General features: G+C 42.6%; 6 protein-coding genes across 9 annotated transcripts in view; 3 read left to right on the top strand and 3 right to left on the bottom strand.

Moving 5' to 3' along the window:
* Positions 1–19,160, bottom strand: part of LOC120055758 (F-box-like/WD repeat-containing protein TBL1XR1) — a 38,060-nt gene extending 18,900 nt beyond the window's left edge. The window contains exons 1-5 of one of the 3 annotated variants that reach the window (XM_039003707.1): positions 18,974–19,160; positions 18,813–18,847; positions 17,661–17,722; positions 7,334–7,439; positions 2,135–2,280 (exon numbers count right to left, since the gene is read on the bottom strand). In XM_039003707.1, coding sequence (XP_038859635.1) covers positions 2,135–2,280; positions 7,334–7,391 — 204 coding nt within the window. In that variant the 5' untranslated portion in view covers positions 7,392–7,439; positions 17,661–17,722; positions 18,813–18,847; positions 18,974–19,160. Of the gene's footprint in view, positions 1–2,134; positions 2,281–7,333; positions 7,440–17,660; positions 17,723–18,812 lie in introns of all 3 variants that reach the window. The other 2 variants (XM_039003705.1, XM_039003704.1) reach the window with 2 other exon arrangements.
* Positions 19,161–26,833: 7,673 nt separating this feature from the next.
* Positions 26,834–32,243, top strand: LOC120056260 (calcium-activated potassium channel subunit beta-2-like). Its single transcript, XM_039004510.1, has 5 exons — positions 26,834–26,862; positions 30,473–30,601; positions 30,818–30,985; positions 31,397–31,592; positions 31,878–32,243. The coding sequence occupies exons 1-5, from the start codon at positions 26,834–26,836 to the stop codon at positions 32,160–32,162; spliced, it is 807 nt and encodes a 268-aa protein (XP_038860438.1). The 3' UTR covers positions 32,163–32,243.
* A 3,686-nt stretch (positions 32,244–35,929) lies between these two features.
* LOC120055757 (phosphatidylinositol 4,5-bisphosphate 3-kinase catalytic subunit alpha isoform-like) lies at positions 35,930–52,463 on the top strand. Of its 2 annotated transcripts, XM_039003702.1 has the most exons (21): positions 35,930–36,297; positions 37,276–37,686; positions 37,866–38,075; positions 38,327–38,577; positions 38,955–39,200; positions 39,513–39,598; positions 39,734–39,839; positions 40,353–40,505; positions 40,758–40,892; positions 43,030–43,154; positions 43,628–43,709; positions 45,833–45,997; positions 46,286–46,389; positions 46,639–46,810; positions 47,026–47,132; positions 47,309–47,430; positions 47,613–47,691; positions 48,263–48,433; positions 48,782–48,899; positions 49,147–49,298; positions 49,616–49,886. In XM_039003702.1, the coding sequence occupies exons 2-21, from the start codon at positions 37,335–37,337 to the stop codon at positions 49,884–49,886; spliced, it is 3,207 nt and encodes a 1,068-aa protein (XP_038859630.1). In that variant the 5' UTR covers positions 35,930–36,297; positions 37,276–37,334. The 2 variants fall into 2 exon arrangements, with proteins under 2 accessions (XP_038859630.1, XP_038859631.1); XM_039003703.1 differs by lacking the exon at positions 35,930–36,297 and having other exon boundaries at positions 37,335–37,686; positions 49,616–52,463.
* A 527-nt stretch (positions 52,464–52,990) lies between these two features.
* Positions 52,991–59,032, bottom strand: LOC120056259 (calcium-activated potassium channel subunit beta-3). The gene is made up of 4 exons (XM_039004509.1): positions 59,025–59,032; positions 58,185–58,388; positions 56,446–56,620; positions 52,991–53,386 (listed from the first exon to the last, which is right to left on the bottom strand). The coding sequence occupies exons 1-4, from the start codon at positions 59,030–59,032 to the stop codon at positions 52,991–52,993; spliced, it is 783 nt and encodes a 260-aa protein (XP_038860437.1).
* Positions 59,033–59,951: 919 nt separating this feature from the next.
* Positions 59,952–106,811, top strand: LOC120056258 (NACHT, LRR and PYD domains-containing protein 3-like). The gene is made up of 8 exons (XM_039004508.1): positions 59,952–60,158; positions 62,124–62,199; positions 96,508–98,374; positions 99,483–99,650; positions 99,979–100,152; positions 101,886–102,050; positions 102,285–102,328; positions 105,694–106,811. The coding sequence occupies exons 1-8, from the start codon at positions 59,952–59,954 to the stop codon at positions 106,248–106,250; spliced, it is 3,258 nt and encodes a 1,085-aa protein (XP_038860436.1). The 3' UTR covers positions 106,251–106,811.
* Positions 106,812–119,088: 12,277 nt separating this feature from the next.
* LOC120055480 (apoptosis-associated speck-like protein containing a CARD) lies at positions 119,089–121,248 on the bottom strand. The gene is made up of 3 exons (XM_039003342.1): positions 120,941–121,248; positions 120,504–120,574; positions 119,089–120,081 (listed from the first exon to the last, which is right to left on the bottom strand). The coding sequence occupies exons 1-3, from the start codon at positions 121,201–121,203 to the stop codon at positions 119,819–119,821; spliced, it is 597 nt and encodes a 198-aa protein (XP_038859270.1). The 5' UTR covers positions 121,204–121,248; the 3' UTR covers positions 119,089–119,818.
* Positions 121,249–144,179: the final 22,931 nt, after the last annotated feature.

The raw sequence follows: 144,179 nt of genomic DNA, 5'->3' as shown, positions 1-144,179 counted from the left end.
CAATTTCAATCCATCTAATCAAATAGAATCCAAAGACAGCGAGTTGAAGATAAATACTTTAACTAAGAGTATTAGTATATTATTAATTGACTGACCCGGTCTCTCCAGATCTACCAACAGCACTATTTATAGGGTCTATTTTAGATCAATGTTCTGCATTGTCAGCCATTCCTGAACCTGAGACCAGAAACAGGCTACCTACCTGAGGGCAATACCAAAATAAATGGTCTATTGATTCTGTATCCTCACAACAAAATCTGCAGAGCTTCGATGATTGAATGCCCCAAATATTCAACATTTTGTTGGTGGCAAGAATTCTATATAATAATTTTAGCTGAAAAGCACAAAGTCTTGAATCTTGGGTAGTTTTATAAACTCAGCAACAACAAAAAACCATCCCTTTTTCAGGACCCTGTCTTTCAAAGATCATTCGTAAAAATCCAAATAACTTCACAGATCTTCATTGTAAAGGGTTTAAACACGGTTTCCCATGCTTGTTCAATGAACCATAAACAATTCATGAACATGCACCTGTGGAACGGTCGATAAGATACTAACAGCTTACAGACGGTAGAAAATTAAGGTCAGTTATGAAAACTTAGGACACTAAAGAGGCCTTTCACTGACTCTGAAAAACACCAAAAGAAAGATGCCCAGGGTCCCTGCTCATCTGCGTGAATGTACCTTCGGCATGCTGCAAGGAGGCATGAGGACTGCAGATGTGGCCAGGGCAACAAATTGCAATGTCCATACTGTGAGACGCCTAAGAAAGCGCTACAGGGAGACAGGACGGACAGCTGATCGTTGTGGCAGTGGCAGACCACGTGTAACAACACCTGCACAAGATTGGTACATCCAAACATCGCACCTGCAGGACAGGGTTTTTGGATATAAAGAGACTTTATCGAACAAAAGGAACCTGTATTGAGTAAATGAATGTCTGCTGAGTGCAACCATATGAAGATCATCAAAGGTAAGGGATTAATTTGATCTCTATTTCTGACATATGTAACTGTTCTACTTGGCTGGCTACTGTTTGTAATGATTTGTCTAGTGGGCTATGTTCTCAAATAATCGTACGGTATGCTTTCGCTATAAAGCATTTTAAAAATCTGACACCGTGGTTGGATTCACAAGAAGTTCATCTTTAAACCTATGTAAAATATGTTCTGTTTTCTGAATTTTTATAATGAGTATTTCTGTATTTGAATTTGGCGCCCAGCAGTTTCACTGGCTGTTGAAGAGGTGGGACGCTACCGTCTCACGTGCCCAAGAGAGGTTAAAAACAAAATACCCTTTTCAAACATCTTTCCCATAAATACAGGTATTTTATCAACCAGCACATTTGAGTTCAGCCATAATATTTGTTGTGCATTGTTGTTTGACACGAAAATGAATTTATTATTGACAGGGTAGAAACCAAAGTGTTGGTCAATGTTTCCAGGGGACCGTAATGAGATGTTTTCTCAAACCATGTAGCTAGCTAACATATGTTTCACCTATTCTTCTCGGATTTAAGATATTGTTGCAGAAACACTGGTACCAGGCTGTATTAGCTTTATACATTTGTTCTGACTCTTAGTACATTTAGCAAGCTAGCTAGCCAGCTAACTAGCAATTAGCATTAGCAGCTAAAAATATTTATTTTAGTCACAAATGGCTAAGAAAATACAAAATAGCAGATAGTGTATCTTACTGTCTGCAAACTACTATTAGTTTGTGTAATTATAGAACACATGGAAAGCAGCATTTTTTTCACCAACATCTTGTTCCGTCTATCTGACCATGCAGACTGCCGAGTGAACGAAAAGAAAGTGTTCGTGACTCCGTGGTCGAACAACTGCTCTCTCCTTGTGTGACAGGGGCAGGGCTTTGTGTTTGGAAGTGGCATGCAGCAGGAGGGAGAAAGACGACTCAAGTAGCAAACGGAGTAAACTATAAAAACTGACATTATACCTGCCTGAGTTGCGTATCACATTTAACCAACCAAACATTGAAATACCGTTATAGATTGTAAAGTAAAACCCCAAACCGGTCAATGCATCAATACCGGTATATAGTCAAATGTGGTATACCACCCGGTTAGTTTGGGGTACAGTCAGTAAATAGGAAAGTTAGCATTGTGGGTACTGACCTCATTGATGCTGACTTCTGCCTCCACGTACTGCAGGCCCTTCTGGATGATGGAGATGAGGGCAGCAGGGGGAACCAGGGCTCCGTTGATATTGGACTGGCTGATGTGGCTTTCTATGCCAAAGGTGAACGCCGAGTGGGAGAAGCCTGACAGAAGGATGGAGCGAGAGGAAGGGGAAAATGAGTTGCACACCACTGCATCACTGTTTACATTCACCTTGCAGAGTTTACACTCAGCGGGCAAAACTGGTTGAAATTATATCATAATAATGTAATTTCAACCAACGTCTGGTTGTAATAAACAATTGAACTGGCTTTGCCCGCTGGGCCGCACTCAGTTAAGATTCATTTTGGGGATTATGGTAGCTGAAATGTTTGCGATATTAAGCATTTTCCCTGGATTTAAGCTAGATAAATTGCAGATCTGATAATGGAAAATGTATTGCTTTCCCAAATATTTCAAAAAACAATTTCCAAAAGGGTTAGACACTTATTTCCGGAACCGACTACAGCACAATGTAATCGGTAGCTGACTCTATAACCACTCCTATCTGTCATATCTTTTTTTTTTTATCTGAGACTATAGGAAAGTCTTTGTCCTAAGGCCTGGAGGGAAGCCAAAGTAATTCCGCTACCCAAGAGTGGTAAAGCGGCGTTTACTGGTTCTAACAGCAGACCTATAAGCTTGCTGCCAGCTCTTAGCAAACTGTTGAAAAAAATTGTGTTTGACCAAATACAATGCTATTTCTCTGTAAACGAATTAACCAAAGACTTTCAGCATGCTTATAGAGAAGGGCACTCAACATGTACTGCACTGACACAAATGACTGAAGATTGGTTGAAAGAAATTGATAAGATTGTGGGAGCTGTACTGTTAGATTTCAGTGCAGCCTTTGATAATAATATTGACCATAACCTGTTGTTGAAAAAACGTGTGTGTTATGGCTTTTCAACCTCAGTTCTGAATCCACGATTTGGCAATCTAATAGAACTCAAAGGGTTTTCTTTAATGGAAGCTTATCTAATGTCAAACATGTAAAGTGTGGTGTACCGCAGGGCAGCTCTCTAGGCCCTCTACTCTTTTCTATTTTTACCAATGACCTGCCACTGGCATTAAACAAAGCATATGTGTCCATGTATGCTGATGATTCAACCATATATGCATCAGCAACCACAGCTAATGAAATCACTGAAACCCTTAACCTGTTTGGGCTGCAAGCCCGAGGTCGGTACACCTATGACAACATCCAGCTCAAAGTGCAGGGCGCGAAATTCAAAAGATATTTTTTTTTAAATATTTAACTTTCACACATTAACAAGTCCAATACAGCATATGAAAGGTACACATCTTGTGAATCAAGCCAACATGTCCGATTTTTAAAATGTTTTACAGGGAAGACAAAATATGTAAATCTATTAGCTAACCACGTTAGCAAAAGACACCACTTTTCTAACTCCATCAGTTTCTTACTCCATCAGGTGCTATCACAAATTCGACCAAATAAAGATATTGATAGCCACTAACCAAGAAAAAACTTCATCAGATGACAGTCTGATAACATATTTATTGTATAGCATAGGTTTTGTTAGAAAAATGTGCATATTTCAGGTATAAATCATAGTTTGCCATTGCAGCCACCATCACAAATCTCACCAAAGCGACTAGAATTACTAGAGAGCAACGTGTATTACCAATTTACTCATCATAAAACATTTCTTAAAAATACACAGCGCATAGCAATGGAAAGACACAGATCTTGTGAATTCAGACAATATTTCAGATTTTCTAAGTGTTTTACAGCGAAAACACAATAAATCGTTATATTAGCATACCACATGTGCAAACGTTACCCGAGCATTGATTCAAGGCAAAGAGAGCGATAACGTTATCATCGCCAAAATATATAAATTTTTTCACTAACCTTCTCAGAATTCTTCCGATGACACTCCTGTAACATCATATTACAACATACATATAGAGTTTGTTCGAAAATTTGCATATTTAGCCACAAAAAAACGTGGTTATACAATGAGAATAGTAGCCAAACTGGCCCGAAAATGTCGGGCGCCATCTTGGACAGTGATCTAGTCTAATGAATAACTAATCATAAACTTGACTAAAAAATACTGGGTGGACAGCAATCGAAAGACAAATTAGTTCTTAATGCAATCGCTGAATTACATTTCTAAAATTATCCTTACTGTGCAATACAGGGTTCGACAAAGCGAAGCTACACAAAAAAAAATGGCGATATATGCGTTTAACATTTTTCAACAGAACAACGATTTATCATCATAAAAGTTCTTACTATGAGCTGATCTTCCATCAGAATCTTGGGCAATGTATCCTTTCTCCGGTCTAATCGTCTTTTGGTCGAAAGATGTCCTCTTGTCCTGTCGAAATGGCCACTAACGTTCGGCATGTACTGGAAACGTGCCCAGCTCTTGGAAGTGCGTCACAAAGAAATACCAGAAAATCGCACTAAACGGATATAAATTGCTATAAAACGGTTTAAATTAACTACCTTATGATGTTTTTAACACCTATAACGAGTAAAAACATGACCGGCGATATAGAAGTGGCTAAACCAAAGCTTGGAAGGAGGCCAGTCCGACGTCCATCGTGCGTCAGGCGCAGGGAAGAAAAGAAAGCTACTTCCGCCTTGTGGTCTTTTATACAGTCCCAGATTGCGCAATCGACTCCATTCAAATTGTCACCACTTACTGACATCTAGAGGAAGGCGTAGGCAGTGTTTGTATCCCCATAGCATTCACAGGGACCTTAAAACTGACCTGGGAACAGGGGCCAAGATTTCTGAAATCTCACTCCCTGTCAGGAAAAGTGCTGTAGAATGAGTTCTGTTTCACTCAGAGACATAATTCCAACGGTTATAGAAACTAGAGAGTGTTTTCTATCCAATAATAATAATAATATGCATATTGTACGAGCAAGAATTGAGTACGAGGCCGTTTGAAATGGGCACGATTTAACTGGCTACTCAATACTGCCCCTTGCAGCCATAAGAAGTTAAAGAGTGGCAGTCTGTTTTGGAATGGGTGGCCAGTAAAAAACTAGTCCTGAACATCTCCAAAACTAAGAGCATTGTATTTGGTACAAATCATTCCTTAAGTGCTATATCCCAGCTGAATCTGGTAATGAATGGTGTGGCTGTTGAATAAGTTGAGGAGACTAAATTACTTGGCGTTACCTTACATTGTAAACTGTCTTGGTCAAAACATATAGATTGAATGGTTGCAAAGACGGGGAGAGGTCTGGCAGTAATAAAGACATGCTCTGCTTTTTTGACACCACACTCCAAAAAGCAAGTTCTGCAGGCTCTAGTTTAGTCTAATCTTGATTATTGTCCAGTCGTGTGGTCCAGTGGTGCAAGGAAAGACCTAGTTATGCTGCAGCTGGCCCAGAACAAAGCGGCATATTTTGCTCTTAATTGTAATCAGAGGGCTGATATAAATACTATGCATGCCAGTCTCTCTTGGCTAAGAGTTGAGGAGAGACTGACTGTATCACTTCTTTTTATAAGAAGCATTAATGTGCTGAAAAACCCAATTTATTTGCATAGTCAATGTACACAGCTCTGACACACACACTTATCCCACCAGACATGCCACCAGGGGTCTTTTCATAGTCCCCAAATCCAGAACAAATTCAAGAAGACATACAGTATTATATAGAGCCCTTATTGCATGGAACTTTCTTCCATCTCATATTTCTCAAATAAACAGCAAACATGGTTTCAAAAAACAGATAAAGCAACACCACACCTCTCCCCTATTTGACCTAGACAGTTTGTGTGTATGCAATGATATGTAGGCTGTGTGCGCCTTTTTAAAAATGTATGTAGTTCTGTCCTTGAGCTGTTCGAGTCTAATTATGTTCTGTATTATGATTCATGTTTTGTGTGGACCCCAGGAAGAGTAGCTGCTGCTTTTGCAACAGTTAATGGTGATCCTAATATAATAACAAATGTTTATGTGTAGATATACAGTGCGTTCGGAAAGTATTCAGACCCCTTCAGGTGCATCCTGTTTCCATTGATCTTCCTTTATTGGAGTCCACCTGTGCTAAACTCAATTAATTGGACATGATTTGGAAAGGTAGTCACCTGTCAGAGCAAAAACCAAGCCATGAGGTCGAAGGAATTGTCCGTAGAGCTCAAAAACAGGATTGTGTCGAGGCACAGATCTGGGGAAGGGTACCAAAAAGATTCTGCAGCATTGAAGAACCCCAAGAACACGCTGGCCTCAATCATTCCTAAATGGAAGAAGTTTGGAACTGCTGGCCGCCCGGCCAAACTAAGCAATTGGGGGAGAATGGCTTTGGTCATCTTTCTGACCAAACTTCCCTGACCAAGAATCCGATGGTCACTGACAGAGCTCCAGAGTTCCTCTGTGGAGATGGGAGAACCTTCCAGAAGGACAACCATCTCTGCAGCCCTCCACCAATCAGGCCTTTATGGTAGAGTGGCCAGACGGAAGCCACTCAGTAAATGACAAACCTGGCACCATCCATACTGTGAAGCATCATACCGTGGGGATGATTTTCAGCAGCAGGGAGACTAGTCAGGATCGAGGGAAACGAACGGAGCAAAGTACAGAAAGATCCTTGATAAAAACCTGCGCCAGAGCGCTCAGGACCTCAGACTGGAGCGAAGGTTCACATTCAGAGATTGTCCTGAAGCCAATCCTGCGTTGGCTTGGCTGTGTGCTTAGGGTCGTTGTCCTGCTGAATGTCCTTGAGTGGTTCAGCCTGAGCCCGGACTTGAACCCGATCTAACATCTATGGAGAGACTTGAAAATAGCTGTGCAGCGATGCTCCAGATCCAAACTGACAGAGCTTAAGAGGATCTGCAGAGAAAAATGGGAGAAACTCCCCAAATACAGGTGTGCCAAGCTTGTAGCATCATACCCAAGAAGACTCGAGGCTGTAATCGCTGCCAAAGGTGCTTCAACAAAGTAATGAGTAAAGGGTCTGAATACTTATGTAAATGTGATATTTCATTTTTTATTTTTGCAAACATTTCCAAAAAACGGTTTTTGCTTTGTCATTATGGGGTAGTTTGTAGATTGATGAGGATTTTTTAAAATCCATTTTGGAATAAGGCTATATAACGTAACAAAATGTTAGAAAAAGGGGTCGGAATACTTTCCGAAGGCACTGTAGATCAGATGTGGGTCTTACCTGACTCTTGCAGGTATCTGTACACCAGGAAGTTGACCTCATCACTGCTAATGCTCATTTTTAATCGTGGTGGTCAAACCATGGGGTCAGCGAAGGGAATGGGAGCCTAGGAAGAGCGAGAGACACACACACACACACATAGTTACAACACAGCCTGACAAAATATGAATGCTGTACAGCTTGTGTTATACTCAGATACTTAAACAGATTAAAACAGACACTTCAAATGAACCCAGTGCCTTCATCATGGTTGAACATTTGAATGCTTGCCGATGGACTTCAGCTTATCACTACACTGATTAGTGACTAGGCATCTAGTTGGAACTGAGCTTGCTTTTGAACTTGGGAGTCTTGGCGAGTGGCAACATTTACAATCTAGACTACATGTTGAAAGTCAATGGATAGTAGATCCATGCAAATAGAGTGCAAATACCCTGAGTCAATTCCCAAGTCAATAAAACAAGGTGTAAAATGACACGAACTCACAACGCAGAGTTCCACACTAACATTTTCCCCTGGTGGCACTGGTGCCTCTAACGGTTTCAGTTAGTGGCACCAGCCCATGATTTGGTGGCACCCCCTAAACATATTTGCAGTGTCACACACGCCTGCTTGTTGAATATCTCATCCCAAAATCATGGACATCAATATGGAGTTGGTCTCCCCTTTGCTGCCATAACAGCCTCCACTCTTCTGGGAAGGCTTTCCACTAGATGTTGGAACATTGTTGCAGGGACTTGCTTCCATTCAGCCACAAGAGCATTAGTGAGGTTGGGCACCGATGTTGAGCGCTTAGACCTGGCTCGCAGTCGGCGTTCCAATTCATCCCAACGGTGTTCAAAGCGGTTGAGGTCAGGGCTCTGTGCAGGCCAGTCAAATTCTTCCACACCTATCTCGACAAACCATTTCTGGACCTCGCATTTCGCACGGGGGCAATGTCATGCTGAAACTGGAAAGGTCATTCCGCAAACTGTTGCCACAAAGTTGGAAACAAATTTTGACACTAGAATATTAGGACACACAGGCCATTTTGAAAACGAGAAATAGCTTTTTAGGGGCAGTCTCTCTCTTTAATAGCAACACTAGTTGCTTCCAAAGTTGTGTTTTTCCCCCCATTGTATTTTGAAATATTATACAATAGGGCTGGGAATTGCCATTGACCTGACGACACGATATTATCACGATACCTAGGTGCCATTACGATATGTATTGCGATTCTCACAATTCTATATGTATTGTGATTCGATACTGCGATCTGATGCTCCAAACATATTGCTCATTATGTCTGCTGCAGACAAGCGAGAGCATGAGAAAATGAGTTATAGGGTGTAAAATACCGGCGTTTTGGCACTAGTACAGCTGACTAGCGTTAGCTAATATCTAAAACCGATACTTTGACTCCTCCAAGTATCAATATAAGCGTTCAAAAATAATATTGTGATATGCAACTATCGTGTTTCCCCCCATCACTATTATACAATCATGAGGGGGGACAGAGTGTGTGAGGCTTGCACATTACAACAGCAAGCCCCAGCTAAACAGGCACAGCAGCAGCAGGGCAGACACGGGAATCATGAGGATAATGCACTTTACTGTTTAACAAATTAATGGTTTTATCTGCCCCAAAATTTGAACGTTTTGATTGAGGTAACCAAGTAGAATGTGCAGCTTGCACCAGTGCGACCAATTTAAAAATGTTTACTTGCACAGCTAAAGGGTCACAAAATGTGACTAAATGGTCTCAGTCTGTAGCCCTGCCAAAAATTGACATAACACCATATCAAATGGGCACGCCTTTTGATCCCTGACCTTGCCTGACCTACTTTGGGCCAAATTCATAACACTCTGTGGTTACAGCCAAAGTTATCATCAATTGGCAGTACAATCATGGAGTTAAATTCCATCCTGGCCCTTAGGCACGGCACCAGTTTCCATTCATTACCCCCACAAATGGAAATAATTACTGAGCCCTCCTTAAGAGGGCAGGCTGATTCATGTGGACAAAACCACTGGGGGAAAGGAAACAGGGGGGGGGGGGGGGGGGGGGTTGGGAATAACATCCCGAATAGTTTGTATCCCTGAGATGCCTATTTATTCAAGTGAGCCACACAGTTTAAACAGGACCGTGGAAATAAACAGGGACGGACGTGTAGGATGGCTGGATTGGAACTTCTAGCACTTCATCATGCTAGCCCACTGAAAAGTACACACAGACCAGATATGATATCTAATGGTGATCAAATCAAGAGAGCCTTGGACTCTGGAGATGCACTTCACGACGCACAGACAGAATCATGACAAATGTTGGGAATGGGATCGTGTTGCAATATGTGGTGTTAGTCACGGGTACAGCTGATGGGTTTGGTTGTACATTCGGGATAACACACAGGAGACACCCATAGTTGGTCCTATTCACATCGACTATGAGGGGTGAGGTCGCTGAGAAACAAGCGGTGTCTACATTTCCAGATATACAGTTGAAGTCGGAAGTTTACATACACCTTAGCCAAATACATTTAAACTCTGTTTCTCACAATTTCTGACATTTAATCCTAGTAAAAATTCCCTTTCTCTGGTCAGTTAGGATCACCACTTTATTTTAAGAATGTGAAATGTCAGAATAATAGTAGCGAGAATGATTTACTTCAGGTTTTATTTCTTTCATCACATTCCCAGTGGGTCAGAAGTTAACATACACTCAATTAGTATTTGGTAGCATTGCCTTTAAATTGTTTAACTTGGGTCAAACGTTTCAGGTAGCCTTCCACAAGCTTCCCACAATAAGTTGGGTGAATTTTGGCCCATTCCTCCTGACAGACCTGGTGTAACAGTCAGGTTTGTAGGCCTCCTTGCTCGCACACGCTTTTTCAGTCTGCCCAAAAAAATTCTATAGGATTGAGGTCAGGGCTTTGTGATGGCCACTCCAATACCTTGAATTTGTTGTCCTTAAACCATTTTGCAACAACTTTGGAAGTATGCTTGGGGTCATTGTCCATTTGGAAGAACCATTTGCGACCAAGCTTTAACTTCCTGAAAGATGTCTTGAGATGTTGCTTCAATATATCCACATAATTTTCCTTCCTCATGTTTCCATCTATTTTGTGAAGTGCACCAGTCCATCCTGCAGCAAAGCACCCCCACAACATGATGCTGCCACCCCCGTGCGTCACGGTTGGGATGGTGTTCTTCGGCTTGCAAGCCTCCCCCTTTTCTTCCGAACATAATGATGGTCATTACGGCAAAACGGTTCCATTTTTGTTTCATCAGACCAGAGGACATTTCTCCAAAAAGTACGACCTTTGTCCCCATGTGCAGTTGCAAACCGTAGTCTGGCTTTTTTATGGCGGTTTTGGAGCAGTGGCTTCTTCCTTGCTGAGTGGCCTTTCAGGTTATGTTGATATAGGACTCATTTTACTGTGGATATTGAAACTTTTGTACCCGTTTCCTCCAGCATCCTCACAAGGTCTTTTGATGTTGTTCTGGGATTGATTTGCACTTTTCGCACCAAAGTACATTCATCTCTGGGAGACAGAATGCGTCGCCTTCCTGATCGGTATGACGGCTGCGTGGTCCAATGGTGTTTATACTTGCGTACTATTGTTTGTACAGATGAACGTGGCACCTTCAGATGTTTGGAAATTTCTCCCAAAGATGAACCAGACCTGTGGAGGTCTACAATTTTTTTCTTGTCTTTTTTCTTTTGATTTTCCAATGATGTCAAGCAAAGAGGCACTGAGTTTGAAGGTAGGCTTTGAAATACATCCACAGATACACCGCCAACTGACTCAAATGAGGTCAATTAGCCTATCAGAAGCTTCTAAAGCCATGACATAATTTTCTGGAATTTTACAAGCTGTTTAAAGGCACAGTCAACTTCTGACCCACTAGAATTGTGATACAGTGAATTATAAATGAAATACTCTTGTCTGTAAACAGTTGTTGGAATACTTGTGTCATGCACAAAGTAGATGTCCTAACCAACTTGTCAAAACTACAGTTTGTTAACAAGAAATTTGTGGAGTAGTTGAAAAACGAGTTTTAAAGACTCCAACCTAAGTGTACGTAAACTTCCGAACTTCAACTGTAGATCCTGAGAAATAAATCTAAAAAGTTTATTTTATTTTTTTCACACGCACCAGGTGTATGTTATATGCCAAGTACACTGCTCTTCTCGTGTCCCATACCAATAACAGGCAGGATCACTTTCCTTGATTCCACACCTCTCTCCTCACCGCCTCCTCAAAATGCATTGGAGGAGAAGGTCCGAACCACCTCTTATTGGAAAGACGAATTGAGAAAGAGCCAGGATGTCGTTCTAACTTCTAGCTGCTGAAAAACACCATCCCTCTGGCCAGGATTAGTGAGGTTAAGCCAGACTATAGCCTGGATCCTCCTTGACCTTATTATTTTTTATATGTAACCTTTATTTAACTAGGCAAGTCAGTTAAATTCTTATTTACAATGACGGGGGCTGGGATTAAAAATAACGTGACAAATATATAAATATAGGACAACACACAGACATCACGACAAGAGACAACACTACATAAAGAGAGACCTAAGACAACAATATAGCAAGGCAGCAACACATGACAACACAGCATGGTAGCAACATAACATGACAACAACATGGTAGCAGCACATAACATGGTACAAACATTATTGGGCAAAGACAACAGCACAAAGGACAAGAAGGTAGAGACAACAATACATCACCCAAAGCAACCATAATTGTCAGTAAGAGTGTCCATGATTGAGTCTTTGAATGAAGAGATTGAGGTTACTGTCCAGTTTGAGTTTGTTGCAGCTCTTTCTAGTCGCTAGCTGCAGCGAAGTGAAAAGACGAGCAACCCAGGGATGTGTGCGCTTTGGGGACCTTTAACAAAATGTGACTGACAGAACGGGTGTTGTATGTGGAGGATGAGGGCTGCAGTAGATATCTCAGATAGGGGAGAGTGAGGCCTAAGAGGGTTTTTATAAATAAGCATCAACCAATGTGTCTTCGATGGGTATATAGAGATGACGAGTTTACAGAGGAGTATAGAGTGCAGTGATGTATCCTATAAAGAGAATTGGTGGCAAATCTGATGGCCAAAAGGTAAAGAACATCTAGCCGCTCGAGAGCACCTGCCGATCTATACATTATGTCTCCGTAATCTAGCATGGGTAGGATGGTCATCTGAATCAGGGTTAGTTTGGCAGCTGGGGTGAAAGAGGAGCGATTACGATAGAGGAAACCAAATCTAGATTTAACTTTAGCCTGCAGCTTTGATATGTGCTGAGAGAAGGACAGTGTACCGTCTAGCCATACTCCCAAGTACTTGTATGAGGTGACTACCTCAAGCTCTAAACCCTCAGAGGTAGTAGTCACACCTGTGGGTAGAGGGGCATTCTTCTTACCAAACCACATTACCTTTGATTTAAAGGTGTTCGGAACAAGGTTAAGGGCAAAGAAATCTTGTTGGACACCAAGAAAGCTTTGTTGTAGAGCATTTAACACAAAATCCGGGGAGGGGCCAGCTGAGTATAAGACTATCATCTGCATATAAATGGATGAGAGAGCTTCCTACTGCCTGAGCTATGTTGTTGATGTAAATTGAGAAGTGTGGGGCCTAGGATTGAGCCTTGGGATATTCCCTTAGTGACAGGCAGTGGCTGAGACAGAAGATTTTCTGACTTTATACACTGCACTCTTTTGAGAGAGGTAGTTCACAAACCAGGCCAAATACTCCTTCGCCGGCCCACAAGAACGGAATGGTCTACCGTATCAAAAGCTTTGGCCAAGTCAATAAAAATAGCAGCACAACATTGCTTTGAATCAAGGGCAATGGTGACATCATTGAGGACCTTTAAGGTTGCACTGACACATCTGTAACCTGAGCGGAAACCAGATTGCATACCAGAGAGAATACTATGGACATCAAGAAAGCCAGTCATTTGATTAAGTTTTTCCAACACTTTTGATTAACAGGGCAAAATAGAAATAGGCCTATAACAGTTAGGATCAGCTTGATCTCCCCCTTTAAATAAAGGATGAACCGTGGCTGCCTACCAGGCAATGGGAACCTAACCAGAAAGGAGAGACAGGTTAAAAAGGTCGGAGATAGGCTTGGCAATGATAGGGACAGCAACTTTAAAGAAGGGTCTAAACCATTGGACCCAGATGATTTTTTGGGGTCAAGTTTCAGGGGCTCCTTTAGCACCTCAGTGACTGCTTGCAGGGAGAAACTTTGTAGCGGGGCAGGGGAAACAGAGGGAGAAGCATTGGTGATAGTCACATTAGAAGAGGTGGGAGATGAGGAAATGTTGGACGGGCAAGGAAGCATGGCTGATAGATGTCAAATAGAAATCCTGACTTAATGAAGTGGTGATTAAAGTGCTCAGCCATGTGCTTCTTGTCAGTAACAACCACATCATCAACTTTAAGGGACATGGGCAGCTGTGAGGAGGGTTTATTCTCCAGGCCTTTAACCGTTTTCCAGATCTCCTTGGGGTTAGACACACAGAGAGTGGGTCTAAAAGAGAGTGGGCCTTAAACCTCTGATATGAAGAGAAGGTCCCTGGAAGCGCCGATCCTCAGCTCGACTTTATATCGAAGATGCTAACTATGGCGTTGTTGTTCAATACATCAACAAAATAACAACGAAATGCCAGCCATTCTAGCCTTGGACCATTTCTTTCCCTCCACACATTTCAGTGAAAAGGATTGTAGTCCGTTTGTATACAAGCCTCTGTGGGCTATACTGTAGCTTCTACTGTATCTCACCTTTTGCACTTTGCCCACGGACAGCACTCTCTCTCTGAACACGAGGCCCAAGGCTATAAGTGTGAATGCATTAAAACAGCACAGTTTGTATGAGAGTTAATGTGCAGGAAATCATGTCAGATACAGCTCGAGAAGCCAAGTCAAAATGGGTTGAGGCGTTTATTAATGGTCATGGCTGTGTATTCCTACTAACCCACGCAAATATTTACAGCGTTTGGGGGACGAAAAGTATTTTTTAACGTTTTTTTTCTTCTAGAGCTGGGCGATATGGCCTTTTCAAACTTATCGGTGATTCACAATATATATCTAAAAATGTTAAGGGTCAATACACTATTTCAAACAGTCAGGAATAATCTAATGAATTCCGACCTTGTAAAATTATACCGAGGCTAAATATAAGATCCACTACAAATGAAAATATTATAACCTGCTTTGTTGCAATAATCCCTGATCTGACTATCAAGTCTAGGAAAATTCCCTTTTTGTTACAAATTTAACCAGAACCATGCACATCCACTGATAATGGCCAACTTCTTACCAGGCATTATAGAACATTAACACAGGTCTCAAACAATCTCTCAAGCACAAGCCCACCTGCTAGTGAGTAGCCAGCTAATCTTTATATTTCAAGTTTAGCCAACTTGGATCTACAGTGCATTCGGAAAGTATTCAGACCCCTTGACTTTTTACACATTTTGTTACATTACAGCCCTATTCAAAAAATGTATTTTATATATCCTCATCATTCTACACACAATACCCCATAATTACAAAGTGAAAACAGTGGTTAAGAAAAATGTGCAAATGTATTATAAAAAAACAAACAGACATATCTTATTTACATAAGTATTCAGACCTTTTATGAGACTTGAAATTGACCTCAGGTGCATCCTGTTTCCATTGATCATCCTTGAGATGTTTCTACAACTTGGTAAATTCAATTGACTGGACATGATTGGGGCGGCAGGTAGCCTAGTGGTTAGAGAGTTTGGGCCAGTAACCGAAAGGGTGCAAGATCGAGTCCCCAAGCTGACATGGTAAAAATCTGTTGTTCTGCCTCTGAACAAGGCAGTTAACCCACTGTTCCTAGGCCGTCATTGTAAATAAGAATTTGTTCTTAACTGACTTGCCCAGTTAAAAAAAAAATGTAAAGAGTCATTTGGAAAGGCACACAACTGTCTATATAAAAAGGTTCCACAATTGACAGTGCATGTCAGAGCAAAAACCAAGCCATGAGGTCGAAGGACTTGTCCTTTGAGCTCTAAGACAGGATTGTGTCGAGGCACAGATCTGGAGAAGGGTAAATAGAACAAGTTTGGACCTATCAAGACTCTTCCTAGAGCTGGCCGCCTGGGCAAACTGAGAAATCAGGGAAGAAGACCCTTGGCTCTAGAACCCGATGGCTCTAGAGTTCTTCTGTGGAGATGGGAGAACCTTCCAGAAGGACAACCATCTCTGCAGCACTTCACCAAATCAGGCCTTTATGGTAGAGTGGCCAGACGGAAGCCACTCCTCAGTAAAAGGCACCTGACAGCCCGCTTGGAATTTTCCAAAAAGGCACCTAAAGGACTCTGACCATGAAACAAAAATCGAACGCTTTGGCCTGAATGCCAAGCGTCACATCTTAAGGAAACCAGTCACCATTCCTACAGTGAAGCATGGTGGTGGCAAGCATCATGCTGTGGGGATGTTTTTCAGCAGCAGAGACTGGGAGAAGTCAGGATTGAGGAAAAGATGAATGGGGAAAAGTACAGAGATCCTTGATGCAAACCTGCTCAGGACCTCAGACTAGGGTGAAGGTTCACCTTCCAACAGAACAACAACCCTAAGCACACAGCCAAGACAATGCAGGAGTTGCTTCGGGACAAGTCTCTGAATGTCCTTGAGTGGCCCAGCTAGAGCCCGGACTTGAACCCGATCAAACATTTCTGGAGACATGAAAATAGCTGTGCAGCGACGCTCCCCATCCAACCTGACAGAGCTTGAGAGGATCTGGAGAAAAAAATGGGAGCAACTCCCCAACTACAGATGTAAATGTGATATTTCAGTTAATACATGTGCAAAATGTTCTAAAAACCTGTTTTTGCTTTGTCATTATGGGGTATTGTGTGTGTAGAATGATGAGGATATATATTTATTTTTTTAACCAAAATCAATTTAAGAATAAGGCTGTAACGTAACAAAATGTGGAAAAAGTCAAGGGGTCTGAATACTTTCCAAATGCACTGTATTTGCTTGCTAATGGACACACCTTCCTGTCCGTCTCCAACTGTTTGAACAAAATAGCCTGATCACTGTGTTTAGATGTGGAAATCAAGTGGCCTACCTGGACAAGAAGATGCTTATTTCTCAGAATGAGTTGCCAATTCCTTAAATAAATGCATATTTTTATGCTCATTGCACATTTACAAAACACAGACTAGACAGCTAGCGCATAACAGTCTGGCTAAAATGCTGCTAACGGTACATGGTACTGCAATGCCGCCTGCGACAAACTGAGTTAATTTTCCACATTCATAGATGCTGCAGTCTTAGTATGTTCTGCTCAACATTTTGGGAGTGGAGACATAAAAAGGGTATCGTTATAAAGGTTAAGTTCTCCTCCATTACAGTACAAATAATGTCTCAATGTGTTTCGGTGTCCTTATGACCGATTATGTTAGACCAAACCTCAAATAGCGAGTTGAAACTGCTTGTTGTCAGAGAGGAAGTGGAAGGGGAAGGGGCTTGGTGTCTGTGTGCAAGTGGGGAAAGTACACAGTACAGAAGGAGCGAAGGAGACGAGACCAAAAAGACAAAACACTCATAGAAACGAAAACAATTAAATAATACTTGACTTTTGCAATACAGGTATTTGGAACATTGCGCTAAAACATTAATTTGAAATCATTCAATATACAGCCCGGCCCTAGTTTCCCTCGTGCCTCTTTGGGGTGATGACAACTCAGTTGGGTCAAGGAGGGCGAATATGGCTCACTGGTGTGAGATAGTTGTCTCTCTGTTTGACATGCACTGAAGTACAGGCCTCAACCCCAGAGTCCTGACACCTTACCGAGGGTGTGACTGCATCTGCAGACTCCTCTCCTGCTCCTTCACAAGAGTTGACGATCTGTTTGGGGATTTGAAAACCCAAAAGTCCACAGAGTGGATGAGAAAGGACTATGTTGATGGAAAGTGACACACATCATGGGAGATGTGCTCCTGTGGGATATCCAAAACAACTCCGCATTCTGGTAGTCCAGGTTTGAGCCAAAGTATGGAGAAAGTCATCCTTACAATGCAATCGTCAGGCATGTCAGTGTGATTCTGTGATAACCACTGTGCTTTCTAATATACTACATGTGACAAAAGCACAACTTGTGTGTTGTTTCTGAAACCCTTCTCAGCTCAACAAAAGCACAACTTGTGTGTTGTTTCTGAAACCCTTCTCAGCTCAACAAAAGCACAACTTGTGTGTTGTTTCTGAAACCCTTCTCAGCTCAACAAAAGCACAACTTGTGTGTTGCTTCGGAAACACTTCTCAGCTATCACATACGATTATGTCAGCCCCAGACTACTCACCATGTGATCAAGTGTCTTTCAGAAGCTCATTGCTCCACCGTCCAGAGGAGGAACTCCGCAATCTAGGAACGAAGACAGTGAACAGAATAATTACATATACACTTGAGTCATTTAGCAGACGCTCTTATCCAGAGTGACTTACAGTTAGTGCATTCATCTCAAGATAGCTAGACAACCACATCTCAGTCATAGTAAGTAAGTTTACTCAATAACGTCAGTGCTGGAAAAGTCAAGCGTGAGTGTTAGTTCACGAAATACATTTATTTTTAATTCCAGTTTATACACTGTTCATGTTGACCCTCTCTGCGTAAGTACATAAGAGTGAAACCTTGAGTATACTGTTTAGAAGTATATAGCTAGCATGGCAAGAGGATGATGCTTTCATAGCAACGTCAGAGCTAATAATTATGCACGACAACTGGGACTTAACAATCCCAGTACATTAATATTACCTGCCAATATTGTATGGAAATTGCAAGGGAAATGTTGCAGTGCCTACGCAGGCAGATTGAGGAAAGAGTTAAAAACTGACTGGCCAAGAGGGGTGTGTCGCTATACTATCAGACTGGGTCAGTGTTGAATCCATACAGCCAATGGACCTTTGTGCTACAAGTGCCCTGGTAGGATTACGCAAGAAGCAGACTGGGAAGAATAATTACCTATCTACTACTGTAAAGTTACATGTACAGTGCCTTCGTGTACAGCAGTGGTAGAAAACGCTATCATAGTCAACGTTACAACATTAGCACACTACACCAGTCGGCACAATTTACTATCCGTAACTTAACGTTAACTACCTAACTGCGCAATTTAGGTTATCTAATTTATAACGTTAGCTAGCGACAGTAATATTTAAAAAACGATTTCGTCTAACGTTAGCTAGCTACAGTAGCTACCGTTAGTTGGCGTTATGTCACCGGCTAGCCTAAGCTAACGTAGCTTGCATTGCTAACTAGCTAGCGCGAAGAGCACAAAGCCCATCCCCCACACGGTTGTACGCAAGAGGCTAAGCTAACGTAGTGATTAGCTAGCTAGCCTGGGCACAGCGACGTGGTTTTTCGCTCGCCACTCTCCCGCGACCATGAGGCATTGCTAAACAAGGACTTAGCGGTAGCTAACTAGTTAGTCACAAAAACATATTACAGGGCATACCTTTAAAAAGTGGTCGCAATATTTTGCATTTATTCCTGTGTTCCAACAACAAAACAAAAAAAACAAGATTCGTTCTTATATGAACGGTGCTGGTTAGCTAGCAAGGCTAGTTAGCTGCTCTTTCAAAATGTGTCCCCATAATCCAGTAGCTAGCTACCTACTTTGTCTGAAATCTTTTGATAGATGGCTTCCGCTGTAATCCACGTGTTAAAGCTAAACCATGTTATCTCTTTCCAAAGATTGCAAAATTGATATATCAAGGAAATTAATTAACATTTTAACGCTAATAGATAAGATACAACGCCAGGCGGTTCGAAGCCAACGGCTTCAGACACTCAACACAGTGACGCGACTTTCCCTACAAAAATGGGCAGTCCAGGCAGCTTGCTACAGTATTTCCAAACATCACTCATTGAAGCGAGGCACAGAAAGAAAGCATAGTCACAGAAAGAAGAAGCAGTGACGGCAGTGTACAGGAAAAAAAAAAAAATCTTCCCGAAACGCAAAACGATTAAAACGTATGGTAAACCAATATTGTATTAATTTAGATAATTAGATGCCATACAGTTCTGTGAATGTATATTTTATACAACCAGTCTCTTTGAATGTATTAATATTGTCCATAAAGAAATGGGAGAGTTCAACTACTCAGAATAGAATTATGAAGAAATAGGCAACTCACTTTCACAATCATATACAGTACTTAGAGCAGCACACAAAGGCTCCATCACAGAATAACCATCCCTCCCCTCCTCCCAAATTGGGTTTAAGAACCTTCACTTGGTTCCACCAATCAGATGAGAAGGAAAAAGTATAGAGGCCTCAAGCTTTACAGCCAGCCACCAGTCAAAACAGTGTTTCACCCATCCCCCACCATTGCACATTTTTGCCTGGCTGGGCACCACTAGCCATAGATAAATTACTCCCCACCCTCTATCCTTTGCTGGTCATTCATATTGAGAAAGTCAGTAACACGCGGACATTATTGATGTGTACATATATAACTGTTTTCTATTTGCATACATGTTCCTAAGTGCATTGCACTGTTTTAGCTGGAGATGCTGATCAAAAGATACACGGGAGTAAGATCTTCTGAGAAGCACTGACAAGGCTGTGAAAGCGTCATGGAAGTTGTATATCACCCTGGGATGAGACGTTGAGATGGGATCATTCCATGATTCCTCAGTACATTTTAGATCTACTATAGCTGTATCAAAGATAGGATGACGATAGCACAAGCTTTTCCTGACATAATTAAAAAACTAGACTGAATAGTTAGTACTGATTCAGTGCTAACATATGACTGTTTGCCCCAAGTGAAGATTCTGCTTCATCGCTCCAGACTTCCCTGTGCGAGATGATGACACATCATGAAATGGTGAATGTGGCCAGCAGAAACACACAATAAGCACAACAAGAGGAATAAGTAGTGAGTAGCCAATATACAGCACATCCTTCATTCCATGTTTTTCTTCTTTTTCCCGCCACTATGGAGTACAGGCTCAGCAGGGAGTCTCAGAGGGTCTCTCTCTGCTCTCTCACTCTCTCTCCTACACGTGCACACACATGATGCAAATTCAAATAGATGGAAATGTGATTCATGTTGTGTCTCATGGAATGGACAGCATGTTACACTGCGTCCATGAAGAATTATTTTATTCACTATTCCCCACCACCTAGTCGCAGGGCCTTCTCAGTTCCCGGTGATAATGGTTGCTAGCTGCTTACAGTAATGGATGAAGTGGAAAAAAAGAAACATGAAAAAACCCTGGTAACTAACAGCACAGACAGGGCAAGAGTAAAGCAATAACCAACGCTTCCTATCTCAGTGTCAAAAAAACATGTGCACTTTTTTTCCCTATACCATTATACCTGAATAGCATTTGTTGTTGTTGTCAACAAATTAGGTTGTTGTTGTTTAGTTGGTAATGTTATTGTTGGTTTTAATGTGATTTGAATGTGGTCAGATGATGATCAACTGAAAGTGTAATACTGTACACATGTTCCCATTGGGTGCATCTGGCACATCGGAGGACTGATACTGTGGCTGTTACAGTGCTGGTGCTACAGTACCCGCTGTACTACAGTTCCTTGTATCCCACTGATGTTGTTCCCCTAGCTACTGCCTTTGCTGCTCTGAGCTCTCTCCCTTTGATCCTCCCACCAAATGATCTCAGTAGTCATCTGGCTCAGTGTTAACATCCCAGCAGTGTCCATTAGACTTCCAAGTCTAATATCTTTTAATGTGCCACACACAGATGCCACAGTCTGCACGCACACAACACAGATAAACACACTAAGTGAAGATGTGTGTTTAGAGCACAGTTTTTAGGGTATGGTCACTAGGGTGTGTCTGGGGGGGGGGGGGGGGGGGGGTTGTGTGTTCGTGTGCGTTCTAGTAGGAATTCTGGATTCATGTGCCTGTTTGGGCCAAAACAATTTGTTTCTGTGTAGAAAATATATTGAACATGCAATCGCTAACTGAGCAGCAGCAAGCCAGAAGAATTTACGCATTTGTGTTGTCAGAGAAAGTGTACTGTATTGTACTATTGTGAAATCAAATGTGCATGCATTGTTCACTACTATGTAGCTCAAGGTCAACGCTCCAACAGAGGGCTTAGTACAGAACTGTACATCTCTACATAATTGGTATTTTTCTCACATGCTCCCTCCCTCTCTCCCTCCTCCCCTTTGTGGAAAGCAGAAATATATGCTCCCTCACTCCCACTGTGTGTGGGTGCATTGGCAGCCTCTCTAATCAAATGCAGAGTGCATTCCCCTTTCCCAATGCCAGGGTTTACTCAATGCATTATTCAGCATTGAGTATTCAGCATTCAGAGTCTAACTGTACATGGCTTCAACACCAATTCTCTCCCCCACTAACATAAATCCACTGATCCATATACAGGACATGCATACACGAGTGCTAAAACAAAACCACTAATGTTGAAACCGTAAAGCATTATTTGGGTTAGCACAGTAGCTCCATCTGTTATGGTTATTATGCCATAGCTATGTACTTACAGGGCTGTACTGTAATCTGAGAGTACAATATGTTATATATTAGAAAGATATTGTCTACATTCTACACTGAAAGGTGCTGATTGTGCGGGAGGAATCGGAGCATGTATGTGGGACACGAAGTGATGTATGTTAGGGATTTGAATAGGAATCAAAACACTGCCTGATTATCTGTTGTGTGTGTACCTGCTTGGGTGTGTGTGCGTGTACATGCGTGGGTCTGTGTCTGTGAGGAGGTTGCTGTAGCAGGACTATTAAATGAAGGGCTTGGAATGGATATGAGCACAGCGGTAACTTGTTTAAATATGCAGAGGACCTGTTGGCATTGTGTAATTGCTTGGATACAGCTACGCCAATGAAAGCTTCCGCCGGCTCCCTTGGCGACAGTAGTATTGCGTACATTCTCTTTTTTTTCTCTTTGAGTGTGTGTATGGGTTGGAGGCGGGAGCTGGGGAGGGGGGGGGGGCTAATGAGGGAAAACAGGACAAATCCTTCAAGGCAGAATATCTCCAACACTGCTATAGGCTACTGTGATTGTTCTGTTCCAGATACAGAAGAGTCAATTAGCCGTCGTCGCTCACTATTATGACGTCGACAGCATGACCAGAGCGAGTGGTGCACTTTGGCAATTCATCATAAATCAATGTCAGTGATGCAGCCCAGTGTAGGTCTACTGACAATATGGTATCTAAAAATGAAGGGTTCATTCAAAACCTAAGTATATGTAACGGATGTGAAATGGCTAGCTAGTTAGCGGGTACGCGCTAATAGCATTTCAATCGGTTACGTCACTTGCTCTGAGACCTGAAGTAGGGTTTCCCCTTGCTCTGCAAGGGCCGCGGCTTTTGTGGAGCGATGGGTAACGACGCTTCGTGGGTGTCAGTTGTTGATGTGTGCAGAGGGTCCCTGGTTTGCGCCCGAGGTCGGGGCGAGGGGACGTACTAAAGTTATACTGTTACATATACAGATAAAAAAACATCATCCCCTCAATAATATGTAACTTTCTTTGTGCACATTCAGAACACAGCACTTCCTCATGCACAACGTCAACATGGTGCAATGAATGCATGCTGATTTATCCCCATGAATGAAAGCCTGTGTTATCATCATGCTCATCCTGTCCCCAGCAGCCAGCTGGAGACAGACTACTGCATGGGCTCCAGTGCCTGCTCAGCACTAGTTATTTTTAGCCCAACCAGGGAAAACAAAGGGGAAGAATCGGCTTTCATCTCCCATTACTCTTGTTGCTTCACCTCCAAATCTGGCCCACACAGAAAGTCTCAGATTCTCCTGCGAATCTTCCTCCACCGCAGCTATGTTTAGGCTTAGCCACACATATACAACAAATGCCATTCCTTTTGTACTTGTGTCATGTCATTCCTCCTTTTTGGCGATATTGGGCACGAGTTCTCCCTGTTTCCTCACTATGTGGTTTGGATGGGCATGGTTATTTTTGGGGGCCTAAGAGTGGAGGTCATGGTAAAAAACACATTGTTTTCCAATAGGGAGGCAGCTTCATGCGACTTTTTAAGGCTCCTGAGGGAGGTTGTAAGCTCCTAACACAGAGTTGACGTTACACTGCTGACAGAGGTAGCTTAGTAGCTCATTAGGCAGGGGCTGAATGTCCCTTGGGAGGAGATGATGGAAATACCAGCAGAGGCTGGTAGTGAATGATCGTTATGGATGGAAGACCAGTAATGAGCCAATTAGGATCCAATATTGCTGCATGGCTACAAGGGGTTTCCAAGGGAATCCCCTGAGCAGACCTATAGTATGGAGAACCATGGAGAAGCCACTGAGGATATCTTATAATGCCTTCCTCTAATGTAGCTCTGGATAAATAGAAAAGGAATCAATCATTGCTTTAAGTCAATAATAATAATATAAATAAACAGTATGATAACCCAAATATAGAATACACTGAGTGTACAAAACATTACGAACAACTTCCTTATATTGAGTTGCACCCCCCTTTTCCCTCAGAACAGTTTCAATTCATAAGAGCATGGACTCTACAATCTGTCAAAAGTGTTCCACATGGATGCTGGCACATATAAAATAAAATGTTGACTCCAATGCTTCCACAGTTGTGTCAAGTTGGCTAGATGTCCTTTGTTTGTGGACCATTTTTGATAAACACGGGAAACTGTTGAGCGTGGAAAAACCCAGCGGCGTTGCAGTTCTTGACACACTCAAACCGGTGCGCCTGGCACCTACTACCATACCCCGTTCAAAGTCACTTAAATATTTTGTCATCAGGTGACACCAATAAGGGATCATAGCTTTCACCTGGTCAGTCTATGTCATGGAAAGAGCAGGTGTTCTTAATGTTTTGTACACAATATATACAGAATTTTATATCTAGTGAATTTTATATTCCAAAATTCACATAAATGAATGAAACAATAAATTAGCATATGCCATTTACTTCAATTGAAATGTTCTCAAAATTGTAAAATAAAGATATTTTAGTTGATAATCACAAAGATAATAACAGGAAATCTGGGAAGCTGCTTTGCATTTTTCTGTTTCTATGGCAGCAGAGACACCTTGTGGCAAAACAGGAAAAATATCTCCTGTTCTATAGCTGCAGTGTATACCCTACTAATGAATTGTACTCCAGCACTACAGAGTACTGTACATCAAACTTTCTTCCTTCACACACACACACCGTCACACCTGAGCAAATGCTATAACTGTGTCAGACAGCCATTGGGACAGAAAAAATAGCTGAACATTGAGGCACTCAAATTCAATGTGTCTTGACTTCTTGACCAACTCATTTTAAGCATGGGGTATGGTACTTGTCACTCAAGTTGCCCACGCAGGTATGACAAGCATGCGGTTGACTGGGGTTGGAGTTTAAATAAGAGGTAGCAGGCTTGTCACTGAGAGTCCATGCCGAGTTGGAGAGAGCCACCACTGACAGTTGAATCCCTTCCCCTGGTCCTGGAAGATGAAAACAGTGTACCAGCAAGAGGTAAGACCTACCGGATTTCACACATGTATATTGTTAGCTGACATGTGCAAATGCACAAGGTACCAAGACACACACCAATAGGTGTTGTAACTTGTGGGATGTGTTACAATTAATGAAGTGAACAAGATCATGTACTGCCAGAGGTGCCAATGTTACATGTTTTATGACACTGATTGATACAGACACAATAACTGATAAACGTGAGAACATTAAGATAATTAAATGATTTTGTCACCCCTTACATTTTTTATATCTCATTTGGCACTACATAAAGACTAACCAGTTTTGAGTGGGGGGGAAACAGAGGGCAACACAACACCAACATATGTCGTTTGTATGGTTATATATAAACTGTGACTGATTGTACAACATTTGACGTGTCAAACATCATGTCAACACGATAACTCCATACTTTCCGATTCTCATTCTTCATTCTGTACACCTTTGGTTGTGAAACTACTCCAGTTTCTGCTTCATGCTGGGAGCATTGCAAAGGAGCACGTGTCTTTTTAAAGACTAACCACTGGGACACCTGGCCACAGAACAATAACCACTCAAAGGACAAGGCAGAAAATACGTCCTGAGACATTCTCTAAAAGCAAATGTTGGTGTCCAAGAAGTTAGAGGAAGATTATTAGCATGGGCCAACTTTGAAATGCATTGTGGTTGTAGTGAGTGTAAAAATGCCAGGCCTCGTGGTGAGATTTAGCACCCACTAAACTGTGGAAGATCAAAGCAGAGTCCACAGAGGGATTGTAACTAAAGAAACAAACACCTCACTTTTATTTATCTTATTTTAATGGGTTCATGGTCCTCTGTAGCTCAGTTGGTAGAGCATGGCGCTTATAACGACAAGATAATGCGTTCGATTCCCGGGACCACCTGTAAGTAAAATGCATGCATGACTAAGTCGCTTTTAGTAAAAGTGTCTGCTAAATGGCATATTTTGTTTATTAATATGTAATGTCATCTCCGACTAATTTAGTCTGATCAAAGAGAAACACGCACACATACAAAAGTTCTATAGAGGCCTTAGGTTGCTCTGCCAAAGATTGCCACTTATGTAAGTGTATTTCAAACATCCTTTGAACATCTCGTTTAGCAAGAGAAAAGTATACGTTGGAAAACCGAGATTTCCAACACTTTCTATTGATTTGACCTGACCTGAACAAAAACATCGATACGTCAACAAAGAACGACACTGACACATCCAACAAATTCAGAGGCGGTGTGATTCCGCTGTAATACAAGACTCAATGTTGGGAAAGAATTTGAGAGTAGTAAAGCGTTTGTTCTCGCACGGTCCGCAACGGTAGGAGGACATGGTTCATTAAAGAGATAATGGGAATGTAGAGAGGTACAGTACGTTCTTGCTGTAGCCAGCGTTTTCACAAACCATGGGCATTGAAGCATCATCGCCATCCTTTAGCCACGGACAGAGATCATTTTCTCTCCTGTTACTTCATGTGATGAATAGCGCACACTCAGCAACCGTTACATAATTAGATAACATGGAGGGCATATGGGTTATCCTTAATTATTCTCTCAAAATGGTGGTTACTGTGAACCGTATGCAACCAGCTATAATCAATATGTTCTTATCCATGTTCATGTGTAGGGGTGCTCTATCATGCTTAGCTGAGTACTGTCTCAAATTTCCTCCAGTAAGTCCTGAAGTACTGAAATTAATACATTTACAATTTTAACATTTAAAAAGGAAAATGCATTTTCACTCTAAACATATATGAACTGGCCCATTTCCATAATATATTTTGAATAAATGTGGATAATATATTGTAAGATACATATATTTTACACTGTAGTTTCATTAACAGTGTGTAAATTATAAGAGAGTATTATTGTCAGGAACCTATACGTGGGTACTATAGTTCTTATCAGATCACTAACATTATTATCTGAGAGGTGAAACATATTTGGAATCCATTTTACCCAAATTGTTTTGTGCTTTTGTACGTATGTTTAAATATATCTATTGGTATATTTGACTTAAATTTCATTCATGGGCCAGCTGTTGGGAAGCCCTGCAAGGTCAGGCATTGAATTGGACTCAAACACAGTGCTACATTCCATACTTCACTGGCCATTCCTTGTATCATTAGCGACAAAATCACTTGCCAGTGCAATTTTAACTTCCATGGTGCATGAAGCACAGCTACAAATCTTTTGGACCAGAAGCTTTTAAAAAGCATTTCCAGCATCCATACCCAGGAGCAGGAGCGAAGGGGACACAGTCTTTGTAAGTATTTCCCTGGTTGAATTCAATAAAGGTAGGTTATGCATGCAATTTCAGGCACTCAAGAGGTAACGATTACAGCTATTGATCAAAATTAAAAATAAATGACGCTGTTACGACGTGGCACTTGCAATCATTTAACTTTATTCAACTTCATTTAACTTTAAACCGTCAATCATTTAAGTTGAACTATGTTGATATCCATGCCATTGTCAGTTTAATTTATTTGAGGTTGTGCTATCCAGCAGTGTTTATAGAAGTCTTTGCATTACAACGTTGTCAGTCAGCAACTCATAGACTCATAGACCCATAACTTTTCTGATGTGGGCTGTTTTTTTGGGCTATTTTACTGTTGGTATGGAGACAAGAATATCACACTTTATGTTATGGGAACTTACTTGTTCTGCTAATTATTACAGAAATTGTTTACAATTTGTATTTCTCAATTTGTAAATAATCAAAAGATCAAATCAAACTTTATTTAATGTGCATGTACAATCGCACCACAGTCGAACAGTACAAGGAAGGAGATAAAAAAGCAAACACAAGGCAATAAAAAAACAAGCTTTGTGTTTTATTACAAATTAGCATAATCTCTGTTTAGTATGAAATTTGTTGTCATCCAATGTTTAACCTCCTTGATGCATGCCTCAAGGCAAGCTGCCTGCAAAGTACTGTGGGATTTAAAAGAAAATTACATTTTGAGTGTCATCTGCATAGCTGTGAAAGTGCATGGCATGTCTGCAGATTACATTTCCAAGTGGAAACTATAAATCAACTAATAAGGGTCCAAGCACAGAGCCATGTGGAACACCCAAATAACATTTGGAACATTTAGACAAGCAACAGTCTTCTGTAGAATCGTTGAAAGGAAAGGGAGTTTTGAAATGGGCATATCATTTTTCAAATCACTTTGCTGTTTAGAGATATGCGTTACTAATGTTCAAAATTGGTAGGCCTGTTACAGGGAGAACTTCTTTGACCAGCTTGTTAGGAATAGGGTCAAGTTGGCAAGTGGAAGACTTAGAGCACAGGTGTCAAACTCATTCCACGGGGGGCCGAGTGTCTGCGGGTTTTCGCTCCTCCCTTGTACTTGATTGATGAATTAACATCACTAATTAGTTAGGAACTCCCCACACCTGGTTGTCTAGGGCTTTATTGAAAGGAAAAACCAAAAACCTGCAGACACTAGGCCCTCCGTGGAATGAGTTTGACACCCCTGACTTAGAGCATATGCCAACCCACTGGGCACAGATGTCAGTTCAACGTCTAGTTTTGATTTATATTTGGTTGAGTTGTCAACTGATGTAAATTCAACGTGAAATCAACAAAATATTTCACCATGTCATTGGATGTAGGTTAAAAGTTTGGTGAAAAAAAGACGAAATTCCCTTACATTGATGACTTTGCAAATCCAATAAGGGTTCCACATTGATTCAAGGTCATCACATAGATTTTTTTTTATGACCCTGTTGATTTAACCAGTTTTTACCCAGTGGGAAGGGAGTAAAACAGTTAAAAATATGTACATTTCCGGCCTGTTTTTATTTTCATCTACAACTTAAGATGAGAGAAATAAGATGCATGTGCAGAGGCCAGGGCTATCCTACCATGTCAGTGTAACAGTATAACTTTAGTCCGTCCCTCGCCCCGACCCAGGCGCCCTCTGCACACATCAACAACTGACACCCACGAAGCATCGTTACCCATCGCTCCACAAAAGCCGCGGCCCTTGAAGAGCAAGGGGAACCACTACTTCAAGGTCTCAAAGCGAGTGACGTAACCAATTGAAACGCACCACCGCTAACTAGCTAGCCATTTCACATCCATTACACTCACCCCCCTTTCGGCCTCCTCCTTTTCCGCAGCAACCAGTGAGCCGGGTCAACAGCATCAATGTAACAGTTTAACTTTAGTCCGTCCCCTCGCATCAACCCAGGCGCAAACCAGGGACCCTATGCACACATCAACAACTGACACCCACGAAGCATCGTTACCCATCGCTCCACAAAGGCCAAAGCAGAGTAAGGGGAACCACTACTTCAAGGTCTCAAAGCGAGTGACATAACCGATTGAAACGCTATTAGCGCGCACCACCGCTAACTAGCTAGCCATTTCACATCCATTACACCAGACGCCAATCTTCAAGGTTAGAGGAGTGCGATTTACGCTCTAAATTTTGTGTAGCGTGTTTCAGGGCTCAAGTATCGTTTACCAGGAGACATGAGCTTTGCCCAATTTGATATTGACAAATGCACACGCTGGTAATGCACCACTGCAATCAGGTCATGTAAATGTCTTTGTTCCAAATCATACTTTCAATAAAGGCCTGGCAATCTCCAAAGTGGGACTGCATTGACCCTCACATTACACACTGACCCCTGGACGACCTGAAACATATAAGTCATAACGTCTGGGTCGTATTCATTAGTGCACACCGTAGCAAAAGAAAGCAAAACACTTTTCAACAGACAACAAAAATGATGGCTTCTTAATGAACTACTTCAGGTAGTCCCTCCCTGTTTCAGTCTGTTTTTTGGGGTAGAATGTTAAGTGACGATGCCTTTACTGGACTCGGTGTGCCAGCCATGGCTTGTTGTTGTTGATAAATGAGAGGACACAATGTGTTTGTGTTGACAGGGGTTACGTTCCAATGGTTCATGCTCCAGCAGGTATGTCTTTCATGACAACTTAATCGACATTAACACCGTTCATCCATAATCATCTATTATCCTGTCTCACCTTATTAACGTTTGTTTACCTGGTTGACGCTGCACCTAACCGTCCACTATATTAGAGGAACACTACCATCCTATTCAAGTAATTTAGTCTCGATCCTGGTTATGGTGGAGCTCTACTACCCATGCTTGTTGATGTCTCAGAAGAAATAGGCCTACTTTGTCATTCCTTTTGAATTGTATCAACCTGTTCATATGTTGTCAACAACTTAGAATTGGCTTTCACACAAGGGTAGTGAATTTGACTGCAAAATCACGCAACACAGGTAGACTTTCTTTTGCTCCATCTCTGTATTTGAGTTGCAAAACTGTCTTGAAATAACAGAAGAGCGTCTGTTGCCTTGTGTCTGTGATGGTACATATAAATGCTATATTTCAAACAACAGAGTTCTATTTCAGTGTTGTTTCCATGACACAAAAGTTGGCAAAAGGGGTCATAAGCGGGCTGACTGAAGAGTTCCGGTGATGAAATACTAGGAATTACCATCATTAATCTAATTCGATGTTATAATCGATAATCTGTCATTATGAGTGTGATTCATGCCATTTCATTCCTCAATATCTAACAAATCAATATTGAGAAAAATGTCTAATCTACTGTTGATCTGTCTATCTATACTATCTACATATAGAGTTCAGAGTGATAACGGACTATTATTTTGTGCAGGCCGTTCCAGCAGTCTGTCCGCACCGCTTCTTCTGTGAGCAGAGGAGGTCGTGGGGTGTCTGGGAAGATGTTCTTTGTGACAGGTGCCAAAAGTGCAGGAGGGGCATCATCAGGAGGAGGAGCGACGAGGTACAGTGTCACTGAAAATCACTCCAATTGAATAATAAATGTTCATATATTTTATGCTGACATGCAGTGGATGTTCCCCCAAGTAGGAAACAGACGATGGTTCTCCCCATTTATTAAATTGAGGAACATTTCAAACGATTAAAGTAAAAAATAAGTATTCTTGTAAAATGAATTAAAATGGACTTGACCCCAATCCTGGTCTGACCACTACCTCAGGTCCATCTACCAGAAGTTCCGGGATGTTGACCTGCTGGACAAGAAGACGGTGACGGCTCTGAAAGCTGGGGAGGACCGGGCTATTCTCCTGGGCCTGGCCATGGTCATTGCGTCGATCATGATGTACTTTGTCTTGGGCATCACCATACTACGCTCTTACGCAAGCAGGTATTGCACTATCAATCTGACAGTGGATAATTCTTTGTATATTTTGTAATTTTGGTGAACTCTGCTGTTGCTAATTCTCAAAGACTGCAATTCAATCAACCTGCCTTTGAAGTGTTTATACAGTATGTTTGTTTGTCAGTATTTTTTGTGTGAACACTATGGCACAGCATGCCACCGTATTATGGAGGGTTATCAGTGCATCAATTCTTATCAATTCTAAAATGCAATGTTTAAACGCTAAATTGGAACGTGAAAATTACGCATCTACCTCCGAGGGGTGTCTACCCGGTATTTTTATACCCCGAAATCATTCTGCAATATTATTTGACCACAGAGATAAATATATGTTTACCTGCCACTGTGTAAAATCCTACAATACCTTTGAATTCTTCCCCTCATCTTTCCATATAGTGTGTGGACAGAGGAGAGTGTCTGTATCGTGGTCAACTCCACCATCACGGCAGACGTGAACTGCTCTTACAGCTGTGGCTCGGACTGCTGGAGAGGCTCCAAGTACCCCTGTCTGCAGGTCTACGTCAGTGTCAACACCACGGGCAGGCTCAGCCGCTTATCTCACAACGAGGAGAGCTGGGACTCCAACTTTGAGGTGAACGGAGGGTCAGAATGGAGGCTGTGAATGACTGAATGGTTTGAAATCTATTGCTGTTGGCACAAGCCAGGGTCATGTGGGCCTGCTTCTTCCTGGTCACGTGGTCAGGAAAACTCCTAGAGCTTTGCATGACTCATGATGCTCTATTTCCATATTTAAGTCAACAGGAACACAAGTTTATTTGTACGAATTAATATTCACGTTGGGTATCTGGGGATGCTTACTAAGGCACGCTTAAGGGACCTGAACTAACATCATTGCCACCAACTTTTCTCTTTCAAGTGTTTCTACGTACCAAAGTGCCAGAAGGACACTGCAGCCATGCACCACATGATCGTGAACATCTCAGAACGCCTGAAGCCGCACCAGCAGGTGCCCTGCTATTACGACCCCAGCGACCAGCAGGAGAGCGCCCTCCTGACCCGACTGTACGGCCACAGCGCTGTCTTCTACTCGCTCTTCTGGCCCTCCTGCATGCTCACGGGGGGCACTGCCATCATCTTCATGGTCAAACTCACCCAGTACCTCTCCATTATGTGTGAGCAGGTAGTCAAGATCAAGAGGTGAAGCTTGCTGGCGCAATAACTGAGAGCGACAAACATGGTCTCCAGTCCAGACAGATAATGACATGAAAGGGATTGTTTTAACCTAATGACCCTGTGACCTCTTGTAATGTCGCTCTCTCAACGCTGAGACATTTGGAACAGGTGGCTTGATTTGCTTCTGTTCTACTTAGGGACTGTTGCAAACTGAATGTGAAAGGAATGTTCTGAAATGGACATCTAAGCAGCTAAATTAATGTACGACCTCTGTTGCCTGGAAAGCAACATGCATGCATGCATAGCCGTGAGAAGTAGTTTGGGGGTGGGGACAAACCTTTAGCCCGCGCTGACGCTGCAGATGGCTATATCGGTCTGCTAATACAGGACTATTAAAGGCCCAGTGCACTACTTTTGTGATTGAAATTTTTTTTTCTCGTGAATTTTTATTTTTAATTCAGATTTTTCAGGGGGTGCTGCAGCACCCTCAGCACCCCTACTTCCCGCGGCTATGCATACATGTCAGAATATGCAACCTTTTCACAGAAATTAACAGGCTATTTTTATGTTTTTTTTTATCTACCTTGTCAAGTTTATTTGTCATATGTACAGGATACACAGTACAATGAAATGCTTACTTGCAGGTTCCCGCTCGACAATGTGACCACAATAACAAATACTTAGTAAATGATTTGCAGACTTTGAACACGGGGCTCTAACAGAAAGTTGTTTACCCTCTCTTACAATCCTAAATTTGGAGTAATGTTGAGCACGTGTCCTTTATCTCACAATGCCGAGCAAAATTTGTGCTGACGGAATGAGACAGAGTTCATTCTCCCAAATTGTCCACTGTGTTTGCTGAAGATAATTGTTCATGACCTACTGTGTTGAGCAAAGTTAAAACCTTGTGCAGTTCCTGTATGTCATTTTTGCAGAAGAGGGTTAAAGACCATTGTCGAAATACCCGAACTAGCTAGAATATGCTGAATCTAATGGGGAAATTGCTGAATGACAGCATCAACATATTTTAGGGGTCAGCCATAGCTTATACACTGCTAAAAAAAATAAAGGGAACACTTAAACAACACAATGTAACTCCAAGTCAATCACACTTCTGTGAAATCAAACTGTCCACTTAGGAAGCAACACTGATTGACAATACATTTCACATGCTGTTGTGCAAATGGAATAGACAAAAGGTGGAAATTATAGGCAATTAGTAAGACACCCCCAATAAAGGAATGGTTCTGCAGGTGGTGACCACAGACCACTTCTCAGTTCCTATGCTTCCTGGCTGATGTTTTGGTCACTTTTGAATGATGGCGGTGCTTACACTCTAGTGGTAGCATGAGACGGAGTCTACAACCCACACAAGTGGCTCAGGTAGTGCAGTTCATCCAGGATGGCACATCAATGCGAGCTGTGGCAAAAAGGTTTGCTGTGTCTGTCAGCGTAGTGTCCAGAGCATGGAGGCGCTACCAGGAGATAGGCCAGTACATCAGGAGACGTAGAGGAGGCCGTAGGAGGGCAACAACCCAGCAGCAGGACCGCTACCTCCGCCTTTGTGCAAGGAGGTGCACTGCTAGAGCCCTGCAAAATGACCTCCAGCAGGCCACAAATGTGCATGTGTCTGCTCAAACGGTCAGAAACAGACTCCATGAGGGTGGTATGAGGGCCCGACGTCCACAGGTGGGGGTTGTGCTTACAGCCCAACACCGTGCAGGACGTTTGGCATTTGCCAGAGAACACCAAGATTGGCAAATTCGCCACTGGTGCCCTGTGCTCTTCACAGATGAAAGCAGGTTCACACTGAGCACATGAGCACATGTGATAGACGTGACAGAGTCTGGAGACGCCGTGGAGAACGTTCTGCTGCCTGCAACATCCTCCAGCATGACCGGTTTGGCGGTGGGTCAGTCATGGTGTGGGGTGGCATTTCTTTGTGGGGCCGCACAGCCCTCCATGTGCTCGCCAGAGGTAGCCTGACTGCCATTAGGTACCGAGATGAGATCCTCAGACCCCTTGTGAGACCATATGCTGACACATGCACATTTGTGGCCTGCTGGAGGTCATTTTGCAGGGCTCTGGCAGTGCACCTCCTTGCACAAAGGCGGAGGTAGCGGTCCTGCTGCTGGGTTGTTGCCCTCCTACGGCCTCCTCCACGTCTCCTGATGTACTGGCCTATCTCCTGGTAGCGCCTCCATGCTCTGGACACTACGCTGACAGACACAGCAAACCTTTTTGCCACAGCTCGCATTCATGTGCCATCCTGGATGAACTGCACTACCTGAGCCACTTGTGTGGGTTGTAGACTCCGTCTCATGCTACCACTAGAGTGAAAGCACCGCCATCATTCAAAAGTGACCAAAACATCAGCCAGGAAGCATAGGAACTGAGAAGTGGTCTGTGGTCACCACCTGCAGAACCATTCCTTTATTGGGGGTGTCTTACTAATTGCCTATAATTTCCACCTTTTGTCTATTCCATTTACACAACAGCATGTGAAATTTATTGTCAATCAGTGTTGCTTCCTAAGTGGACAGTTTGATTTCACAGAAGTGTGATTGACTTGGAGTTACATTGTGTTGTTTAAGTGTTCCCTTTATTTTTTTGAGCAGTGTATTATTTACAGTTATTACCATTTTCTTGTTCAGTGTCATACAAAAATTGTGTGCTATGCAAAAAAAATATTATTTGTCTTGTGTCTCTCTGATGACAACCAAGGAAAGTTGCTACATTTTCATGTTTATTTTTTCATACATTTTGCTCTGTATGCAATAAATTACCTCATAAAACATATTGATGCAGTTATGACTTCCCATGGTGAGGCATATCAAAATGAAATAAATAATTTGACGTTGAATCTAATGCATTTCTACAATCAAGCAATTGTTTATAAATGATGCAACTGTAATAAACCCTACCTTCTTGTTCAGAATTTCTTAGAAATTATGCCAATGAAAACTTTTTATTTTATTTTTTTATCGCACTGTCACTGGGCAGATTTCCTTTGAGGGCATTTGGCATGACAGAGCCTTTCTCTGCCTTTCCTTGTTTGAGACAAACTTTCCCCCTGGCTTTGCATAGGACTGGCTTTGGATGGAAATAGACCTTGTATGAATGTCACATCTTTGACATTGTCAGTTTGACTAGTTATCACACGTGTTGTTTACTTGGCATCTCTTGAGGTGTGCCACTTGCCCACTTCCAGCTCCCTCTGACTGCAATGGAAAGCAGTAAATATTTTGCAAGAAAGGAATTTGAATTTGACCCCCTCTGCTGTCCCCTTCATAACAATGTTACCCCCTTGACCAGAAGCATAGTTTTGGATCGATAGCCATAAGGAGTGACCAGTAGGCCTAATTGTTCTGGTGGACTGTAAGTGCAGGGTTTTGTTCACGTCCAGCATTAAAACAGATTCATCCCTCCTGTTTACCATCCCTGGCTACCAACTACTGTTGGCTACCCCTGTCCTACATCTCCATATTTACTGTAGTCATGCATTTTTTATTTGATTTGTTGCAATGCTGTCAGAATATAACACTTTTATTTCAGGACTGTGTTTTCTTACAAAGATTTTTGAGAGTTTTAACACTTTTAAATATTATGTAAAATGTTTAAAATGCTGTTGGTGAGATGGCATAAATTGTTTGAATAGAAGACAGAAAGAACATTCTATGCATCATGTCTTCCGAGGTCAAAAACCCGATGCCATGGTCGTCACTAGTTTCTATAGCCACAAAGTCCTAAACCCCGCCCATTTCGAAAATGTATATTCTTAAAATTGTATTTTAAACCTAATCCTAACCTAAACCACATTGCCAACCTTATGTTCAACCCTAGCCTTACATTAAGACCAAACAGCTATATATTTTTTTTTTGTCAATTTGGATTTTGTGGCTATAGAAGCTAGTGGAAACCGCCAGGCAGGCAGCTTTGTCAAACGAACACTAAGCTCTCTGACCGGCGGCTTGCGAGCATTCAAAATGCAGTTTTTTTTCGCTATTGAGCTGGGCATCACGACATGGAATGTAATGGACTTATTCTTTGGGAAACATTCATATTGATAGCGAAAGACGTCTTTGTTGAGAAACCTGACTGTCCCGACAATTGGATGGAGTAGCAAGCCAGCGCTACGTCTGAGGGCGAGAGGTCTAGAACGGGTAGGAATATTGTTTGTTTAGCTAGCTAGCTCACAGTTGCCTCAAATTTGCTAGCTATTCTCGGGAGAAAGTTGCATGTTATGACTGAAAACAGGGCGTTACTTGAGCGAGACGATAACCAAACTAATGTTTGCCTGCAAATGCCAGGTATTTTGTCATAAAATAGAAAATGCTGTCAAATGACAATCATAACTAATAAATACATAATTTAACGAGACGACAACACGGCTAGTTGCAAATATGATGAGGCATTGACATTGGACATTTAGCTTGTGCCAGCTAGCCTAGCTAACTCTGCACAAACAACTAGCTTGCTAATGGCTAGCGTAGCGGTTTGTTAGCTAATATTAGCTAGCTAGCGGCACCGGTGTTTTAGATAGCTAAGTTTAACCCTGTCACTCACTAGCTATAGATGCATTCTAGTAAGCAAAATGCAAATAACAATTGCCGGTTAGTTTTCAAACGTGTGCCATCCTAATATACTCATAGGACAGAATTAATGATGTTACAAAATTCTCTAAACCGCTAACTGTTAGTTAGCAAGCTAGTTAGCTACTTCATTAGCTCGCTAACCACAGTCTTCCCGTTCCATTACTTGTTGTGACACATTGCTTCACCACTGTTAGTTTGTCAGATTACACAGTGAGTGACCTGTCAACCTCTCCACTTAGCTATCAAACTATCTATTGTTATGAAAAATATTTTCTTCGAGCAACATCTGTCCAAGAGGAACTGTAGTTTCCTGCTTGAGCTGTCCCATGCATTTCCATTTTTTTTGGACAATGAACAATATAACTTATTATTTTATAATGTAGTGTAAGTAACTGCCTGCTATAATATGATAGTTATTAGTGAGCACTTGCACTCAATGCCTCTGCTCTCATTAAAAATATTTAGTAGCTAGCTAACTATCTCATGCAGAATGGACATTTTATAAATGGGTCACTGCATCTTATGTAATTGCCTCTCTCTCTCCAGCTGGTCGACCCAACTCATTGTAATTGTTAGCATAGTGAGGAGCAGCCGACCCGACCACCATGCCTCCCAGGCCATCTTCGGGAGAACTATGGGGCATGCACTTGATGCCCCCGAGCATCATGGTGGACTGCCTTCTCCCCAATGGGATGATTCTGACATTGGAGTGCACACGTGAGGCCACACTCATTTCGGTGAAACACGAACTCTTCAAGGAGGCCAGGAAGTATCCGCTCCACCACCTCCTACAGGAGGAGACCTCCTACATCTTTGTCAGCGTTACCCAAGAGGCTGAGAGAGAGGAGTTCTACGATGAGACGAGGAGACTGTGCGACCTAAGGCTTTTTCAGGCCTTCCTGAAAGTCATCGAGCCAGTAGGCAACCGAGAGGAGAAAATACTAAACCGAGAAATTGGTATGTCTCTTGTATTCTTTATACTAAGTCACTGACGTCGCATAAGCACACAGAGAATGGTGTGGCCTCAGGCCGTCTTCATATCAAGCCCTCAAATTTCATGAATACTGAGAGGATGAAGCTTGATAAAATGTAGCTGTAGAAGTGCATGATTTTTTTTTTTGTGTGTGTGTGTGCAGGTTTTGCCATAGGAATGCCTATATGTGAGTTTGACCTGGTCAAGGACGCGGAGGTCCAGGACTTTAGAAGGAACATATTAAATGTCTGCAAGGAGTCTGTGGACCTCCGAGACACTAACGGACCCATCAGTAGAGCGTTGTACGTCTACCCTCCCAATGTAGAGTCGTCAGTAGAACTACCTAAGCACATCTTCAATAAGCTTGACAAAGGTAGGACATGGGAGACACAATGAAGTTTTGGGGTCTGTGGCAAAGTTAAAGTAGCCCAGCCATGTACAGCCTAAATTTGTATCAAAATAGCCTATTGTAAGCATTGACAGAACCACCAACCACTTGTTTTAAATATATGTTTGGTGACGTGTGATGTATCGGGTTGGATGGTGGAAGACTTGAACTTACAGTTACTTGGCTTACCACGTTATGATCCTTTAATAACACGTTTATTCCTCTTTCCCTCCAAGGTCAAATCATAGTGGTCATATGGGTCATCGTGTCACCGAGCAACGACAAGCAGAAGTACACGCTGAAGATCAACCACGACTGCGTGCCGGAGCACGTGATCGCAGAGGCCATCCGCAAGAAGACACGTAGCATGCTGCTGTCCCACGAGCAGCTCAAGATGTGCGTGCAGGAGTATCAGGGCAAGTACATCCTCAAGGTGTGCGGCTGCGACGAGTACCTGCTGGAGAAATACCCCCTGAGTCAATACAAGGTATAACACACACACTGCTCTGATGCCTACTCCACATCTTGAATAGGGATACATTCAAACATCTGTAGTTAGTCTCTTGCCTGTGTGTTTTTTAAATATGAGCGAATCGAAAGAAGATATTCCCAAATAAGGCATTTTTTTGACGACAGTCTGTGATTTGAAACTTTGGCTTTGAAAAATAATGTGTTGAGGACATTCTTTCTTTGAATCCTGTCTGCAGCATGTTTGAATGACTGTCCAATGACTAGCTAGCAATGTTACACAGGTAATAGCAACTGTGCAAAACAATGGTTTCCATTCAGACATCCCAAGCGAGAGGTATGTTTAATACCTCTCGCTTGGTGTAGCGTCTAATGTCTATTGCCTTTCCTTCCCAGTACGTGAGGAGTTGCATCATGCTGGGGCGCATGCCCAACCTCATGCTAATGGCCAAGGACAGCCTGTACTCACAGCTGCCCATCGACACCTTTACCATGCCCTCGTATGCCCGCCGCATCTCCACGGCCACTCCCTACATGAACGGTGAGACGGCCACCAAGTCTCTGTGGACCATCAACGGCACGCTGAGGATAAGGATACTGTGTGCCACCTACGTCAATGTCAACATCAGGGACATTGACAAGGTACTGTACTTGAGGACCTTTGGGTGGTGTTCAGTAGGGCGTATCAAAATGTTTTGCAACAGAAAACAAAAACCCATGTTCTTATTAAACAAGTTCAAGTAGAACCTCCCTGTTTCCCCCCAAAAAATCCTCACTGAACCCGGTTGACAGTTCTGTTCAGTGCAGGTCCTGGTGGAGAAGGGGAACTACATTTTAGATCACGTTTGGGGCCCAAATGTCCTGGATGTCATTGTTGTTTTTAGTAGTGCAATAAAGGTTTCTGTCAAAGACGTCTATGTAAATTATTCATGTTTGTCTCTGCTATTGATCTAGATCTACGTCCGGACTGGGATTTACCACGGTGGGGAGCAGCTGTGTGACAACGTGAACACTCAGCGTGTGCCATGCTCAAACCCCAGGTATGCCATCCTGCATCCATAATAAATTACTTTCTTAATGAAGTACTTGCTAAATCACATACTGTAGTGTAGCTTACTTAATGTTAGCTTCATAGGGATGTCTGTTTGAGAGAATGTTTTTGTTGTACATCCAAGGTGGAACGAGTGGCTGAACTACGACATGTACATTCCAGACATCCCCCGCGCCGCCCGACTCTGTCTGTCAATCTGTTCTGTGAAAGGGAGGAAGGGGGCCAAAGAGGTGAGCTCTCCCTCCTGCCCACCGGTTTCAGGAATTTGTTGTTTGACAGAAAATAGTTACTTTGGTTTGACCAAAGTATCAATAGTGTAAATCAGGTCTTTAACTCAAAATACCTGGGGGCCAATGTCAGTGTTACTGTTGTCATGGGGGCTGGAGGGAAACAGCTTTCGGGCCTGATGTGGCCTCTGGGCCGCCAGTCAGTTTGAGATCCCTGGTGTAGATTAATAATGATTGGGGAATACATGGAGATGTGGAAAAAGTAAATGAATTGGGTGTTTGGGTAGTGTAATTGATATGAACAGTACCACTCACTTTCCTGGCTTTGACAAATCCTACTTGTGTGTCACATGTGTTTTCTTTGCACAACAATAGCTTTCAATCTTGTACTTGTATAGCTTGGGATTCTATATCCTCTTTATACATTTTTAAACTCGATTTACATTGATCCCAATTTCAATGCAACTCCATACATTGACTACAATACAATCCATCATTGTGCTAATGTTGCTGCAGGAGCACTGTCCACTAGCCTGGGGAAACATCAACCTGTTTGATTACACCCACACGCTGGTGGCTGGAAAGATGGCCCTCAACCTATGGCCCGTGCCCCACGGCCTGGAAGACCTGCTCAATGCTATCGGAGTCACCGGCTCCAATCCGAACAAGGTCTGAGGTGTTGGCTAGCTAGCTACACACGCATATGGAAAGACATGCATTGGATCTAACACACACACACACACAAAGCTACAGTTAGCAATAATCTGCATCTCCCCTTTCACTGTCTAAGCCTCTTATCCATCTTTATTAATTACTCATTGACACGCAAGTTAATCCCACAATAACAGGATGCCGTTGTTCTCATAAGCCCTTTTGGATGACGCCAAATGACCTTTCCATTATATTGCTCTGGGCCCACAGGAAACCCCTTGCCTGGAGCTGGAGTTTGACCACTTCAGTAACCCAGTAAAGTTCCCCGACATGCCGGCCATCGAGGAGCACGCCAACTGGAACATATCCCGGGAGCTGGGCTTCAACTATTGCCACACCGGTTTGGTAAGTCCCAAGTGTTTTTGTTTGGTCTAAGTCAATATTGACATTGTATGTTAATCTGTTGTAATGATTTAACCTTTTCACGTATGAGTTCCAAATATCTTGTGTAACAGTCACTCGCACAAGCGTATTTTAGATTATTTTTTTATGCTCTTGATGTCAGTCTTGATGTCATCCTCCCTTCTTCATAGTAGTCAACATACAGTACTGCTAGCTAGTTTTCCTGGCTTGTAACATAGACAGTTATATTGTGATCAATACAAAATGTGATTGTTACACAGCAGGACAGTTAACCCGCGCTGCCCTCAAACCAAGGCACGCTGCCTACTAATTATCTATAGGCTGTTTCAACTTGTCAATTTAAAATTATTTTCTAAATATGTTTAATTTTCGAACAGTTGAGGTGTGTTCCGCCTCTTTATTAATTCACAAAAGATGTAGCCCATTTCACTGTTGCGGACAATTTATGTTTGAGGCTTTGATTTGTTTAACACTTTTTTTGGAGGGGGTGTTAATACATGATTCCATATGTGTTATTTCATAGTTTTGATGTCTTCACTATTATTCTACAATGTAGAAAATAGTAAAAATAAAGAAAAACCCTTGAATGAGTAGGTGTCAACTTTTGACTAGTACTGTATGTTTTCAGGTACTGGTGACAAATCATGCATTCTGATTCTTGCATAGATTGTAATGGACACATATGATGTGTGTAAACATCTATATATTTTTTAAGGTTCTTATTATGATGCGCTAAGCTGTTTGCCAGCTATGTGTGGCACCATGTTTGTTGACATTATACAATGCATTCTGGTTGTCAAGTAAGTGTCTGTCAGACCAAAGATGTTATAACAAATATTTTAAAAACGAGGTGATGGAACTCTGAAAAATGTGGTCAAATCATGACGTCAGTGATCTTCAGGTCGGAAAGTCTGAGCTCTAGAAAGAGGCATGAGTTCCCGAGTTGGAATTCAGAGTTGGCATTTTTCCCAGCCTGAGCTCCCCCCCAAGTTAACAGTTGTCTTCAATGCACTAAAGTCGGATGTCTGAGATTTCAGAGTTCCCATGAACGCGGCATCAGAATGTATCTATGGTACCTCAGGGTTGCCAGGGTTTTTATTTAGTGTATGAACTTCTCCTGTGTTTGCCCCCCTTTTATTGATAAATCCATCGTAGTAATATTTCCTGCATCATAAACCCCCCCTAAAAAGGGTTTCATCCGTGTTTAGCTTTCGCGCTACGGTTAGGCTAGCTTGTATTTGGAGTGATGATCTGTGAGGTGATAATGTTTTACATCAAATAGTTTGGCCACTTTTCAGAACATTACAAATAAGTTAATATTTTTCAGGCAATGGGCGCAGCCATCTTTGACTTTGTTTATTTGCATCTTGTAGTGAAAGGCATTCTGGGATTAGGGAGTTTTTGCTTGTCAAACATAAACCAACATGGCTGCCATCATAAAGAATTTAGCTGCTGTTAGCTTAGCTCCCACGCATCTCTTTTCTAAACAATATTACTCCCTTGTGCTTACCAGAGATCTGGTACATTGTAAACAAGTCTAGCTGTTAGGTAACTAACTTATTTTTGTCAGCGAAACCAGTATAAATAACAGGTTATGTAATGGATGTGTTCCGTATGATGATTGGCTGAAGGTCACTTTTCTTCTTTTTTTTTTACAATAAAAGGTGAAATTTAAGAATAAAGTTGTAAAGACCTTTTATTTCCAATCAGTACAAAACATTGTTTAGATGCTTTTCAGACAACAATGCTGTTTAGACGCGTTTGTTACATCATACATTTGGTTGCTACTGTTTCAATCACATATTTGCAACGGTACGCTGCAGGGACCACTCAACAATTATCACAAATGTGATCGTACGTGTCAAAGGGTTAATGCTGTTGACAAGTTGTGTGTACTAGAGATGCCCCAGGAGACACTGGTGACATGTTCATGAGGCACAAAACATGAACAAAATGCTTTGAACCAGTTGTGAACCGGGAACTACCTGAGTGTGTCCAATATGAACGCAGGTTTTGTTTTCTGTTGCAAAACTTTTTACAACTGAGTGATTATTGAACGTGACCCTGCTTTCCACCAGTACTGTAGTTTTAATAAGCAGCATAATGTTCTCTATTGCAGAGTAACAGACTGGCAAGAGACAACCCTCTGACGGACAGCGACAACGAACAGCTGCGCCTGGTGTGTAACAGAGACCCACTGTCTGAAATAACTGAGCAGGAGAAGGACTTTCTCTGGAGGCACAGGTATTACTCTGTGTGTGCTTTATCAACAAATACATATTGCTTATGGTGGCCTAAATCACAATTTTTCACATTGATGTAATCAAACTAGTCATTTATTGTGTGAAAGGATCTTTGTGTTTTCTGTTTATGAATATTGGTGTTCGTTTTTCCGTTTGTCTTTTCGTATTAAGGTAATTGCAGGACTTAAACTGGAATGCCCCTCACCATGCTGCTGTATTTCCTCATGAACTGTAGTGAATGTTCATAAGGACCCTTATTATTTAAACTATTACTTATATTATGAAAAACGCATAAACAAAACCCATGCAAGATTTATCCAAAATGTCTTACACCTGAAATAGTTTGGTTACCTGCTCAAGGTACTAAGTACTTGTACTAAGATGTGTGCTGCTCATGATTTGAGAAGTGTGTGATCTTAATGGAGGAAAGCAATTTTCTACATTGAAATGTTTGCTATTTTTCTCTTACTGTAGACATTACTGCGTCAGTATCCCGGAGATACTGCCCAAGATTCTCCTGGCAGTGAAATGGAACTCCAGGGATGAGGTTGCACAGGTAAACAGTCTCTCATTTCAATTGCTATCTTTATAGCCTACCATGGCAAGGGGACATTTGATATACACTGAACAAAAATATAAATGCAACAATTACAGTTCATATAAAGAAATGGGTCAATTTAAATAAATAAATTGGGCCCTAATTATGGATTTCACATGACTGGGAATACAGCTATCCTTGAAGTAGGGGCGTCGAAAACCAGTCAAATCACAGTTTATTACTCACGTGCGCCGAATACAGGTGTAGTAGACCTTACAGTGAAATGCTTACTTACAGGCTCTAACCAATAGTGCAAAAAAGGTATTAGGTGAACAATGGGTAGGTAAAGAAATAAAACAGTAAAAAACAGGCTATATACAGTAGTGAGTCTATAAAAGTAGCGAGGCTACATACAGACACCGGTTAGTCAGGCTGATTTTGAGGTAGTATGTAGATATGGTTAAAGTGACGATGCATATATGATGAACAGAGTAGCAGTAGCGTAAAAGAGGGTTTGCGGGTGGTGGGTGGGACACAATGCAGATAGCCCGGTTAGCCAATGTGTGGGAGCAGTGGTTGGTCGGCCCAATTGAGGTAGTATGTACATGAATGTATAGTTAAAGTGACTATGCATATATGATGAACAGAGAGTAGCGTAAAAGAGGGGTTGGCAGGTGGTGGGTGGCACACAATGCAAATAGTCTGGGTAGCCATTTGATTACCTGTTCAGGAATCTTATGGCTTGGACTGTTGAGAAGCCTTTTTGTCTTAGACTTGGTGTAACAGTTTAGCTTCCGTCCCTCTCCCCGCCCCTACCTGGGCTCGAACCAGGGACCCTCTGCACACATCAACAACTGACACCCACGAAGCATCGTTACCCATCGCTCCACAAAAGCCGCGGCCCTTGCAGAGCAAGGGGAACAACTACTTCAGGTCTCAGAGCGAGTGACGTCACCGATTGAAATGCTATTAGCACGCACCACTGCTAACTAGCTAGCCATTTCACATCGGTTACATTGGCACTCCGGTACCTCTTTCCATGCGGTAGTAGAGAGAACAGCCTATGACTGAGGTGGCTGGGGTCTTTGAAAATTTTTCGGGCCTTCCTCTGACACTGCCTGGTGTAGAGGTCCTGGATGGCAGGCAGCTTAGCCCCAGTGATGTACTGGGCCGTACATACTACCCTCTGTAGTGCCTTGCGGTCAGAGGCCAAGCAATTGTCGTACCAGGCACTGATGCAACCAGTCAGGATGCTCTCGATGTTGCAGCTGTAGAACCTTTTGAGGATCTCAGGAACCATGCCAAATCTTTTTAGTTTCCTTAGAGGCTTTGTCGTGCCCTCTTCACTAATGTCTTGGTGTGTTTGGACCATTGTAGTTTGTTGTTGATGTGGACACCAAGGAACTTGAAGCTCTCAACCTGCTCCACTACAGCCCCGTCAATGAGAATGGTGGCGTGCTCGGTCCTCCTTTTCCTGTAATTCACAATCATCTCCTTTAGTCTTGGTTACGTTGAGGGATAGGTTGTTATTCTGGCACCGCCAGGTCTTAGCCTGTAGGGAGGTCAATCTTGTCGGTGATCAGGCCTACCACTGCTGTTTCGTCTGCAACCTTAATGATGGTGTTGGAGTCGTGCCTGGCCATGCAGTCTTGGGTGAACAGGAGGGGACTGAGCATGCACCCCTGGGGAGCTCCACTGTTGAGGATCAGCGTGGCAGATGTGTTGCTACCTACCCTCACCACCTGGGGGCGGCCCGTCAGGAAGTCCAGGATCCAGTTGCAGAGGGAGGTGTTTAGTCCCAGGATCCTTAGCGATGAGCTTTGAGGGTACTATGGTGTTGAACGCTGAGCTGTAGTCAATGAATAGCATTCTCACATAGGTGTTCCTTTTGTCCAGGTGGGAAAGGGCAGTGTGGAGTGCAATAGAGATTGCATCATCTGTGGATCTGTTTGGGTGGTATGCAAATTGGAGTGGGTCTAGGGTTTCTGGGATAATGGTGTTGTGAGCCATTTCCAACCTTTCAAAGCACTTCATGGCTACACTTCATGGTTACGGACGTGAGTGCTACGGGTCTGTAGTCATTTAGGCAGGTTGCCTTTGTTCTTTATATACTTTAAAAATAATAATAATCTTTGTTCCAGATGTATTGCCTTTTAAAGGACTGGCCAGCCATGAAGCCAGAACAAGCCATGGAGTTGCTGGACTGCAACTTCCCCGATCCCATGATCCGAGACTTTGCTGTGAAGTGCCTTGAAAAATACTTAACGGACGACAGACTCTCTCAATACCTCATTCAGCTGGTCCAGGTACAATAATAAGACCCACTCTTAGTCTGTAATGAATCAAGAGATGGGGTGTGGCTTGTCCATTCTATACACATACTATTCTTGGATTCAACATGGCTGTCAGCTTAATGTGTTTTTGAATGGCTTTGACACCTACGTTTGACAGTGTTTTAATTATTTGACACTACATAAAGAATTCAATATGACCCCTCAGGCTAACTGCTTTCTTTTACATGGTGGCTTCTAATCCTATCAGATGCATTTCATTTTGGGTTTGTGTTCTGAACATACTGCGTTTCTGGCCACCAGGTTCTGAAGTACGAGCAGTACCTCGATAACCCACTGGCCCGCTTTCTGCTGAAGAAGGCTTTGACCAATCAGCGGATAGGACATTTCTTCTTTTGGCATCTCAAGTGAGTTTTATTTCTGTTTGTTTCCTTACTAGTCCACTAGCCTTATGGTGTTTATGAAACCAAATGTGTGTGTGTGTGTGGTGGATTGCTTGAATTTGCCTTAGGCAGCCGGAATTCCATTCTGCTGGTGTAAAACATGCTTCATTTCTGCATTTTAAGGTTTACAGAGGTTACATTGATTGAGAAAAGTCTTGCTAGTACATTTGTATAGGGGTGCACAATCACATAAGTTGTTCTCTCTGCCTCCAGGTCTGAGATGCACAACAAGACAGTGAGCCAACGTTTTGGTCTGCTGCTGGAGTCCTACTGCCGGGCCTGTGGCATGTACCTGAAGCACCTGAGCAGACAGGTGGAGGCCATGGAGAAGCTCATCAACCTCACCGACCTCCTCAAGCAGGAGAAGAAGGACGAGGCCCAGAAGGTAACGTTTGCGATGTGCTCAAGGCCTTTCCACTTCCCGCCCTAATATGGAAGCCAAAATTGATCAGTCTTTTTCGTGATGTATTTCTTACTTACAACAAACTAGATGCTAAGCAAAAAGGAGTGTGGAACTGCTATAAAGGCCTCCTTGGTCTTCAGGACTATGGACTCCCTACACTGGCAGTAAAGTGAAGCGTGCGCTCTCTCTGCCCTCAGGTTCAGATGAAGTTCTTGGTGGAGCAGATGAAAAGGCCTGACTACATGGATGCCCTACAGAGCTTCACCTCTCCGCTCAACCCAGCTCACCAGCTGGGAAACCTCCGGTACTATTTTCTATCTCACAGTAGACGTAACCACGAACGTCCACATATTCTTCTGAATGTTTGAACAAAGAAATGTGTCCTGTGAAATTCAGGTTTAATGACAGGCTGTACTGTGTTCAAAATGTTTTTGTAACGTTATTCTGAGTCTGTGTTGATACGTTTGCCATCTCTTTCAGCTTGGAAGAGTGCCGGATGATGTCATCGGCCAAACGGCCTCTGTGGCTCAACTGGGAGAATCCCGACATGATGTCAGAGCTGCTCTTCCAGAGCAACGAGATCATCTTCAAGAATGGAGACGGTACATCTTGCTAATGCAAATTGAATCGCCCAACCCCCTTGACCAGTAGACTCACTATGGACACACTAGACGATAAACATGCTTACCGAATCCCATTTTGCCCTGGCACCGATTCATATTGCATTAGTGTGATCAAAGCTCAGACTCCTCATCTTGCTATTTCACTCTCACCTCTCCTTCAGATCTGAGGCAGGACATGCTGACTCTGCAGATCATTAGGATAATGGAGAACATCTGGCAGAACCAGGGCCTTGATCTCAGGTACTAGTCTCTGTAGCCGCTTAACGCAGCAGCATGCATGAATAGTCGATTACACCCTTCATGTTCTTCTCCTTGATGGCAGGAGCCTAAAATTAGGAGCGACTCGTCCGATTCATTAAACATTGAGTCCATTACTTTCCGTAGGAGCTGATAATGTCAACTCTGAACTGGAAACTAGTGTAGCCTAAATGAGATACGAAGCGGAGGAATGTAGGTCGATTGAATGTCGGGTTGTTTTTTGAAGGGAGTGAATGTATAGCTTCCATAGGTAGGCCGTCATTGTAAATACGAATTTGTTCTTAACTGACTTGCCTATTTAAATAAAGTTTTTTTAAAGTGAATCGAGGAAATGAATTGTTACTTCCAGATTAGGAGTAATATTTCTTAGATCTGTATCATATTGTACTGATCACATCCCATTCTCTGTTGGTGGATTGACCGTCAGGATGCACTTCTGATTGAACAGAAGGAATCAATGCATGTCTATCGATTGGTAGATGAATAATGTATTGATGAGACTGTAGCCATGGTAGACCTACCGGTCATCCTATTTGGTTGTTTTTGTCCCCAGGATGTTGCCGTACGGCTGCCTGTCCATCGGCGACTGCGTGGGCCTGATCGAGGTGGTGAGGAACTCCCACACCATCATGCAGATCCAGTGTAAAGGAGGCCTGAAGGGGGCGCTGCAGTTCAACAGCCACACGCTGCACCAGTGGCTCAAGGACAAGAACAGGGGAGAGATGTGAGCACTGGGCTACGTTTCAATATCCACAACAGCATAGCATACATCTTAGAATGCATGACCAGTAGGCCTACGTTCTTCTACATGGTGTTCTTCTAAGCTATGCTAGGTGCTAAACGCTTAGTCATGCTAGATTATGTTAGACATATTGGGTGTATATTAAGGAATAGACTGTCACATATGGGGGGGTTAATCCTTGAAAGGGCAAAAGTATCCACGAATTGCCTATAAGTGGAATGTACTGTATTCTTATAAAATGCCTTATGGTTGTCTTTCTTTAGCTTCAATAGGATTGTTGTAGTTTCATGTCTTTGGTCTAATGACATATACCCATTGAAATGTGTCCAGGTACGACCAGGCCATTGACTTGTTCACACGGTCGTGTGCAGGATACTGCGTAGCCACCTTCATCCTGGGGATCGGTGACCGACACAACAGCAACATCATGGTCAAAGATGATGGACAGGTACTTCAGACTCAGGGTGGCAAAATTCCAGTATGTTTCCCCAAATTACCTAGTTTTCCAGAAATCCTGGTGTGAAGATTTCTGGAATTACGTAGGAATTCTGGGAATCCTCCACCAGGATTTCTGGGAAAGCTACTGGAATTTTGGAACCCTACATAGACTTTTCTTTTCTCTTGACGTTCCCTGGTTATAGGAGGCCTGTCAGCAGTTTTTGTGATGCTCTTTGTTTTGTCTTTTCTCCTTGCAGCTATTCCACATAGACTTTGGCCATTTCCTGGATCACAAGAAGAAGAAGTTTGGCTACAAGCGCGAGCGGGTGCCTTTTGTCTTGACACAGGACTTCTTAATCGTCATCAGCAAAGGAACCCAGGAGTGCACAAAAACCAGGGAGTTTGAGAGGTACAGTATCTGTTAGCTTTCCTATCAGTGAATATTAGGGATTAGATTCACTACTCTGAAGTGCAAGGCAAGTGTTTTTTAAAAAGGCTACATGGGGAACTCCATTGACTACATTTTGCTTTTAATTGATCTGAACATGAAATTGTGTTATAGAATGATATCATTGCTCTACTGGTAATACATTACAACTTTATTAATCCCCTCAGGAGCCATTTTGGAGCACAGTTATTAGCACAAAAACACATGCTTCCTAACCCAGCTAGGTTCCACGTTTCCCAGCCTAATTCTCCCTCACAATTGTCCTCCCACTCCCCCAGGTTTCAGGAGATGTGCTACAAGGCCTACTTGGCCATCCGGCAGCACGCCAACCTCTTCATCAACCTGTTCTCCATGATGCTGGGCTCCGGCATGCCCGAGCTGCAGTCGTTCGACGACATTGCCTACATCCGCAAGACCCTTGCCTTGGACAAGACGGAGCAGGAGGCCCTGGACTACTTCATGAAGCAGATGAATGACGCCCACCACGGCGGCTGGACCACCAAAATGGACTGGATCTTCCACACCATCCGCCAGCACGCCATGAACTGAGAGGTTCCATAGGCCTGGAGAGCAGCAGCAACGCAGAGAGGACACGGGCGGATCTCGACACCAGCTGAGATGGCAGAGCTAGTGCCCATGAATATAGATATGAATGGATAGAGCTGTTGGATGAAGTGAAAGGCTAGAACGGGTCTCTACATCATCCGCTAACTTATGAACCCATCCGTTAGAAGGGTGCCAACTGGATATTAGGGATGCACCGATGGGGAAATTCTGGGCTGATACGATAATCATATTTTTGGGCCATTATTTTTCCCATATTGGTATTGCAATATGGTCATAAAGTTTTCTCCTTGTAAAATTAGGGGACCAATCATGATTACAAACAATTGATGAAGGCTGATCTATTGCTTTATCGGCCAATATATCACGTCTACTGATATGCTGGCCGATTTTTAATATTATTGTCAGCCGATATTGTGCATCCCTATATAGCGTACCCCATCCACTAGTTTACTATGGACAGAATGGATCTCTAGCCTACATTCTACTAGCACGCCAGGACACCAAGAAGGCCTGCCCAGGGTCATGTTCATTAGGGCATGCAACGGAAAGTGATTTTTTTTTTTTTTTTTCTTCTTATTGGACAAATCATGGCAGTCTGTTTTCTTACGCTTGGAGCCCAATGAACACTACCCAGAATACCACCAGCATTGTTAAATCCCAGTGGTGCATGGTTAACAGACAAGGATGTCCGTTCATCGTCTGCCGTCAATTTTAAGGCTAGCGAGCAGAACTTTTTGACCCATGTTTGATCTCAAGTGACGATTACACAGTGTCCCCTCAGATTGAAACGGTCATGTTTCGTGACCTCAAGTATGACATTTTGTACAGAAGTATCCCAATGGTCTCGTATCCATAATGTGCACATATTATTCTGAGTCTTTATTTTCTACTGAGCCAAAGTACTAAAATATATATCTCTCTCTCACACACACACACACACACCCCCGACAGCTTACTTATCGGTCTTACCGTGGGAATGAGTCACTACTATTCCAATCCCTGTGTATCTTCTGTGTTAGCACTGATCTCTAACATTTGTATTTGTTTGTCAGTGTTATGACACGTGTGGAGCATTCAGGTGCAAAATGGCTGCAACGCAGACGTTTTGGATGACCGACAGAAAAGAACTGTAAAGTCCTTTTGCGACGCCCAGATGAAATAGATATTCAATTTCATCCTTGTTCTGTTTTTAAAGGGAAAGGGGGGCGAAAAGGATGTGCAATGTTATAGAATGCCGTGCTGTTACACTATGCAAATTGTGATATTTATGTACTGTAGACTTGTAATACTGGTGTCAAGGCAAAGTAGGGTCAAGAGATGGGAGTATCTCTGAATTGTGCATATACACGGCATTAAGGGTGTCTATCAACTATGTACAGACAGTACACAGAAGACAAATGTACAATTATGCACTGTGACAGTATCACCTATCTCCTCCCTAACAGGGTGACTCTGGAAGAACTGTGAAAAAAGGCTATTGTACCCTGCCTTTCACTTTAAAAAACGAATGAAAAGAAACAACCCACAGGTCGGAAAACTATCAGTGAAACATCTAAACAGACATTTTAGGAAGCGTTTGAAACCATTTTTTTTGTTTTACTGAATTGGAATTTGCTTCACCGTGTCTTTATAAAATTCAAGTATGTATAGATTAGACACTATTCCAGACTTCCTCAGCATTCTCTTTCATATGAACTCCCTATACAGTAAAGTTGTTTAAAAAAGAAAAATGATGAATGTGGTTCTCCCTTCAAGTGTCTTTTTCTGTTCCCTTCCCCGACAACTTCCCTTGTAAGTGTGGATCCTGCAGTTTGCTCATTGCATAGAGCTACGTTATTAGTCAGTTGTATGCCAGCTTCACCAAATGATTTACTGACTGTGTTTCTGTACAGGTTACAGACTGTTGGGCAGGACCCACTCAAAACGAGACGACTACAATACCCATAGTACATACACTATGCAAGAGCTATCATAAATGTTTCTTTTCATTTTTGCTGTGGGAAATGTCATCCTTTTCTCTTACTAGTGTTTACTTGAACTTCATGTTAATTAACTTTTTGTTACTGGTGAGGTACAATGGCACACCATGAAGAGAACTGCTACTTTGTGCAAATCACTTGATCCTTGAATAACTCTAGAGGTAATATATTTTTGTATTCTAAATGTAGACAAACTCTAAATATAATCGCTAACCCTCCCAAAAACATTGGACTTATGCCTAATACATCCTTTTACACCCCAGTGGACAGCTTGTAGTTGTTGAAATGAGAGACGAATGAAGGGCCGTAAGAGCTTAATGAGGAAAATGTATCTAGTGGAGTTTCACTGAAGGTCTGCTGCTCTGGCTACAGTGTAAAAGCACAATGGTGAAAAGCTATCCTGCATGTTTTTAAAGCTGATATTCTTATCTAGCTATTCATCTTTGTAAATATTGTTTGACCTGTAGTATGCACTAATTACTCTTTCATACTCATTCATTTTACCACGTCTGGAAAGAACCCTGTATTCATTCACTCATTGTACTGTTTAAATAAAATTTCTCTGTATCCCCGTCTCAGATATTTTGAGAACCAATGCATTTCATTTCTTATTATCCATTTGCCTCTTGCCATGATAATTAAAAACTCAGTTAATCCTACATCGTTTCAGTAATATCGAACCTCGTCCCCATATATCGACAGAAATGCGCCTAGTGGATTAGAGTACCTGCTTTGACTAACCAGACCAAGAAAAAGGTACCTTCAAGTCAGCTTATTCAGCACAGGTGGTTGGTGCCACCTTAATTGGGGAGAAGGGGCTAGTGGTAATGGCTGGAATGGTATTCCATTCGCTCAGTTCCAGCCATTATGAGCCAGCCTCCACTACTATACAGTGGGATTCCCTGCAGCCCTTGTGCATATCAATAAAAAAAATCCAGGACAAAGTGGATAATGTAATTATTTCCATTTCCTACTACATCAACCCATAGAGTTCCTTCTGTACAGTGGGGATCAACTACACAGTATGTTATCTCCATGTACTTTCACTGGATACATTACACATTGTAGTACACTTATTACACATTGGAACAAAGCCACTGTCAGCTATCACTTCACTGAGTCATCCTGCATAGGCGAGTGCTGTCCAGAGCCAGACCACCTAAGGAGCTGATAGAGTTTGCCTTGGGTATTTGTCATCGTTGTCAGCCTACCCCCTGCTGCTTCATTACCCAGCTCCGTACAGAGGTGTGCCAGTCTCTGGTTGAGCTTCACCAGGCCCACCAGTAGAGCTCCCCCGCCCAGCATCAAGCTGGGCCACAGCAGAGACCACAGGGCAAGGCCTAACGTGTACTTCCTCTTCAAAATGGTGTCCTCTGGGTATTTTCTGGGGTCGGATAGACAACGCAACTCACTGCCTTGTGTCTCCTCCAAAGTGTTTTGGATTTTCTGCACTTCGTCCACAAGGACTTTCCTGTCTACTTGACATTTGGGTATGTAGAAACACTGCAATGATAAGGGAAAAATAGTATACATATTTTGTTTATATTATCTAAGTCCGATATACACTGCTCAAAAAAATAAAGGGAACACTTAAACAACACAATGTAACTCCAAGTCAATCACACTTCTGTGAAATCAAACTGTCCACTTAGGAAGCAACACTGATTGACAATAAATTTCACATGCTGTTGTGCAAATGGAATAGACAAAAGGTGGAAATTATAGGCAATTAGCAAGACACCCCCAAAAAAGGAGTGATTCTGCAGGTGGTGACCACAAACAACTTCTCAGTTCCTATGCTTCCTGGCTGATGTTTTGGTCACTTTTGAATGCTGGCGGTGCTCTCACTCTAGTGGTAGCATGAGACGGAGTCTACAACCCACACAAGTGGCTCAGGTAGTGCAGTTCATCCAGGATGGCACATCAATGCGAGCTGTGGCAAAAAGGTTTGCTGTGTCTGTCAGCGTAGTGTCCAGAGCATGGAGGCGCTACCAGGAGACAGGCCAGTACATCAGGAGACGTGGAGGAGGCCGTAGGAGGGCAACAACCCAGCAGCAGGACCGCTACCTCCGCCTTTGTGCAAGGAGGTGCACTGCCAGAGCCCTGCAAAATGACCTCCAGCAGGCCACAAATGTGCATGTGTCTGCTCAAACGGTCAGAAACAGACTCCATGAGGGTGGTATGAGGGCCCGACGTCCACAGGTGGGGGTTGTGCTTACAGCCCAGCACCGTGCAGGACGTTTGGCATTTGCCAGAGAACACCAAGATTGGCAAATTCGCCACTGGCGCCCTGTGCTCTTCACAGATGAAAGCAGGTTCACACTGAGCACATGAGCACATGAGCACATGTGACAGACGTGACAGAGTCTGGAGACGCCGTGGAGAACGTTCTGCTGCCTGCAACATCCTCCAGCATGACCGGTTTGGCGGTGGGTCAGTCTGGTGTGGGGTGGCATTTCTTTGTGGGGCCGCACAGGCCTCCATGTGCTCGCCAGAGGTAGCTTGACTGCCATTAGGTACCGAGATGAGATCCTCAGACCCTTTGTGAGACCATATGCTGACACATGCACATTTGTGGCCTGCTGGAGGTCATTTTGCAGGGCTCTGGCAGTGCACCTCCTTGCACAAAGGCGGAGGTAGCGGTCCTGCTGCTGGGTTGTTGCCCTCCTACGGCCTCCTCCACGTCTCCTGATGTACTGGCCTGTCTCCTGGTAGCGCCTCCATGCTCTGGACACTACGCTGACAGACACAGCAAACCTTTTTGCCACAGCTCGCATTGATGTGCCATCCTGGATGAACTGCACTACCTGAGCCACTTGTGTGGGTTGTAGACTCCGTCTCATGCTACCACTAGAGTGAGAGCACCGCCAGCATTCAAAAGTGACCAAAACATCAGCCAGGAAGCATAGGAACTGAGAAGTTGTTTGTGGTCACCACCTGCAGAATCACTCCTTTTTTGGGGGTGTCTTGCTAATTGCCTATAATTTCCACCTTTTGTCTATTCCATTTGCACAACAGCATGTGAAATTTATTGTCAATCAGTGTTGCTTCCTAAGTGGACAGTTTGATTTCATAGAAGTGTGATTGACTTGGAGTTACATTGTGTTGTTTAAGTGTTCCCTTTATTTTTTTGAGCAGTGTATATCATGACTTGCACGCATGACTAATGCACATAAGCTAGACACCAGTCACTCCGGATGGAAGCTTCTCCTTATTAATGACTGAAGCAAATTTCTCAAATTAGCGACATTCAGTCACTGGTGGCCTTTATTCTACAGTTGATGTCGGAAGTTTACATACACTTAGGTTGGAGTCATTAAAACTCATTTATCAACCACTCCACAAATTTCTTGTTGACAAACTATAATTTTGGCAAGTCGGTTAGGTCATCTACTTAATGCATGAGAAGTAATTTTTCCAACAATTGCTTACAGACAGATTATTTCACTTATAATTCACTGTATCACAATTCCAGTGGGTCAGAAGTTTACCTACACTAAGTTGTCTGAAAAAAAAAAAAAGCTTGGAAAATTCCAGAAAGGGATGTAATGGAAACAGGTACAAAAAAATCCAGAAAGGGATGTAATGGAAACAGGTACAAAAATATCTATATCCACATTAAAACGATTACTATATCGACATAACCTAAAAGGCCGCTCAGCAAGGAAGAAGCCACTGCCCCAAAACCGCCATAAAAAAAGCCAGACTACGGTTTGCAACTGCACATCGGGACAAAGATAGTACTTTTTGGAGAAATGTCCTCTGGTCTGATGAAACAGAAATAGAACTTTTTGGCCATAATGACCATCGTTATATTGGAGGAAAAAGGGGGAGGCTTGCAAGCCGAAGAACACCATCCCAACCGTGAAGCACAAGGGTGGCAGCATCATGTTGTGGGGGTGCTTTGCTGCAGAAGGGACTGGTGCACTTCACAAAATAGATGGTTCATGAAGATGGAAAATTATGTGGATATATTGAAGCAACATTAAAGACATCAGTCAGGAAGTTAAAGCTTGGTCGCAAATGGGTCTTCCAAATGGACAATGACCCCAAGCATACTTCCAAAGTTGTGGCAAAATGGCTTAAGGACAACAAAGTCAAAGTATTGGAGTGGCCATCACAAGCCCTGACCTCAATCACATAGAAAATTTGTTGGCAGACTGAAAAAGCGTGTGCGAGCAAGGAGGCCTACAAACCTGACTCAGTTACACCAGCTCTGTCAGGAGGAATGGGACAAAATTCACCCAACTTATTGTGGGAAGCTTGTGGAAGGCTACCCGAAACGTTTGACCCAAGTTAAACAATTTAAAGGCAATGCTACCAAACACTAATTGAGTGTATGTACACTTCTGACCCACTGGGAATGTGATGAAAGAAATAAAAGCTGAAATAAAGCATTCTCCCTACTACTATTCTGACATTTCACAATCTTAAAATAAAGTGGTGATCCTAACTGACCTACGACAGGGAATTTTTACTAGGATTAAATGTCAGGAATTGTGAAAAACTGAGTTTAAATGTATTTGGCTAAGGTGTATGTAAACTTCCGACTTCAACTGTACCTCATGGTTGAGGAGTACAGACTCTTCATCGTAGTGTAGGCGAGCCTTCTGTCCAGAGGTACTGAGGTTGACCAGAACCCTCAGGCATGGGGCAGTGCTGACCCCTCTGCAGTCGGCCCACTCATCCAGAACATCAACCTGGACCAGCAAGCAGCTGGCCTCCTCATGCCAGTCACTGAAACCATCAGCAGTTGATGAGAAGCAGTTGTGTAAAGTACTTAAGTAAAAATACTTTAAAGTACTGCTTAAGTTGTTTTTTATAAGTATCTGTTCTCTACTGTTTATATTTTTTACAACTTTTAATTTTACTTCACTACATTCTGATAGAAAATGTACTTTTTACTCCATAAATTTTAACTGACACCCAAAACTACTCGTTCAATTTTGAATGCTTAGCAGGACAGGAAAATGGTCCAATTCACACACTTACAGTATCAAGAGAACATCCCTGGTCATCCCTACTGCCTCTGATCTGGCGGACTCACTAAACACAAACGCTTTATTTGTAAATAGCATCTGAGTGCGCGGCAGCTATCCATACATTTTACAGCAAGAAAATTGTGCCTTCAGGTTTGCTTAATATAAGGAATTTGAAATTATTTATACTTTTACTTTTGACTCTTAATTACATTTCAGACCAAATACTTTTAGACTTTTGCTCAAGTAGTATTTTACTGGGTGATGTTTACTTTTACTTGAGTCATCTTCTGTTAAGGTATCTTTACTTTTACTCAAGTATGACAATTGGGTACTTTTTCCACCACTGATGAGAAGTTATGGTAACACTATAGCTGTCCTTATGCATGCATTCATAACAACTATATAACACAACATTTGTCATAAGCTGTTATAAGTTGTCATAACTAGTAATGAGGAACCCCACATTATTTTATAAAACAAGCTATAATTGGTTTATTGATGACTGTTCATACTGTTGTCATACTGGTGGTTGTCTCGTTGTCAAAATAAATACAAATCATAAGTACATCTATACTCCCCTTTGCCCATATGTCTTAGAGATCCTTTAAATGGTTATGTTTTGTGATACTCTCAACTCATCCTATGGTATAAGCAAATTCACAACTGTTTTATAACACCTCAAATGATTGTCAATTTACTTAGTGTCTGTGCACACTTTATAAGGGTATATGATATGGTTATGATGCCCATTATTCCATTCAATGTAATAATGTGACACAGAGGTTGGTAAATTAAATAATAACCTGATACAATATCTTGTATGTAGCATGTAATAACATATGACATAATTTTTCATGCAGACTATGTAATAGTAGTTGTTATTAACAGTTTCCCTTAGAGCATATGACAACAGTATGAAATATCCCCTATTACACCAATTATAACTAGTTTTATAACATCATGTGGGGTTTCTCATAACTAGTTACAACAATTTCTGACAAATGTTATGTTTTCTATAGCTGTTATAAAGGTGTTATGAATGCATGCACAAGGACACCTACAGTAGTGTTACTGAAGTTATCTTACATTATTGGCTATCTTGCATTAACTCAAATTCTTCACTTTGAAGATGATCATACGGTACAGTAGTCATCTCCTACGAATTCAGCCCAGATGATTTTGATTCTTAGAATCATATGATTGATTCTTAGAAATATAACCTATTGTAAGTGTACAAAACCACCAGCTCTCGGTGTCCACTCACCAGATAGCGATTCTGCTCCATATATAAACGTCTTATTGACAGAGGCCTCCCTTACCTGTTTAGGTGGGGTTTAACCAGAGTGATCCCGATCAGAAAGTACATGAGCACAGAGAAGGCCATCATGCTGAAGCCCAGGAGCATGGCTCTGTCCTCCCCCACACTGGAGGCCGTCACCTGGGCCTTGGCCCTCTCCCCTCCGCGCCCGTACCCTCCTCTCCGCCACACCTGCTCCCTCGCCGCCAACGGGTGGAGGATCTCCCTTTGTCATAGGCACACACATACATTCCCATGAATTAATGCACACACTCAAATGAACACACACACACATGCTCATGAATGAACACACATATATGGATGCCCTGAAGCCCAAGGCCCAAAAAAAATGGAATATCGTTTGAACGACTTACTATCTCTTTTTTTACCAAGTCATTCAAATGAGATATTAAGTCGTTTGAACGAGATACTAAGTCATTTGAACGACTTATTATATTGTTCAAACTACTTAATTGTTCTTTTGTCTAATTAGGCCTCATTTGTTATGCAGCCCAAGTTGTGCTTGTCACACGGTTGCTGCAGCCATTCATTCACTCCATCCAATGATATGATTATTAATTGACAATTCTTTGATAGGGCTGCTTTTGAATGCCAGAGTGTGTATGTGAGCCAACAAGATCTCATGGTTTTACCAGTCTGACTTCAGATTCTGACATTTATACACGTTTCTCCAAATGTCAAATTTCTACGTTTTTCCAAACATCATATTTCAAAGTGTTTTTGACACCCTGGGTTGCTCCTCCTGCTGAGCATTGTCCTTCATTCATTCCGAATGCTTAATTTAAGGGTCAAGGTTTTGGATAGGGTTAAAACAAAAACAACTATACACTTTCACGTTTACCCATTCATTCCGAATGGTTAAGTCGATACAAGATGGCGCCGACAGACAACTTTGCAGTTTTGTGTTTTGTTTTTGTGTTATGTCTTATTTTATTTGCTCAGAACGTTTCTGGTATCATCTCCTACAACCAATAAGAACTCCTGAACATTAGATCGGCGATCACTCCACAAATTCGACTTCCCTGGACACAAACCTTTATTTGGATTTCCCGAAGCAGTACCATTCATCCCGGGCATTCTACCAAAACGTCACCACCAGAGGAGAGGAAGGAGGGCCGGCATCCTAGTCAGGCTCAAAAAGATGGCAAACCACCCAGTATATTACTTGCTAATGTACAATCTCTGGACAATAAGGTAGACTAGCTCAGGCGAGGATCTCCTTTCAGAGAGACAAGGGACTGCAACATAATCTGTTTTATGGAAATGTGTCACTCTTCCTTGATTTTGTCTTCAACCAACCAACCAACCAACCAACCAACCAACCAACCAACCAACCAACCAACCAACCAACCAACCAACCAACCAACCAACCAACCGGGTTCTCTGTCCGTCGCGCGGACAGAAAGAAAGAACACTCCGGGGAAATAAAGGCATAGGGGTATATTTCACGATTAAAAACATACAGTAACTCAAGTCCTTTTGTTCTCCCGTTCTTGCATTCCTCACCATCAAATACCGACCCCATTACCTTCCGGAGTAATTTTCAGCTGTTGGCATTTAAGGAACTTTGACGAGACTGGACATTTTTCCGAGGCCGCATTTGTCGTCGCTGGGAACTTTAATAAAGGAAATCTGAAAAAAGCGCTTCCAAAGGCCTGATCACTAACAACGACGAGATAACCTCTCCCTCAACAAAACGAAGTAGCTGATCATGGACTACAGGAAACAGCAGAGAGAGCAAGCTCCCATCCACATAGACAGGCCCACAATGGAGAGGGCCAAACGCTTCAAGTTCCTTGGCGTGCGCATCACCAAGGACCTGAAATGGACTTACCACACTGACACCGTGGTGAAGAAGATGCAACAGCGCCTCTTCAACCTCAGGAGGCTAAAGAAATTTGGCATGGCTCCTAAGACCCTAACAAACTTCTACAGATGCACCTTCGAGATCATTGTCAGGCTGCATCACCACCTGGTATGGCAACTGAACCGCCAGCAACCGCATGGCTCTCCAGAGGGTGGTGTGTAGTTATAACCGCAGTCAAATTTCACGTGACCGTTGCGTCACGGTGACTAGACTTCTCCAAAACTGCACTCTGATACCGCTGATGGTCATTAGTAGCCTACCCAACTTGCTAACAGCCAATCATTAATGGCCTGGTACTCAGGGCTTTATTGTCCCTCTAATCACTCTGACATCAATGCAAATGCATCCGGGAAAATGTAACACTTCATGAGAGCCCATCTCCTCATAGCTGGATGATGATTGAATGAAATAAGTGTTCCTTACATTTCCAACATTTCTATGGGCTATTCTATGCAATTGCGTAAGGAAACATAGTTTTGATGATTAAAAACAGGAGGATCCCATCAGCTTTCTATAGGCTAGGCCAGAGGTGCACAATTGGCGGACGAAGGATTTATCTGGACCTCAACACATTTCTCAGAAATAATTGTTCAATTAAATACTGATGAAGCAACCCTTTTGTTCAATGTACACATACCGCGCTGGCTCAGTGCAGCTGGGAAGGTCCCAGACAGCGCCCCATACTACTGTGTGTTGTTCAATCACGTGCGTTATTTAAATCACGTCACGAAACTCAGCCAATCAAAGCGAATGTTTACAATGCATGTTAGGAGACTGATGTCGTCAGAGAGAGAGACAGCGAGAGAAGCAAAAGCGGAAGCGAGAGGAGAAATTATAGAATTGCGTGTGCAAAAGTCAGGAAAGTTGATACAGAAAATTGAGCTTTCAAAGAAGAGTGGACAGACAAATATGCCTTTATCCTTCCCGCAGCGAGTGTCCAACCACTCTGCCTGCCACTGCGAGACAAAGCACATATATTCTGAGCAAACATATCCACAGCAGTCTGAGGTGAGGGCACGCAAAATAAACAAACTCAAAGCCCAGTATGATCGGTCCACCAGAGTCCTCTCTGCATTCACTGCCCAACAACGTGCAAACGAATGTTCACTAAAAATAGCTTGGATTTTGGGTCAACACCAAAAGCCATTTACTGACTGGGGAGTGGCGATGGAGTGCATGAATGCTGTTGCTGAAACTTACTTGACGGTAAACAAAAAGACGAGCTGTGTGAGAAGATCAAGCATATCCCAATGTCACGTACAACATCAGCAAGAAAGAGTGAAATACGAACAGAGGATGTATTAACACAGCTTGATGAAGCTATTCAGAGAGCACCATGCAGAGCATTAGCTGTTAATGAATCTACTGATGTGAGTGATAATGCCCAGCTTCTGGTGTATGTTAGATTTTACCACACAGGGAAGAAGGAATTCTGTGAAGACCTGTTAGGTGTAACACCACTCGCGACACATACAAGAGGAAAAATACATATACATGGCCATAAAGGACATGCTGAGAAAGAGGGGCATAGATCTAAAACAAATGATCTCTATCACCTCAGACGGGGCCCCTGCCATGACAGGAAGAGAGAGAGGAGCTGTGGCACGGCTGAAAGAGGACAACCTTGATCTCACAGCTTACCACTGCGTCATTCATCAGTCCGTCCTGTGCGCCAATCTGTCAGAAGAGTATGCTGAAGTGATGAATACAATGATGAAACTCATCCACTTCCTCAGGGCATCTTCGTCTCATCAACATCGCCTGCTGAGAGAATTCCTGAAAGAAGTTGAGGCAAATGCAAATGACCTACTGCTGCACAACAACGTAAGCTGGCTCAGTAAAGGCAGGGTGTTGGAACGCTTTTGGTCCATTCGAAAGGAAATAACAGCTTTCCTAGTACAGCTCAAGAGTCAGAAGGCAACAAAGTTTTCACTTCATTTGCAAGACGAGAGCAAAATGGATATTGTTGCTTTTTGGGTAGACATCACATCACACCCTAATGAGTTTAACGTGAAACTACAGTGCAAGAACAATTCAGTTTGTGATTTGCTGGCATCTGTCCGCTCCTTCCAGAGGAAACTGGAAGTGTTCAAGGAAGATCTTCAAGGAGACTGTGCACACTTCCCAAAAGTGCAGGAACAGATTCAGGGTGAGAGAGATGTTTCTCTTCATGTTGACTTCATAGATAAGCTGATTGTAAACTTGTAAATCACTTTGACAGCAGCTCCTTCTTCTAATTGAGAATCCATTCCTCATCACAGATGTCAGGGGACATGCTGGATCTCAACAGATGGAACTGATTGATCTGCAAGCAAATGTTGCACTAAGAGAGCACTTTCAACTAACTGATCATGGCCCTTTCTGGCTGCAGGCTGTGTCTGAGACTGTGCTCCCTGGTCTAACCAAAGTAGCACCACACACATTGACCCTGTTTGGCTCCACATACAGTTGTGAGTCTTCTGTCTCCACTATGAACATCATTAAAAATCAGTACCGCTCTAGACTCACCAATGAGCACCTACTATGTGCATGAGAATGACACTGACTCCATTCCAGCCAAGGTTCAAATGACTGGCAGGGCAAGAAACAGCCCATTTCTCTCACTAAAGAAGAGAGATGGAGAAGTGAAGTGGGAGAGAGTAGGAAAGAGCAATATTAAACCTGTGGTTTCTTATTTGTTCAGAAATCAAATCACTTTTTCCAGAAACAGGCACTTTTGTTCTTGTTTTGTGAAGATGCAGTCTTGTTCTGCTTGAAATGAGAACATTTGTGATAGGCCTACTTTTATTTATGACTAGGCTGCATATTTATTTACCTCATGTTTAATGTGTCTGCATTGGAAATGTGCAATAAATATTGTCGAAATGTTATTGAAATGTAGTACTTTGTTTATTAGCTCGACATATACAGGAACTACATATGCCCCCAAATCATAGCGGCCGTTAACATTTCCATTAAAATGTCTAAGTCACTGGACCTCTTTGAATTCTAATTGTGCACCCCTGGGCCAGGCCTAATAGATTTATTTCTCAAATTTCCTAATATTAAGCACATTGCTTTGCAACTGGAGTAGCCTACTAGCCTAGTAGCCTAAATGAACCTCTGGAAAGCATCAGTGCCTACTGATGACGTCTTTTCCCCCCCATGCCCCCGTTCCGACAGGTGCATGATAACGGCCCATTCTAAATCAAAACTAATTTCACACATATATTATTTAGTATATGTAAAGACAAGATCAAATTGATGATAGTCTGACGGGTGAGAATACTATCAGTTATAAATGATGCCCCGGATTTACAGTCTAAAGCGAGAAACAGCGCATTCATTTTCTTTGCTTCTTTTTCAAATCGTAGGCCCATGCATTATGTAACCTAGCCCATAGGCCTAGATGTTTCAGAAAGTTTGCATCACAACTAAAGTGGCCAAATAACTTTAAGTGTAGCCTATAATCCTAGAACCCCTGGAACAGAGTTAATGGTTATAGGAGGAAGGTATATCGTGGGTGCAATTAAGCTTGGAATGTGTTGAGTACAGGGAAGCGATTACATGTGGCAGGCATTGATACGGGGAGAGAGCCGTGGATTAGTGATGGAGGGGGTCAGGTCACCTTAAGGGAGAAATAAAAGTTCATGGCCCGTATCACTAGTGTCCTGCCTAGCAGTAAAGAACGATGTTTGTACAGATGGGTAGGAGGGGACTCAGCCTATGAGGAACAGTTAAATATCAGTGCTTGTGTGAAAATGTGTTTGTCTAATGCAGCTGTATTGATCCTCTGGGAAGAATAACCTGTTTTTGCTTTGTCAATATGGGCTATTGTGTACACAATAGGCCATATTGACAAAGCAAAAACAGGTTTTTAGACATTTTTGCGATTGTGCAATGACTGCCCTTGTTTCACCAGTGTTAGGTTCTAATTCTCAGAGTAAAAAACTCAACAGACATTATTGAGGATGATTTTTTAATTTTTTTAAATTCATTTTAGAAAAAGGATGTAAAGTAACAAAATGTGGAAAAAGTCAAGGGGTCTGAATACTTTCTGAATGCACCGTATATAAACTGAGTGTACAAAACATTAAGAGCACTTTTCTAATATTGAGTTGTACCCCCCCTCTCTTGCCCTCAGAACAGCCTCAACTCTACAAGGTGTCGAAAGCGTTCCACAGGGATGCTGGCCCATATTGACTCTAATGCTTCCCACGGGAAACTGTTGGGCGTGAAAATCCCGGCAGCGTTGTAGTTCTTGACACAAACCGGTGCGCCTGGCACCTACTACCGTACCCGGTGAAACGGCACTTAAATATTTTGTCTTACCTATTCACCCTCCGAATGGCACACATACACAATCCATGACTCAATTGTCTCAAGGCATAAACATCAGTCTTGAAGTTGTCTCCTCCCCTATCTAAACACTGATTGAAGTGGATTTAACAAGTGTCATCGATAAGGGTTCATAGCTATCACCTGGATTCACCTGGTCAGTCTATGTCATGGAAAAAGCAGGTGTTCTTAATGTTTTGTACACTCAGTGTATCTATTCCGGACACTGACATTGCTCGTTCTGATATTGGTAAACTATTTGGATTATATGTGTATTGTCATTGTATTGCTAGATGAACTATTGGATATGAAAAAAACACATGCATCTACAAATCTATGTACACGATCAGTACACTTTGATTTGATTTAAGGCTTAAAGGGCAATTCTGCCGCTTTTCAACTTCATATTCATTATCTCCAGCACCAAACACGTGTCTACATACAGCGCATTCGGAAAGTATTCAGACCCCTTGACTTTTTCCACATTTTGTTAAGTTACAGCCTTATGCTAAAATGTATTACATATTTTTTCCCCCTCATCAATCTATACACAATACCCCATAATGACAAAGCGAAAACAGGTTTTTACAAATCTTTGCAAATGTATTAAAAAATAAATAACAGAAATACCTTATTTACATAAGTATTCAGAACCTTCGCTATTAGACTCAAAATTGATCTCCGGTGCATCCTGTTTCCACATGAGTCCACATGAGGTAAATTCAATTGATTGGAAAGGCACACACCTGTCTATACAAGGTCCCACAGTTGACAGTGCATGTCAGAGCAAAAACCAAGCCATGAGGTTGAAGGAATTGTCCACAGAGCTCCGAGACAGGATTGTGTCAAGGCACAGATCTGGGGAAGGGTACCAAAGGATTTCTGCAGCATTGAAGGTCCCCGAGAACACAGTGGCCTCCATCAATCTTAAATGGAAGAAGTTTGTAACCACCAAGACTTTTCCTAGAGCTGGCTGCCTTACCAAACTGAGCAATCGGGGGAGGAGGGCCTTGGTCAGGGAGGTGACCAACAACCCGATAGTCACTGACAGAGCTCCAGAGTTCCTCTGTGGAGATGGGAGAACCGTCCAGAAGGACAACCGTCTCTGCAGCACTCCACCAATCAGGCCTTTATGGTAGAATGGCCAGATGGAAGCAACTCCTCAGTAAAAAGGCACATGACAGCCCGCTTGGAGTTTGCCAAAAGGCACCTAAAGGACTATCAGACCATGACAAACAAGATTCTCTGGTCTGATGAAACCAAGATTGAACTCTTTGGCCTGAATGCCAAGCGTCACATCTGGAGAAAACCTGGCACCATCCCTACGGTAAAGTATAATGGTAGCAGCATCATGCTGTGGGAGTGTTTTTCAGCGGCAGGGACTGTGTCGAGGGTTGATGGAAAGGTGAATGGAGAAAAGTACAGAGCGATCCTTGATGAAAACCTGCTCCAGAGAGCTCAGGACCTCAGACTGGGGCGAAGGTTCACCTTCCAACAGGACAATGACTCTAAGCACACAGCCAAGACAACACAGGAGTGGCATCGGGACAAGTCTCTGAATGTCCTAGAGTGGCTCAGCCAGAGCCCGGGCTTGAACCCGATCAAACATCTACGGAGAGACCTGAGAATAGCTGTGCAGCAACGCTCCCCATCCAACCTGACAGAGCTTGAGAGGATCTGGAGAGAAGAAACTCCCCAAATACAGGTGTGCCAAGCTTGTAGCGTCATACACAAGAAGACTCGAGGCTGTAATCGCTGCCAAAGGTGCTTCAACAAAGTACAGAGTAAAGGGTTACTTGAACCGGATACTTATGTAAGTGTGATATTTCAGTCTTATATTTGTTTATACATTTGCAAACATTTAAAAAAAAACATGGGGTATTGTGTCTAGATGAACAATTTTTTTTAAATCCATTTTAGAATAAGTCTATAACGTAACAAAATGTGGAAAAAGTCAAGGGGTCTGAATACTTTCCGAATGTGAGAACGGCGCATTTCTATGATCTGTGGTTAAATAGATAAATAATGCTTTAAAAAATACTGATAAAAATGCTTCTCTGTGACATCCCTGGGTAGGATTAAAAGTACACGTTTCTAGCCAGAGGAAGAGTATTTTCTTGCTCCTACATCACCTCGATTCTCATAGTGTTTTTTCTAAACTTTTGATGATGTCATCGGGTAGAACTTTTTAACTACAAAACATAGAAATGCACCGTTTTCACAAACTCAGCAAGAAAAGAAACGTCCTCTCACTGTCAACTGTGTTTATTTTCAGCAAACTTAACGTGTAAATATTTGTATGAACATAACAAGATTCAACAACAGACATAAACTGAACAAGTTCCACAGGCATGTGACTAACAGAAATGGAATAATGTGTCCCTGAACAAAGGGGGGGGTCAAAATCAAAAGTAACAGTCAGTATCTGGTGTGGCCACCAGCTGCATTAAGTACTGCAGTGCATCTCCTCCTCATGTACTATATCAGATTTGCCAGTTCTTGCTGTGAGATGTTACCCCACTCTTCCACCAAGGCACCTACAAGTTCCCGGACATTTCTGGGGGGGAATGGCCCTAGCCCTCACCCTCCGATCCAAAAGGTCCCAGACGTGCTCAATGGAATTGAGATCTGGGCTCTTCGCTGGCCACGGCAGAACACTGACATTCCTGTCTTGCAGGAAATCACGCACAGAACGAGCAGTATGGCTGGTGGCATTGTCATTATGGAGGGTGATGTCAGGATGAGCCTGCAGGAAGGGTACCACATGAGGGAGGAGGATGTCTTCCCTGTAACGCACAGCGTTGAGATTGCCTGCAATGACAACAAGCTCAGTCCGATGATGCTGTGACACACCACCCCAGACCATGACGGACCCTCCACCTCGATCCTGCTCCAGAGTACAGGCCTCGGTGTAACGCTCATTCCTTCGACGATAAACGCGTATCTGCCATCACCCCTGGTGGGACAAAACCGCAACTTGTCAGTGAAGAGCACTTTTTGCCAGTCCTGTCTGGTCCAGCGACGGTGGGTTTGTGCCCATAGGCGACCTTGTTGTCGGTGATGTCTGGTGAGAACCTGCATACAACAGGCCTACAAGCCCTCAGTCCAGCCTCTCTCAGCCTATTCTGTTCCTGGTGTAACTCGGGCAGTTGTTGTTGCCATCCTGTACCTTTCCTGCAGGTGTGATGTTCGGATGTACCGTTCCTGTGCAGGTGTTGTTACACGTGGTCTGCCACTGCGAGGACGATCAGCTGTCCGTCCTGTCTCCCTGTAGCTCTGTCTTAGGCGTCTCAGAGTACGGCCACGTCTGCAGTCCTCATGCCTCCTTGCAGCATGCCTAAGGCACGTTCACGCAGATGAGCAGGGACCCTGGGCATCTTTCTTTTGGTGTTTTTCAGAGTCAGTAGAAAGGCCTATTTTGTGTCCTAAGTTTTCATAACTGTGACCTTAATTGCCTACCATCTGTAAGCTGTTAGTGTCTTAACGACTGTTCCACAGGTGCATGTTCATTAATTGTTTATGGTTCATTGATCAAGCATGGGAAACTTTGTTGAACCCCTTTACAATGAAGATCTGTGAAGTTATTTAGATTTTTACAAATTATCTTTGAAAGAAAGTGTCCTGAAAAAGGGCCGTTTCTTTTTTTGCTGAGTTTATGTCAACATTGATATTGGGATAATGAAAATTAGGTTGAAAAGTGGCAGAATTGCCCTTTAAGGTGGGATAGTTGAGAATTCAAAGAGTCTACTTTTATTTGATATCTTTTGCCTTGGGCTTCTGGGGCTTTTGTACACATAGGCACACACACTAAATTTCGTTTGGAACATAATGCACTTTAATTAAAGTTTTTAAACTGCATTTTTCCCCCCCATGGCCCAAGACTTGATTAGTCCGGCCATGCAATACAGAAGTCATAGTAAAACTGTGTATGCTATTGTCATCTTTATCTTTTATCTATTGTTCTAATATGAGGGGTTCCTGATGAATTTGCTATCACAAAGGGGGTCCTCGATGCAATAAAGTTTGGGAACCTCTGCTCTAATCTTATCAATTGGAGTCATCAGAATGGTTACAGCGAGAGACGTTTGATGTACTCTGTGTTCTTTTACATTACCTTGTAACTTGTGGGATGTAAAGTAGAGTAGAAATAATCGCTTGAGTACATTAGGACAGACAGAACCACCACTCGAAACACTTTCTAGGAATTCTGTTTGTTTTCCCTGTAATAGGAAGTCTCACTTGCAGAAAGGAAGCTTTGATGTACAGTTTTGCTCACCCACCTTCCAGTTTCAGAAATCCCCACCCATTGTATCTTCAATTGAATTCAAAAACATTATTTAGGTAATCCCTGACCTGGTCCCAGATTGTTCTAGATTACCCAGCCAATCTGGGACCAGGTTAGGGATTACTTACAGATCTCTTTGTGCTGTCTTGCCAACTCTTAGGGTCATTGGCAAGACAGCACCAACAGATCTGGGATCAGGCTAGCTAACCTGTGTCTTACCGCGTCTGTCGCCTCCGTGCGCCCTGCAGGTTGATGCTAATGGGGACGCTAAAAGACTTCCGAGGTGAGGCTGTGTTCAAGAACATTCCTGCTTTTCAAACACTCCAACAACTTCCTGTAGTCTGGTTGCCCAGTGTTTTGTCAACCTCCGGCCCAAGTACCAGCTCCGGTCCCTGGGATGATGCTCAGCAGTCCCTGAGATGTTCAGCTAGCTGACGCTGATTTGGTCTTTTTCCCCAAAGGAGGAAACAATCTAGCTTGCCGGTACTTGGCACTAAAAAAGGTTGAGAAAACACTGTAGTAGCTTTTCCAATGGTCCTACAGCGTATTCTCATAGTTTCTCCTCAGCTCTACTCTTTAATACAGCAGCATGATGACGGCTCTATGTACTGACAGAGATAGACTGGAGGGAATTCCCTGTGTTTGCCATTCGCCAAGGCTAGAAGGTGAGCGTAAAACATCCTCCCCTCTCCTCTCCACCTGCTCCCAGGAGTTTCTATAGAAACAGCCAGGTAAGACGCTAATGATCTCCCATTGGACCCCAGCTAGCAGCGCCACACCTTGTTGTCCATGATAAGCTCATTGTTATGGAAAGAGGTATACGCTAATTTAGTTCAGCATTACATGTAGCTGGTGCTATTGTGTTTGTCATTGGATCAGGTTTGCTGTGACAATCTAAATATATACACTGAGTACACCAAACATTAGGAATCAAATCAAAGTTTATTTGTCACATGCGCCAAATAGAACAGGTGTAGACCTTACAGTGAAATGCTTACTTACAGGCTCTAACCAATAGTGCAAAAGAGGTATTAGGTGAACAATAGGTAGGTAAAGAAATAAAACAACAGTAAAAAGACAGGCTATATACAGTAGCGAGGCTACTTACAGACACCGGTTAGTCAGGCTGATTGATGTAGTATGTACATATGGTTAAAGTGACGATGCATATATGATGAACAGAGAGTAGCAGTAGCGTAAAAGAGGGGTTGGCGGGTGGTGGGTGGGACACAATGCAGATTGCTCCCGCACATTGGCTAACAGGGCTCTGGTTGGTCGGCCCAATTGAGGTAGTATGTACATGAATGTATAGTTAAAGTGACTATGCATATATGATAAACAGAGAGTAGCAGCAGTGTAAAAAGAGGGTTTGGGGGGAGGGGGGGGCACACAATGCAAATAGTCTGGGTAACCATTTGATTACCTGTTCAGGAGTCTTATGGCTTGGGGGTAAAAACTGTTGAGAAGCCTTTTTGTCCTACACTTGGCACTCCGGTACCGCTTGCCATGCGGTAGTAGAGAGAACAGTCTATGACTGGGGTCTTTGACAATTTTTAGGACACCTTCCTAATATTGAGTTGCAACCCCCCTTGCCCTCAGAACAGCCTCAATTTGTTGATTCGTCGGGGCATGGACTCTGTTCACGCTGTTGAGCGTAAATACCTAGCATTGCTGCAGTTCTTGACACAAATCAGTGCACCTGGCACCTACTACTATACCCCGTTCAATGGCACTTACATTTTTAGTTTGTCTGGTCACCCTCTGAATGGCACACATATTCAATCCCTGTCTTAATTGTCTCAAGGCTGAAAAATCCTTCTTTAACCGGTCGCCACCCTTTCATCATCTACACTGATTGAAGTGGATTTAACATCTATAAAAGGGATCATAGCTTTCACCTGGATTCACCTGGTCAGTCCATGTCATGGAAAGACCAGGTGTTCTTAATGTTTTGTATGCGCTGTGTATATTCATATGATCTACTGTATCACCCATGGAAAACAAAACAACTCACCAGTGACTTATTTCATATGTATTTATGTGTAGCGGTCTTCAGATGTACTACAGAAAAAACAAGAAATGAAGAGCGACACCACGGCAGTCTTTTTTGGGCTTTTATGTAGATCTTTCTCTACAATCGTATTATGAAAAGACAGGACAGGAACACATCCGTCTCCAATGCACCATCTGACAAGTGATGAGAGTGATGAGTCAGTAACTGAAAGGTTGCTAGATCGAATCCCTGAGCTGACAAGGTAAAAATATGTTGTTCTGCCCCTGAACAAGGCAGTTAACCCACTGTTCCTAGGCTGTCATTGTAAATAAGAATTTGTTCTTAACTGACTTGCCTAGTTAAATAAATGTTAAAATAAAATACAGGAGCATGAAGAGAAAAGGTAAAACACATCCCCAATACATTGCTAGGTGTTGACAGTATTAAAGTACAACAACTCATGTACAGAAACAAGCTACAACGTGAAATCGCATTTAGCTCATTCAGACCTTAGAGGGCAAAACTACACCTCCCATAATGCTACGCTAGCATAACTCGGCAGCTCAGCTAACCATCTACATCACAGAAGGCGTGCTAGCTAGCAATAGCAATACTTTTTAGCACTGTAAAACTATATCAATAACAACGATGAAAGTTACATGTTTCAATAGTCTCACACCACCTTATTACAATACCTATAGCATTAACAATGGGAGTCTTTATATGGACTTCTACACAGGAGTAATCTGCAACACATACCTTTCTGTGTTTTCTCGGACTGATGAGAATTGGAGCTACACGGGTAGTACCAGGGTGTTAGTAGGTGACGTAAGCACCCAGATGAAATAAAATGAAAAATGAAATAAAAACCGAATATGTTAATATCATCCAGTTACTGTAGCTGCCTACCTAACATCAACAGGCAGCACTAGTAGCGCAACAATTGTAATGAGAAACCAAAAGTAAAGTTTCTGGTGATCATAGCGATCTGACTCCCTCCTTCCGTCTGAACTTGGAATATTCCTGTTCCCAGGCTTGGGCCACTGACCCTTAACCTAGTTGTTCTGTGTTGTGTACTAGTCTAATCATTTGAACCTTGATGGAATAACCATTTTAACCTACATATGGGCTGACAAGAAATCAAGAAAATTAGCAAAACTCTTAATAAAGTTCACAAAAATTGGATGAATAGAACCAAGTGTGAGAACACCCTAAAACTCATGACAAGGCAACTTTAAAGACTGTAAGATCTGCTTCCTGATTATAGTAGTTTCCTGGCCGTGTGGTTATTTTTGAGAACCCGAGGCAGAATATGCTGCTTTAAAGAGAAGAGAGAATGAAGTAAGTAAACTTGAATATTACTATTAACAGAGCAAGACAGAGGTAATACTTAAATATAAATGTGTACATAGTATTGATTAATATTGTGGAACCCTGCTCACATTTCCCCGATTTCATGAAAGGTTACTAAATATTACCTGACGAGAAAGTGAACCATTACTGAATGGAACATTTTTAACTTTACATGTAAGTCAATCAGAAGTCAAAGTCAGAGCTTTAAATATGTGTTATTTGTTCATCACCCCATGGCCCCGACATTGCTTACAAATCCCCCAAACCCCCTTGATTTCCTCTCTGCCAGTTTCTACTGGCTGTGACCTAGCATTTGAACGGTTTGGGCTATTACCTATATGACCCCATTCCTGAAAGCTAAGACTGGTATATTTCCGATAAATATGATACGATTCAAGTGTTTGTCAGTAGTTGAGTTCCATTTCAGGGTGAGTAGTACTGCTTCTTAAAGTGAGAGCTGGTTTTATACAGTGAACATACAGTATCTTTAGACAATATCAAAGATATAACAGAATAAACAGATTTTTTGAGAATAATGTGTCTGTTCACTATAGTAGGCCTACATGCCTCTTACCACAGTTTGAAATAAGACAAACACGTAAAGTTCCCCATCTTACTCTTTGTTCCTTAAACTGTTAATCATTACAGTCCAAGCTTTGTCTAAGCCGGGAGGGGGTGGTATACAATGTTTATATATAATTTTGGGGGGGCATTAATGCTATTAGCCCATACAAACGCATTGAGTAACAGATTCACTACATGGAACAACAGATAGTCCCCCCACAAACAAAAAATCTATAGGAAGTTTGTTCTGCAGTGTCTGACCTACACTACCTGTCAAAAGTTTTAGAACACCACTCATTCAATGGTTTTTCTTTATTTTTACTATTTTCTACATTGTAGAATAATAGTGAAAACATAACAACTATGACAAGTCTCTGAATGTCCTTGAGTTGCCCAGACAGAGCCCGGATTTGAACTCGATTGAACATCTCTGGAGAGACCTGAAAATAGCTGTGCAGCGACGCTCACTATCGAACCTGACAGAACTTGAGAGGATCTGCATCAGAGAAACTCCCCACATACAGGTGTGCCAAGCTTGTAGCGTCATACCCAAGAAGACTCGTGGCTGTAATCTCTGCCAAAGATGCTTCAACAAAGTACTGAGTAAAGTGTCTGAATACCTATGTAAAGTTGATATTTAAGTCGTTTTTTTTTTACATCTGCAAAAATGTTTTTAATTTATCGGGTATTGTGTGTAGATTGATGAAAATTTCTTTTTTTTGGTCCATTTTAGAATAAGGCTGTAACGTAACAAAATGTGGAAAAAGTCAAGGCGTCTGAATACTTTCCAAATGCACTGTACCCAGAGGATGACGGAAACTAGTGTCCTCCGGCTATACCATGGTGCTACCCAAGAGAGCGCAGTTGAGGCTACTGTAAACCTTCATTGCAAAACAGTGTGTTTTAATCAATTATTTGGCGGCGTGAATAAGTGTTTTTTAATAACCATGTAAGTCTCTCTCGGACAAGGGGACTTATCAATATATTCGGCTGTATACAATACCGGTCAAAAGTTTTAGAACACCTACTCATTCAAGGGTTTTTCTTTATTTTTACTATTTTCTACATTGGAGAATAATAGTGAAGACAAACTATGAAATAACACATATGGAATCATGTAGTAGCCAAAAAAGTGTTAAACAAATCAATAGCCACCCTTTGCCTTGATGACAGCTTTGCACACTCTTGGCATTCTCTCAACCAGCTTCATGAGGTAGTCACCTGGAATGCATTTAAATTAACAGGTGTGCCTTAAGTTAATTTGTGGAATTTCTTTCCTTCTTAATGCGTTTGAGCCAATCACTTGTGTCGTGTCTTTGCTATCGTTAAATTGAAGACTTATAGTTTTTATCAAAGATTCCTGTAATTAGGGATTACGCGATCACTTGAGTAATAACGTAACTAATTAACTATGAATTCGAGGGCACCAGGGAAAGTTATTAGATTACAAAGTTATAATTTCCCAATATAACCTTTCAGATATTTTCATATCTGATCAATAGTCCTCTAATTAATGATTTATTTACTTTACCTCACATTAGTCTCATTCCAAACGTCGTAAATTGTTGATTATCTGCACGAACCCAGTCTTCACTATGAGTCATATATACATCAATTGTCTTAAATCATTTATTTATTACTAACTAATTAATTCACAGAAATGCATAAACAAACACACAAACTTAAAATAGTTACATGAAATGATAGGAGAAATATGCCCTAGTGGGCTGAACCGGCATAGCAGCTTGTTAGACAAAGGAAAAATTGGCGTTCGACCAAGAAGTCACTACAGAGTTCATAATTATAACAATTGACATGCTAATCCTTTACACATGAACGCTCACTCATTCGGGAACAATTGCAATCAATATATATATATTTACGCTCATTGTGTGTCGTCTTGATCGTTGGAGAGAAGTTCGTTTTGTTGGAGTTCCTTCTGTCGTAGTTATTGTGGATTGTTCAGAGTGACATTCGTTGTAGAATGCTTGTTTCGGCGGTTGTCTTTCTTCGCGTTCAATGATACCGAATTCCTAGCTGCAGACTAGTAGTCAATATCAAAACTTGTTATTATTAGTATAAGAGTTTTAACCACGTGGTATGGTTAAAGATTCAGCAATGTTACATTAACCTTTGTTCTCCCCATTGAGGATAAACATGGTCTAATGGTAATTTCTCAGAGTTGGCTTTTATTCGGATAGCAGAGAGGGGCTGTCCCATGGTCTCTGACCCAACTGGCTCAGGGGCGGGTCCTCAAGTTCTGTGAGGTGGAAGAGAATTCCTTTGTCCTGAAAGTTTACCCTCTGTCTAATACTGTTGGGCCATGAGGAGATTCTCAGGAATTTACGACCTCTCTGTGATCACCGCATGGGTTGTGGTAGGAAAGGGAGAGGCAGGGAGAGGGGGATGGAGTTTGCAGTACCCAAGCAGGCAACATCATGACATACCCCCCCTGGTGGTTTGGATCTTGTTTGTCCTGCAAGTTACAAATCAACATAAAATCATGAACACGTGGTGTCCTGTTTGTAGATCATCGTTGCAGTCCCCTCTGGTGGTTGAACTTGGTAGGCTTCTCTGAAAGCGGAGCAGTCCACCACAAGGATGGCAGTTGATGTCCGGTTGGTGATCGCCGTTGCGGTCCCTTCTAGTGATGTACCTTGGTAGATTCCCTGGAAGCTGCAAAGTACCCCAGGGAGGGCCAGGGGATGTCCTGGTTGGTGATCGCCGTTGTGGTCCCCCCCTTGGTGGTTTACCTTGGTAGGCTCTCTGACAGCGGGCATGCCGCCACAAGGATGGGCCGTGGGTGTCCGGATTTGGGGTCGCCGTTCCGGACCCGTCGTCTGGTTGTCGTCCAGACTGGGAGATCTGAGCAGTAACTTAGGCAGATGTTAACAACGCACACACACTCATGAAATATATATATAATTACATTAATTCCCCAATGAGCGGCGTTGTGGCACTAAGTGAATGTTGTATAGGGAAGTTGTTTATGGCTCTATCACTTCCTAAATGTCAAAGGAACTGAACCGAAAAGGAATGAAAGCATAAACAAAAAGATATACAAAATATAGTTCTCACACAAAAATCATCTAATTGGACTGTATTCTATATACGTCCAATGTTCTGGCAAAATGACTATCATGGCATTGTCTCTAACGCCATATCTAGGGTTTTCCTACTTGGTGTGTTGCTTAGGCACTATCCTAAGTTGATAACTATATGATAACTTTACAGCTGTAAGGCACTAGTTTTGGGCAGTCTACAGGGATGACCTATAGACTTCTGGGAAGAAAACTGGTGAGTGCTGTAGAGACAAAGGCCTAGAAGTAAATGTTCAACTTTACTAAGGCTGGTATTTTGCTTGGACCCTTAAGTGATCCTAGCATAAATCCTAATTGGATGTTCCGTTGTGCATGTGCGTTTATGCTTAAACAAGCGCGCATGTCAAGGGAAGAAAACCAGGTATCCTGGCAGATTACAACTTGTTCAGAATGAGTCTGACGTAGTCAGGTAATTTTCAGGTCAATGCCTGGAGGTCAGTCAGAATTGGTGTCGAGGGAGTCTGTAGTAGTTTTTACTAAGTCACTGTGTCTTCCACTATTGTAGTGGTGATAGGTATGAAGTATATTTCATAGCTATGTTATCCACGGAGGAGCTGACCTCACGACGGAAGTACTCTTTAAGTATTGGACCAGTCGTACGTGGTGTGATCATGGTTAATGATTCTAATAAGTTTCCTCCTGAATGAAGGATTCTATTTATTAGTGGCATGTGTGTTAACCGTTGGAAGAGTGCACTGGAGATTCCCTTCCCCGTGTTGCACTCTGAGTGACTCCTATGTCGCTATTGTCAAGGGTAATTTGATTGGTTAGGTCTCTAACCTCCTTACTGATTGTAGCTAGACTGACTGTTGCTGGTATTGGTACTGGTGCTCAAAGGGACCAGTTATCCTACCGATTTATTCTGAAATATTATACTACCGGCACACATGATTGGAGCATTTTACTAGTTGTATTGTAGTTGAACCTACACATGGCAAGGAATGATTATTGTTGCCATTTGTTTTGGAGGTGGACAAGTCCCCTGGACTTCCTTTACGACCAGTGTGGTACACCTCAGTACTATTTTAGATGTGCTCTAAGATAATCCCCGTCTAGGGGCCTGTCTGCTCCTCAATGTTCTCATAGGGGAGTTTACAACTAGATTTGATTTATGCTCTGGCGGCCTCGTACGGTGTTGTCCGTAGTCTTGACCCCCCCACCGGCCTCGATGAGGCTCATCATGGGTCTGGGCTACTATTCCCCCCCTTTGTGTCTCGGGACCCCCCACCCACCAGCGGGTGGTGTTGGTGTCCGAGGCGCAAATGAAAAGATCGGACCCGATGTACGAGTTGTCAGCGGCCGCGTTGTTATGAGAATGGCTGTAACCTTTCAACCAAATCTCCTGGTGTTTGTGCTTCAAAACGCTCAGTGGCTGTCGAGGCATGTCAGTCCCCACCGTGTCCGCGTGTGGCAACCTTATCAGTACCTGCGAACTGAGACAAGGATATCGGTCTGTGATATCGCCAAGTGTTTCACCAGTGGGAATCATCGGGTCAGTTGCTGGACTGACGCCATTAGTGTCATTGTAAGGGTTGACAGTCCCCAACAAAGCGGAAGGTGTATCATCGGAAGCAGAGTATACTCTGCGCATCGATGTTTTTCTTGCTGAGACGGCCGCAGTGCTTGCGGAAATGTCTGAAGGGCAAGAGGAGTTCATCTCAACTACCGTATTGCACGACTGCACGGAGGAGGGAAGTTGCTTATTAACAGAGACAGCTGGCTCGAAATCATGAAAAGAATGGTCAATCAGGTTGGCTGATGGAATGTGTCGAGGTATCGTAATATCTCCTTGGATCGGATTCTGCCCCAAGAGGTTTTTAAACGTCTTTTTCCCAAGGGGTGCTTTTGACAGATATCCCTCGTGACTGACTGCGTTGCAGCTAGCGTTAGGGGAAGACAGTGTGGTCAGTGGAGAAGGCAGGGTGGCCTGTGACCATACCTGGTTGGTTTTCCAATCCGTCAATGGGAGTAACCGATCCATCAAGTCTGCTCCAAGTAGCAGGGGTACAGTTTCGAGGCTGGTAACGTACACAGGGTGAATGAGCGATACGTCCTTGAAGTGTAGTTTCAGCATGACTCTCAATGTGAGAGCCGAGGTAGTCTGAGTGACCCCTCGAAGTGTAGTGTCGCATCGTTCCACTTTTAACCAACGTTTAGTTGGCTTCAAAGCCCTTTTTAGATTATCAAACAATGTTTGAGAGATGAGTGATACCCGAATCAATTAGCGCATGACAAGTTAAGCAGTCCTCCAGGACTGTTTCCAGGTACGGCCGTTTCGATTCGTGTTTAGTGGACATATTCCCCACAAAGTGGAGTGGTCTTTCGCAACGACGTGATGTGCCATTTCTGTTCAAGGTGGAAGCAGATTGACTTTTACGATTTTGAGTGGGCTTGGCATTAACGAAGCGTTTGACCTTTTTCTTCGCAACCTTTGTATCAGAGTCTATAGACAAAGCCCGGGGGCTTGTTTCTTGATCAAGCGGGCCCTGGATAGGGTCTTGAATGAGAGCGGGAGAAATTTGAACTTTAACGTCCTTGCTAAGGGTGTTAATTTCTGCGGACCTGGTGTCCGGTAATTCCCCGTCTAGTCCTCTTTTACCCTTTTCTCAAATTGTCCTCGCTTTAGTTCTTCCCGTAGTGGAACTTCTGGAGAACATTGGTCTACGTTTTGATTGTCCTTCAACCCTTTGTTACCCTTGTGCTCTGACACTTTTTGTGGGTTGGGTGCAGGAACGTAGCGAACAGGTCGATTGTAGCGGTAGTCATGTTGATTGCGACGTACTTTACAGTTATTTCGACCGCGGAGGTTATTGGAATCATGGTTTCGTGGTAGAAACTGTTGTTGTATCTCTCAACGCTCCAATACCTGATAATGCACCCTCTAGCTGGAGTGAGTGCTCCTGGTCAAACTTCAAAACCGAGTGGTCAGGGCTCTTAGCGTTGTGAACTTTTGATGCCTCAAAAGCTGTGCTTGCAAGCTCTCTGAGTTGTAAGATAGGCAAGCCAACGTGGGCGGCAGGGCCCAAGTAGGTAATGAAGGTAGGATACATGTTCGACAGGAATATTTGTTTAAAAGGTAACAGGTCTTCCATGCCTGTTTCAGTGAGTAGGCCAAAGTAAGCTGAACGAAGCCTATGATAGTAAGCTTGTGGGTGTTCGTTCCGAGCTTGTTTAACGGTGTTAGCCAGTGAGCTATTGTGTTTGCGAGTCGCAGAACCACTGAATTCTACTTTCAAAGCTGTGGCAAGTTTAGCGTAGTCATTTAGCACGTGTTGCTGTTGTAGACGAATGAACCTTGTCACGTGTCTATTTGACGTTCGCTTCAACAGGTAAACCCTGTCAGAACCTGTAGCGTTCGGGTAGCCCTCCAACGTGTCCTCTATGTCAGTTAGGAACGTCTCAGTATCGTTTGGCTAACCGTGCCAAGCGGGCGGAGAGGGTTGGCTTCATCCTGTGGAGAGATTGGGGCCGAAAGGCCAAGAGAAGAAGCCAAGCCTTGTTGTTGTTGGCCAAGAGGTGCAATATTACTTAGTCTTCTCCTCTTGGCCATTCGGCACTGAGGGACACATGAGGGAGGCAAGGTCTGAAACCTATCGTCTTTACTCCTGTGAGTACAGGGCTCCGGTTGCTTGGATTGGTAGTCACGCTGTAGAGCGTGACCATTCTGGACTTCATCCAGATGGTACCTAAGGGTGGTATTCTGCTGCATTGCAGAGTCCACTTGAGCGCTTAGAGTACTGATTTTGGACACGTGAGTGTCACACTTGCTCCTTTCGGTCTCAAACTTATCTGTCATGGTTTGCAAATAGAGGTCTCGAGTACGGAGCGAGAGATTCAGTGATGAGATTTCCGCTGCTTGCTTAGAAATCAATATTTCCATCTTCATCACCTGAGTTCTCTCATCATTCATTTGGTCAGCGACTTCAATGAGTTCTGCTGATTTGTCATCCAACTTTGTCATTATGTTCATTAACTGATCGTCTTTGGTCTGCAGCGTTTTGAGTAGAACCGCGTTATTTTGAGTAACGTTCAACATAACTGCATGTATGTTATCAAGTTGAGCGCTCCTGTTTGTAGATAACTCTTCAGATTTATCTAGTTTGGCGTGGACATCATCGTATTTAGTTTTGTATAAATCGAGTTGTTCCAGTAGCATTTGATTTTGTTCCTGTAGAAAACAATTTTGTTGAAGAGCTTGTGCTTGTTCATCGTCATACGTTTTTGCAATTTTATTTAATTGTTCAGTTTTCAAGCGCAGTTCCATAGCTAGCAGAATTTTTCCATTTTCTGCATTTGTCATTAGTTTCCCGGTTCTCTCCACCTGTCCCTCCATGTCTACCATCACCTGCTCGTGCTTCAGCTGTGCACTGCGGTATTGGACAGATGCCAATCTCGGGTGGCAAGACATCAGGGCTAGACTGGAGAGAACCTTTACGAGGCCTGCGCCTGATGGTTGATTTTGGAAAGTGTTGTCTGCTTTTCCACTAAGGGCATAATTAGTGTTGGTATCGCTGCTGAGGTCAGAGATCAATACATTTGCGGGTGGAGGTTCACTAATTAGCGGGCGGGTGGGGATTACCCCCTCTGATTGCTTGCACATTATTAGAACATTTTGAAAGGAAAAATGTTTTTCCTAATTTTCCTAAATTTGGTTTTGGAATATATTGGAAGCTGCAAAGACAAGTTTAATCTATTTATAGATGTTGACGAACTACCAGTACTGTACCAGTAATGTGAAAGTTGGACGTGAATGAATTTACAAAAGCAAATTGAATTAATTAATCAATGCCAATGATTAATCCTACCTGTGTAGGCTATCTGGGTATTAAACTTTAATTAACATGAGATGTGGCTTCATCTAGGTTAATATGATAAGTTTAAAAGTGTCTCATTTGATTGGAAGAACATTAAATTATGTTCAACAATTTAACTTATTAAATTGAATGAGACGATAATCCATAAAATCTCTGTTGATTGGATATCATAAGTGTAAACAGTAGACCAAATGTTGGGCACATTCAACACTGTGGCACTTCTCCCTAAGGCCGAAACCACATGGGATTCCCGCTGGGGCGGGGCTTCTGTCAGTACTGGATTACTGAATGGGTTTTGAAAAACCCAAATTTTACTGATTGATCAATTTAATGATAAATCAAACCTGTATAGGCAATTTGTGAGTTAAACTTTAATTAACCTGAGAAGTGCTTAATCTAGGTTAATATGAGAAGTTTAAGATGTCTCATTTAATTGGAAGAACCTAGAAAGGTATGTCCGACAATTTAAATAAATAAATTGAATGAGACCCAAACAATTGAGATTGCTGGATTATTTAAACGTGATCCACGTTTGGATATTCGCCACTTCTTTTAAGAGCTGTACTTGCGATTCTTCACCACCAGTGATGCAGAATGCTGAAATCAAACGGAAGTACAAAGGGCGGGACTTCCGTCGCGCGAGGCTGAGGAATTTAAACAGCACACAGAAAGTAAAAACCCTGTGGATTTCCCACCTCGTGCTTACTTACCCTATGTTGTTCAAAAATATCACGTTCTAAGCACGAAAGGGTAGGATAGGGTTCCCTCTCACCATGGAGAGAGTAGGTTTACTAGTGACGTCTCACGTTAAACCATTCGGCCTATTTTGCTAGCGTTATGTTGACCGGAGCGACACGGTACATAAATACAACTATGCCTGTAGTCAGTCCACACTGGTTTAGTGTGGTAGGCCGACAAATTACTCCGGCTCGGTCACGAACGAATATCTTCTAATTTCTAACCTTATTGGCTCTAGAAGTTAATATTGACGACAGAAATAGTACCGTTTGGCCTAACGGACTAAATCTGGAATTTACCACACTGCTCTGACGCTAAAAGACCGCTACCGGAGGCGCAATGTAGCCTCTTCAAATATGAATACACACACGCAACCAATTTTTATAGAAAGCAGTCTGTTTGTACAATTTCTGTTTGCACAATTGATATTTGGAATTACACAGCAGAGTCTAATTCTATCTTAGATTCCTCACAGGGGGCACCATATATGTTGTGTCTTTGCTATCGTTAAATTGAAGACTTATAGTTTTTAAAGATTCCTGTAATTAGGGATTACGCGATCACTTGAGTAATAACGTAACTAACTATGAATTCGAGGGCACCAGGGAAAGTTATTAGATTAAAGTTATAATTTCCCAATATAACCTTTCAGATATTTTCATATCTGATCAATAGTCCTCTAATTAATGATTTATTTACTTTACCTCACGTTAGTCTCATTCCAAACGTCGTAAATTGTTGATTATCTGCACGAACCCAGTCTTCACTATGAGTCATCCATACATCAATTGTCTTAAATCATTTATTTATTACTAACTAATTAATTCACAGAAATGCATAAACAAACACACAAACTTAAAATAGTTACATGAAATGATAGGAGAAATATGCCCTAGTGGGCTGAACCGGCATAGCAGCTTGTTAGACAAAGGAAAAATTGGCGTTCGACCAAGAAGTCACTACAGAGTTCATAATTATAACAATTGACATGCTAATCCTTTACACATGGACGCTCACTCATTCGGGAACAATTGCAATCAATATATATATATTTACGCTCATTGTGTGTCGTCTTGATCGTTGGAGAGAAGTTCGTTTTGTTGGAGTTCCTTCTGTCGTAGTTATTGTGGATTGTTCAGAGTGACATTCGTTGTAGAATGCTTGTTTCGGCGGTTGTCTTTCTTCGCGTTCAATGATACCGAATTCCTAGCTGCAGACTAGTAGTCAATATCAAAACTTGTTATTATTAGTATAAGAGTTTTAACCACATGGTATGGTTAAAGATTCAGCAATGTTACATTAACCTTTGTTCTCCCCATTGAGGATAAACATGGTCTAATGGTAATTTCTCAGAGTTGGCTTTTATTCGGATAGCAGAGAGGGGCTGTCCCATGGTCTCTGACCCAACTGGCTCAGGGGCGGGTCCTCAAGTTCTGTGAGGTGGAAGAGAATTCCTTTGTCCTGAAAGTTTACCCTCTGTCTAATACTGTTGGGCCATGAGGAGATTCTCAGGAATTTACGACCTCTCTGTGATCACCGCATGGGTTGTGGTAGGAAAGGGAGAGGCAGGGAGAGGGGGATGGAGTTTGCAGTACCCAAGCAGGCAACATCATGACATACCCCCCCTGGTGGTTTGGATCTTGTTTGTCCTGCAAGTTACAAATCAACATAAAATCATGAACACGTGGTGTCCTGTTTGTAGATCATCGTTGCAGTCCCCTCTGGTGGTTGAACTTGGTAGGCTTCTCTGAAAGCGGAGCAGTCCACCACAAGGATGGCAGTTGATGTCCGGTTGGTGATCGCCGTTGCGGTCCCTTCTAGTGATGTACCTTGGTAGATTCCCTGGAAGCTGCAAAGTACCCCAGGGAGGGCCAGGGGATGTCCTGGTTGGTGATCGCCGTTGTGGTCCCCCCCTTGGTGGTTTACCTTGGTAGGCTCTCTGACAGCGGGCATGCCGCCACAAGGATGGGCCGTGGGTGTCCGGATTTGGGGTCGCCGTTCCGGACCCGTCGTCTGGTTGTCGTCCAGACTGGGAGATCTGAGCAGTAACTTAGGCAGATGTTAACAACGCACACACACTCATGAAATATATATATAATTACATTAATTCCCCAATGAGCGGCGTTGTGGCACTAAGTGAATGTTGTATAGGGAAGTTGTTTATGGCTCTATCACTTCCTAAATGTCAAAGGAACTGAACCGAAAAGGAATGAAAGCATAAACAAAAAGATATACAAAATATAGTTCTCACACAAAAATCATCTAATTGGACTGTATTCTATATACGTCCAATGTTCTGGCAAAATGACTATCATGGCATTGTCTCTAACGCCATATCTAGGGTTTTCCTACTTGGTGTGTTGCTTAGGCACTATCCTAAGTTGATAACTATATGATAACTTTACAGCTGTAAGGCACTAGTTTTGGGCAGTCTACAGGGATGACCTATAGACTTCTGGGAAGAAAACTGGTGAGTGCTGTAGAGACAAAGGCCTAGAAGTAAATGTTCAACTTTACTAAGGCTGGTATTTTGCTTGGACCCTTAAGTGATCCTAGCATAAATCCTAATTGGATGTTCCGTTGTGCATGTGCGTTTATGCTTAAACAAGCGCGCATGTCAAGGGAAGAAAACCAGGTATCCTGGCAGATTACAACTTGTTCAGAATGAGTCTGACGTAGTCAGGTAATTTTCAGGTCAATGCCTGGAGGTCAGTCAGAATTGGTGTCGAGGGAGTCTGTAGTAGTTTTTACTAAGTCACTGTGTCTTCCACTATTGTAGTGGTGATAGGTATGAAGTATATTTCATAGCTATGTTATCCACGGAGGAGCTGACCTCACGACGGAAGTACTCTTTAAGTATTGGACCAGTCGTACGTGGTGTGATCATGGTTAATGATTCTAATAAGTTTCCTCCTGAATGAAGGATTCTATTTATTAGTGGCATGTGTGTTAACCGTTGGAAGAGTGCACTGGAGATTCCCTTCCCCGTGTTGCACTCTGAGTGACTCCTATGTCGCTATTGTCAAGGGTAATTTGATTGGTTAGGTCTCTAACCTCCTTACTGATTGTAGCTAGACTGACTGTTGCTGGTATTGGTACTGGTGCTCAAAGGGACCAGTTATCCTACCGATTTATTCTGAAATATTATACTACCGGCACACATGATTGGAGCATTTTACTAGTTGTATTGTAGTTGAACCTACACATGGCAAGGAATGATTATTGTTGCCATTTGTTTTGGAGGTGGACAAGTCCCCTGGACTTCCTTTACGACCAGTGTGGTACACCTCAGTACTATTTTAGATGTGCTCTAAGATAATCCCCGTCTAGGGGCCTGTCTGCTCCTCAATGTTCTCATAGGGGAGTTTACAACTAGATTTGATTTATGCTCTGGCGGCCTCGTACGGTGTTGTCCGTAGTCTTGACCCCCCCACCGGCCTCGATGAGGCTCATCATGGGTCTGGGCTACTATTCCCCCCCTTTGTGTCTCGGGACCCCCCACCCACCAGCGGGTGGTGTTGGTGTCCGAGGCGCAAATGAAAAGATCGGACCCGATGTACGAGTTGTCAGCGGCCGCGTTGTTATGAGAATGGCTGTAACCTTTCAACCAAATCTCCTGGTGTTTGTGCTTCAAAACGCTCAGTGGCTGTCGAGGCATGTCAGTCCCCACCGTGTCCGCGTGTGGCAACCTTATCAGTACCTGCGAACTGAGACAAGGATATCGGTCTGTGATATCGCCAAGTGTTTCACCAGTGGGAATCATCGGGTCAGTTGCTGGACTGACGCCATTAGTGTCATTGTAAGGGTTGACAGTCCCCAACAAAGCGGAAGGTGTATCATCGGAAGCAGAGTATACTCTGCGCATCGATGTTTTTCTTGCTGAGACGGCCGCAGTGCTTGCGGAAATGTCTGAAGGGCAAGAGGAGTTCATCTCAACTACCGTATTGCACGACTGCACGGAGGAGGGAAGTTGCTTATTAACAGAGACAGCTGGCTCGAAATCATGAAAAGAATGGTCAATCAGGTTGGCTGATGGAATGTGTCGAGGTATCGTAATATCTCCTTGGATCGGATTCTGCCCCAAGAGGTTTTTAAACGTCTTTTTCCCAAGGGGTGCTTTTGACAGATATCCCTCGTGACTGACTGCGTTGCAGCTAGCGTTAGGGGAAGACAGTGTGGTCAGTGGAGAAGGCAGGGTGGCCTGTGACCATACCTGGTTGGTTTTCCAATCCGTCAATGGGAGTAACCGATCCATCAAGTCTGCTCCAAGTAGCAGGGGTACAGTTTCGAGGCTGGTAACGTACACAGGGTGAATGAGCGATACGTCCTTGAAGTGTAGTTTCAGCATGACTCTCAATGTGAGAGCCGAGGTAGTCTGAGTGACCCCTCGAAGTGTAGTGTCGCATCGTTCCACTTTTAACCAACGTTTAGTTGGCTTCAAAGCCCTTTTTAGATTATCAAACAATGTTTGAGAGATGAGTGATACCCGAATCAATTAGCGCATGACAAGTTAAGCAGTCCTCCAGGACTGTTTCCAGGTACGGCCGTTTCGATTCGTGTTTAGTGGACATATTCCCCACAAAGTGGAGTGGTCTTTCGCAACGACGTGATGTGCCATTTCTGTTCAAGGTGGAAGCAGATTGACTTTTACGATTTTGAGTGGGCTTGGCATTAACGAAGCGTTTGACCTTTTTCTTCGCAACCTTTGTATCAGAGTCTATAGACAAAGCCCGGGGGCTTGTTTCTTGATCAAGCGGGCCCTGGATAGGGTCTTGAATGAGAGCGGGAGAAATTTGAACTTTAACGTCCTTGCTAAGGGTGTTAATTTCTGCGGACCTGGTGTCCGGTAATTCCCCGTCTAGTCCTCTTTTACCCTTTTCTCAAATTGTCCTCGCTTTAGTTCTTCCCGTAGTGGAACTTCTGGAGAACATTGGTCTACGTTTTGATTGTCCTTCAACCCTTTGTTACCCTTGTGCTCTGACACTTTTTGTGGGTTGGGTGCAGGAACGTAGCGAACAGGTCGATTGTAGCGGTAGTCATGTTGATTGCGACGTACTTTACAGTTATTTAGACCGCGGAGGTTATTGGAATCATGGTTTCGTGGTAGAAACGGTTGTTGTATCTCTCAACGCTCCAATACCTGATAATGCACCCTCTAGCTGGAGTGAGTGCTCCTGGTCAAACTTCAAAACCGAGTGGTCAGGGCTCTTAGCGTTGTGAACTTTTGATGCCTCAAAAGCTGTGCTTGCAAGCTCTCTGAGTTGTAAGATAGGCAAGCCAACGTGGGCGGCAGGGCCCAAGTAGGTAATGAAGGTAGGATACATGTTCGACAGGAATATTTGTTTAAAAGGTAACAGGTCTTCCATGCCTGTTTCAGTGAGTAGGCCAAAGTAAGCTGAACGAAGCCTATGATAGTAAGCTTGTGGGTGTTCGTTCCGAGCTTGTTTAACGGTGTTAGCCAGTGAGCTATTGTGTTTGCGAGTCGCAGAACCACTGAATTCTACTTTCAAAGCTGTGGCAAGTTTAGCGTAGTCATTTAGCACGTGTTGCTGTTGTAGACGAATGAACCTTGTCACGTGTCTATTTGACGTTCGCTTCAACAGGTAAACCCTGTCAGAACCTGTAGCGTTCGGGTAGCCATCCAACGCGTCCTCTATGTCAGTTAGGAACGTCTCAGTATCGTTTGGCTAACCGTGCCAAGCGGGCGGAGAGGGTTGGCTTCATCCTGTGGAGAGATTGGGGCCGAAAGGCCAAGAGAAGAAGCCAAGCCTTGTTGTTGTTGGCCAAGAGGTGCAATATTACTTAGTCTTCTCCTCTTGGCCATTCGGCACTGAGGGACACATGAGGGAGGCAAGGTCTGAAACCTATCGTCTTTACTCCTGTGAGTACAGGGCTCCGGTTGCTTGGATTGGTAGTCACGCTGTAGAGCGTGACCATTCTGGACTTCATCCAGATGGTACCTAAGGGTGGTATTCTGCTGCATTGCAGAGTCCACTTGAGCGCTTAGAGTACTGATTTTGGACACGTGAGTGTCACACTTGCTCCTTTCGGTCTCAAACTTATCTGTCATGGTTTGCAAATAGAGGTCTCGAGTACGGAGCGAGAGATTCAGTGATGAGATTTCCGCTGCTTGCTTAGAAATCAATATTTCCATCTTCATCACCTGAGTTCTCTCATCATTCATTTGGTCAGCGACTTCAATGAGTTCTGCTGATTTGTCATCCAACTTTGTCATTATGTTCATTAACTGATCGTCTTTGGTCTGCAGCGTTTTGAGTAGAACCGCGTTATTTTGAGTAACGTTCAACATAACTGCATGTATGTTATCAAGTTGAGCGCTCCTGTTTGTAGATAACTCTTCAGATTTATCTAGTTTGGCGTGGACATCATCGTATTTAGTTTTGTATAAATCGAGTTGTTCCAGTAGCATTTGATTTTGTTCCTGTAGAAAACAATTTTGTTGAAGAGCTTGTGCTTGTTCATCGTCATACGTTTTTGCAATTTTATTTAATTGTTCAGTTTTCAAGCGCAGTTCCATAGCTAGCAGAATTTTTCCATTTTCTGCATTTGTCATTAGTTTCCCGGTTCTCTCCACCTGTCCCTCCATGTCTACCATCACCTGCTCGTGCTTCAGCTGTGCACTGCGGTATTGGACAGATGCCAATCTCGGGTGGCAAGACATCAGGGCTAGACTGGAGAGAACCTTTACGAGGCCTGCGCCTGATGGTTGATTTTGGAAAGTGTTGTCTGCTTTTCCACTAAGGGCATAATTAGTGTTGGTATCGCTGCTGAGGTCAGAGATCAATACATTTGCGGGTGGAGGTTCACTAATTAGCGGGCGGGTGGGGATTACCCCCTCTGATTGCTTGCACATTATTAGAACATTTTGAAAGGAAAAATGTTTTTCCTAATTTTCCTAAATTTGGTTTTGGAATATATTGGAAGCTGCAAAGACAAGTTTAATCTATTTATAGATGTTGACGAACTACCAGTACTGTACCAGTAATGTGAAAGTTGGACGTGAATGAATTTACAAAAGCAAATTGAATTAATTAATCAATGCCAATGATTAATCCTACCTGTGTAGGCTATCTGGGTATTAAACTTTAATTAACATGAGATGTGGCTTCATCTAGGTTAATATGATAAGTTTAAAAGTGTCTCATTTGATTGGAAGAACATTAAATTATGTTCAACAATTTAACTTATTAAATTGAATGAGACGATAATCCATAAAATCTCTGTTGATTGGATATCATAAGTGTAAACAGTAGACCAAATGTTGGGCACATTCAACACTGTGGCACTTCTCCCTAAGGCCGAAACCACATGGGATTCCCGCTGGGGCGGGGCTTCTGTCAGTACTGGATTACTGAATGGGTTTTGAAAAACCCAAATTTTACTGATTGATCAATTTAATGATAAATCAAACCTGTATAGGCAATTTGTGAGTTAAACTTTAATTAACCTGAGAAGTGCTTAATCTAGGTTAATATGAGAAGTTTAAGATGTCTCATTTAATTGGAAGAACCTAGAAAGGTATGTCCGACAATTTAAATAAATAAATTGAATGAGACCCAAACAATTGAGATTGCTGGATTATTTAAACGTGATCCACGTTTGGATATTCGCCACTTCTTTTAAGAGCTGTACTTGCGATTCTTCACCACCAGTGATGCAGAATGCTGAAATCAAACGGAAGTACAAAGGGCGGGACTTCCGTCGCGCGAGGCTGAGGAATTTAAACAGCACACAGAAAGTAAAAACCCTGTGGATTTCCCACCTCGTGCTTACTTACCCTATGTTGTTCAAAAATATCACGTTCTAAGCACGAAAGGGTAGGATAGGGTTCCCTCTCACCATGGAGAGAGTAGGTTTACTAGTGACGTCTCACGTTAAACCATTCGGCCTATTTTGCTAGCGTTATGTTGACCGGAGCGACACGGTACATAAATACAACTATGCCTGTAGTCAGTCCACACTGGTTTAGTGTGGTAGGCCGACAAATTACTCCGGCTCGGTCACGAACGAATATCTTCTAATTTCTAACCTTATTGGCTCTAGAAGTTAATATTGACCGACAGAAATAGTACCGTTTGGCCTAACGGACTAAATCTGGAATTTACCACACTGCTCTGACGCTAAAAGACCGCTACCGGAGGCGCAATGTAGCCTCTTCAAATATGAATACACACACGCAACCAATTTTTATAGAAAGCAGTCTGTTTGTACAATTTCTGTTTGCACAATTGATATTTGGAATTACACAGCAGAGTCTAATTCTATCTTAGATTCCTCACAGGGGGCACCATATATGTTGTGTCTTTGCTATCGTTAAATTGAAGACTTATAGTTTTTAAAGATTCCTGTAATTAGGGATTACGCGATCACTTGAGTAATAACGTAACTAACTATGAATTCGAGGGCACCAGGGAAAGTTATTAGATTACAAAGTTATAATTTCCCAATATAACCTTTCAGATATTTTCATATCTGATCAATAGTCCTCTAATTAATGATTTATTTACTTTACCTCACGTTAGTCTCATTCCAAACGTCGTAAATTGTTGATTATCTGCACGAACCCAGTCTTCACTATGAGTCATCCATACATCAATTGTCTTAAATCATTTATTTATTACTAACTAATTAATTCACAGAAATGCATAAACAAACACACAAACTTAAAATAGTTACATGAAATGATAGGAGAAATATGCCCTAGTGGGCTGAACCGGCATAGCAGCTTGTTAGACAAAGGAAAAATTGGCGTTCGACCAAGAAGTCACTACAGAGTTCATAATTATAACAATTGACATGCTAATCCTTTACACATGGACGCTCACTCATTCGGGAACAATTGCAATCAATATATATATATTTACGCTCATTGTGTGTCGTCTTGATCGTTGGAGAGAAGTTCGTTTTGTTGGAGTTCCTTCTGTCGTAGTTATTGTGGATTGTTCAGAGTGACATTCGTTGTAGAATGCTTGTTTCGGCGGTTGTCTTTCTTCGCGTTCAATGATACCGAATTCCTAGCTGCAGACTAGTAGTCAATATCAAAACTTGTTATTATTAGTATAAGAGTTTTAACCACGTGGTATGGTTAAAGATTCAGCAATGTTACATTAACCTTTGTTCTCCCCATTGAGGATAAACATGGTCTAATGGTAATTTCTCAGAGTTGGCTTTTATTCGGATAGCAGAGAGGGGCTGTCCCATGGTCTCTGACCCAACTGGCTCAGGGGCGGGTCCTCAAGTTCTGTGAGGTGGAAGAGAATTCCTTTGTCCTGAAAGTTTACCCTCTGTCTAATACTGTTGGGCCATGAGGAGATTCTCAGGAATTTACGACCTCTCTGTGATCACCGCATGGGTTGTGGTAGGAAAGGGAGAGGCAGGGAGAGGGGGATGGGGTTTGCAGTACCCAAGCAGGCAACATCATGACACTTGTGTTGTGACAAGGTAGGGGGGTATACAGAAGATAGCCCTATTTTGGTAAAAGACCAAGTCCATATTATGGCAAGAACAGCTCAAATAAGCAAAGAGAAACGACAGTCCATCATTACTTTTAAGACATGGTCAGTCAATACGGCAAATTTTAAGAACTTTGAACGTTTCTGCAAGTGCAGTCGCAAAACCCATCAAGCGCTATGATAAAACTGGCTCTCATGAGGACCGCAACAGGAATGGAAGACCCAGAGTTACCTCTGCTGCAAAGGATAAGTTCATTAGAGTTACCAGCCTCAGAAATAGCAGCCCAAATAAATGCTTCACAGAGTTCAAGTAACAGACACATCTCAACATCAACTGTTCAGAAGAGACTGTGTGAATCAGGCCTTCATGGTTGAATTACTGCAAAGAAACCACCACTAAAGGACACCAACAAGAAGAAGAGACTTGCTTGGGCCAAGAAACACAAGCAATGGACATTAGACCGGTGGAAATTTGTCCTTTGGTCTGGAGTCCAAATTGGAGATTTTTGGTTCCAACCGGCATGTCTTTGTGAGACTCGGTGTGGGTGAACGGATGATCTCTGCATGTGTATTTTCCACCGTAAAGCATGGAGGAGGAGGTGTTATGGTGTGGGGGTGCTTTGCTGGTGACACTGTCTGTGATTTATTTAGAATTCAAGGCACACTTAACCAGCATGGATACCGCAGAGTGAAGGAAAAGCAGCCAACAAGTGCTCAGCATATGTGGGAACTCCAAGACGGTTGGAAAAACATTCTAGGTGAAGCTGGTTGAGAGAATGCCAAGAGTGTGCAAAGCTGTCATCAAGGCAAAGGGTGGCTACTTTGAAGTATCTAAAATAAACAAATGTTCTAACACTTTTTTGGTTACTACATGATTCCATATGTGTTATTTCATAGTTTTGATGTCTTCACTATTATTCTCCAATGTAGAAAATAGTAGAAAATAAAGAAAAACCCTTGAATGAGTAGGCGTCAACTTTTGACCGGTAGTGTATATAGCCAAATATTTTGATCAAAGTCCCATTGTCCAAGAGAGATTTACATGGTTATTATAACACTTTAAGTATATATTCACGTCCTCAAATAATTGATTAAAACACACTGTTTTGCAATGAAGGTTTACAGTAGCCTCAACAGCACTCTCTGGGGTAGCACCATGGTGTAGCCGGAGGACAGCTAATTTCTGTCATCCTCTGGGTACTGTGCATTCCCAGAGGATTGATGAATAAATCTTCATCAATCTACACACAATACCCGATTTTAAATAAAAAAACACTTTTGCAAATGTAAAACAAAAAGTATTCAGACACTTTACTCAGTACTTTGTTGAAGCATCTTTGGCAGAGATTACAGCCTTGAGTCTTCTTGAGTATGACGCTACAAGCTTGGCACACCTGTATGTGGGGAGTTTCTCTGGTGCATCTCTGCAGATCCTCTCAAGCTCTGTCAGGTTCGATGGTGAGCGTCGCTGCACAGCTATTTTCAGGTCTCTCCAGAGATGTTAGATGGGGTGAAATCTGGGCTCTGGCTGGGCAACTCGAGGACATTCATAGGCTTGTCCTGAAGCCACTCCTGCGTTGTCTTGGCTTTGTGCTTAGGGTCGTTGTCCAGGTGGAAGGTGACACTTTGCTCTGGAGCAGGTTTTCATCAAGGATCTTTCTGTACTTTGCTCCGTTCATCTTTCCCTCAATCCTGACTAGTCTCCCAGTCCCTGCCGCTGAAAAACATTCCCACAGCATGATGCTGCCATCACCATGCTTCTGTTAAGATATTTTATCAAGGTTTAAGATAAATGATTCTACCCAGAAACTTAACCATTAGGATTAGAGGTTATGTAGCATGTACGGGGGGGGGGGGGGGGGGGGTCTGTGTGTGTGCCTAAAGAGACAATGTCTGTGTGTGTGCCTAAAGAAAACTAAGTGGATCATTAACCTATGTTTGAACCGACTAAGCTATAACTCTGTGGAGATAAGGGAAGACAGCAAAAGCCCCTCTAGGTTTTCCGTATCCGGGGGGGACTGGAACTGTCAGCTAAGTGGTAATAAACTATGGTGAGACTTCAGGAGATAATTCAGATATATTGTTGTAAGGTATGTGCGTTGGTGGGTTGGAATGGACTTTGTCAGCTTTGTCCTTGTCGGGGAAGAGGAGGGACATTTAGAAAGCTATGACGCTGTGTGTGATATATAAGCTAATGTACATGGTTTTTTGAATGGAGCTCTCTCGAGAATAAACGCTATTGATTAATTTGGTGGCTGGTCTTTGTCTATTTTATGCAAATAAGGATCTTACAAATTCTTAGAAATGGACAGAGTGTTTGCTTTGTTATAATAATAATAATTAATCAGCTTCACAGTAGGAATGGTGCCAGGTTTCCTCCAGACGTGACGCTTGGCATTCAGGCCAATGAGTTCAATCTTGGTATCATCACACCAGAGAATCTTGTTTCTCATGGTCTGAGAGTCCTTTAGGTGTCTGTTAGCAAACTCCAAGCGGACTGTCATGTGCCTTTTACTGAAGAGTGGCTTCCGTCTGGCCACTCTACCATAAAGGCCTGATAGGTGGAGTGCTGCAGAGATGGGAGAATCTTCCAGAAGGACAACCATCTCCACAGAGGAACTCTAGAGCTCTGTCAGAGTGACCATTGGGTTCTTGGTCACCTCCCCAACCAAGGCCCTTCTCCCCCGATTGCTCAGTTTGGCCGGGCGGCCAGCTCTAGAAAGAGTCTTGGTGGTTCCAAACTTCTTCCATTTAAGAATTATGGAGGCCACCGTGTTCTTGGGGACCTTCAATGCTACATAATTATTTTGGTACCTTTCCCCAGATCTGTGCCTTGTCACAATCCTGTCTCAGAGCTTTACGGACAATTCCTTCGACCTAATGGCTTGGTTTTTGCTCTGACATGCACTGTCAACTGTGGGAGCTTATATAGACAGGTGTGTGCCTTTGCAAAGCATGTCCAATCAATTGAATTTACCACGTGTGGACTCCAAGTTGTAGAAACATCTCAAGGATGATCATTGGAAAAAGGATGCACCTGAGCTCAATTTTGAGTCTCATAGCAAAGGGTCTGAATACTTATGTAAATATATATTACAAAATAATAATATTTGCTAACATTTCTAAAAACCTGTTTACGCTGTGTCATTATGAGGTATTGTGTGTAGATTGAGGATTTTGTTTTATGTAATCAATTTTAGAATAAGGCTGTAACGTAACAAAATGTGGAAAAAGTGAAGGGGTCTGAATACTTTCCGAATGCACTGACTTCATTGTACATTGACTTCAATACAAAACCTAGGAGGCTCATTGTTTTCACCCCCTTCCATAGACTTACACAGTAAGTTTGACAACTTCTGGAGGACATTCTCCAACCTATCAGAGCTCTTTGTGCATGAACTGACATGTTGTCCACCCAATCAAAGGATCATAGAAAGAATCTAGTACTAAACCTATTAATGTTACATTGAGCTGGGTGAATGGAATATACAGTAAATGATAGTCATCCAATATGCTGTAATAGAAATAAGGCCTTGATCAACAACAAAAAATGTCCTCCCCAATCTTAAATGGCACCAACCGCCACTGCTGCATACTTAATTTTGCTTGTTCAAGTTGGCTATCCATCCCCATTTTTAAATAGTGCCCCTCATCCAATTGCCAAAGACATGCTCCTCCAAACGATTCAATCCGCCAATAATGCCATATCAACAGCAGATTGACACAATTGACAGGGGCCTAGTATTTTGTGTTTTGTGTGAACGTTATATACACATTTAACTTGATCTGTTGTTTAATAGTGTCAAGTGATCGAAAATGGACACCTCATCACCTGCTCCACCCACACCTGTCCCAGAACGGTTGCTAGCTATTCTACAACAACTGACCAGTGAGGAGTTGAAGACATTTCAGTGGTACCTGAAGCAGCCTGTTTCGGATGGCTCATCTACCATCCCAGTTAGCAGGCTGGAAAATGCTAAAAGAGAGGACACAGTGGATCAGATGGTGCATACCTATAGGGAAGCTGGTGCTCTGGAGATGGCACACCATATTCTGCAGAAGATTAAACGGAATGATCTAGCTGGTAAGTTAAAGACCGACTGTAAAAATAGCTCAGGATTCATACTGTATGCTTGAGCCTGTAATCATTCTAAAATGCATATTTGATTGAAACCAGACGTGTTTGCCGACTAGGAGGGAAAGAGTTGTTTGAGGGAGTATATTTTCTTTAATTGCGCCCCCACTACCCCTTTCTTTGGAGGACCACTTTAATCATACATTATTTAGTCCCTCCAAAATAAAACAAATGCAGACCTCATTGACTGATCAATACATCAATTTCTGTACATTTTTGTTTTATCTAGTTCCAATGTCAGGGACAGAACACCAAGCCACAGCAGGAGTATCAGCCACACCAACCAGGCCCGACCTGAACACAAGCACCGTACCAGTTCAGGATGTTCAGGATGCTTCTGCAGATCTCTCCAACCACACTGAGCCTGGAGACCATGTTAAGGAACATGATGTTAACTCTACAGATGATGGTAAATAATATAACATCTCACACTATGGAGAGAGGTATTCAATACAACTATATGTCTTCTCATTTCAAAAAAAAAAAAAAGATTTACATTTATTTTATTTTTTTAATTGTTTTTGCATTCGCAGAATGTAGCATTAAAGGGTTGTATTTTACAACTTAATATTAGATAGACTGCTTTCAGGCTGAGGAACTATGGGCTAGGATGTTTTATTTATTTATGGTTCAGTTTTCTTTAAACAGCCATTACAAACTTCAGCTTACTTTCGCCACTGCTACGAAAATATTTATGGGAGTGATAGGGGTATGCAGTGCCTGTTAATAATTTCATGGCCAAATCACTTCCATTGATGTGTAACTAGCGGTGGCTAAAGTTAGCTGAAGTTTGTATTGGCTGTTTATAGAAAACCAAACCATGGATTAGTTTCTTTTGGCCCCACGCATCTCAAGTTTGTATTCTGTCCTTAATAATAAATCAGTCCCTCCAGGATTTCGCAGCGTTTCTTTTAATATACATTTGCGGGCAAAAATTATTTTCTCTGCTGCGACAATTCTGACATTTTGCAAGGCAATTTGCAATTTTTGGTGTCCAATTTGTCATGAAAATGCACTGTCAGAGGAATGAGTTTGGAGACGTGTAGCTTGAGCAAACGATTTGAATGGAGAAACGCGTCATGGCTAATCCGATGTGAACCAGATGAACAGGCTTCAGCAAAGGAGGACGTCAGTATGGTCGTATGAGATTGTCGGACTGCGATAGCATCTGGTTGTGGCGGAACCGTGGGCTTGGGTATGAATGGTGACTGTGTCATGCAAGGGAATCCCGGTAGGAATCTCGACAATGGCCGAAGATCAAGGAAGCTTTGGGAGGCTTTACTGCATGATTTGCTGGTGGACCGCAGCCGAGAAAGGAGATGGTTGGGACAGTGGGGCAGAGGAAGTTGCTGTGTTTTATGGTGGCTTGGCGGTGTTGAGGGGGGTAGGTTGTGGATGTAAGCAGCTGAAGCTGGGAGGTTCGGTTCAGGGAGAGTCGTACTGTCGTACTAATTTCAGAATAAAATAGAAAAATACTCCAACAAGCGCTGCATTTCAGGAATCACAGTCGCAAGTACCCTTTGTGCACTGTTCAATTATTAAGCCACTTAAACAATAACTTTTTTCAAATGAAAACACCTCTTTGGCTTCGCAAAATCACAGAGGGACTGATAATTGAGTCGCTAAATACAATCAAACCTTGATTATACCTAATCTTAAACTGTAATTGTTTATCCATTGTCAGGTCCGTCATATGAAGATGTTGAGAAGTACCGACGTAAATTCCAATACAAACTGAAGGAAAAAATTCAGCATGTTTTCGAGGGGGTGCCAAAACAGGGAAATAAAACACTTCTCAATAAGATCTACACAGAACTCTACATCACAGAGGGTGGAAGTGAAGAGGTCAATAATGAACACGAAGTAAGACAGATTGAGATCGCATCCGTCACACCAGCGGCGACAGAAGAAAAGGTGATCGAATGCAATAACATCTTTAAATTTGTAACTGGACAAGACAAACCTACCAGAACTGTGCTGACGAAGGGAATCGCTGGCATTGGAAAAACATTCTCTGTACTTAAGTTCATTTTGGACTGGGCGGAAGGAAAAGCAAATCAAGATATCCAGTTCATATTTTCACTGCCTTTTCGAGAGCTAAATTTGGTGCGGAAGAAAATGCTGAGTTTAGTGGATCTTGTTCATGAATGCATCAGAGAGGCAAAAGTGATTGAGAAGGAATTTCTCTATCAGATTTTCACAAAATTACAAGAATCAGGAAACCCAAACTACAATGAGAGCAAGTACAAAGTTCTATTTGTCCTTGATGGTCTAGATGAGTGTCGATTGCCTCTAAACTACAAGAAGAATGATAGCTGGGATAAAGCTACAGAGCCAACCTTAGTGGATGTGCTTCTGAAATCCCTCATCAATGGGAATCTGCTTCCCTCTGCTCGCCTCTGGATAACCTCCAGACCTGCAGCATCCAATCAGATTCCTTCTGGGTGTGTTGACCAAGTGACAGAAGTACGAGGGTTCAATGACCCACAGAAGGAGGAGTACTTCAGGAAGAGATTCAGTGATGAGAATCTGGCAAACAGAATCATCTCACACATTAAGGCATCAAGGAGTCTCCACATCATGTGCCACATACCAGTCTTCTGTTGGATCTCAGCTACAGTTCTGGAGCGCATATTGAGTACAGATACGAATGGAGAAATACCAAAGACTCTGACTCAATTATTCCTTGGTTTACTGGTGTTTCATGCTAAACAGATGAACAAGAAATATAATGAGAAAGACGAGGGAGATCCACACTGGGATAAAGAGAGCATTATGGCACTGGGAAAACTGGCTTTTCAACAGCTAAAAAATGGCAACCTAATTTTCTATGAGTCAGATCTGCAAGAGTGTGGCATTAATGCCAGAGAAGCTTCGGTTCGCTTGGGAGTGTTCACACAGCTCTTCAGAGAGGATTATGGGCCGTTCCAGGAGAAGGTGTACTGCTTCGTGCATCTGAGCATCCAGGAGTTTCTGGCTGCGTTGTATGTCTTTTTATCATTCAACAACAACAATGTAAACCTAATGAACAAAGACCTTTCCGCCATCAGAAAAATTCTTGGGAAGTTTACATTAAAACCTGCCTTTACCTTTCACAAGAGTGCTGTGGATAAAGCCTTACGGGGTAAGAATGGACACCTGGACCTGTTCCTCCGCTTCCTTCTGGGCCTCTCACTAGAGTCCAATCAGTCTCACTTACATGGCCTACTGACACCGACAAGGAGCACGAGAAGCAGCTCTCAGTGCCACGAGCAAACAGTCAAGTACATAAAGAGGAAGATCAGAAAGAATCACTCTCCAGAGAAGTGCATCAATCTGTTCCACTGTCTAAATGAACTAAATGACCATTCACTGGTGAAGGAGATCCAAAACTACCTGAGCTCAGGAAATGTCTCCAGAGAAGAACTCTCACCTGCACAGTGGTCAGCTCTGGTCTTCGTGTTGTTGACTTCAGAAGAGGAGCTGGTTGTGTTTGATCTGAAGAAATACTCCAGATCAGAAAAGGGGCTTCTGAGACTGTTGCCAGTCGTCAAAGCCTCCAGAACATCTCTGTGAGTTGAAAACATACTATGTTATAAATTGTCAGTCAAAATTAAATTATATTATACATGTGAAGAGTTTATTTCCAAAACGCGATATCCACCAATTTCACATGTGTGTTTTTACATCAGAAATTATTGCTTATGGGCACCTTCATGTGTGTGTAAAATATTACTAATATAATATTATTAAAATTATTTTCATTCATAGATTTAGATGTGTATGAAAGTTTTTTTTATATATATCTATTGTTTAGATGGAATGGAATGTTCGTATCCTGTATGTTTGACTATATAGTCAATCATACAGGATACGAACATTCCATTCCATGTGGTTGTCTCACCTAGCTGTCTTAAGATAAATGCACTTATTGCAAGTCACTCTGAATAAGAGCATCTGCTAAATGACTAAAATGTCAAATTTAAATGTTTTACAGATGTTATATTACTGTATTGATTTTTTTTATAACACACACCACCGTTCAAAAGTTTGGGGTCACTTAGAAATGTCCTTGTGTTTTAAAGAGAAAAAAATGTGTCCATTTAAAATAACATCAAATTGATCAGAAATACAGTGTAGACATTGTTAATGTTGTAAATGACTATTGTAGCTGGAAAAGGAAAATGGATTATCTACATAGGCGTAGAGGCCCATTATCAGCAACCATCACTCCTGTGCTCCAATGGCACGTTGTGTTAGCTAATCCAAGTTTATCCTTTTAAAAGGCTAATTGATCATTAGAAAACCTGTTTGCAATTATGTTAGCACAGCTGAAAACTGTTGTTTTGATTAAAGAAGCAATAATACTGGCCTTAGACTAGTTGAGTATCTGGAGTATCAGCATTTGTGGGTTTGATTACAGGCTCAAAATGGCCAGAAACAAAGAACTTTCTTCTGAAATATGTCAGTCTATTCATGTTCTGAGTAATGAAGGCTATTTCATGCGAGAAATTGCCAATTTCTTTAAACAATAAAATCTCATCTAAAAATCTAATGGATATATAGCGTTTTGGAATTAAACTTTCCAATGTTCATTATTTTCCCAATTTTATCAAAATATAAGCTACTTTTTCACTAGATTTGTATAACTGTGATAAATTAGTATTTTACCTTTCATAGGCTGAATGGATGTAACCTCACAGAGAGATGCTGTGAAGCTTTAGCCTCAGCTCTCAACTCCTCCCACCTGAGAGAGCTGGACCTGAGTGACAACAGCCTGACGGATTCAGGAGTGAAGCTGCTCGCTGTTGGACTGGAGAATCCGCACTGTAAACTTGAGACACTGAGGTTAGTTTTCCTGTATTAGTTCACATTTGGATAGTTCTTCAAATCCACATTTATTCCCCTTTCAACAATATCAGACTAATGTGTTTGACCTCAGCCAAATGTAAAATGTCATAGTTAGGCTACTTAACTACATAAGAGAAAGTTTGATTTCAGATCTATTGTACAGTATACAATTGTATTTTAAAAAATTACTTTCAAGATGCAGTACTTATTATATGAAATAATGTGATCAATAATTATCATATTTTAAGAGATTGAGGAAGACATACAAAGCTTCCATTTCCCACTTTCACTACTAAACGATTTAGACTCATGATACACTCTGCAGGTTGTCATTTTGTGGATTCACAGCGAAATGCTGTGCTTCTCTGGCCTCAGTTCTAAAGTCGAACTCTTCAAACCTGAGAGAGCTGGACCTGAGTGACAATGACCTGCGGAATTCAGGAGCGGAACTGCTCTCAGCTGGACTGGAGAATCCACACTGTAAGCTTGAGACACTGAGGTCAGTATTCCTGCATTAGTTAACTAGTTCTTATGTTAATTTAGTATAGAGGACAATATCGGACTAATATGTCAGCTGAATTTAAACTTTTTCTACATTTTGTTACGTTTCAGCCTTATTCTAAAATTGATTAAATAGTATTTTTTCCCTAATATAAGTATTCAGACCCTTTACTCAGTACTTTGTTGAAGCACCTTTGGCAGCGATTACAGCCTCGAGTCTTCTTGGGTGTGACGCTACAATCTTGACACACCTGTATTTGGGGAGTTTCTCCCATTTTTCTCTGTAGATCCTCTCAAGTTATGTCAGGTTGGATGGGGGGGCGTCGCTGCACAGCTATTTTCAGGTCTCTCCAGAGATGTTTGGTCGTGTTCAAGTCTGGGATCTGGCTGGGCCACTCAAGGACATTCAGAAACTTGTCCCAAAGTCACTCCAGTTGTCTTGGTTGTGTGCTTAGGGTCGTTGTCCTGTTGGAAGGTGAACCTTCACCCGAGTCTGAGGTCCTGAGTGCTCTGGAGCAGGTTTTCATCAAGGATCTTTCTGTACTTTGCTCCGTTCATCTTTCCCTCGATCCTGACTTGCCTTCTAGTCCCTGCCGCTGAAAAACATCCCCACAGCATGATGCTGCCACCACCATGTTTCACAGTAGGGATGGTGCCAGGTTTCTTCCAGACGTGACGCTTAGCATTCAGGTCAAAGAGTTCAATCTTGGTATCATCAGTCCAGATATTCTTGTTTTTCATGGTCTGAGTGTTCTTTAGGTGCCTTTTGGCAAACTCCAAGCAGGATATCATGTGCCTTTTACTGAGGAATGGCTTCCGTCTGGCCACACTACCATAAAGGCCTGATAGGTGGAAATCTGAAGAGATGGTTGTCCTTCTGGAAGGTTCTCCCATCTCCACAGAGCTTTGTCAGAGGAACCATCGGGTTCTTGGTCACCTCCCTGACCAAGGCCCTTCTCCCCCGATTGCTGAGTTTGGCCGGGCGGCCAGCTCTAGGAAGAGTTTTGGTGGTTCCAAACTTTTTCCATTTAAAGAATGATGGAGGCCGCGGTGTTCTTGGGGACCTTAAATGCTGCAGAAATGTTGTTTCCCGTCCCCAGATCTGTGCCTCGACACAATCCTGTCTCAGAGCTCTACGAACAGTTCCTTCGACCTAATGGCTTGGTTTTTGCTCTGACATGCACTGTCAACTGTGGGAGCTTATATAGACAGGTGTGTGCCTTTCCAAAGCATGTCCAATCAATTGAATTTACCACATGTGGACTCCAATCAAGTTGTAGAAACATCAAGGATGCTCAATGGAAACAGAATGCACCTGAGCCCAATTTCAAGTCTCATAGCAAAGGGTCTGAATACTTATGTAAATATGGTATCTTTTTTATTTGTAGTAAATTTGCACAAAAAAAACTTTTCACTTTGTCATTATGGGGTATTGTGTGTAGATTGATGAGGTAAACTGTTTTATTTAATACATTTTAGAATAAGGCTGTAATGTAACAAAATGTGGAAAAAGGGAAGGGGTTTGAATACTTTCCGAATGCCTTGTACTTAATTGCATAAAAAAGATTGTCATAAATTAAGATGCAACATTTATTAAATTCTAATGTATTTAATTATATGTTTTCCCATTTATTTTTTAAATACAAATGTCACATTTTAAGTGATTGAGGAAGACATACACAGCTACCATTTTCTCCACTAGAGGATGTAAACTCATGATAAACTCTGCAGGTTGTCATTCTGTGGAGTCGCAAAGAAAGGCTGTGCTTCTCTGGCCTCAGCTCTGAGGTCAAACCCCTCACACCTGAGAGAGCTGGACTTGAGCTACAATCACTCAGGAGTGAATCTGCTCTCTGCTATATTAGAGGATCCCTGCTGTAAACTGGAGAAACTCAAGTATGTTGTACCATTTTCTCATTTATTGTTAGCCAAACATCCAGTAACCAGTGTGAGAACAGACCAGTAAAGTTGTGAGAACAGATACGTTAGTGAAGTTGTGTTTAAAGCTCTTTCTTTGTCTCTGTTGTAGTGTCCATAATGCACATGCTTGCATTCATTTGTGTGTATTTGTGCGTGTGTGTGTGTGTGTGTGCGTGTTATTCATTTGTTTTGTTTCTGTTTTTGCTACAGCATGGGATCTGGAGATTTCAGAACCCAACCAGGTCAAATTAAATGTGAGTGTTGATTGCTGGGATGAATAAACTTTTATCCCATTCATGTCCATAACAGAAATGTATAATTTCCTTTTGTACACTTGTTCCCTGAGCTGATATCTAAATTATGGAATCTTTTTTCCCCCCTCAAAGCCATGAAAAGACATGTTCAAATGATCAGGGCCGGTTTCCCGATAAAGATTGAAATTAGTCTTAGGAGTGTTTAAACGATGCATTGTAAAAAACAATAACGTCCGAAGATGTCACACCCGTTTCCCAAAACACCATGCAGTGCACTCGCTACAAAGTGAAACTTAACAGTCATCCCAGGAGTTGTCCAGTGCTGAAAATTATTCCAGAATATAGGCTAAATATCTCGCTGTATCAATGAAATGTATTTATAAAGCCCTTTTTACATCAGCCAATGTCACAAAGTGCTGTACAGAAACCCAGCTTAAAACCCCAAACAGCAAGCGATGCAGATGTAGAAGCACGGTGGCTGGAAAAACTCCCTAGAAAGGCAGGAACCTAGCTAGAAACCTAGAGGAACCAGGCTCTGAGGGGTGGCCAGTCCTCTTCTGGCTGTGCCGGGTTGAGATTATAACAGTACATGGCCAAGATGTTCATAGATGGCCAGCAAGGGTCAAATAATAATAAATCACAGTGGTTGTAGAGGGTGCAACAGGTCAGCACCTCAGGAGTAAATGTTAGTTGGCTTTTCATAGCCGAGCATTCAGAGTTAGAGACAGCAGGTGCGGTAGAGAGAGAGTCGAAAACAGCAGGTCTGGGACAAGGTAGCACAATAGGTGAACAGGTCATGATTCCATAGCCGCAGGCAGAACCGTTGAAAAGTTGTTGGAAAGTCCACCTACGGCCAAGTCCCAGCCTTCTGGCAGAGGCAACCAGATTGTCAGCCAAAATTGCCTGATACTTGGTGGAATTCATTATTCCATCAATCTTAACCAGTGCCCCTGGACCTCTGGAATTAAAACAGCCCCAAAACATCACTGACCCCACTCTATATTTCACCGTGGGTATGAGGTGCCTCTCCTTGTACGCATCTCTATTTCGACGCCAAACATGCCGATGCTGTATCTGACCAAAACATTAAATTTTGGTCTCATCTGACCAGAGCACCTTCTTCCAGTCATAATTTAAATGACGTTTGGCAAACTCCAAGTGCTTGCGTCTGTGTCTTGGGGGCAGAAAGGGCTTTCTTCTGGCAACCCTTCGAAAGAGCCTGTGGTTGGAGGTGGCGTCTGATGGTGCTTTTTGAAACCTGGTGACCCCAAGACGCCACCAAGGCCTGCAATTCTTTCACAGTGATTATTGGGGATTTTGTTGCTTCTCTCACCACCCTCCTCCCTATCCTGGGGGGCAAAATGCATTTGCATCCTCTACCCGTGAGGTTTTCAACTGTTCCATATCTTTTGAATTTTCTAATAATTGCCCTGACAGTGCTCAGTGGTATATTCAATTGTTTGTGGATCTTCTTGTAGCCATTACCAGATTTATGAAGGTCGACAACCATCTGTCTCTTTTGAACTGCCAGTTCTTTTGTTTTCTTCATGGTGTTGGATGACAAAGGGATATTGCATGTGTGTTACCTCATTTTTATACCCTAGTGAAACAGGAAGTGATGTAATGGCTCAATATAGTTCCTTAATACTTAGATAAACTTAAATAAGTGGAATTTAATTTGTGGTTTAATTTTGGTAGATGTTATTTACAATAATCTTTAAGGGTGCCATTAATTGAGAAACCTTGATTTGGAGGACATTGATTTTCAATTAAATCAATAAATAATTTTGGTTGGTTCCATTGAAACATTAATAAAGTACAGTATTTCTCACATGCTGGTATTTAGAGTTTATCTCTATAATTATTTTGTTATATTTGTTTAAGCATTGTTTGTGCATTGCCAGTCAGGGGTGCCAGTAATTTTGGAGCCCACTGTATATATTTTTATACAAAAATATAATAATAATAGTAATCTCTCCTCACATCAACCCTCAGCCCTTTGACGCGTGAGGCTGGGTATTTATATGCTGACTTCATCCCTCAACAAGCTTCTGTTTTGTCAGAGTCAATAATCCTGGCCACCTTTGATTGGCAGATGTGTGAAGCAAATGCTCGTGCCCACAAAACAGTTTTTCGAGATCGAGGGAGGGTGTGAGAGAAATATCCTCACGAGCTCAGCCATCCATATAAAGAGATGCTCGTGCAATTACTGGGAACATTTTCATGCTGGGAGAAATTTTACAGCCTGACGTCACAATCAGAACGATTGGGAACTACTTCATGCTCGGAAGATTTTTACATGACACCCTGTCCCATGTAAAAAAATCTTCCCAGCGTGGAATAGTTCCCAATCGTTCTGATTGTGACATCATGCTGTAAATTTTCTCCCAGCGTGAAAATGTCCCACAAATTCAAACTTTGATAATGGAGGTAGGATCAGGGATGTAGTGGCAAAACAATAAGTGGGTAAACGATGATCGCCGTTCGGGTGAGTAAAGTAATGCTCCCTATACTTTCAATGTATTTTTGCGCAAAAGATACGCTCGCCGAAAAAAAGGTGGTTTAACGGTGTTTATGTGCGTTTAACCTCTGCTAAACCTCTGCGTTTACCCTCTGCATGATAGATAATGCCAATCATACACTGTAAAAAAAAAAAAACTGAGGTGGCCCAAGTCAAAAAGATTATGTAACTAGTTCCAGCTTTTTTGATTTACCCAACTTTTTGTATTTTATGAAATTCATATTTTAGGTTGACCAAAACATTGTGGATAGTTGGGGAAAAGTTCAATTGATTTATTCATGAGACTGTTGGAATGTTCCACTTGGACTCCTTTCTAGTTTCAGTCATGATCCAGTTAACGGACCAGACAGTGGGTTCATTTGGATATGCTTATATGAAGCACAGACCAGATAAAACAGGTATAAACAATCTCACTAATGGTGAGAACAAATCCATTTTTTTTTATAGCTATATCTGGTTTTAATGCATAATATTTCAGCCTCTGAAATGTATGCTTTAATTGTAAACCGGTACCTGACAAGTAATAAAATAAAATAAAATGTAACTTGCTGAAATTCACACTATGTATTTTAGGCCAACACAATATTTTAAATTGGGGTCTCAGCAAACTTAACTCGCTTAACTGTTAAAGAAAATCTTCAATATTTAAGTTCAGACAACAATTGTTTAATTCAACCAACATTTAGCAAAAATCATTGAGTTAGTGGAGTATTCCATGTCATCTCAATATTTTTCTACATTTTAAGTCCAGCCAACTTGGACATTTAAGCTTTGTGGAGTTTTTTTCTTAGTTGCTTTCTCTCCCTCCCCCCAATTGTTGGATAATTTGATGAAATGTGATCAGTTATGTCTTCATCTCCCCATTCAGATGCACGTGATCTCACACTGGACCCAAACACAGCACACAGACGCCTCTCTCTGTCTGAGGAGAACAGAAAGGTGACATGGGTGGATGAGAACCAGCGGTATCCTGATCACCCAGAGAGATTTGGGAACTGTGAACAGGTGCTGTGTAGAGAGGGTCTATCTGGGCCTGGGCCTTGTTACTGGGAGGCAGATTGGAATGGGGAATGGGCTGTTATAGGAATGGCATATAAAGGAATCAGCAGGACAGGAGGGCGTAAAGACTGTGTGCTTGGATACAATCGTAAGTCTTGGAGTTTGGAGTCCTCTAATCACAGTAACACCACCTGGCACAATAATAACTGCACTGAGTTTCCCGTCCAATCCTCCCCTTACTACAGAGTAGGAGTGTATCTGGACTGGCAGGCCGGCATTCTGTCCTTCTGCAGAGTCTCCTCTAACATACGGACACACCTGCACACATTCCACACCAAATTCACTGAGCCCCTCTACCCAGGGTTTTATGTTGGGAGTGGCTCCTCAGTGACTCTGAGGTAAAAACTTTGCATTAGGACAGCGGCAGTCTTGTTATTATTGGTGTTTGTAAATAATGATATTCGTAGAGTGTTTTGTGAAACTCTGCTTCGGTTTGAACTCAATTACACTGAATGGAATTTTCATGGTACATATTTTGCCATGAACTTGGTATCTGTGTGACCGATTATCACAAATTCAACATGACACTGGAGATACAGTATATTACAGACACCAGGATTGCAACCCAACTACAGAGTAAAGTCAACCGGTTACCGGTAAGACAAATGCACAGACAGACTGCTACAACTCTAAGTAGTGCTACTGGTTACACTCAGAACACTAGTGCACAAAAAACTATATCTGAAAGACTTTGAACACTGACTGTTGAGAAAAAGGAAAAAAAAGACTCACAACCAAAGTGGAAAAAAGACCATTGGAGATATTATTTTTCAGTATGTATTGATATTAACTTTTGTAAGAGTGTAAGTATTGTTTATTAGGTCATTCTAACAGTTGCCGCTGTATATACTGGGATCACTGTGATTATACTATTATGTTATTTGAAGATGTCACACTTGAAATAAACTGAAAAGATGTACAGGTGTAGGATCTTAATTTGATCACTTTTGTTGCTGAGAATTTTACTGCACAGCAGGAAATGCAAACTTGTAGTGAGTTTTAAAAAGGCTTCTAAAGTCTGGAATTTGACATTTCATCAACCCCCTACAAACATGTTCAATTCACCTTTCCCAATTCACATGTCCTGTTGCTGCAGGATTCTTTTCCTGCTGTAGCAAACGGTCTCAAATGAAGATTGCAACTGTCTCACCACAGTTTATATGACCGCAACATCAGGAGTTGAGCATAAGCATACCTTTAGCAATTCATTATTCATGAATTCCATTAAAAACGTATATTATTCATTCCATGTTGATTATGTGAAAGGGAAACGTATGGAGATTTGTTTAAATTATATTTGTTTAATCCGACAACGCCAGGGCATCGGCCCACGCCAGCTTGTGAATGTATCCCGTGTGGTTCAGTTGGTAGAGCCTGGCACTTGCAATGCCAGGGTTGTGGGTTTGATTCCCACAGGGGACCAGTGTGAAGAATGTGTGAACGCACTAATGTAAGTAGCTCTGGATAAGAACCTCTGCTAAATGACTAAAATGTGATATTTAACACATCGTCAATCCAATAACATATTAGCCTACAGTACAGTAGGCCTATGTCCAATAGTGAACTGAGCATGATGAAAGAGTAAAACCTATAGTTTGTGATATTGGAGTATTTGTATTTATATTACAAAATGTTTGACCATCATGCGAATTAAATTTATGTTATGACATGTTTGACCACCATGTGAAGTGTTTGACTCTTATGTGAACTATATTTATATATCCAGGAGAAGGTACCTGGGCCGTCATTTATCAATGTTGCGTACAAACAGGAATGTTGGTAAACCATGTGTGCGATCATTTTGTAATCAAAGTGTGGGATTGATCAAGTTGTACTTATACTTGAGAAGTGTGCTTAAGTTTACGCACACTCTGACCATGCGTACGCACCTTGTGGTTAGAAAAGTCCAACTGCTAATGAAATTCCATCCACCAAATGGAGAAAGGATTGGCATACTGGACCAAATCATAAACTATGAAGAAAAAATATAATACATGAATCGTTTATTAATGTATTTATTTTATAGACACTTAAGCTACTAATAGTTCTCAGGGTGCTATTGAATTCATAAACATGAAACCATTTAAGCCTAATTGAATAATAAAGTCAATTAGAAAGAGAGTGGAATGTAAGGTTGGAGGCAATTTAGTTATATAATATATAAATATAAAAAAGGCAACATTGAGGCATTGTGACTTGTCCAAAATGGCAAATCTTGCATTGCTGGAGGATCTGGCACAAGCTGCATTACGCAGGGAGCGTGTTTTCAATGAACATGCTGATTTTCTTTGCTGAGAGCGATGCTTGGCTTATTATTAGATTTAGTTTTCCAAGGCATATTTTATTGTATCTCTGCAACCAACTCTCTCCAGTATTAGAAAGGAAGACGAAATGCACCAATGCCATACCAGTGAATACCCAAGTCCTCTCCACCCTGGGATTTCTGGCCACTGGAACATTCCAATTGGAGATTGCGGATCAGTCTGGCATTTCACAACCAACCATGAGCCGAATACTGCCTGCAGTCCTTCATGGCATTATCTCATTGACCCCACAATACATACAGTTTCCGTACACTGCTGTGCAACAGGCCAGAGTGAAAAGGGATTTCCATACCGTAGCTGAATTTCCCAGTGTCATTGGAGCAATTGACTGCACCCACATCGCAGTAAAAGCACTGTCATTGAACAAATTCAACTTCGTCAACAGAAAAGGTTTCCATCCTGTCAATGTGCAGGTCATCTGTGATTCACATTGGGCTTTGTTGAAGGTAGTGGCCAGGTGGGACACATGATTCATTCATTGTGCAGAACAGTTCAGTCGGCCTTAACCTCCAGGAAGGAGCTGTTGATGATGGACGGCTTATTGGTAGGTGACTTATGTTTGATTTGCCCTGTTAGACCTCTACTGGGAAACAATATCGGAATGTTGTGTTCATAACTGCATGAGACCGGGTCTACCCATTAAAAACATGGCTGATGACTCCACACAAACCCCTCAAACCAACAAGAAGCAAGGTACAAGCAAGCCCACGCACAAGAACAGTGGAGCGCACCATAGGCCTGCTGAAAGGATGTTGTCTGTGCTTGTCTGGGACAGGAGGCACACTGCAATACCAGCCCAGCAAGGTTTGCCTCTGAAATTACATTCCTTCACATGCCATTACTTGAATGAAATACAGTGTGCATATTCCTTTTTAGGTTTGCTACATTGTCAAGGCTTGCAGTGTGCTCCACAACACTGCAATCAAAAATGGCATTCCACTGAATGATCCACCCAGACCTGGGGCATTCTATGTTTTGTATTTCTTTGTGTTTGGCCGAGTGTGGTTCCCAATCAGAGGCAGCTGTCTATTGTTGTCTCTGAATGGGAATCATACTTAGGTAGCCTTTTCCCACCTATGTTGTGCTCTGAAGCCTGCAGAACGTGACATTCGTTATTCTTTTTGTTGTTTTTGTTTGGTGTTCTGAGTAATTAAAGAATCATGAACACTTACAACGCTGCACCTTGGTCCACTTCTTCAGACGAGCGTTACACACCTGGCATAATGTCAAAGGCAGTGAGGCAGGTGAAGTTGCAGAACAAATCAATCAGGAGTACAGCGAAGGATTTTGACATGAATTACCATACTCTGACTCGGTATTGTCAAAAGGTTACCAGAGAAGAAGTTGAAAGTCAGACAGCCACGCCAACAACAGTGGTTGTCTATTCAAAGCCACAGCAGGTTTTTTCACCTGATTTGGAGATGCAGCTTGTTCAGTATAGTACTAGGTCAGCTGACATTTATTTTGGTCTGTCGCCAAGTGAGGTCAGAAGACTTGCCAACCAGTTTGCTGTGGCACACCAGCTGAAGTTCGCGCCAATGTGGGCAGAAGAAGAAAAGGCCAGCTCGGAGTGGTTGACAGGCTTCTTAAAAAAGCGTCACCCAACGCTGACGCTGAGAAAGCCAGAGGCAACTAGCCTTGCCAGGGCAAGTAGCTTCAGAGAAAATGTTCATGCTTTCTTCAAAAATGTAGCAGAGATGCTACAGAGATATCAATTTGGACCAGGAGACATATGGAATGTCGATGAAACTGGGGTGACCACTGTACATAAACTTGACAGAGTGGTTGGCAGACGTGGATTCAAACAAGGAGGGTCACTGACCTCCGCTGAAAGGGGAACCCTCGTCACACTGGCCTGTGCTGTCTCAGCCACAGGGAATAGTATACCTCCATATTTTATATTCCCCTGTGTCAACTTCCGCGATCATTTCCTGATCAACGGGTGTCACGCCCTGACCATAGTAAGCTGTTTTTTCTCTGTGTTGGTTGGGGCGTGATAGTGACTAGGGTGGGTCATCTAGGTCTTTGTATGTCTATGTTGGCCTGATATGGTTCCCAATCAGAGACAGCTGTTTATCGTTGTCTCTGATTGGGGATCATATTTAGGTAGCCTTTTTCCCCATTGTTAGTTGTGGGATCTTGTCTATGTTTAGTTGCCTGTCTGCACTATTTGTATAGCTTCACGTTTCGTTTGTTGATTTTGTTGTTTTGTTCAGTGTTTCATTCATTAAAAGAGAATGTACGCATACCACGCTGCGACTTGGTCTCACTCATACGACGATCGTGACAACGGGCCACCTGGCAGCAATGGCGGGGCAAATCCCTCTGGGTGGATGAAAGATGTGCACTTTGTTGACTTCCTGAAACATTTAGTTGAGCATACGAAGTGCTAAAAGGAGAATCCCTGTTTACTCATTTTTCTCATCTGTCCATAGATGGACTCAATTATGCCAAAGAAAATTGATTATTATGCTGTCATTCCCACCCCATTATTCTCATCGGCTTCAACCCTTAGACAGGTCTGTCTACGGGCCACTAAAGAGGCACATCAACACCTCGTGTGATGCCTGGATGAGGAACAATCCCAGGGAGACATTGTCAATTTAGGGTTGGGCAATTTATTGTGGCAATCGCCTATCCTCTGGCTGCAACCCCCTTGAAGATTCAGGCTGGCTTTAGGGTGGCTGGGGTGCAACCTTACAACAGGGATGTATTTCTGGAAACCGAGTTTGCCCCATCCTATGTTACAGATTGCCCTATTCAGAACCCAACCCTACTAGGCCCCAGCACCAACACTGCCAGGCCCCAGCAACATTCCAGCCCTGCCAGGCCCCAGCAACAACCTGCCAGGCCCCAACACTATTCCAACCCTGCCAGGCCGCCAACACTGTTCCAGCTCTGCCTAGCATGAGCTCAGACACAGACCTGCCCAGTTCTTATGCTAGCACCAGCTCACCCTTGCCCAGCAATGCCATTGCTGACAACGGACTACCATCTCCAGAGGACATCCGGCCATATCCAAAAGCTGACCCCCGAAAACCAGCTTGCAAAGGAAGAAAACGGTGCAAAACAGGAATTCTAACTGACACACCAGTGAAGCAGGCACTAGAAATAGAAAAGAAACAAGTTTTTTATTTTTATTTCACTTCACCAATTTGGACTATTTTGTGTATGTCCATTACATGAAATCCAAATAAAAATCCATTTAAATTACAGGTTATAATGAAACAAAATAGGAAAAAACGCCAAGGGGGGTGAATGCATTTGCAAGGCACTGTATGTGCACGCCAGAGAACGTTCGATTTCAAAGTTCAAAGTAAAGTGGACATGCCACTTAATGTGTGCTTTGCCAGCATTCTTGCTTTGATTGAAAGGCATGACTTGCCAGATTCTCTAGGCACGATTGTTTTTATTTTGAGTTCTTTAAACGAAGTTGAATTTGTCACAAGGGCACACTCTCTTTTTAATGGTCTACAACTCCGTACTGAAATAAGATATGAAGATGTAATGAAAACAAAATATGTGCCCAAGACTTCCGTCTTTCATTTGATATGACATTTATACCATTGTGATGTATTGTGCCCAGTAAATGTTAGACAGCTTGAAAAGTGTGACAACATACCTCGCTCTCCCTTACATCCTCCAGCTGCTGTTTGAGTCCAAGAATTGATGTGTTGATCTCTTCTTGTTGTTTCAGGATTGTGTCCGTCAAAACGTGTAGCACAGCTGAAGCGCTCACCCAAGAGGACACCCTTCTTGTAGGCCTGGGGATGAGGGGGTTAGAGGACACCCTTCTTGTAGGCCTGGGGATGAGGTGGTTAGAGGACACCCTTCTTGTAGGCCTGGGGATGAGGGGGTCAGACAAATCACCCACATCTGTGAAGATTTCATGTTTTGTTATTTTTGTAATATTAATTTTGTTACATTTATAATGTTATATCTATTGTCAAGAAAAAATATTTAGATGTGGTCCATGTCTGAATATGGGTGCAAAAATAAAGCTTGATTTACCGTCAGTTGGTGTGCTTGGTATTTCTTCAGGGTCTAGGAGACGGTCCTCAGTATCACCATCACAAATGATGCCAGACACTGAGGTCTCTACAATTATGCTACCAATGCGCTGGTCCATAGCAGACAGTGAAGAGTCTCTCTGCCCTCCTGCACTTCTATCCCTTTTGTGGATCATACATTTTTTTTGTATATGTTTTCAAATCAAACCATTTCTTTTTAATTTCATTAAATGTTCTGTACTCAGATGAGGCAGAATTTACCACAGCTCTAACCTGCTCCCAAGCAATATTTATTATCTTATTTGTCAAACCATTGCTGAGGGAGCCAAAAAGTATGGCTTGTTTTGCTTCCACTTCAGTGATCAAAAGTTCTATTTCTGCATCCTAAAAGTTGTTTTTCTTTGTCTTCTTTGATTCCTTCATGTTGATGGACAGAAATCAGTGACATTTCTTTCAGCTTTAAAGGGAAGGTTTGTGACCATAAATGGTCATTTAGGGCAGTTCTCTATGTAAATGAGACTGCATGTGCACTAGCACAGTGTTTAAGAACGTGTCTGATTTATCAAGGCAAAATACTTACAGGTGTGTGTAAATCAAGCATACGAGCAAATGATAAATAACAACTTTTTGTACTTGCGAACATTCTACATTTTCTTCGTACGAGTTAATTTAGAAGCTTTTCTACGCAACACTGATAAATGATGGCCCAGATACTTTAGTATACATTCTAAAATGTAAATCCCATATTTCTGTGCTGGTATATTTGTGGAGAGGTTGCATGCAGTGCAGGAGCCATCGCTGCTAATACTGTACGCTACACCCATAAACCATTACTAACAGGGCAATTTTCTATGTATACTGTAGCTAGTAGCCTAGGGTTAGGGTAGCACTTACTTAACCTGGATGGCTATTTTAAAGCATTGCTTGTGTATATGCACTTTGGTCTGGAGTGGCGTGTGAACCTAGTGTTTACAATGAAATGAGAGCTGTCTATAATGAATAATAGATATCATGTCCTGTGTGCTTTACCTCACCTTGTAACACAAAACAGCAGAAGAAGATCATTGGCTATACCTGCAGTGGCATATGCAGAGCTCAGGCTTTAGGCAGTGATCTACAGTCCCCAATATTCTTGGTCAACCTGCTGCCAATGACTGAAAACAAACGGAATTTTCCTTCAGGTATTTGAAGGGATGACGCTTGTCTGGGATATTTACTAATTGGATTATAGTGGTTCGTGGAGGACGAAAGACTCTGGGGGATATGCTGATAAGGCCTATTGAGTTTTTACCAGCTGTCGAGGCTGCTATAGTACCTACCTGTGGGGGCAACTACCTGTGGGGCAAAGGAGAGTTTCGAAGCGACCAAAATACAGTGGAGTACATTCCAATGTTTACCAAGGGGAAATAGGCTTGATTGGAGTCCTCATCCTCTTGTTTGCTTAATCTAATTCGATAAATTTGTCCCTGAACGATATGAGGCAAACGTTGATGTGCGTGTTATAGAAATCCATATGATTTATATGTCTAAGGTAATGATGAGATAATGACTAAATGATTTATACGTTTAAAGTAATGTTAAGACAATAACTAACAAGTATTCCACCCTGTCACAGTATAATGGAGTGAAATGTGTTTGAATCATAAGACTATAATTCTTGAATGTATGTGCATAGGAAAAGAGGAACTGTTAGTAGACAAGCAACTGTGGCAGACAACTTGTGACCACTGTGAAACCGTTAGATTTGCAATAGATTGTGTAACCTGTGGCAGGATATGATAAACAATGTATGCATAGGAGAAGACTTGTGAACAGTATTGACAGTGTTAGGAGAAGAGGAGGGGCATTGATGACCAAATGTGAGGTATATAACCAAATGTGCATTGTATGATATTCGGAGCTTTTGGCTATCGTAAGCTGGGACTCTGTCTGTTTCATTCAACCATAGTCTTACAAACTCTGGGTTGCAGACTGAGTAGTTTGGTTGAAGTTCGGTTTATGAACATTGATAACATCCTTCTCATAACAGTGCGATAGCCAGAAAAGTCATTTTATGTGATGGATTATCGTCAGAAGAAGAATTGTACTTTTTTCACCATTGGATTGATATTTCTGTTAAGTGGCATCGAGTATGGTGAGTTGGTTTCGACTGCCTAAATGTACATATATTTCCACAATGAAACAAAAAATGTCTGACTGACTGTCATATGATTTGTATGTTTTTGTCACATTCAAATCTAAAACATGCATAATAAAAACACTAAAATATTGCTTTTTCAAATGGGCTTGTATGGTAAATGAGACATGTCTAATGCATCTCTCTCTCTCTCTCTCTCTCTCTCTCTCTCTCTCTCTCTCTCTCTCTCTCTCTCTCTCTCTCTCTCTCTCTCTCACTCTCACTCTCTCTCCCCCCACACACTCTCTCCCAGCTGTCATCCTCCCTACAATATGGAGGTACCTCCAGATTTTGGAGGCACCTCCATACTTCCTGGGTCTGGGCTTGTCTGCGTTCAGTCTGAGTGGGCTGCTGACGGGCCCACTGTTCGGCCTCTGGTCCGACCGGACCCGAACTACAAAGACCATCATCCTCTACTCCAACGTTTTTGAGATTGTTGGTAAGCTTCACAGCTTCAAATTGTTTCCAGGCACAGGAACCAGCTGTTGCAAGGCACATGAAGACTGCATCCCAAATGGCACCATATTCCCTACATAGTGCACTACTTTGACCAGTAGTGCACGTAGCGCACCATATAGGGAATACTGGCCGTTTGGGATGCAAACAAAGACCCACGTGATTTATTTAACTGAAACATGAATGATTGACTTGGGAGTCATAAAGAAAAACATTAGATTCCATTCAACTCTCCCAGCTAGCCTGCTGATGTGATGTTGCAGGGAGAGTGAGGAAATGGCAGTCCTTGGAAATGGAAATGCCTTTTGTTATACATTTGATAACAGTAATATGGCAGACTTGCTTCCAGATTTCATGGTGTTTGTGAAAGAATCTATCCAACCTCCAACTGCAGCAAAGTTGTGATAAAGTAAATATGAATGTGCTAACCTTACACTCATGGCAACACCAGTAGGCAATTCATTCCTATGACCAATTAAAAGAGTCCTAAGTGCAAGCCACAGATGATACAACTAATGGTGAAATTACCTATTTTATCCCCTAGGTAGCTTCATGTATTTTATGGGATACTCAAAATGGCTGCTGTTGTGCAGTCGACTTGTAGCAGGTGAGACAAATACAAATTCTGGAGTGTTTGTGGTTTTCTGTTGTTGCACTGTAGGCCTATACGCACTCATTTAAACGCTAAGTGAACTATTTACAATTGTCTGTGTGTGTGTTTGTGTGTGTGAGAACGTGATAGAGAGAGAGAGAGAGAGATGGATGGCATCCCAATGTTATGGTCCTGATATTATACAGCCTTTGATTTGGTCACACAATCTAGACCTATTTATACAGGTGTTGATGCCTTCCAGGTATTGGTGCAGGAGCAGGCTCCTCCATCTTTGGCTTCCTCACACGGAGCACCCGGCCAGAGGAACGCGCTGGCGTTTTCGCTGCCATCATGGCATGTCGCCAAGCTGGCCTCCTGATTGGTCAGTCAGTTTTTTCCTAACATGCCATCATGATCTTATTAGTACTATGGCGCACCGCTGTTTTAACCAGATGTGCATCTCAGTCAAAGTACCTTCCTGTACTACACTAAGCCGTGGGAAGTAAGGGTGCTGATTCAGAAAAATCGGAATAAAAAATATATATAATAATACAAAAAATGACAAGTATGCCTTTAATAGTCCTTTATTAGCAGATATATCTGTCTGCAGCGCCAATGCAGGCAGAAAGATTTGTCCAGCCCATAGCGGCAGGAAGTAGTTTGAGGTTGGGGGTGCTGTACTACCAACTGAGCCACATCATCCAATCAAATCATCACAAGCCACTTGATGTCTCAATGTACTCAATGAATGTATTGTGCAATGCTTTTCTTCATGGTGATGGAAAGTCTGTAGGTACAAACCTGGATGGCCAATCTACAGTAATGTACATTTACATTAAGTCATTTGTAAGGATGGAAAATGCAAACTGCACAAAAAGTGGTTGTGGTTCCATGTTATTTGATCAAGGAAAATATTTAGTTTGATGTGGATGTTTTGTGTCTTTGCCCATAACTTTGCACCTTTTGATGTAAATGTTCCATTAGAATGACAATTGCAGAGAAAGGGACAGGGCAAAAACTCTTAATATTGATATATTTGATTTAACTAGGCAAGTCAGTTAAGAACAAATTCTTATTCTTATTTTCAATGACGGCCTACCCAGGCCAAACCCTAACTCGGACGACACTGGGCCAATTGTGCGCCACCCTATGGGACTCCCAATCACAGCCAGTTGGGATACGGCCTGGAATTGAACCAGGGTCTGTAGTGACACCTCCAGCGCTGAGATGCAGTGCTGCGCCACTCAGGAGCGTTCTAAACTATACAACTACCTGTTCTGCCAAAGCTGAGATGCTGAATTTATTTGGTTATTCCCTATACTACAGGTCTGCTAAATGACTTAAATGTAAATGTAAATGTAAGTCTATATCTGTCCGCTAATATTAGTAAAGGCCCAGTGCACTGCTTTTGTGAAAAGGAAATATTTTCCAAAAATATATACAGTACCAGTCAAAAGTTTGGACACTTCTACTCATTCTTTTCTACTATTTTCTACATTGTAGAATAATAGTGAAGACATAAAAACTATGAAATAACACATATGGAATCATGTAGTAACCAAAAAGGTGTTAAATAAATAAAATATTATATATTCTTCAAAGTAGCCACCCTTTGCCTTGATGACAGCTTTGCACAGTCGTGGCATTCTCTCAACCAGCTTCACCTGGAATGCTTTTCCAACAGTCTTGAAGGAGTTCCCACATATGCTGAGCACTTGTTGGCTGCTTTTCCTTCACTCTGCGGTCCAACTCATCCCAAACCATCACAATTGGCTTGAGGTTGGGTGATTGTGGAGGCCAGGTCATCTGATGCAGGACTCCATCCCGCTCTTTCTTGGTCAAATAGCCCTTACACAGCCTGGAGGTGTGTTGGGTCATTGTCCTGTTGAAAAACGAATTCTAGTCCCACTAAGCACAAACCAGATGGTATGGCGTATCGCTGCATAATCCTGTGGAAGCATGCTGGTTAAGTGTGGCTTAAAATCTAAATAAATCACGATGGTGTCACCAGCAAAGCACCCCCACACTATAACACCTCCTCCTCTATGCTTCATGGTGGGAACCACACATGCAGAGATCATACGTCTACATACTCTGCGTCTCACAAAGACACAGCGGTTGTAACCAAAAATTTCAAATTTGGACTCATCAGACCAAAGGACAAATTTCCACCGGTCTAATGTCCATCGCTCGTGTTTCTTGGCCTAAGCAAGTCTCTTCTTCTTATTGATGTCCTTTAGTAGTGGTTTCTTTGCAGAAATTCTACCATGAAGGCCTGATTCACAGTTGATGTTGAGATGTGTCTGTTACTTGAATTCTGTGAAGCATTTATTTGGGCTGCAATTTCTGAGGCTGGTAACTCTAATGAACGTATCCTCTGCAGCAGAGGTAACTCCTTTCCTGTGGAGGTCCTCATGAGAGCCAGTTTCATCATAGCACTTGATGGTTTTTGCGACAGCACTTGATGTCTTAAAGTAATGATGGACTGTCGTTTCTCTTTGCTTATTCGAGCTGTTCTTTCCATAATATGGACTTGGTCTTTTACTAAATTGGGATATCTTCTGTACACCACCCCTCCCTTGTCACACCACAACTGATTGGCTCAAACGCATTAAGGAAAGAAATTCCACAACTTAACTTTTAACAAGGCACACCTTTTAATTGAAATGCATTCCAGGTGACTGCCAAGAGTGTGCAAAGCTGTACATGATTCCATATGTGTTATTTCATAGTTTTGATGTCTTTACTATTATTCTACAATGTAGAAATAAAGTAAAAATAAAGAAAAACCCTTGAATGAGAAGGTGTGTCCAAACTTTTGACTGGTACTGTATATATATTTTTTTATTATCATTATTTATTTTCTAGGGGGTGCTTGAGCACCCTCTGGACCACTACTGCCCACGGCTATGTTCGGCTCTATATACTCTCAGTTTTGGAAATGCTAATTAGTATCAAAGTAGACATCATGCAAGACTACAAATCCCTGCCAGCTCCTGCACGTCATATCTAGCTGACACCTTTGCTAACAGGTACTGTGTCAATTTAAAACTTGCACAAGACAGTTTACAGAATTGTTCATTTAAAGAATTTTTGCCAATTTATTCATTACTACATTTAGCTAACATTCTTCCCTTTGCCTCGATTCAGCAGTCTTGTTCAGATCGTTATGGCATTTGCAGTTCTTCATGATAGCCATATTAGCAGCTAATTAGCATGTCATTTTGGGAGGGTAAATACAGGCAAATATATTGATAAAAGTCACCTTGTCCTAGAGATTTACACGGTTATCAAAACGTCACGCCAGGGTAAGCCTACATGAAATACACCCCTTATTTTAAGTGCTTCTAAAATCCCCTATGGGACAAGTGAATGGTGGAAAAACAATTGGAACCATTTCCCTGTTTGACCACTAGGTTTTATGGGTATTATGACTCATACTGTGGTACACTATGTTAATTTGTTTTGTTCATACAAAGCATTGGCACACAAGCAAACTAAAATAACATGTTGTGAAAGGAAGAATACCTTGGAACATTTAAAAACAGGCTAATGCCACGTTCACATGCTAGTCAAAACTAGGAAACTGACATTTCCAACTTGTTAACTGGTTGAATGCGGAATGTGAATAACTACAACCAGTTAGCTAGTCGGAAATGCCAGTTTCCTAGTTCCGATTAGCACGTGAGCGCGGCATTTGCAAGATGATTGTCCCACCTACTTCTATAGACAGCCATATATGGATGGTAGCATGTATTCATTAACTAGGAACCAAACGAAACCAAACAGAAGAAACTGATTCAAACATAAGCAGGCGGAACAAAACGGAGGGACATACCTGAATGTGTCCAATGGAAACTCTAATGCAACTAAAAAATACACTCTTGGTTATCAGTCTGTTTGTGCCATCATGCCAGTCCTTGCCGCTCCTTGTCATGCCGACAATGACAACTAATTGACAAGACAAACAGATCTGAGACCAGGCTATCAATGGCTCTCTTAAGTTAAGCAGACATTTACATTCAAATGGCCATATGCTTGTTTATGTTTAAGAAACTACGTAGCCAAAGCATGAGATGCACTCATTTGTATAGGCTACATAACACAATGTTACTACATGTATTCGTACGTTTTCTATTGTTGAGTTCCAAACAGCTAGATGATTAGAATTCACGACACAGTATTTGCTCATGAAAAGAAAAAAACAGCGGTCAATATAATTAGTTTTCATTTTTTGCAAACTTTGGAGAGAATTCATTTTTCCATTTTAAGAATATAAACAGAGTGCATTATTATCATCAAATGTTTGTCCCTTGCCCTAAAAAAATCAAATAAAGTGGCCCTTATCCCCATTATTCCCCCTTCAGTTCACTGATTAGGTATGGCTCCTGTTCCATCAGGATATCTAAGAACACATCTTTGCCTTTGGACCCAGATGCTTTCAGAGGGACATCTAAGAGCTCCCTCATCCTGTTCTGTCTGGTTTTCTCAGCCCTCACGTCACTGTAGGCATTTGTGGTGATGACTCCCTTCTCCAGGAGCCTATCCAAGATGGGTGCCACCTGGCTCACTCTGTCGATCAGGGCCGTTCGGTGATAGTCCACAAAGTGTTTGTCTGAGGTAGAGATAGGACATGGTTTAGGAATTTGAAAGGTGATGGACTGCAAAGCATACCTAATGTATTTGATAGGGGCCTATATCTCTACACTCCTCCTTTAATGGTGTGTGTGTTTGTGTGTGTGTGCGTGTAGGGTGTGCAAATTGGAGGATAGGCATGATGATGCACTTTTTGTAATTCAGACAGCATTAAATATGGGGAGCGAAAAATGCTGTTGAAGATTTAGAGGAGGGCAGCAATTTCACCTTCCATTTTAATGAAGAAATGAAAAGGAAGGACTTTTGTGATTGTTCATCAAGATAGAATACTTTACATGTTGAATTTGTCCCTCCATAAACCATTACTAATCACAGTAAAACATACATTTTAATAACGTATTTGAGACATTAGGCTATATAACACTTGCTTTTAGTGTTTACCTTTGATCATGTTATTTGGTCCAGGTGCACTTCCATTAGCAGCACCCGATGTTACCCAAGATTCTTGAGCTGTAAAATAAGCTTCATGAGACACCACCAATTGAATAGAAATATGAATAATAGGCTTCAATATACGTGTTTATTGTATAATGTATAAGGGCTATTTTGAGTTGCAAATGTAAATATGCTATAGGCCATTACTCAGCCCAGATGTGCAAAATAGGTAAGTTAAATACGGTCAACTTCCTTAGTTTTACATACGGACATTTTAATGCAATTTAAAAACACGTGTATTATTTATTTAATAAAGTTTTCTTCTAGACTACTTTTGGGTTAACTGAAGTGTTTTTTAAACCTTTCAAAGATATGAAATGACATTTAAAAAAAATATATTAAAATGTCCATTGGACGTGCCTCCTACTATGTTCGATTTTCCTTTCTTGAAATCCGTCAGTTCCTTTGCGCCATCATGGCAGTCAATTGCCCTCAATACCTCTATAGCCACATCCAAAGCCCCGTCTTCACTGAAAGTACGGGTCAGAAGGTCTGCTAAGTCTATTGGGTCCAAATTTTCAACATTTCCCCTGCGAATTTTTGGCTCCTGCTTGCGTTCACAGAGTTTATGTCTGAACCACTTCAGTTTAGTCATTCCCAAGTCATAAAGGACACCAATTAATGTATCGCCAACGGTTTTCGGCATTTTTTATGCCAAACGGTAATTTACACCAGGTTTGGTGAGATTAAGATACGTGTATTCTATTATATGTTGTCTATCTCCTCTTCTCTTCTCTGACTGTCTTCTCTTTGAGATATGCCACTTCATCGCACCGTAGCACGTCATAGGCCAAGGGGAGGTCCATCAACACACTCATAAACAGAATAACCTAATTCCCATTACATTTTACAAAAAAAAAAATAATTTAATTTTGAATTTATTTAAACAATTAATTATTACTATATATTTTACACTGTTCTTTTTTTATATAGGCATTTATACCTTTTAAAATAACAGGCCTACAGAAAATGGAAAATATATATTTTTAAATTTATGTACTGTTTTTATTTACAAACGTCATTTGACAGACAACATTGTCCCCTACAGTCCTGTAAATCACACACATTATATTGAACAGAACAAGCATTGTCACTCTTTGCTTTATTTTGTCAGCAATAAAATAGGTACGTATAAAAATTCGTATAAAAATAGACAGATCCAAACGTTGTTCAACAGCATGGGTGGTAAATCGAGGACTATAATTATCAGCCAACAGAGAGAAGAAGCACGAGATTGAACTTCAGTCAACTTTCTAGTTTTCCCTGTTAGTTAACACTATCAAAGTTTGCCTTTAATGTGGCAATTGTGATCGAGTCAACGCAATATTACCCACTTTCAATGCTACATACCGAAACAAAATAACTACGCAAGAGATTTTTTTGTAGTCAGAACGCATCGGAGTAGGATTCTATTCAGTGGTGGAAAAAGTACCCAATTGTCATACTTGAGTAAAAGTAAAGATACCTTAGTAGAAAATGACTCAAGTAAAAGTGAAAGTCACCTAGTAAAATCCTACTTGAGTAAAAGTTTAAAAGTATTTGGTTTTAAATATACTTAAGTATCAAAAGTAAATGTAATTGCTAAAATATACTTAAGTATCAAAAGAAAAAGTACAAATATAAATCACTTCAAATTCCTTATATTAAGCAAACCAGACAGCACGATTTTCTTGTTTTTTTAAATTTACGAATAGCCAGGGGCACTCTCCAACACTCAGACATAATTGACAAAGAAAGCATTTGTGTTTAATGAGTCCGCCAGATCAGATGCAGTAGGGATGACCAGGGATTTTCTCTTTAAGTGCGTGAATTAGACAATTCTCCTGTCCTGCTAAGCATTCAAAATGTTACGAGTACTTTTGGGTGTCAGAGAAAATGTATGGAGTAAAAAGTGCATTCTTTTCTTCAGGAATGTAGTACTTTAAAGTATTTTTACTTAAGTACTTTACACCATTGATTCTATTGCGCACGACTCAGCCCATACTCTACACAGACCATTGCCATATATGGACTTCTACCATTTACTTTGAACTGGACTGTGTTTATAGCTGTGGTATTGAGTAGATGCACTTATTTGGAGATCAAAGCAAGAGCTGCATGTAGCCGCGTGTGCACATTTTGTTCATATCCTTTGCTAGTAATTGAGTTATTAGCCCAGTTATAGATCATTTGTAGTCAGCAATAGGCGAGTGATTGCTTCCTACAAGAGCACAAAACATTTAGATCTCTAGTCATCTTTGAAAAGCCAGTCAGGTAAAGAGCTTTTTTGTCTTAAAGGGGCAGTGTTATATTTTGAGACATGCCTTAATAAACTAAGTAGCCAATAGGCAGAGGGTAGCTTAATTTGTCTGATTCTCTGTAATAATGGTATGGGAATAATAATTATTTTATTTTGTGAAGTGGTTTCTTGCATGAAACAATAGAACAACAATTTCAGTCACCTCCTTGTCTGAAGGACAAGTGGGTAAACAGGCTAATGTCAAGCCTGCATGTTTTTTCAAAAGTCTCATGGAATTTAGAACACCACACATTGGCTGCTTCTGTAGGCTGAATGAAAGAACAGCTATTTCCATGTTAAAATGTTATGGGATGCACATTCTACATTGTTTTTTAGGGTAGGCCACTCTGGTAGGACTACATTATGATCAAATAGCCACAGTAGCCTACTTGGCCACTGTTAAAACGGTAACTTAAAGCGGGTACAGCCTCAGTTTTCACAGTAAAAGCGAGCTGGAAGTTTCACAGAATTTTCACAACTTCAACTTTGAGCTCAGCAGACCTGAAATTTGCTCAGTGCCCCAAAAAATCTGAGGGAACATTGCTTAGGCCTATATTTCAATACTTATATTGGTTACTGTATCAATCAATCATTCATTTATTTGTTGATGTCATCACACTGCATAGCATTTTAGTTTTAACATAAAATATCAAGCACCATGCGCTACTAACTGAGCTACACCATCACAAACCACTTGATGTCTCAATGTACTCAACTACTGCATTGTGAACGTCTAGGTAAAAACCTAAATGACCAGCCTATGTACAATACAGTAATGTACATTTACATTAAGGGGTTTGTAATACTGCACAAAATGTGTTTGTTTTCCATGTTATTTGATCAAGAAAAATATTTTGTTTGATGCGGATGTTTTGTGTCTTTGCCCATAACTTTGCACCTTTTGATGTAAATGTTTGAGGACAGGGTTTTGTTCTTTCTGCATCCCATTAGAATGACAATCGAAGAGAAAGAGAGAGGACAATTCCAACTATTGAATCCTGCGAGATACTGTCCTTATTTATACAACAACTTTTTTTGCCAAAATGGAGATGTTGAAAATACTGCTAATACTAGGCCCAGTGCACTACTGTTGTGAAATATTACTATTATTTCAAAAATATATTCAGATTTTTCAGGGGGGTTTTCAGCACCCCTACTTCCTGCGGCTATGGTCCAGAACACCCCCCGCCCCCGTTGCCCATAAAAATGTATAGCAGCCCCACCCCCAAACTGCTCCTACAACAAAAACATGTGTATCTTATCTTAAGTTTAGGTAGTGCCTTCCTGTTTTCTTTTGTCTGTTTTCTTCCGTTTGATGCCTAATGAATACGACCCTCCATTTTGCAGGGCCAGCATTCAATCTTTTCCTGAGGCTGTGCGACTTCCAGCTGGGGCCGTTTGTGGTGAACAACTACACCTCTCCCGGGGTAAACATCCAGCATCCAGACAATCTATCCTCTCCGGTTCTCCCACTACAGCTCTATGCTTCATGAATACTAAACCACAAACATCCGTTTAGCTCCCATGCATGTACCTTGAGTTTGAGTTTATTTTATTTTTACAGGGACAGTGCACATTAATCAACGTTTCAGTAAAAGTGCCGGTTTTAGCCAGCCGGCTAATTTTCAACCGCAGTCCCTGGGCAGGTTATTAAAAACAATTACAATATAGACAATCATTGAGCAGTGAGCACACGCAGAGCAACATAAGACAAGCAAGACATAGCATACAGACAGAGCAACATAGAACATAAAGCAGCAAGACAAAATTCATAAAAGCAACAAAGTGTTTCCACACCTCACAAGCTACAGACAACAGACAACATGGAAAGCGGCAATACACAGCTAGGGATTATGTTGACAAATCTGATTGACCTTTAGCCATGTCTTCATGCATTTTCTGAAAGTGTGATATGTGGTGCAGTTATGTGTGTCTGATGGCAGTGTATTCCAGACATGGGAAGCTCTCACAGAGAAAGCGGATTTACTAAAGGTGCTTTTCCTTAAGGGAACTATACAGTCACCTCTCATGGCAGACCTTGTGGATATGCTGCCATATGTTTGGGTTTTCTGTTTAACAAAAATACTGAGTGGAGGGGGAGCCAGGCCATTTAGGATCTTGAATACAAGACATGCGTCGGTGTATTGCACAAGATTTTCCCAACTCAGGAGCTCATGCTTTCTGAGGATGTAACAGTGATGATGGCTATTGGGCTTCCTATCAAGCACTTTTGAGAGCCTGTTTGTAGACAGACTGAATAGGTTTTAATGTTGTACAGCAAGCTTGGGCCCAACTAGTCAAGCAGTATGTTAAGTGCGGGAGTATCATAGATTTGAAGTACAGTTTTGCTACCTCTGTAGTCAAACAATTTCGTATAAATCGGAAATTAGCTAGGTTGAATTTGGTTATCTGAATGACCTTTTTCACATGCTTTTTAAAAGAGAGGTTGGAATCAAGTATGATGCCAATGTACTTAAAATCAGATACCCCCTGGAGCTTCTCCCCTGACACATAGACATCTGGCTCAGTAGCATCTGTAGCCCTCTTTGTGAAGAACATGCAAACAGTTTTTTTCACATTGAGATGCAAACACGAGTCACTGAGCCACTTTGTAACCTGGACCATTGTAACCTGGAGTTCTTGTGCAGCTTGTTGTTTGCTCTTTGCATGCACATATATCCCTGTATCATCTGCATACATTTGAACTTCAGACCCAGTACAGACAGATCATTAATGTACAGGCTGAACAGGAGGGGCCCCAGTATTGACCCTTGGGGCACGCCCACATCATAGCTAAGAGTGAGCGACAGCTCATTGCTCACTCTGACACACTGAGTTCTGCCTTCAAGGTATGATTTCATCCATCTCAAGGCATCGGGGAAAAAGTTGAACTTGGACAATTTTGTGATGAGAATCTCATGGTTAACAGTATCAAAAGCCTTCCTTATGTCCAGAAACACAGCCCCAACAACGCCCCCTTTGTCCATCTTGGACTTCACATTTTCCAGAAGAAAGCAGTTGGCCGTTTCTGTGGAGTGTTTCGCTCTGAAGCCAAACTGCATGGAGTGTAATGTGAAGGGGCTGTTGTTGAGGTGGGCAATCAGTTGTTCTGCTACACACTTACTACACCACAGGTAGTATACTAATGGGCCTGTAGTTACTCACGTCAGCAGGGTCGCCCGATTTAAAGATGGCCGTTATTATGGCCGACTTCCATACCCTTGGAAACACCCCGAGACCAATATATGTGTTGGTGACCTTAGTAATGGGGCCAATGAGTGACTCTTTGTAGTTTTTAAGAAAGGTAGAGTCCAGCCTAAACACATCTTTGGCTTTAGAGTTCTTTAGTGAGCTAATCACCTTGTTCACCTTTGACTCAGAAGCCTCCCTTATGACGGAGACAGGTTGAGCGTCATTCACTAGCACTGAGCCCAAGAAACCAGTGGAGGGGTTCTGTGTCAGTACCCTGACAGAGTCAATAAAGTAGGAATTGAAGGCTATTGCTATTTCGACTGCATCATGTGTTAGATTGTTATTCACCATGATTTCTAGTCTTTTTGCAGTGTTACTATGGTCTTTCCCTGTTAACTTTTTTAGATTCTCCCAGATCAATTTAGAATTTCCCTTTGCTTCACCAATTATGTTAATAAAAAGGTTTGCCTTGGCCTGTCTGATTTCTTTCATCACCTTATTTCTCAACATGGTAAACCTACGTCTGTCATGCTCTAGTTTGGATCTTAGGGCTATTTTTAGAGCATAATCTCGTTCTTTCATCAATTTCCAGATTTCTCCATTTAGCCAAGGAAGAGTGCTCTTTGGCCAGATTTGGATTTGATTTTCTTTAGGAAACCATTTATTGTAGTCCGGATTGTGGATAGAAAAACCTGACTATCAGCTTCCACGTCTGTATAGGACAAGAGATCATTCCAGTTAATTCCCTTAATTGCGGCTTTCTAACAGTAGAGAGGTTAAACCTGCTCTTAGACAGCTTTCTGACTATAAGTGTCAGATTATGATCAGAAAGCCCAGTAACCATATTGAATGATTTAGTCACTCTCTCTGGTTTATTACTGAACACCAAATCAATCTGTGTTTTAGAGCAACAAGTCACCCTGGTTGGCCCTTTAACTAGCTGTGTAAGGTCAAAGGTATTAGTGATCCGTTTGAGGGTTTTCCTACAAGACTTCTCTTCATAATTAATGTTAAAATCTCCCATGAAGATGACCTCTTTCCCAAAATCACATTCCCTAAGCATGTTTTTAAACTGATCAAAAAACACACTTTTGGTGGAAGGTGGACTATACATTCCAATAAGAGTAAAAGACATTTGGGGAGACAGTGTAACGTTCAGGCCAATACATTCTAGTTCATTATCACATGACCGCACAATTTGTTTAATCTTCAATCTCCTGTTCAGAGTTAGTGGGTACATTAACACTATAGCCTGTACAGTATGATTTTATTGACCTTGCATACTTACAGTACATTCGGAAAGTATAAATAAATAAGGTATTATTATTATTTAAAAACCTGTTTTAACTTTGTTGTTATTAGGTATTGATGAGGAAAAAATTAATTTAATCAATTTTAGAATACTGCTGTAACGTAACAAAATGAGGAAAAAGTCAAAGGGTCTGAGTACTTTCCGAATGCACTGTTTTATAAATACTTCATCAAACCAATAGAAACATTATAAAACATTTCTTAAACACGGCACCCTCAACACACACACATTAAAATGCTGGCATAAAAATATTTCACTCTACCATCTCAACCATCTTGCACCCCTATACCCTCTCCTCCCCTCCTCCCCCTCTTCCAGATCTTCATGTGTCTGATGTGGATCCTGCTCCAGTTTGTGGTGCTGGCCCTGTACTGGGACATACCACCTATCAGCTCCGGAGAGGGGGGTATCGCTGTGGGAGAGATCGAAGAGGAGGAGCCGCTGGTAAGGGCAGAGGAGACACCGGAGACCTACGGCACTGTCTGGGACGACCAGATAGAGACAACCCTTTCCTCAGAGATCCACCATTTCCAGGACCCTTCACAGTGCCCTCCCTCGCCGCCTTCCTCTACCTCTTCCTCGTCCCCTCCTTCGACTATCTCAAACCCCCTCACAATTTTCAGTGCTAGTCAAGGTGAGTGGAGAGATAGAAAACAGCTCTCCAGAATCAGACTATTATTTTAGGGATACTATATCTTAATGTGTTGAAAAAAGTTTTTTTATCATGTGTTGGTCAATGTTGTGTGTGGTGTTATTGTTAGTAGTTGATTAAACATGCTGTGATAAAACAATTTCCCAAGTTGGGATTAATAAAGTAATACTCTACTCTCTCTCTACTCTTTAGACATGTATATTGATAGTTTCTCACCATCTTGTCTGTTGAGTTGTCACTGTCTATTAGTGCATGTTAAATGTCTCCTGTATTGATTCAGTCTCTCGAGTATCGTTTATGTGCCAGCTTGTGTTTGTGTGTGTGTGTGCCAGATCACTCGTATTGAGTCTCTCTGTGTGTAGTTTTTTGGAAGGAGAAGGTGGTATGTATGTTGGACTTCCTCTTTAATTGACTCTATGCCTGTGTTGAGTTTTGTGGGCGAAAGGGAGACTAAATTCTAAATGCTGCAAACATTCTCTATCATTGATTTTGGCTGTGTCACGTCCTGACCATAGTTCTTATGTGTTTTGCTTGTTTAGTGTTGGTCAAGACGTGAGCTGGGTGGGAATTCTATGTTGTGTGTCTAGTTTGTCTGTTTCGTTGTCCAGCCTAATATGGTTCTCAATCAGAGACAGCTATCAATCGTTGTCCCTGATTGAGAATCATATATAGGTGGCTTGTTTTGTGTTGGGGATTGTGGGTGGTTGTTTCCTGTCTTTGTGTTTTGTCTGCACCAGCTAGGACTGTGACGGTTAGTTTGTTTTGTCATTTTGTATAGTGTCTTGTTTTGTGTTAATTAAATCATGGAAAATTACCACGCTGCACATTGGTCCTCAGATCCTTCTCGCCTCTCCTCGTCTGAGGAGGAGGACGACTTAGACTGCCGTTACAGAACCACCCACCAAACTCGGACCAAGCAGCGTGAGTACGAGCAGCAGCGGCCCACTACACAGGAATCCTGGACATGGGAGGAAATTCTGGAGGGTAAAGGACACTGGGCTCACATTGGAGAATATCGCCGCTCTCGGGAAGAGATGGAGGCAGCTAAAGCCCAGGAGCGGTGGAATGAGGAGGCAGCACGGAAGCGTGGCTGGAAGCCCGTGAAGAAACCCCAAACATTTATTGGGGGGGGGGGGGGGGGGGGGGGCTAAAGGGTAGTGTGGTGAAGGTAGGTAGGAAACCTGCGCCCACTTCCCATGCTTACCGTGGAGAGCGGGAGTACGGGCAGACACCGTGTTATGCGGAAGAGCGCACGGTGTCTCCTGTACGTGTGCATAGCCCGGTGCGGGTTATTCCACCTCCCCGCACTGGCCGGGCTAGATTGAGCATTGAGCCAAGTGCCATGAAGCCGGCTCTACATATCTGGCCTCCAGTACGTCTCCTCATGCCGGTGTACATGGCACCAACCTTACGCATGGTGTCCCCGGTTCGCCAAAACAGCCCAGTGCGGGTTATTCCACCTCCCCGCACTGGACGGGCTACGGGGAGCATTCAACCAGGTAAGGTTGGGCAGGCTCGGTGCTCAAAGGAGCCAGTACGCCTGCACGGTCCGGTATATCCGGCGCCACCTTCCCGCCCCAGCCCAGTACCACCAGTGCCTACACCACGCACCAGGCTTCTAGTGCGTCTCCAGAGCCCTGTTCCTCCTCCACGCACTCTACCTGTGGTGCGTGTCTCCAGCCCAGTGCCTCCAGTTCCGGCACCACGCATCAAGCCTCCTGTGCATCTCCAGAGCCCTGTACGCAAAGTTCCTTCTCCCCGCACTCGCCCTGAGGTGCGTGCCCTCAGTCCGGTACCACCAGTTCCGGCACCACGCACCAGGCCTATAGTGCGCTTCGAGAGTCCAGTGTGCCCTGTTCCTGCTCCCCGCACTAGCCTTGAGGTGCGTGTCTCCAGTCCGGTACCACCAGTTCCGGCACCACGCACCAGGCCTACTGTGCGCCTCAGCAGGTCAGAGTCGGTCGTCTGTCCAACGCCGCCTGCACTGCTCGTCTGCTCAACGCCGCCTGCACTGCTCGTCTGCCCAGCGCCGTCTGAGCTGCCTGCCTGCCCAGCGCCGTCTGAGCCATCCGTCTGCCCAGCGCCATCTGAGCCATCCGTCTGCCCAGCGCCATCTGAGCCATCCGTCTGCCCAGCGCCATCTGAGCCATCCGTCTGCCCAGCGCCATCTGAGCCATCCGTCTGCCCAGCGCCATCTGAGCCATCCGTCTGCCCAGCGCCATCTGAGCCATCCGTCTGTCCCGAGCCATTAAAGCCGCCCGTCTGTCCCGAGCTGTCAGAGCCGTTCGTAAGTCAGGAGCCGCTAGAGCCGTCCGTCAGTCAGGAGCTGCCAGAGCCGCCAGCCAGTCAGGAGCTGCCAGAGCCGCCAGCCAGTCAGGAGCTGCCAGAGCCGCCAGCCAGTCAGGAGCTGCCAGAGCCGCCAGCCAGTCAGGAGCTGCCAGAGCCGCCCGCCAGTCATGAGCCGCCCGCCAGTCATGAGCCGCCCGCCAGTCATGAGCCGCCCGCCAGTCATGAGCCGCCCGCCAGTCATGAGCCGCCCTCCAGTCATGAGCCGCCCTCCAGTCATGAGCCGCCCTCCAGTCATGAGCTGCCCGCCAGTCATGAGCTGCTCTCCAGTCATGAGCCGCTCTCCAGTCATGAGCCGCCAGCCAGTCATGAGCCGCCAGCCAGTCATGAGCCGCCAGCCAGTCATGAGCCGCCAGCCAGTCATGAGCCGCCAGCCAGTCATGAGCCACCAGCCAGTCATGAGCCGCCAGCCAGTCATGAGCCGCCCTCCAGTCATGAGCCGCCCTCCAGTCAGGAGCTGCCCCTCAGTCCGGAGCTGCCATTAGTCCGGAGCTGCCCTTCAGTCCAGAGCTGCCTCTCTGTCCAGAGCTGCCTCTCTGTCCAGAGCTGCCTCTCTGTCCGGAGCTGCCCTTCAGTCCGGAGCTACCTCTCTGTCCTGAGCTACCTCTCTGTCCTGAGCTACCTCTCTGTCCTGAGCTGTCTCCTAAATCATGTGGAGGCCTTGGGGAGGATTCCTAGGCCAAGGTCGGGGGCGAGGGTCGCCACTCAAAGGACGCTAAGGAGGGGGGAGGGTCGCCACTCAAAGGACGCTAAGGAGGGGGACAAAGACAGTGGTGGAGTGGTGTCCTCGTCCACCGCCGGAGCCGCCACCGCGGACAGATGCCCACCCAGACCCTCCCCTTGAGTTTTAGGGGTGCGTTCGGAGTCCGCACCTCGGGGGGGGGGGGGGGGTACTGTCACGTCCTGACCATAGTTCTTATGTGTTTTGCTTGTTAAGTGTTGGTCAGGACGTGAGCTGGGTGGGAATTCTATGTTGTGTGTCTAGTTTGTCTGTTTCGTTGTCCAGCCTAATATGGTTCTCAATCAGAGACAGCTGTCAATCGTTGTCCCTGATTGAGAATCATATATAGGTGGCTTGTTTTGTGTTGGATTGTGGGTGGTTGTTTCCTGTCTTTGTGTTTTGTCTGCACCAGCTAGGACTGTGACGGTTAGTTTGTTTTGTCATTTTGTATAGTGTCTTGTTTTGTGTTAATTAAATCATGGAAAATTACCACGCTGCACATTGGTCCTCAGATCCTTCTCGCCTCTCCTCGTCTGAGGAGGAGGACGACTTAGACTGCCGTTACAGGCTGTCTTTAGCCCATTCTGTAATGGGTTTGAGGGCGATGGAAGGAGAGTTGTGAATGTAAAGCCTATCGACTTTGTACGTGGTAAATATTATCATTCATTAGTTCGTTAGTTTCTAAGATGGCGTAGCAGTCGGACGTGTGTTTGTCTTGTCCCGCATAAATAGTCGGTTTCTTCATTTTTTGTATATATTTTAATCTCACTTTCCATCTACGAACTGAATATACTTTCCTGCAACCCGCCTCACCCAATGTGGTACGAATCTGCTATTTTGATACATTATAACTGGAACCCCCATCAGAAGCTAGACAGCTAACTAGCTACTAGCTAGTAGTCAGTTAGCCACTGCAAGTGGTCTTCACCGTTAGCTCGGACACCAGCCAGCTTTAGCTCGGTCAATACCTGCCAGTCTGCACAGCGCGATATCAACCCAGAGCATATCGGACTGCTTTTCTCTACCACATCACCGGATTCCTGCCGCAAGCTCTGGACTATTACACCGGAGCATCGCAGCTAGCTAGCTGCAACCGAGTGGCTATTGCTGGCTAATGCCTCTGTCCCAAAGCAAGCACCAGCTAGCCTCGAGCTAGCCCCATCTCCCGTCTTGCCGAAGAGGTATACCAGCTAATTCTTGGGCTACAATACCTCTTTGCCAATTGGCCTGGACCCTTTATTGCCGACACGGAGCCCCGCCAATCCATCACGACTGGTCTGCCGATGTAATTGTCCGATGTGATTTCAACAGGATTTTCCGTTGCAATGTCGCTGAAGACCCATCTGCTATCCCCGGCCCGCTAGCTTTCTGAACGCTGTGTCTCCTGCTCGCCTAGCGTAGTAGCAACTACCGAACGGCTCCCTGACTCACCTATTGCTGCTCATTGGACCCTATGATCACTCGGCTACACATGCCTCTCCCTAATGTCAATATGTCTTGTCTACTGCTGTTTCGTTTAGTTATTATTGTTTTATGTTGAGCGAGCCCCCAGTCCCGCTCAACATGCCTTAGACAGCTCTTTTGTCCCACCCCCCACACATGTGGAGACCTCACCTGGCTTAACTGGTGCCTCCAGAGACACAACCTCTCTCATCGTCACTCAATGCCTAGGTTTACCTCCACTGTACTCACTTCCTACCATACCCTTGTATGCACATTATGCACTGAATCTATTGTACCACGCCCAGAAATCTGCTTCTTTTATTCTCTGTTCCCAACGCACTAGACGACCAGTTCTTATAGCCTTTAGCCGTACCCTTATCCTACTCCTCCTCTGTTCCTCTGGTGATGTAGAGGTTAACTCAGGCCCTGTAGCCCCCAGCACTACACCTATTCCCCAGGCGCTCTCATTTGTTGACTTCTGTAACCGTAAAAGTCTTGGTTTCATGCATGTTATCATCAGAAGCCTCTTCCCTAAGTTTGTTTTATTCACTGCTTTAGCACACTCCACCAACCCTCGTGTCCTAGCCGTGTCTGAATCCTGGCTTAGGAAGGCCACCAAAAATGCAGAAATTTCCATCCCCAACTACAACATTTTCTGACAAGATAGAACTGCGAAAGGGGGCGGAGTTGCAATCTACCCCCTCAGCACCCAGCTGTGCCCTGGACATCATATATGAATTGATTGCCCCCCATCTATCTTCAGAGTTCGTACTGTTAGGTAACCTAAACGGGGATATGTTAACACCCCAGCTGTCCTACAATCTAAGCTAGATGCACAAAATCTCACACAATTCATCAAGGAACCTACCACGTACAACCCTAAATCCGTAAACATGGGCACCCTCATTGATATCATCCTGACCAACTTGACCTCTAAATACACCTCTGCTGTCTTCAACCAGGATCTCAGCGATCACTGCCTCATTGCCTGCGTCCGTAATGGGTCCGCGGTCAAACGATCACCCCTCATCACTGTCAAACGCTCCCTAAAACACTTCAGCGAGCAGGTCTTTCTAATTGACCTGGCCCGTGTATCCTGGAAGGATATTGACCTCATCCCGTCAGTAGAGGATGCCTGGTTGTTCTTTAAATAAGCATGCCCCATTCAAAAAATGTAGAACTAAGAACAGATATAGCTCTTGGTTCACTCCAGACAGACTTGACTGCACTTGAACAGCACAAAAACATCCTGTGGCCTACTGCATTTACATAGAACAGCCCCCGCGATATGCAACTTTTCAGGGAAGTCAGGAACCAATATACACAGTCAGTTAGGAAAGCTAAGGCTAGCTTTTTCAAACAGAAATTTGCATCCTGGAGCACTAATTCCCCCCAAAAGTTTTGGGACACTGTTAAGTCCATGTAGAATTAGAGCACCTCCTCCCAGCTGCCCACTGCACTGAGGCTAGGAAACACTGTCACCACCGATAAATCTACGATAATCGAGAATTTCAATAAGCATTTTTCTATGGCTGGCCATGCTTTCCACCTGGCTACCCCTACCCAAGCCAACAGCTCTGCACCCCCTGCAGCAACTTGCCCAAGCCCCCCCCCCCCCCCCCCCCCCCCCGCTTCTCCTTCACCCAAATACAGATAGCTGATGTTCTGGAAGAGCTGCAAAATCTGGATCCCTACAAATCAGCTGAGCTAGACAATCTGGACCCTCTCTTTCTGAAATTATCCGTCGAAATTGTTGCAACTCCTATTACTAGCCTGTTCAACCTCTCTTTCGTATCGTCTGAGATCCCCAAAGATTGGAAAGCTGCCGCAGTCATCCCCCTCTCCCAACTGTTATAGACCTATATTCATCCTGCCCTGCCTTTCTAAAGTCTTCGAAAGCCAAGTTAACAAACAGATCACTGACCATTTCAAATCCCACGTACCTTCTCCGCTATGCAATCTGGTTTCCGAGCTGGTCATGGGTGCACTTCAGCCACACTCAAGGTCCTAAACGATTTCATAACCGCCATCGATAAAAGACAGTACTGTGCAGCTGTTTTCATCAACCTGGCCAAGGCTTTCGACTCTGTCAATCACCACATTCTTATCGGCAGACTCAATAGCCTTGGCTTCTCAAATGACTGCCTCGCCTGGTTCACCAACTACTTATCTGATAGAGTTCAGTGTGTCAAATCTGAGGGCCTGTTGTCCGGACCTCTGGCAGTCTCTATGGGGGTGCCACAGGGTTAAATTCTTGGGCCGACTCTCTTCTCTGTATATATCAATGATGTCGCTCTTGCTGCTGGTGATTCTCTGATCCATCTCTACGCAGACGACACCATTCTGTATACATCTGGCCCTTCTTTGGACACTGTGTTAACTAACCTCCAAACGAGCTTCAATGCCATACAACACTCCTTCCGTGGCCTCCAACTGCTTTTAAATACTAGTAAAACTAAATGCATGCTCTTCAACCGATTGCTTCCCGCACCCTCCCACCCGACTAGCATCACTACTCTGGACAGTTCTGACTTAGAATATGTGGACAACTACAAATATCTAGATGTCTGATTAGACTGTAAACTCTCCTTCCAGACTTACATTAAGCATCTCCAATCCAAAATTAAATCTAGAATCGGCTTCCTATTTCGCAACAAAGCCTTCTTCACTCATGCTACCAAACATACCCTCGTAAAACTGACTATCCTACCGATCCTTGACTTCGGAGATGTAATTTACAAAATAGCCTCCAACACTCTACTCAGCAAATTGGATGGAGTCTATCACAGTGCCATCCGTTTTGTCACCAAAGCCCCATATACTACCCACCACTGCAACTGTATGCTCATTGGCTGGCCCTTGCTACATATTCATCGCCAAACCCACTGGCTCCAGGTCATCTATAAGTCTTTGCTAGGTAAAGCCCCGCCTTATCTCAGCTCACTGGTCACCATAACAACACCCACCCGTAGCACATGCTCCAGCAGGTATATTTCACTGGTCATCTCCAAAGCCAACACCTCCTTTGGCCACCTTTCCTTCCAGTTCTCTGCTGCCAATGACTGGAACGAATTGCAAAAATCACTGAAGCTGGAGACTATTATCTCCCTCTCTAACTTTAACCATCAGCTGTCAGAGCAGCTTACCGATCACTGTACCTGTGCACAGCCCATCTGTAAATAGCACATCCAACTACCTCATCCCCACATTGTTATTTATAAATGTTTTGCTCTTTTGCGACCCAGTATCTCTACTGGCACATCATCATCTGCACATCTATCACTCCTGTGTTAATGTTAAATTGTAATTATTTTGCCACTATGGCCTATTTATTGCCTTACCTCCCTAATCTTACTACATTTGCACACACTTTACATAGATTTTTCTATTGTGTTATTGACTATGTTTGTTTATCCCATATGTAACTCTGTGTTGTTGTTTTTGTCGCACTGCTTTGCTTTATCTTGGCCAGGTTGCAGTTGTAAATGAGCAACTTGTTCTCAACTTGCCTACCTGGTTAAATAAATGTGAAATAAAATGTAAAAAAATTCAGGGGTTTTCCAGCTTCGTCGAGTTGTCCAGGAAAGTTGAAGTATGCCTGCATATGTGGTGAACATTTTTATGGATTCTCTTACCTCTCTCTGTTTCTGTAGAGTTTCTGAGGGAGGAGGTGGTGGTGCTCCTCACTGCTCAGTTCATCACCTTCTTCAACCAGACAGCACTGGAGGTAAGAGCAACAGCCTAAACAAGGACGCCATCTTTTTTTGTTGCATCGTAACCACATCATATGCCTAACCCTAACCGTATTGCAAGACCTGAAAGCTTTTTCATGTTCATACGTTTTCGCAATATAATTTTGATGTTACACCTTGTTCATAGAGTTTGAACTGGGAACTCTTTCCCATTAAGAGGTAAACAAATACTGATGTAATTTCCTGTCTTCCTCTCTCTCCCTAGAACATGGTGACTACCCTGACATAGTGATGTCATTTCTCATGTGCCCCTTCCTCTCTAGACCATGGTGACACCTCTGACCCAGCGCTCCTTTGGCTTCGGAGAGCTTGCCAACAGCCTGATGTACAGCCTGTGTGGCGTTGAGGTGATCCTGGGCTTCTTCTTGGTGCGTTGGCTGAGTCGCCAGGTGGAAGACCGCCTGGTGCTGGCCGTGGGGTTGATCATCTGCAGTGTAGCCTGCGTCTGGTGCCTCATCTTCCTGGCCAACCCCCAGGGTGAGTGGGTGGGAGTAGGGTGAACCTAATGGCTGATCTTGGGTCAGTTTCCCCACTAAACGTTAAGGTTAGGATTGGGGGAGGGGAAGCTGATCCTAGATCTGTACCCAAGGTTGGTGTGAGACTCCTGGGGTGGATAAGGTGGTGAGGTGACTATGACGGTGTTAATGATAGATCTGTAAGTGATATACAACCCACCACACACACACACACACACACACACACACACACACACACACACACACACACACACACACACACACACACACACACACACACACACACACACACACACACACACACACACACACACACACACACACACACACACACACACACACACCTCTTTTCCCAGAGGGAGTTGTAGTAGTAGAATTTCAACCATTTCACCAACAATCATCCGTCTGACTGAGGTTGTGTCTCTTCCTGTGTCCAGGTGGGTACTCCTGGGAGTTGGCAACGTTCATCATCGGAGTGTTCCTGCAGCTGCTCGGGCTTCCCTTCGTGGCCGTGTCCCAGGTGTCTCTCTTCTCCAAAGTCACTGCAGAGAAAACACAAGGTGGGTGTCTGACTTACGAATGTGATAATTGCATGTATTGGTTCATTGAGCTGGACTCACCATAGTGCTGATTTATGATGATGTTTAGAAATGTTATTTCTAGAAGGAATACAAATATTAATATTAAAGACTGATTTAGGTAAAATAATGAAATAGTTTAGCTTTGGTTTGGTTTCATTACCTTCTGAAAATGAAATGTTCCAACAATGCACTTGTGTGAAGGTTGAGTTAATCTTAGTCAATCAGGCTCTTTGACTCGCCCCCCTAGGCAATGAGGCTTTGACTCATGGCAATGCTGAGAATGATTAGGGGAATGATCATTAACTATCACTAAATGGCCATTTGTTTTACAGGAAGGAGAGGTCATTAATCACTCAAATGAATGGGATTGTCTTTGTGTGTGTGTTCCTGGTGGTGTCTAGGGTTCAGTCAAGGCGTGAGGCGCTCTGTTGCGGGGCTGGCTACTATCCTGGGGCCTCTCTGGGCTGGAGGACTGACCGGTAACTTGTACCTGATGCTTGGAATGATGCTGGCTCTTCTCCTCATGATCACAGTGAGTAGTCACAGTGTGTGTCTCTATTCAAACCCATGATACAGTTAAAGAAGTTACGATCTATCAATCTATGAACTTCATTCACTCGGATTTAGCACCTCCCTACTTTTTCAAGTGGCGCAAGTTAGCCACATTTGATGATGCTTTTTGTGGCTAACATGTACACTTTTACAATTTAACATTGGATTGTTATTTCCAGGTGATGCTGATACTATCCTATGATCGCCTTGTTGAACCCAAAGTAGTGCAGCACGCCCAGAGCTCAGACAACGGAGAATAGACAAGGGTCATGTTCAGTAGGGAGAAAATGTTTTGAAATGGGGAGGCATGACCTGAACTTGTCCAATAAGAACACAGCTTCTGAGTTTCCGATGCAACACATTTTGCTACGGTATGCACTACTGAACACGTCTTTGCTGTCAACTTGAATGACAACTGAAGCCCTAATAAAGGTCAAAGGTGAGGTGATGTGACACGTACAGTATGTCTCCCAACTACTATGAGAAGGTCAATGAATGCACATTACAATAAAGGTGGTGTGTGTCTAAACTCTGCAATGCAGAAGAGATCCAACCAATGACCTATAGGCTTATCCAACGCACTTTAAAGCTCTGTGGAGTCTATTTTACGTTCACACTTTATTTTGATAGTCCAGTCATACTATCAACAAACTATCTGTTGATAAGCAACTTTTTAACATTTTTATTTCACCTTTATTTAACCAGGTAGGCTAGTTGAGAACAAGTTCTCATTTGCAACTGTGACCTGGCCAAGATAAAGCAAAGCAGTTCGACACATACAACAACACAGAGTTACACATGGAATAAACAAACATACAATCAATAATACAGTAGAAAAATCTATATACAGAATGTGCATATGAGGTAGGATAAGAGAGGTAAGGCAATAAATACTGCTTGCTAAGGTTACGGTTAGGTTTAGAATAAGGGCTAAGGTTAGGGTTAAGTTTAGGGTTAGGATAGGGGTTAGGATTAGGGTTAGAGACAGGTTCAGGGTTAGTACATAGTTAGTTGAAACGTTACTGAGTCTGTAGAGCATCTACAGATGGACTATTCAAATAAAGTGTTACCCATTTTCCTATCCCAACATTAATCTTTGCACATTTTAGCAAACTTGTTTGAAATATTGTTGCTTGTAGTGTTTCTGTAATAGATAGAATATTTAATGTCTACCAAAAGATGTATACATAAATATATAACATGGTATTACGGATGTACACAAGGGGGCACCGTTGCTCTCTGTTTTAATATTTTGAATGATGTAATTGATGTTGAATAAATCAAGTTCTCAAAACCGCTATTTATAGTGCACTTGTTAGTGGAGAATATTTGTGTTTCCATATCTGAACTATGTACCCATGCTAGCTTCCTTTAATCTTTCCCTTCCTTTCTTATAATAGATCCTGTTGTGCCAGGAGGAGTGCCTTTTACCTCTCGTTTTTAGCTCTCAGATCAGTGCTTATGTAGATAGATATTCAAGATAGCCAAGGGTATAGGGAGGAAGGAAGAGAATGGAATAGCAAGTAGCATTAGTAATCAGGCAACCCAGAGGTATCGTAGATCAGAATAAATAACAGAAGACACTCATTTCTGTTGCCTATGTAGAGAGGAAGTGCATATTTCTATCTGCATTTTGGATATTTTAACATGTGCTTCGTAATGTACATTTGTAAACCTTTACAATGGTCAACAAACTGAAGAATTTTACATATATTTACTCTAAAATGTTTAGTAATCAAAACTAAAAAACAAGCATCATCAATTAGGGGTGCTATTGCAGTGAAATACTGTCGAGTCTATTTAAAGGGATACGTCAGGATTTTGGCAAGGAAGCCCTTTATCTACTTCCCCAGAGTCAGATGAACTTGTGGATACCATTTTTATGTCTCTGAGTGCAGTGTGAAGGAAGTTGCTCACTAGCGTTAGCGCAGTTGCTAACTAGCGTTAGCGCAATGACTTGACGTCTATGGTAACTGCTAGCAAGCTAGTAGATACTATAGACTTCCAGTCGTTGTGCTAATGCTAGTTAGCATTGGCTCACTGAACTACTTCTAACTTCCTTCATACTGGATGCAGATACTGTACATAAAAATGGTATCCATGAGTTCATCTGGAGAAATAGAGTATTGCCAAAATCCCGAAATATCCCTTTAATCATAAGCGGTCCAAAATGTGCCACCAGGGAGCACTGTGTGCTCTGCAGAAAAGCAGAATGCTTGGAGCACCATCAAGGATCTGTAGATCCTGCTGTACACAAATGCCCATGGTCTCCCATTTCCACTGTGTTAGACCACGCTATCAGATAAGGCTCGGTAACCTTTACAATGTTCTAATACTGCTAGCATGGCGTGTTTAGCATATGTCAGGAGAGGTATTCATTAAATGGGGAAACATAGGCAAGCATTATACAACCATGTGTTTACTGTAGGCCTAGTACTTCTATGCCTTGCTCAGGACATGCAATGTTTTTGACCTTTGAATAAAGATAAGGGAGGACAAACTCTTGGTTTTAGAACAAGCTAGCCTTGTCAACAACATCATGTTTTGTAACTGTCACATCAATGCCTTTACTATGGAACTTAGGCCTGTATTCGATCAATTGAACGTAGAGGAAAAACTGCAGTTCCATCAGGATGTAATCACTGTAATCATCGATTGGAGGTGTAATTACCCGCATTAAAAACAAAACACACTCAACAAGCTGTTCCACTCACAGACATTATCATTGAACATTGATGCGAAACCGTACCTGTCCTTAAAGGGATAGCTAAAACCAAAACATGAACTATCCCTTTAAAATGTATTAAAAACATTATGAGTGAGCCTGCAGCGTAGTTTCCTTTTTTTATTGATTTGGGGCCTTAGTTTTAAACAGATACATCCCAAAATAGATCCAGTTACCTTTACTTATTGAAATAATTCAGGAATACAGATGATATGCCACCATATTTAACTTTTGAAGCCCTTTCCTGCGGTCAAATGACCAAATCGCCCTCTAGTGGCCTGATGGGTGGAATGTTATTCATATTTTTCATAATTTCATAGTTAATAAACATTATTAAACCAAACAGCTGAACATCCAGCGTTTCTATATCAAACGGTTTTCTTATATTTCAGTCTTCTGTGATGTATATAAAAGTGTAATATTGGGACATAAACTCAAAATGTAGTACATTTCAACTCTGTACCTGACATGGTAGAGGCGTCTTCTTATTTTCTAAGCCCATAACCACGTGTGTGATGTATACTTTGAAACAAAAGTAGATTCGTTTAAGACGTGTGTGATGTATACTTTGAAACAAAAGTAGATTTGTTTAAGACTACCAAGAAACACTCTGTGTGACCCTGATTTAGCCCACTGCAGTAAAAATTTAAAGATAGATTGTACTTTCCTCTCCCAAAAATGTGAGGGAAATCCACTCGAGTTTTAATAATACCTGGAAGAATTAGGGATGCATAGGTGTAGGCTATAATCCTGTGATCCGATTGATGAAATATTTGTTGCTGTTTCCACCTGGACTCTATAACAGTCTACAGGTGACGAAAATCACAACGACTAAAATGGGAAAATCCATGCCCTTGTGCTTGTATCTTACATATACCCTGATGGACTCAAAGTTACTTGAGTTATGAATTATTAAAAGGGCCTACACGGAAGAGCCATTTGAGGCTCAGACCGAAAGGGATTTGTTTTTACAGCAGATGAAGCTGCTACATGCTGAAGTGAAAATCTTAGACACTAGACAAAGGGAAGACAGAACAGTATGACATAATCGCTGCATATGTTGCAGTCATACAGGTTTCATGACATAACCTACTCTAATATCAGCGTAACCAGAATTACCTAGTAACTACCATGTGACTACTGTGTAACAAAGGAGTAGGCCTAAGTACATTTATGGAGCCATTTTAGCAATGATGGTTAAATGTGGTTGTTTTACCTACATTTGTTGAATGAACTGATTGTAAGTCCTTTCGGATAAAGCTTCTGCTAAATGACCAAAATGCAAATGTAGTTTACTGCCTGGTACACCATAATTACACAATTTATTCCTCATAGACATTTAGGAATACATCTCCTCTAATACATAGTGTTATCTCAATCTCTAAGCACTGATTTACAGTCATGTTGGCGTGTCTAGAACGAGCATGTCGGGAATATTCTACCTTGAGCGAATCCGCTCTGAGGGTAAATGAGCTTTTAGTCATCTGACAAAGATAAAGGTAAGTGAGCTGCAAGAATAACAGCATATAATTTGACATCAGCTGATGTATTACAATTATCTCTTTGGAAATACAGTGGTAGGCTATAGGACCCTTTCCCTGATTATATTATTTGTCTTGGAGAATGATTGTTAATGGGCCGTGGATGATTGATGAACGAGTCAGAAGAGAAATATGAAAGAGACAAAAACAGACCAGGGATATTTCATTCATTCCATCACACATTTTAGTCTTGGCTATAGAGAAACAGAACTATGTGATTTAAAGTTATACTGATGAATAGATTGCATCTTTAGGAATACATTGTCGTGAATTCATGCGCTTTTGTTGGATTCGGTTTGTCTATTAAATGCTTTGAAATAGACATCAGTACTCGCAGTCATATACCGTCACTCTTGATCGAAGATATGGTGTGGTGTTGTTGGCTTATACCTGTGTTCTTGAACCCTGGTCCTATTTTTTTTACGTGGTTTGCAGGCTTTTGTTCCAGCCCAGCACTAACACACTCGATTCAACCAAATCAGCTAATCATCAAGCTGTCGATTAGTTGATTCATCTGTGTCAGTAAAGGGCTGGAACGAATGCATACACACCCTTTGGATCCCCGGGTTGGAAGCACAGGATTGAAGATCACAATAGCTTATTAGGTTCTTACAAAAATCTTAGAAGGATCCTTGTAGCATGTGTGAGCGGACCAAGAAATTGGGCATCACTCTAAAGCGGAAAGGTGGAACAAACGAGTCAGGAGTAGGTTTTCTTGATTGAACACAGTTCTCTATTGAGGGCATTTGGTCACCACAAACACTCCAACATAATCAATGAAAATCTCCCAAGGAAAAAACATACATCTTCTTCTCCAGATCAAACAGGAACACAATACGATTATCTTTAAACTACAACAAAAGTCACGGGATTGTCACCGTCTTAGTGGTTCTTCATGGATAGCTCCTCTGTCTCGGTGGCCATCTTCCAGAGATAGTATTTTCCCCCTCTCTGCTGGTTCCATACTCTCTCTTATAGGGGAAGGAGAATATCTCATTAGTACCGTCAGCTGTGCTTGATTGCCTATGGTTACCTTGTCTCCCATGCCTTGTTGGTCTACTATCCGTGAGCCCGGCCTGCCCTCTGGTGGTCCTTCCACATACCTTCCCCCTCAGGACCGAACCGGAGGGTCGGGCGCCAGACGCACCGTCTTGGTCGCGTCGGGACAGCGCGTCTGCATTCCCGTTCCTCGATCCGGCCCTGTGGATGACATGGAAAGAGAACGGTTGTAAAGACAAAAACCATCTGGCTATTCTGTTGTTATTGTTTCTCTTACCAGCCATCCACGTGAGGGGCGCATGGTCAGTAACTAATGCAAACCTCCGACCCAGTAGGTAGTACCGGAGATAATCGAGGGCCCACTTAATGGCTAAGGCCTCTTTCTCTACGGTAGCATATCTCTGTTCCCGATCGCTGAGCTTCCTACTTATGAAGAGAATCGGCTTCTCTGCTTCGCCTTTACCCTGAGCTAGTATGGCCCCGAGCCCCGTATCCGAGGCGTCGACCTGCACAATGAATTCTTGTGAGAAGTCCGGAGCCTGTAGGACGGGATCCGAACACAGGCCATCTTTTAGCAATTGAAAGGCCTCTTCCGTCTCGTCTTTCCACTCTACCTGGTTTGGCAAGTTTTTCTTGATGAGGTTTGTGAGGGGGTTGGCAATGGTTGCATATCCCGGGATAAAACGGCGATAATATCCTGTTATCCCTAAGAAGGCCCGAACGTCCCGCTTGGTCCGGGGTCGAGGCCAGTCCTAAATTGCCCTGGTCTTCTCTGCCTGTGGGCGTATTTTCCCATTCCCCACGGTGTACCCCAGGTATTCCGCTTCGGACAGGCCCAGGCAGCATTTATTTGGATTGACCGTCAACCCTGTGGCTTCCAAACTCACGAGCACCGCCCGTAATCGCAGGAGGTGACTATCCCAATCCTCGCTGTGGATGACCACATTGTCTATGTACGCTGCTGCATACTCTTGATGGGGCCGTAGAATGGCATCCATGAGGCGTTGGAAAGTTGCAGCCGCACCATGCAGTCCGAAGGGCATCCTCACATA

Source organism: Salvelinus namaycush, chromosome 11 (assembly GCF_016432855.1).
Source record: "Salvelinus namaycush isolate Seneca chromosome 11, SaNama_1.0, whole genome shotgun sequence".
NCBI lineage: Eukaryota > Metazoa > Chordata > Actinopteri > Salmoniformes > Salmonidae > Salvelinus > Salvelinus namaycush.
The sequence above is the reverse complement of the archived record's forward strand: the minus strand, read 5'-3'. Positions and strand labels throughout refer to the sequence as shown.

What these genes read in the sequence shown, in the direction of transcription:
- LOC120056260 (XM_039004510.1), top strand. Translation starts at nt 26,834, where the DNA reads ATGGGCCAGCTGTTGGGAAGCCCTGCAAG. An exon ending in TCAGGAGGAGGAGCGACGAG is followed by an intron (nt 30,602 to 30,817) that starts GTACAGTGTCAC and finishes CCACTACCTCAG; the next exon opens with GTCCATCTACCAGAAGTTCC. An exon ending in CTACGCTCTTACGCAAGCAG is followed by an intron (nt 30,986 to 31,396) that starts GTATTGCACTAT and finishes CTTTCCATATAG; the next exon opens with TGTGTGGACAGAGGAGAGTG.
- LOC120055757 (XM_039003703.1), top strand. Translation starts at nt 37,335, where the DNA reads ATGCCTCCCAGGCCATCTTCGGGAGAACTATGGGGCATGCACTTGATG. An exon ending in AATACTAAACCGAGAAATTG is followed by an intron (nt 37,687 to 37,865) that starts GTATGTCTCTTG and finishes GTGTGTGTGCAG; the next exon opens with GTTTTGCCATAGGAATGCCT. An exon ending in CCAGGGATGAGGTTGCACAG is followed by an intron (nt 43,710 to 45,832) that starts GTAAACAGTCTC and finishes TCTTTGTTCCAG; the next exon opens with ATGTATTGCCTTTTAAAGGA.
- LOC120056259 (XM_039004509.1), bottom strand. An exon ending in GTTAAACCCCACCTAAACAG is followed by an intron (nt 56,621 to 58,184) that starts GTAAGGGAGGCC and finishes TGATGGTTTCAG; the next exon opens with TGACTGGCATGAGGAGGCCA. An exon ending in CTGTACTCCTCAACCATGAG is followed by an intron (nt 53,387 to 56,445) that starts GTACAGTTGAAG and finishes TTATCATTGCAG; the next exon opens with TGTTTCTACATACCCAAATG.
- LOC120056258 (XM_039004508.1), top strand. Translation starts at nt 59,952, where the DNA reads ATGGAGAGGGCCAAACGCTTCAAGTTCCTTGGCGTGCGCATCACCAAG. An exon ending in TGTAAACTTGAGACACTGAG is followed by an intron (nt 99,651 to 99,978) that starts GTTAGTTTTCCT and finishes TACACTCTGCAG; the next exon opens with GTTGTCATTTTGTGGATTCA. An exon ending in TGTAAACTGGAGAAACTCAA is followed by an intron (nt 102,051 to 102,284) that starts GTATGTTGTACC and finishes TTTTTGCTACAG; the next exon opens with CATGGGATCTGGAGATTTCA.
- LOC120055480 (XM_039003342.1), bottom strand. Translation starts at nt 121,203, where the DNA reads ATGCCGAAAACCGTTGGCGATACATTAATTGGTGTCCTTTATGACTTG. An exon ending in GAACTGACGGATTTCAAGAA is followed by an intron (nt 120,575 to 120,940) that starts AGGAAAATCGAA and finishes AGCTTATTTTAC; the next exon opens with AGCTCAAGAATCTTGGGTAA. An exon ending in ACCAAATAACATGATCAAAG is followed by an intron (nt 120,082 to 120,503) that starts GTAAACACTAAA and finishes TCTCTACCTCAG; the next exon opens with ACAAACACTTTGTGGACTAT.